This window comes from Taudactylus pleione, unplaced genomic scaffold (assembly GCF_031769625.1).
Source record: "Taudactylus pleione unplaced genomic scaffold, aTauple2 ptg000080l, whole genome shotgun sequence".
Classification (NCBI taxonomy): Eukaryota; Metazoa; Chordata; class Amphibia; order Anura; family Myobatrachidae; genus Taudactylus; species Taudactylus pleione.
The window spans coordinates 9,254,938-9,399,116 of NW_028284482.1; the positions used below are offsets into that span (position 1 = coordinate 9,254,938).

A 144,179-nucleotide genomic window follows, 5' to 3' on the forward strand; every position below is an offset into this window, starting at 1 on the left:
CTTTCCCCATTCGAAATACTGTTCGGGAGGCAACCTCATTTAATTATAAGTCCTCAGGAAGATTTGAAAAGTAACAACGAGGTTACTGTGAGGTACCTTATAGGGATGAGTAAGCAGCTCCAACAGCAGCAGCAGAAACTAAAACTGTTATCACCTGATATGCCTGAAATGAACTGTCATGATGTTGAACCTGGAGAGTATGTTATGATCCGAAACTTTTTACGTTCAGGTTGTTTGACTGACCGATGGGAAGGACCATACCACGTGCTACTGACAAGTACAACATCCGTGAAAGTAGCTGAGAGAGACACCTGGGTCCATTCCAGCCATTGTCGGAAGGTCAAAAATCCTGAGGAGAACCAGACCAGGGGAGAGACAGAGAACCTGGACCTGTCGATTGCAAGCCTGTTCCGTGAAAGCTACTAATTGTATCAGTAGCACTTGAACAAGGCTGGTAAGACCTGGTATGGTGATGGGGTTTCAGGTTGTAACTGCTTTTGTGTATCCTCCCAGAGTTCATATCATACTGTTGTGTTTCGGGATGTCCTGGTTCTGTGCTGGTGGTCGGAGGATAGAGAGAGAGATCGGTAGTAGTGTCGGTGGAGAGGAGCTGGGAGAGAAAGAGCTGCAAAAACAAGGCCAGTACCTGACCAATATTAGCACTGTAATGGTTAAAAGATCTGCTCTCTTGGAATCTCGGAGGCAGTGTGAAGGTTTATTGTCTGAAGAGTAATGTATATGCGCAAATTGTGGGCCTGTAGTCAATGATAAATGCATCCTACGATGTCAGACCCAGAGTAATTTATACTTGGGTGAGCATCCGTTAGAGGACTACCATTCCCTAGTAGGTAAGGTTTTGAACCAAACCCAATGTTGGGTATGCTCTCAGGTTCCTCAAGGACAGCATAATGTAGGGTTAGTCCCATTCCCCTTAAATGTCTCTGGAGTCATTGACTTACAGGGAGGCAAACCGGTGGACAGAAAATTTAACATATCCAATCCCCCTAATTTGAAGCTCCACCAATATCAAGTAGATAAATCCCTGTTATGTTTCAACTTCACCAATCCCAACAAACCTGGGAATTGGGAAGTCACAGGAATTAATCAGACAATGACCTTCTCACTGAGAGCCGATAATGTATCTATAGACTCAGCACTTTTATACAACATTGTTACAAATGGGAAATTCTATAGGTACAGGTATACGCGGAGTAATGTTAAAGTGATGGTTGGAAGAGTACCACCCGGGTACTGTACGAAGATCATACAACCTGATACTTGTATTAGCCAAATGGAGGAGATAGTGATGGGATCATTCACAGAAAAGATGTGTACCGGTATCATGAAACATTCCATCCCATTCATCCTCCCAGATGATGTATATTATATATGTGGTAGAAAAGCATATAAATGGCTCTCTCCAAGTTCCAGTGGACTATGCTATTTGGGAAAGGTACTCCCTGAAGTCATGACTCTTGCACATAATGAAATGATTGATGTCCATAGGAACATACCTTCTCCATACCTTCATACGCATTATGAACACAGAAATAAGAGAAACATGATTCCTGGTGATGTGCATAAAGCCACTCAAATGATAAGTGAGACGACTGGCTTCCAGATTTTAGTTGCACTTGATCCCACCAGGATTGCTCGGGGATCTCTAAATTTAAGGTATATTCAAGATCTCTCAAAATTAATAGATAATATCACCGAGCTATATGATGACACCTTTAGGTACACTGGTAAGGAGTTGCAAGCGTACAAGAAAGAGCTGGTCCAACATCGTTTAGTGCTGAATTATTTAACTGCTGTCACTGGAGGGTATTGCGTAACCCTAGCCACCCAGTTTGGTGTTAAATGTTGTACTTATATCACCAATAGCACTAGTGACCCCAAGGAGGTGATAGACCGGAAAATGGATGAAATTCTGCAGTTGAAATGGGAATTTCAGAAGAACCATAATGCTTCAATCGCTGAAGTGGAGGAACAGGTCGAAGAGTGGTTCTCCTGGTTGAACCCTATGAAATGGTTCTCGGGTCTAGGAGAGTGGGTCCAAGGACTGATTGCGAGTATAGGGAAACTCCTGATCCTAGTGTTGGCGGTCATCCTAATAATTGGCATATGTATCAGATGTGTTCCAGTGGCTATGAAGTGTGCAAAAGGTTGTTCCAATGGAAACCAGGAAAATGAAATTATGATGGTAGTTACCCATGATGCTGTAAATACTAATGTAACTAATACCCTACATTATACCCCTGAATTAGAGAGTACGATCTAATGTTTGCTTGCATATTGCCATGTATAATAAAGTATTGTCAATGTTTCTTTAGAACACCCTAGTTTAAATGTAGTCTTTATCTCCCCTTTCTTCCAAGGTTGTCCTCTCCATGGAGTGGTGCTTTCCCACACTAGCTCCCCATTGGTCCTCGACTTAGAGTCCACGTGGTATGCGTACGAGGGGCTACTTTATGTCCTCCACGGGCGCATTATTCAACAATTCAAATGACCACACAGAGTCATATCGTTAAGAACATTGAACAATACTTTATAATACAGTGTCCACATGAAATAAGATCCGAATGATAGTAGAAGTCCCATAAGAACACGTACCTTGTAATGATGTGATTTGGATTTGTTTAGCAGTGCATAAAAGTGTTATTAATGCTATTTCAAAACATCTTAAAATGAAGTCTCTACACAATTCAAAATTATCCTTATGGGTTAGGTGCATTCCCACATCTAACATATGGTCACGACCTCTTCAGTCTGGCCTGTGGCGTGCACATAAGACTAGTTTTATGTCCCTTCCCCCAAGAGCGCTTCATTGATGGGTAAATTAACAACTCATGCCATCCCATAACAATAACATTAACTAATGTCTTATAGTATGGCTAATCAGATAACCAATTATTAATTGTTGCTTGCGTATGGTGATAGCGTATAATTGCTATCAAAGGGTGGACTGTCGAAACTGTATAAATTGGTTGCGATCGCTTAATTGTACATGAATCGCAACACGACATACATTGGATGATTTGATCGTCCACGTCCATTTTATGCGAACACACGCTCCCGCCGCATTCGCGCATGCACAATTGCACATGCTCGCTATACATGCACACGCATCCCATGCCCCGCAACTCGCCATATTGTGAATGGCGAGCCATGCTTCTGTGCTCACAACGGTTAGGCGCCATTTTACATTACATAAACACATAACAAAGTTAGTACAGCAATACTGTTTAAATACTGTTTTGCGTTTCAATCGCATAGCCAGCTTTTAAGTATTATTGTCGGAAACCTTACCCCGACGGACAGCAGCCTTTCCTTACAATAAACTTATATCCCATTTAACCCTAAACTGACTGAGATACGCACAACGCTATTCAGTACATAAACACCTCTTTAGTCTCATACAAATATTCACCCACTTACACAATAAATGTTCCAAACATAGAAGTTTATGTGTATTAAAGGTATACAGTGAATGTTACATGTTAAATAGCAGTTATATGATATCTGGGCTTAGGAATAAGATAAATGGGTCATGAGTAGTATCTACCGATTTCCCTCTGTCTCAATAGGAATATGAAACCAACAGAATGAATATGGAAGGGATCACTATCGAGTTATGAAGACTTGCCAAGAATTATACTCTATACTGTAAAAATCACTGTACACATCCCCTGTAGATTTGCATGCCAAGGGTAGGACAAAGGGATTTTCTAACACAGTTCAACCTCCAGTGACGTCAACCATCTACTAACCAATGAATAGGAACAACCATTGTGACTCAGTAATAAAGGGCCAATAGGGAGCCCTTCTGAGTATTTAGCTTATGTTCAAAGGAAATTGTACACCTATAAATTCCTATGCAGTCTGGATCCCAACCCCCTTCTTCCTCTCTTTTCTTCCTTAACACCCAGCTATCTGAGAGACAGCTGTTAGCCTGGATCCAGACCGCATGGCGAAGTATTGGTAATTGTATCTTTGTCTTTATCCTGTATATAGCTGCATTGTATAGATTAAGGCTGATTATACCCTTTTTACAATATAATACCTTTGTGTGTGTTGGAACCGCAAACTGTTTCTGTGTGACAAAGTTATTTTATATTGAAATGGGAGGTATGGGCATTCTGGTCTGTGCAAGCAAATCTCTCTAATATCGATACTGTTTAAACAGTATCAATAGGGACAACAACCGTCCTCAGGGACAAACGTTTGTCCCTGAGGATGGGGGTTGTCCCCGAAACATGTCGGTTTAAATAAAGGATGTTATCCTGATTTTAAAGCAAGTCTGACGAGTGCCACCTGTATTTCTTTGGCTATATATGGATTCCTTTTGAAAACTGATTCAAGGAAGGCACCACAGCAATTCAAGTTTGTCTTTTCCACATTTGGATCCTACGGAGTGGCGGACTGTATACTGCAACTATATATATATATATATATATATATATATATATATATAATGGATAGCGTATGTCCGGCACTCTAAAGGATCAGTAATCCATAACTTGCTCTGGTGCCTCTCCAGTTAGTGTATATAGTATATGTGTAGCGGGTGGCACTCGGAGTCTCAGCAACGAAGAGACGAACCCAGAGGCAGTCTGTGTGGTCAACGTTTCAGGGGAATAAGCCCTTTTATCAAGACAGTAACATATACAATACAAGACACAACATATATACCTGAGTGTTCCACCCGACGTGCTCCCGGTGGTCCACGCGAACCCGTCTGAGACCCGATGACATCATAGGCGTGCGACTCGCCGACGGTCGGGATCCCAATGGGGGCGTGGTCGTGTAGTGAACCCGTAACCAAGATGACTAGAGTGACAACGATCTGTAAACAAATGAAGGAACCAAATATAATAACAGCGTCCAAACCTGGCAAACTGCATGTCTGCTGCCTACAAAAATCTTGTCTGTGTAACAGCGATGGCATAGCTGGAACTGTAAACCTAAGCACTGCATAACACAATGTATATAATAACATGGACCTTTCTGAAGCCCATGTCATAGTCATGTAGCAATATAATTTAAAGGGATCATAAGCATAAAAGCTAAAGAAAAATGCATTCATGAACACATATATATGTAAATATCCAGCTGATCTCTCTATGAATCATGCAAACATAAACAACAAAAAATATAGAATCATAGTGTCATCATAATGTAACCAAAACCAAGATTTAAACGTGTATTGTACATCCTAAACTACAGAAACCAATGTTTATAAAAAACACGATAAAGACAATGTCTTGTTTAAACCCAGTAGTTGTACTGTCTGTAGTAGAAATATCCACCTCGCTTCCTTTTGTAAGAGGCATCTGTCCCGATCCCCCACTCTGGGATCTGGGGGAACCCAATCAATCATTTTATACCTGATGGATGACAGGTTATGCTGGAAATCTCGAAAATGTTTAGCAACAGGTTGTTCACATGTTTTTCCCTCAAGGGCTGCTCTAATGTGGGATCGATGAAGTGCCATCCTTTCTTTCATTTGGCGAGAGGTTTTGCCAATATAGAAAAGTCCACACGGACATCTGATATAATATATAACATATCTGCTTGTGCAGGTTAGTGGAAATTTTAGAGTAAATTTTTTGCCCGTGTGAGGATGACAAAAACTGTTACCCGTTTCTAAATAACTGCATGTTATACACCCTACACATTTATAATTACCCGCTTTACGGGTCAAAAAATGTGCCGGTTTGGCAGTGTACAATTTGCTGATGTCGTTATGCACCACTATGTCCTTGATGTTCCTCCCTCTTTTGTATGAGGGTAGGATGGACGACCCCTGCAGGGCTGGTAACTTGGGATCACAAGCTATAATGGGCCAGATTTTTTGGGCCGTATTCATCAGATCCTTGCTTCCTGTGCTGTATTGTTGAGTCCAAACAATGTGATTCTGTTGTTGAGTCTTTTTCACCGCCATAAGCGCTTGTTCTCTAGACATGGAGAGCGCTCTGCTCTTTGCTCTATTAAGAGATTTATAATGGTATCCCCGCATTAGGAATTTGCGAGACATTTTGTCGATTTGACACACCGCATCCTCATGGTTGTTACAAATTCTGATTATTCTCAGAAATTGAGAGTACGGTAACCCCCATTTGACAGAAGAAGGATGATAACTATCCGCCTGTAGCAATGTGTTGCGATCAGTACTTTTGTAATAGATAGAGGTGTCTAGGTAGTGGTTTTCGTTTAAGCTGATGGCAACATCCAAAAAATGCACCATTTCAAAACTATGTTTAAACGTAAACTTGATGGGATGTGTTTTATTATTGATGATTTTCATAGTGGATATGAATTGATCCCTAGGGCCTGTCCATAAGAGGAAAATATCGTCAATATAACGTGTGTAGCCCACAATGTTTTTAGCAATCATTGAATCATTGAAAAAGAAATCTTCTTCTGTGTAGAATATATATATTAGCAAAACTCGGGGCTACACAGGACCCCATCGCGCAGCCCGTTTTTTGTACTGCTTGGGGCTGCTTGTCTGGGCCAGTTTTGGGGGGTCCTGCGCTCTGGATTTGAACCTTGGTATGTTAGGGACCTACCCGAAAGAGGTTACCTGGATGTGGTGGGTAGGCCCATAACCGTGGCCATGATTATGCTAAAAACCTCTATTGATTGCAAAATTTTATTGCATTTATTTATATTATTACTAATTTGGAGTTGTGCACCTGAGATTTGGCTGTTTCTGTTCCTGCAATTAGTCTCATCAGGTAGCACCTCCCATTATATATATAGTCAGGTTGTGCAGTCCAGAAATCTTTCCCATATACCTAGGTGGTGTGTATACTTTTTTCAACTATGGAGTGCTGCCGTCTATCTACTTCTATGTGTAAAGCCAGCTGCTAGCTATAATATATATATATATATATATATCCTGCCTGGGGTGTCGCTCTGTGGTGCTTTTAGCATATACTGGTCTGTATCTTAGCAGCTTGTTGCATCAGCAGAGTGTGCTAGAAGCACCAGAGCAGACAGCATCACCCCAGGCAGGAAAGAGGAATTGCATGGGTTGTGAGAAGTGCAGGGTGCTAGAATGATCACCGTATAACACACACAATAACACTTACACATACAGTATATGCACACTAGCACGTAGATGCTAAAAAGTATACATACTTGAAATTTTGATGCAGCAGCTGTTTCGGGTTGCTAATAATGATGGGCACCTCACATCATTACGCCTGACCCCTTGCGAGGTAATGCTGTGATTTGCTGGGATATGGACTGGAGCTTACCACATAGGCCCCGCCCACTACTGCGCCAAGTGTAGAGGGAGGGAATTTTCCATCAGGGGGGGTTTCTGTGTACTGAGAACCCCCCTGCATGCGCAAGTGCTTGGGTAGGGGTAAATGGCAATAAGTATAATACTGACGGCTGCTCTAGTGAACGGAGAGCTGGAGGTGGTGCAGGTGCAGAGATCTGTAAGATTCAGGCAGATATATACAAATTATGTCCCATCACAGTACAGGCTGGAGTGCAAAAATCCCTCCTGTATAAAAGCAGGGGCCCACTGTTCAGGCGGGAACAGTCACCTGAACTGATTAAAGAGAGCCTGCAAGAGGGGCCAGTATCTGTGGACCTGTAAAAAAATATATTCTGTGCAGCCAGCAAGTGGGGACAGTATCTGTGGAGCTGTATAATAAATATATTCTGTGCAGCCAGCAAGTGGGGACAGTATCTGTGGGCTGTATAATTAATATATTCTGTGTAGCCAGCAAGTGGGGACAGTTTCTGATGGCTGTATAATAAATATATTCTGTGTACCCTGCAAGTGGGGCCTGTATCTGAGGGCTGTATAATAAATATATTCTGTGTACCCTGCAAGTGGGGCCTGTATCTGAGGGCTGTATAATAAATATATTCTGTGTAGCCAGCAAGTGGGGACAGTTTCTGATGGCTGTATAATAAATATATTCTGTGTAGCCAGCAAGTGGGACCTGTATCTGAGGGCTGTATAATTAATATATTCTGTGCAGCCAGCAAGTGGGGACAGTATCTGATGGCTGTATAATAAATATATTCTGTGCAGCCAGCAAGTGGGACCTGTATCTGAGGGCTGTATAATTAATATATTCTGTGTAGCCAGCAAGTGGGGACAGTTTCTGATGGCTGTATAATAAATATATTCTGTGTAGCCAGCAAGTGGGACCTGTATCTGAGGGCTGTATAATTAATATATTCTGTGCAGCCAGCAAGTGGGGACAGTATCTGATGGCTGTATAATAAATATATTCTGTGCAGCCAGCAAGTGGGACCTGTATCTGAGGGCTGTATAATTAATATATTCTGTGTAGCCAGCAAGTGGGGACAGTTTCTGATGGCTGTATAATAAATATATTCTGTGTAGCCAGCAAGTGGGACCTGTATCTGAGGGCTGTATAATTAATATATTCTGTGCAGCCAGCAAGTGGGGCCTGTATCTGAGGGCTGTATAATAAATATATTCTCTGTAGCCAGCAAGTGGGGCCTGTATCTGAGGGCTGTATAATTAATATATTCTGTGCAGCCAGCAAGTGGGGCCTGTATCTGAGGGCTGTATAATAAATATATTCTGTGTATCCAGCAAGTGGGGCCTGTATCTGAGGGCTGTATAATAAATATATTCTATGCAGCCAGCAAGTGGGGACAGTATCTGATGGCTGTATAATAAATATATTCTGTGCAGCCAGCAAGTGGGACCAGTTTCTGATGGCTGTATAATAAATATATTCTGTGTAGCCAGCAAGTGGGGACAGTATCTGAGGGCTGTATAATAAATATATTCTGTGTAGCCTGCAAGTGGGGACAGTATCTGAGGGCTGTATAATAAATATACTCTGTGTAGCCAGCAAGTGGGGACAGTATCTGAGGGCTGTATAATAAATATATTCTGTGTAGCCAGCAAGTGGGGCCTGTATCTGAGGGCTATATAATTAATATATTCTGTGTAGCCAGCAAGTGGGGACAGTATCTGAAGGCTGTATAATTAATATATTCTATTTAGCCAGCAAGTGGGGACAGTGGGCCCGATTCATACCCACTCGCGAGTGCTGAGTGCTCGCAAGCGGGTCGATGTTGGCCCAGTGCGCATGCGCATGACGGAGCCGGCTCCATCGTGTGCATGCACGAGACCCGGGTAGCAATGGGCAAGGTCTCGTACCAAAGGGGGCGTGCTATTGGTGGTGAGTGACAGCACGCCCCCTTTGGTGGGCGTGCTGGGGGTGTCGCTGCCCAGAAAGAGGTGTTCCCATGGGAACGCCTACCGTCTGGGGCCGGCCCCACTGACATCACAAGTGATGTCAGTGGGAGTGCTCTCACTCCAGGACTTGCGGCAACGAGACCCTACCGCAAGGGTCTTGTCGCAAGCCCGATGGTCGCGATGGTCTTGACCATCGCGACCATCTTCCTGGCCACTCACTATAGCTATGGGTGGTCACCCACAGCTATACGAGCGGCCAGGAGGCCGCTCTAAAAATTAAGAAGGACGGCCCTGATTCAGAGTGAGTGCTCTGTCAGAGCGTCCGGCTCTGAATCAGGGCCAGTATCTGATGGCTGTATAAAAATATATATTCTGTGTAGCCAGCAAGTGGGGACAGTATCTGAGGGCTGTATAAAGAATATATTCTGTGTAGTTAGCAAGTGGGCCCTGTATCTGAGGGCTCTATAAAAAATATATTCTGTGTAGCCAGCAAGTGGGGCCTCTATCTGGGCCTCTAAGGAGAATAAATATATAAATTGTTATTTGAAGTTTAGATTATTATAAGGTCAGGATTAAAAACATTTTACTATTACGAAGGCCCCCACCCGGCTGGAAAAAATTTCTGGGGAGAACACTGCGTTGTAATTAGGGGTGAGCGGGTTCGGATTTCTGAAATCCGAACCCCCCCGAGCCCCCCCGATCCGAGTCCGATCCGAATCAGGCTCGACTTTTCCCGCCTGACTCGGATCTGAAATCGAGGCAAAACGTCATCATCCCGCCTTCCGAGTCTCGCGGGTTTTGGATCCTATATAAGGTACCCACGTCGGCGCCATTTTCTCACTCGGCTGTGGACAGTGAAGAGGGAGGGTGGGAGTTAGGGCTGTGTAGTGTAGTGTAGTGTAGTGCTGCTGTTGTCCACTACTTCAAAGTCCATAGGGGCTGGCTGTGTTGTGCTGTGCTGCTGTTGTTAATAGGGGCTGTGTCCACTACTTCAAAGTCCATAGGGGCTGGCTGGACTGTGTTGTGCAGTCAGTTCTCCATAGGGGCTGTGTCCACTCCAAAGTCCTGTGCAGTGTCCCAGTCCTAAAGAGGTGCTGTAGTGTTGTCCAGGGGGTGCTCTGTCCATCAGGGGTGCTCCCCCCAAGTGCTAAAAAATTAATATATTTTCTGTGTTTGTGAATTGTGTGCGCAGTAGCCGCACGTGCATCAACAAAGTAGTGCCAAGCGTGCGCCTGTGTCATAAGTAAAGGGCCGGCTGGCTTGACCGTTAAAGGGTGCTGTAACCCCCGAAAGTACACTCCAGTCCAAACCCCAAAAAAATTATTTTCTGTGTTTGTGAATTGTGTGCGCAGTAGCCGCACGTGCATCAACAAAGTAGTGCCAAGCGTGCGCCTGTGTCATAAGTAAAGGGCCGGCTGGCTTGACCGTTAAAGGGTGCTGTAACCCCTGAAAGTACACTCCAGTCCAAACCAAAAAAAAAATTATTTTCTGTGTTTGTGAATTGTGTGCGCAGTAGCCGCACGTGCATCAACAAAGTAGTGCCAAGCGTGCGCCTGTGTCATAAGTAAAGGGCCGGCTGGCTTGACCGTTAAAGGGTGCTGTAACCCCCAAAGTACACTCCAGTCCAAACCGAAAAAAAATTATTTTCTGTGTTTGTGAATTGTGTGCGCAGTAGCCGCACGTGCATCAACAAAGTAGTGCCAAGTGTGCGCCTGTGTCATAAGTAAAGGGCCGGCTGGCTTGACCGTTAAAGGGTGCTGTAACCCCCAAAGTACACTCCAGTCCAAACCAAAAAAAAATTTATTTTCTGTGTTTGTGAATTGTGTGCGCAGTAGCCGCACGTGCATCAACAAAGTAGTGCCAAGCGTGCGCCTGTGTCATAAGTAAAGGGCCGGCTGGCTTGACCGTTAAAGGGTGCTGTAACCCCCGAAAGTACACTCCTGTCCAAACCAAAAAAAAAATTATTTTCTGTGTTTGTGAATTGTGTGCGCAGTAGCCGCACGTGCATCAACAAAGTAGTGCCAAGCGTGCGCCTGTGTCATAAGTAAAGGGCCGGCTGGCTTGACCGTTAAAGGGTGCTGTAACCCCCAAAGTACACTCCAGTCCAAACCGAAAAAAAATTATTTTCTGTGTTTGTGAATTGTGTGCGCAGTAGCCGCACGTGCATCAACAAAGTAGTGCCAAGCGTGCGCCTGTGTCATAAGTAAAGGGCCGGCTGGCTTGACTGTTAAAGGGTTCTGTAACCCCCAAAGTACACTCCAAACCAAAAAAATATATATTTTCTGTGTTTGTGACTTGTGTGCACTGTGGCTGCACGTGCATCAACAAAGGAGCAGCGCCAAGCGTGCGCCTGTGTCCCATAAGTAAAGAGCCGGCTGGCTCATTTCTTAAAGGGTGGTGTAACCCACAAAGTGCACTACTCTCCAGCAAAAATAAAAAAATATTTTCTGTGTTTGTGTGCGCTTTAGCCGCACGTATATATATCAATATAACATAAATGGAGGACCAAACTTTCTCTGATAAAAATAAAATAGGGAAAGATCAAGAACCACTTCCTACTAGTGCTGTTGCTGCTGCTGGGAGTTGTTCATCATCCCAGAGAGGAAGTAGGAACATCACTACTTTTACTAAACAATTGACCCTCCAACAGTCCCTAGCGATGAGGATGAAGTACGACAGCAGTCATCCTGAAGCAAAACGTATAACTGAGGCCTTGACTGCTATGTTGGTGTTAGACGTGCGTCCGGTATCCGACATTAGTGCAGTGGGATTTAGACAATTGATGGAGGTAGTGTGTCCTCGGTTCCAAATCCCGTCTAGATTCCACCTGCATCCTCAAAGCAGCAGCGACAAGCGTGCGTCTGTCTGTTAAAGGGTGGTGACACCCTCAAAGTGTGCTACACAAACAATTAAAATATTGTTCTTTTTTTTTCTGTCTTTGTGAAATGTGTGGGCTGTAGCCGCACCTGCATCCTTAAAGCAGCAGCGACAAGCGTGCGTCTGTCTGTTAAAGGGTGGTGACACCCTCAAAGTGTTCTACACAAACAATTAAAATATTGTTCTTTTTTTTCGGTCTTTGTGAAATGTGTGGGCTGTAGCCGCACCTGCATCCTTAAAGCAGCAGCGACAAGCGTGCGTCTGTCTGTTAAAGGGTGGTGACACCCTCAAAGTGTGCTACACAAACAATAAAAATATTCTTCTTTTTTCTGTCTTTGTGAATTGTGTGGGCTGTAGCCGCACCTGCATCCTTAAAGCAGCAGCGACAAGCGTGCGTCTGTCTGTTAAAGGGTGGTGACACCCTCAAAGTGTGCTACACAAACAATTAAAATATTGTTCTTTTTTTTTCGGTCTTTGTGAAATGTGTGGGCTGTAGCCGCACCTGCATCCTTAAAGCAGCAGCGACAAGCATGCGTCTGTCTGTTAAAGGGTGGTGACACCCTCAAAGTGTGCTACACAAACAATAAAAATATTCTTCTTCTTTTATCTGTCTATGTGAATTGTGTGGGCTGTAGCCGCACCTGCATCCTTAAAGCAGCAGCGACAAGCGTGCGTCTGTCTGTTAAAGGGTGGTGACACCCTCAAAGTGTTCTACACAAACAATTAAAATATTGTTCTTTTTTTTCGGTCTTTGTGAAATGTGTGGGCTGTAGCCGCACCTGCATCCTTAAAGCAGCAGCGACAAGCGTGCGTCTGTCTGTTAAAGGGTGGTGTAACTCTCAAAGTGCTCCAAAAAATAAAAAACTATTTTTTTTATGTGTTTGTGACTTGTGTGCGATGTAGCCGCACTTGCATCCTCAAAGCAGCAGCGACAAGCGTGCGTCTGTCTGTTAAAGGGTGGTGACACCCTCAAAGTGTGCTACACAAACAATAAAAATATTCTTCTTTTTTCTGTCTTTGTGAATTGTGTGGGCTGTAGCCGCACCTGCATCCTTAAAGCAGCAGCGACAAGCGTGCGTCTGTCTGTTAAAGGGTGGTGACACCCTCAAAGTGTGCTACACAAACAATTAAAATATTGTTCTTTTTTTTTCGGTCTTTGTGAAATGTGTGGGCTGTAGCCGCACCTGCATCCTTAAAGCAGCAGCGACAAGCGTGCGTCTGTCTGTTAAAGGGTGGTGACACCCTCAAAGTGTGCTACACAAAGAATAAAAATATTCTTCTTCTTTTTTCTGTCTTTGTGAATTGTGTGGGCTGTAGCCGCACTTGCATCCTCAAAGCAGCAGCGACAAGCGTGCGTCTGTCTGTTAGAGGGTGGTGTAACCCTCAAAGTGTGCTCCACAAACAATAAAAATATTCTTTTTTTTTTTCTGTCTTTGTGAATTGTGTGGGCTGTAGCCGCACTTGAATCCTCAAAGCAGCAGCGACAAGCGTGCGTCTGTCTGTTAAAGGATTACATCGGTGACAGCATCCAAGTAGGCATGTCAGACAGTCCGTACCTGTACTGGCAGGAAAAAGAAGCAATTTGGAGGTCCCTGTACAAACTGGCTCTATTTTACCTGAGTTGCCCCCCCTCCAGTGTGTACTCCGAAAGAGTGTTTAGTGCAGCCGGGAACCTTGTTAGCGAAAGGCGTAGGAGGTTGCTTCCACAAAATGTGGAGAAGATGATGTTCATAAAATGAATGATCAACTCTTCCAGGGAGACCAGCCTCCAGAACGTACAGAGGGACCTGTGGTTCCAGCAGGGACGAATTAATACTCTGTGAGGATGAGGATGTACATAACACTGAAGAGGGTGAGGAATCTGTGGATGAGGAGGATGAGGACGACTTCTTGCCTCCGTAGAGCCAGTTTGTGCAGGGACAGATTAATTGCCAGCTTGTTTTGTGGGGGCCCAAACGAACCAATCATTTCAGCCACAGTTGTGTGGCAGACCCTGGCGCTGAAATGATTGGTTTGTTAAAGTGTGCATGTCCTGTTTATACAACATAAGGGTGGGTGGGAGGGCCCAAGGACAATTCCATCTTGCACCTCTTTTTTTTCTTTGCATTATGTACAGTTTGGGGCCTAGTTTTTCAATGCCATCCTGTCTGCCACTGCAGTTTCACGCCTAGATGGGTCACGTGTTTGTGCCGCCCACTCGTGTCGCTTAGCATAGTCATCCAGCTACCTCGGTGCAACCTTTTGGACATAAAAACACTATTGTGAGGTGTGAGGTATTCAGAATAGACTGGAAATGAGTGGAAATTAAGGTTATTGAGGTTAATAATAGCATAGGAGCAGAAAAACCTACAAATTCTGTGATTTTAGCTGTTTTTATGCTTTTTTTCAAAAAAATACAGATCCAAAACACAAAACCCAGAACCCAAAACATGGAAGGGTGGTTTTGGCTAAACCAATCCAGATCCAAAACACGAAGAAAGATCCAGATCCAAAACCAAAACACAAAACACGAAAAGTGGCCGGTGCACACCCCTAGTTGTAATAGGAAGTTTCTGCATTCATTAGGCAACTGCTGCTGGGAGTCCTCATTTACTATTATGCGCTGCTCAGCCATGGCTATATGTATCTAGATGTTGGCAATTAATGGTGTGTTTTGCAATATGTATAATAGTTTGCTATTTTCTATAAGCCTGATATGTTTCATTTGTAATAAAGCAGTGTTATGTTTTCCTTTATGTATTGCAGTGTTTTATAAAACTGTTATACCCAGTTCACATTATACAAAACTGTAGTGCCCGCAGTTCACATCATGCCACACTGTAGTGCCCTCAATTTACATTAAACCACAAGATAGTGCCCAGTTCACATTATGCCACACTGTAGTGCCCCAGTTCATATTGTACCACATTGTAGCTCCCCAGTTTACATTATGCCACTCTGTAGAGAATCCAATTCATATTATAGCACATTGTAGTGCCCCGGTTCACATAATGCCACTCTGTAGTGAATCCAGTTCATATAATACCACATTGTAGTGCCCCTAGTTCACATTATACCACACTGTAGTGCATCCAATTCATAGTATACCACTCTGTAGTGCATCCAGTTCAGATTATAACACTGTAGTGCCTCTAGTTCACATTATACCACACTGTAGTGTCCCCTGTTCACCTCATATTTAATGTGCCAATTGATGTGTTTTTCTTTTTTTATATAAACAAAAAAGCACAATACACAATAACTTTGCACAATTCAGCAGAGCTTTGGGGTGACACACAAGGAACAAACATTGAAACATGTTTCCTGATGTCCTCTCACTTGGGGTGCAAAAGAAACAAGACTCATAGGTGTCCCAGCACCTCTAAATCCCAAATGTAGGTCCATTACATATTTTTTAAAATAAGTAATTTAATTTCTGAATAAACACATAAGTATACAGTGGTCTGTCCTACAATAGTGAAACATGTGACTGACACGCAACCTTCTATTAATCTTCTGTGAACTAGGTGGGGTGTAACTTACCCCAGCTAGATTTAAACTCCTACAACTTTTTTAAAAATACTGTGCGCAAGTTGCAGTCTCATGTAGCTATAGTTGTGATGTATCCAGTTTGCATAGTGATGGTGGTATAGTGTGGCAAGCGATAGCGTAGCGAGTACATATGTGTAAAGTGCATGTGGGCATCTCATACCCCACCTGCTTCGGCAGCTGCCTTGATGTCAGCCAAGAGTGATCTTATTTAGACTGAGCTAAGTTTTTATAATTATTTCTAATTGTTCATAAGTTTAATTTTTACTAACGATTGTGATTCAAACATGTTCCAAAGATCTTTTTCAAAAAAGTTGTTACTAGAAGGCTTATAAGTTTAGTTTGCAAATAAAAAAAGTTTTATTTTTGCTTTTAAAAGATATTAGAGTTTGTTCCCTAAGCTACATTGCTCCGGGCTCTGCTGATCATTCATTTATTACTTTCTTCAGCTTTCGCTGCCCTGACGATATTCATCCATGTCTTCAGCACAGTGATCTCCTGCTGTAGCCCCTCTATGTCCTGGTCTTTTTTCTTTAGCTTGGCCACCAATTTATTAAACTGTTTTTTCAGCTTATTGTGACCTTTTGCTGCTGCCTTTGTGATGGTTAGCTCATCATCCATAACCTGCATCTTCTTCCTGTTATCTGATAGTAATGCTGCCAGCCTTCCCCTCTCTGCTTTCTCCTCCTGTAGTTGTTCTCTCAGCTCCTCTGCTTCTCTCCTGGATGTTTCCTCTGCCTCTCTTATGAGGGTGACCTGCTGGACGTATTCTCTCCTGCTTTGCAGCATCTGGCTCAGGTCAGTTATCTCTCTCTGAATGATCTACAAGTCATAAAAAAGTTGTGATTATAACCAAAAAGTGATGCTTATTTCTATAGAATATGGTTCTTTTTAGAGATGAGCAGTTCGGATTCTGTGGAATCCGAACCGCTCCAAACATTGGGTATCCGAGTCCACCCGAACGCTGTTCGGGTGTTCCCCGCCTGACTCGGATCCCCCTTCGAGTCCGAACGGTGGCCTCCTCATGTCGGATTCTCGCATGAGAATCCGATGTCAGGGCCCCACTAGTGTAGGGCAGAACGCAGTGATAGCAGTCTGCCTTACACAGAAACAAACACACAGCCGCCAGCGACAACTGTGTGTTTGTTATAGCAGCCAAGGAGAGCAACACAGACTCTCATTGGCTGCTGCATGGAGGGAGCCGGCTTGAGCTCACTCATGAGCTCTGTCTTCCGGCTCCCTCTGCAATGCGTAATAGAGCAGAGCGGATGGCAGCAGGGGATTTAGGTACGTTTTTTTTTTCTTTTTTATTTGTGTGCAAGGGGGCAGTACTGGGAGCATACTACTGGGGGCATCACTGCTAATGGGGGCATACTACTGGGGGCACTGCTAATGGGGGCACACTACTGGGTGTACTGCTACTGGGGGCACTAATGGGGGCATACTACTGGGGGCACTGCTAATGGGTGTACTGCTAATGGGGGCACTACTAATGGGGGCATACTACTGGGGGGGGGGCATACTACTTGGGGGCACTGCTACTGGAGGCATACTACTGGGGTACTGCTAATGGGGGCATAGTACTGGGGGAACTGCTAATGGCGGTATACTAGGGACACTACTAATGGGAACATACTACTGGGGGCATACTTCTGGGGGCACTGCTAATGGGGGCATACTACTAGGGGCACTACCACTTGGGGAATAACTACAAGGGGCATAACTATTGATGGCACTACTACAAGATGCATTACTACTCGAGCAAATGCAGAGGGGGCACTGCTACTAAGGACACTGCATAAGGGGCACCACTGCTGGGGGCATTGTGTAAGGGACACTATTGTTGTGGGCATTGTATAAGTGGCACTACTACTGTGGGCATTGTATAAGGGGCATTACTACTGTGGGCTTTGTGTAAAAGGGTCACTACTGTGGGCATTGTGTAAAAGGGGCACTAGTGTGGGCATTGTGTAAAAGGGGCACTACTGTGTGTTGTAACATAAATAATAGACACTATAGTGTAATATGAATCAGGGGCACTATAGCCCTCATCCAGACCCGGTCGCAAGCGCTGAGCGCTCGCAACCAGGTTGATGTTTAGGCCCTGCGCACGCGCAGCAGCCGCATTGCACGTGCGCAAGCCCCAGAGCGAGAGAGAAATTCTCTCGCTCAGGAGCTCACTACAAAAGGTCGGCCGGCTGTAGATGTTGATCGACAGTTCGACCCATTTTGTAGGCGTGGCGGGGGGGTGGTTTCACAAATGGAGGCATTCCTTAAGGAACGCCTGCTGTTTTCTGGGCGGCCGCACTGACATCAGTAGTGATGTCAGTGGGGAGCTTCCTGCTCGATCAGAGCAGGAAGCTCCCTGGGGCTTGCGGTTGCCGAGACCCAACCTTAGGGTCTCGTCAAAACCCAGATGGTCGCGATGGTCTTGACCATCGCGACCATCAACCTGGTCAGTTGCTAAAGCTGTGGGTGGTAACCCACAGCTTAGCTAGCGACCAGGAGGCCGCACTAAAAAATACAAGCGGCCGCCCTCATTCAGAATGAGTGCTCGCTTCTTGCGAGCGCCTCTGAATGAGGGCCTATGTGCGGTGTAATGTGAATAAGATTGTGCACTGTGACTCTGCGGGCTGTAGCCCACTTTGTAAACAAGTACTGCGATTCTGCTGGCCGTACCCCACTGGGTGGGTGGGAGGGCCCAAGGACAATTCCATCTTGCACTACTTTTCATTTCTGCCACTGCTGTGTGGCAATGTTTCATAGATGTGCTTTAAGCTGCGCCGCTGCTCTGTCACTTAGTAACCAGTCAGCTCACTGCAACCTTCAGCCAATAATGGTGAAAACAATATTATAAGCTGTGAGGTGGTCTAAATTGACTGGAAATTAATGTTATCGAGGTTAATAATACTTTAGGAAGAAAAAAAAAAACAATTTATGTGATTTTAGCTTTTTTTGTTAATTTTGGTAAAAAATCCAAATCCAAAGCCAGTCACCGCAGTTTGGCAAATCCAAAGCCGGGCGACGAATTAGAACCAATTCCAAATCCGGCAAAAATGGTCCGGTGCACATCCCTAGTTCTTTTACCTCTATTTTTAAGCACAGTTACCTCCATCCCTTCTTTATATTAATACTGTAATTACTGCACCATTACTTGTGTCCAAATGACTCCTCATACAATTACCTGCATCTGCATGGCACTAAGGGGTGCTGCGTCAGTGCTGGGGCTCTTGGGTGGGCTGGGCCTCTCTCTTCTGAAAAAGTGTTGCAGTCTCTGGAAGATGACATGGATAGAGGTCCAGAGCCGCCTCCAGCCATCCCTGGTGCTGGGTGTTTGGGCACAGGGAGCTGGTGATGGATCAGTCTGCAATACAGGCACAGAGAGAAGGGGAGGGAGAGAGGACAGATCCGTTATTATTATGGCCATACAATGAGAGCCGTGGGAGAAGTGGCGGTATAGTCTGTCACTGTACACTGGGCCACTTCCACCTCCTGTATATCTATATCCTCACACTGACCAGGTCACTACACTACCCCTGGAGCAGGTGTGTTACATGTAGCTATGGTGATATCGGTGTAACATCTTCCAAAGGATCCCTCTCCAATAATGGCCACTAGCTCATGTGCATTATTGGGAATATTGGTAAATGGGTCTCCTGGAGATAAATAGACTGGCTGCCTATACTGTGTGCAGGTGATGGGCTCATTATCATTATCACTGACCTGATGTTCATCCTGATCCATTGTTGCTGTTTGATTCTTCTCCAGCTGTTGTTCCAGGATGGCGTTCCTCGTGGTCACACTAAGAGATAATGTGCAGTTTTATTTATTTATTTTAAGTTCACCTCCCAGTCAGCGCACAGGAACGCCCATCACTTTTCCACTCCATTTCTGATACCGTCTGTCCCGTTGGTAGAAGCACCTTTGTGTATGCACTCTGTGTAATGCATGCGCTGTAGGGCTAGTCACAATGTTTTGTGCATGAGCATAATCGCTGAGCTACGGGAACATCAGCAGTACATTATCCTCTCACCCTCTTTACACCTAGATAAATGACTTACTACCAGAGTATATACAGTGTTACATAATTACACCTAGACTAATGACTTACTACCAGAGTATATACAGTGGTACATAGTTACACCTAGATAAATGACTTACTACCAGAGTATATACAGTGTTACATAATTACACCTAGATAAATGACTTACTACCAGAGTATATACAGTGTTACATAATTACACCTAGATAAATGACTTACTACCAGAGTATATACAGTGTTACATAATTACACCTAGATAAATGACTTACTACCAGAGTATATAGTGTTACATAATTACACCTAGATAAATGACTTACTACTAGAGTATATAGTTATATACAGTGTTACATAATTACACCTAGATAAATGACTTACTACCAGAGTATATACAGTGTTACATAATTATACCTAGATAAATGACAAACTACCAGAGTATATACAGTGTTACATAATTACACCTAGATAAATGACTTACTACTAGCGTATATACAGTGTTACATAATTACACCTAGATAAATGACTTACTACTAGAGTATATACAGTGTTACATAGTTACACCTAGATAAATGACTTACTACCAGAGTATATACAGTGTTACATAATTACACCTAGACCAGTGGTTCCCAAACTGTGTGCCGTGGTATCCTGGGGTCCCTCGGTGCACATGCAGGGGTATCTCGGAGTGGTGGTCCAGTACCAAATAAAATAATTTTAGTCAGTGTGATAGATAAAATCAGTGCTAAGGGCTGCCAATCAAAGAATATGTGGACAAACAGAAGCACAGCCCTGTCATCCACCACATAACTGAACCTAAGGGTGACATAGAAGCACAATTTACTTTATTTAATTTGTTCTGAATTTCTCAATAAGAAACTTTTGGCCCAGGGGTACCGTGGAAAAAATGCTGATAATATAGGGTGCCGTGGCTCGAAAAAGTTTGGGAACCACTGACCTAGACAAATGATTACTGCCATAGTATATACAGTGTTACATAATTTAGTTACAGCTATATAAATGACTTACTCCCAGAGTATATATAGTGTTACATGACAGAATATAAATACCCTCTGAGTTGGTCACTGAGCACGGATATAATGCTGTACAGCTGCTCTGCCTCCGTGCTGTGTTGCTGCCGGAGCTGGGCCAGTTCTTTTTGTAGGTTCTCATTGTCAGTCTGCAAGAAAAGAGAGATGGAAATTCTCAGTATGAACTTCCCAATGGCCCCTAATCTAGAAACATAAATCAGCACCATCTAGCCTTATGGAAGTGTCACACCTGTGGGATTGCAACATGAAACACTTACAGGAGTGACAGGAGATAATGATGTTCTCTTATCTGATGAGTGACAGTAAAAACTTAGTGAGAGCCCAATTGAGACAAACTGTAGATCAGTTATACTTATTGATGGATACTGACATATTTGGGGCTAATATTTTAGGGCAGGGATAGGCAATGTGCGGCACTCCAGGTGCAACAGAACTACCAGCATACTCTGCCAGAGTTTTACTTTAGGGCATTCTAAAGCTATGGCAAGGCATCCTGTCATGTGTAGTTCTACGAGCTGGAGTGCCCAGCATTGCCTACCCCTGATGTATGGGATAATGTCTCTGGTTAGTCACTAGGCCATGGTTTATCAAAGCCACCAATTAACTGCAGCTTTGACTGATGGATTGAAAATGGCACCAGTAGTAAATAGTAAATCCATCTAGTTTAGCATTAATTACTGATGCCGGTTAATAACCATCAGTAAAAGCTGCGGATCATTGGCGGTTTTGATAAACCATGGCCTAGTAAATCTACCCTCCCCCCGATCTTCTACATTATTGGTCAATGCTTTTCTATCTATATATTGTGTTTCTAACTATATAAACTATCACTGGGTATATCTGTATGGCTTTACTGCTCTATTATTTTGCATGTATACTCTATGTGTAACAGAATTCCTGTACTGTAATACCCAGCAGTAGAATCTATTATATGCTGGAAGAAAGTTACATACAGGATAAGATTGCTGGAACAGGCAGCTTGGAGGCCCCTTATCACAGTCCAGTGATTGGTGTTAGGCGACGGTGATGTGTATATTAAATCAGCAGCCAATATGGGTCAGACTATCATTGGCTGCTGCACACACATTGCCACCATGCGGCAGTGATGTGTGTGTTAATCAGCAGCCAATGAAAGTCAGACAGACTCTCATTGGCTGCTGTGCCCACTGCAAGAGCGGGGATTCAGGTGTTTTTCTTTTCTTTACTTGTGTGTATTTTTCTGGGAAGGTTGGGGCTACTACTGGGGGAACTACTTGGGGGAACTCTACTGGGGCACTACTAGGAGGGACCTCTACTGGGGGCACTACGACTGAGGGCACTGCATCGGGGAGGGGACCACTACTGGGACACTTCATCGGGGGACCACTACTGGGGGCATTGCATAGGGGGACTACTACTGGGGGCACTGTATAAAGAGCACTGCATGGGGGGGACACTACTGGGGGCACTGCATAGTGGGCACCACTACTGGGGCACTGCATAGAGGGAGCACTACTGGGGCTCTGCATAGGGGGGCTACTACTGGGGGCACTATATAAGAGACTTACTACTGGAGACATAAGGGGCACTGCACTGGGGGAACCCTACTGGGGGCACTGAATAGGAAGGACCACTACAGGGGCACTGTATAAGGGGCACTGGATAGAGGGGATCACTACTGGGGGCCTGCATAATTGGGACCACTACTGGGGGCACTGCATAGGGGGGACCACTAAATGGGGCACTGCATAAGGGGATCACTACTGGGGGTACTGTATAAGGGGCACTACTGGGGGTCTGCATAAGAGGGACCACTACTGGGGATATTGCATACTGGGGGTACTGTATAAGGGGCACTACAGGGGGTCTGCATAAGAGGGACCACCACTGGGGACATTGCATACTGGGGGTACTGTATAAGGGGCACTACTGAGGGCACTGCATAGGGGGGACTGTATAAAGGATACTGCATTAAGGTACATATGGAATGGAAAGGAATGTTCATAAAGACGAGAAAGGGGTATGTGTCATGTTGACATGCCCCTTTTTAAGTGACTACGCACATTTTTCGGTGCACGCACATAGGGGGCGCTCCATTTTTAAATTTGCCCTTGGCTCCAAATACCCTAGTTATGCCACTGGTGCTAGGAGAGGGTAATACAGCCAATGCACATTGCTGCCCATCACACAACCATGGCAACAGATGCTCTGAGTAACCCAGCTGTGTTATAGTGACCCAGGTGCTAGGAGAGGGTAATACAGCCAATGCACATTGCTGCCCATCACACAACCATGGCAGCAGATGCTCTGAGTAACCCAGCTGTGTTATAGTGACCCAGGTGCTAGGAGAGAGTAATACAGCCAATGCACATTGCTGCCCATCACACAGCCATGGCATGAGATGCTCTGAGTAACCCAGCTGTGTTATAATGACCCAGGTGCTAGGAGAGGGTAATATAGCCAATGCACATTGCTACCCATCACACAGCCATGGCAGCGGATGCTCTGAGTAACACAGCTGTGTTATAGTGACCCAGGTGCTAGGAGAGGGTAATACAGCCAATGCACATTGCTGCCCATCACACAGCCATGGCAGCGGATGCTCTGAGTAACCCAGCTGTGTTATAGTGACCCAGGTGCTAGGAGAGGGTAATACAGCCAATGCACATTGCTGCCCATCACACAACCATGGCAGGAGATGCTCTGAGTAACCCAGCTGTGTTATAGTGACCCAGGGGCTAGGAGAGGGTAATACAACCAATGCACATTGCTACCCATCACACAACTCTATTAACTCAACTAACACATTCTCTATTTTACATAATGTAAGAAATTTAATATATATATATATATATATATATATATATAATACATACCTCCCAACATCACCCTCTTCAGGAGGGACACAATGCTGTGGTCCTGGACTTCACTCTTGGGCTGCAGGGCAGTTCAAAATTCAAATAGGGGAGCCACACCAACTGTCATTTCACACACTGCCAAACATCACTGGCTGGGATGGGAAATTTTGGACTGTACTGCAGCCCCACTCCTGGAGCCGGCACCAATCATAAATTACCAGGGAAGTCCAGGACTACAGCATTGTGACTCAGGTGCTAGGAGAGGGTAATACAGCCAATGCACATTGCTGTCCATCACAGCTGGGAGGTATGTGTGTGTGTATAATATACACATATATATATATATATATATATATATATATGTATATATATATATGTATATATACACACACATATCTCCTTATTTACAGTTTCAAACTGTAATGCAAATGTGTCACCCCCAGCTATGAAGCTGGGGCCATTCTGTCTGGGTGTGGGACTAAAACCTGTTTAGGATTCAGACAAATTCAATTGTGTAGATCAATGCCTGGGTTATATTACAATTCCCACAACTATACTTGTTTACATACAGGGATTCCCAATTTGTATGTAAAACATTCACAGTATTCAGGTGCATTGTCTATTCTATTTACTTTTTTCTCAGGGGCTGTTCTTCCAGTTGCCCTTGGTAGATTATCAAAAACATTGCCATCTATACTGAGCTGGTGAGTTGTAACTTAAAATGGCGCTGGTCGCAAAATGACGTCTTGCAGATTCTTGTTTCTAAAATGGAGTCTAGCGGCCAGTCGCAAGATGTTGTCGCTGCGATGCAATTTTAAACTGATCTTGTCTCAGCCAATAATCCAGCTTCGACAAATGTAATAGGCGGAAAAGTTTCGCCTATGAATAGGAGGGGGAAAAAAGTGTAGAATTGGGGTTTTGGGGTGCAATGTTGCAGAAACCCCCGTGCAGCCTTCAGACAGTCCCCCAAAGGTAAACTGTGTTAAAAAAATATAAAAAATACATAAGATAACCCCAAAAAATGACTTGGGGGCGCAAAAAAAAATGTTGGGGTACAAAGTTAAAAACTAGCAAACTTGACTCTTGGGGGGTCCCCAAGTATGCCCCAAGTGTTTTTTGATTGCAAGTGCTTGCGGCAGGTGGATTTTTCACGATTTTTTCAACTTTACTTTAGCAACTTTTAAATATGGTGGCCCCCATTTTCAAGTACCCCAAATTTGTTATTGTTAAGTTATTTTCAACAAAAAAAACCCTCCTAAATACTATTCTGCACCACTTATTATAAAACGCTACTTAGCAGCTATTGAGCCCATTTAAAAATACCAAATACCTTCAGCAAGCCAAATCGGGGGGTACGATAGCTAACCCCCATGTCAGAGCATCATGTGGGGGGTGTCAGGCTGATTTCCCCAAATCTGACAGTACTTTCCGCCTGTTCAAGTTTTGCCGGGTCTCGTTTTCGCCTACTTTGAAACTGAATACGGTGATACGCGGGCACGCGCGAGATACTTTTCCGCCTGCAAAATAGGCGAAGTAGGCGGAAAGTCAGGAGAGGCGAAAAAGTATCGCGGGTCCGCTCTAATTGAATACGGGCCATATAACATCTAAAAATATTATTTAGAAACCAAAATTAATAAACAAGAGAAAACTTAGGGAAGTATGAGTTCCTCAGATAAAACCCACACTATTCACACTGCTTAAACTTATAAAATAAAAATGATAAACCAGTGGTAACAAATATGCGAAAAACACAAAGCCAAGCAAATAGACATTCTAACATACATAACTAGGCATTGCACATTAAAAGGAAGGACCTGCTGGCCTAGGAAGTAACACAGCAGGTAGAGGCCCACATGTCAGACATACCTGCAACAGGAGTACATTTTTGGGTTTAACATGAAAAAACACATGCAAGTTATGAAACCAAATGAAGAAGCACATAGCAAACAAACAGAATGAATGACGAAATATGAATAGGATTGAGGAGTGTTAAGATTATTAGTTTTTACTGACAGTGTGTTTTGAATGACAGCCTTGTTGCTGGGTAAATTGAGTATTAGTTTGGGTGTGATCAGCTGCTTCCAAGGGCCAGTCATATAGTTTGGGAGAGTGGTTATAGGGGACTATATAGGAGCCTGTGGTCCTTGGGATCACTCTCTTTGAAAGAAATTTTGAAAGCTAAGTACCAGTGCCCCTGTGCCATAGCCCAGGCAGCTTAGTTTGATCATGCCTCGCCCACGTCGCTCTGCTCCCCCACCCCGTCAGCTAGCTGATTATGCTAGCCCCCTCAGCTTGCCCCCTGCGCGTCCGCGCCCCCCCCTTTCCCCACCTGTGCTGTCCCCACGTCCTCCTTCCCCCCCCACCTCACCTCTGATACTGCCGTCCTTCCCATCGGCTCCCCCTCCTCCCGTGCACGCTGGTGCGGCTGCACCAGCGCATCATGCGGGTCCTACTACCCCGGCGGAGGTTGTGCACTCGGCAACCTCCCCGGGCCGACTGACTCCCCACGCGGCTCCGGCGGGAGCGTCCGATGGACGCTCCTCGCCGTCCCACAGCAGTCGCGCAGCGGCTGGCACTTCCGCTGCGCCAGCGGGGGGGGGAGTGCTCGCGCCTCCCGCTGGTTACTCTGCTTCGGGTCCGCCGACGGGAGCGTCCGATGGACGCTCCTTGCCGGCGCCCACCAGCCACGCGGCGGCTGCCGCTTACGCTGCACCGGCGGGGGCGCGAGTGCTCGCGCCTCCCGCTGGTCACTCTGCATCGGGCCCGCCGTCGGGAGCGTCCGCTGGACGCTCCTTGCCGGCGCCCATCAGCCACACGTCGGCTGCCGCTTACGCTGCACCGGCGGGGGCGCAAGTGCTCGCGCCTCCCGCTGGTTACTCTGCATTGGGCCCGCCGGCGGTTAGCGTCGCGGGTCACGTGGGGTCATTAGGTTTTGGTCCCCGGGGAGCGGGGGGTCCCGCAGGCCTGGTCTGCACGTCGGGCCCGGCGGCCATCTTAACCCCGGCGGCCATTTTGAGTAGCACTCCTGGGTCTATCAGCCCCATGCTTAGTCAACCTGCCCAATTTTGGCCTAGGCAAGCTGTCCCTTCCACCTATCAGAATCCATGGTTCCCCGCCAACAGTGCCCCACCTCCCATTTATAATGCGCCCCCCTTGTCAGTCGGCTCATCCTGGGGTCAGGCTTCATGGAGCTCCGGGGCGGCCCCCCCCATTTATCCCTCCACCTCAGTTGTGTCCTCTCCGCCTTTTTATCCCAACTACTCTGGGGCCACTTTTGGACCTTACCCTTTCTCAGGTTTTCATCCGCAGCTTTATTTCCCTTATTTGCCAATTTCGCAGCAAAGCGCATCATCGGCTCCCATGCCGATGCTACCTTCCGCATCTCCTGTCATGTACAGTCAAACCTCCACCAGTTTGTCCGCGACGCCCGACTTCACGCTGGTGCCTCCGGCTCGTCTGTTAGCCGCGCCTGCACCCCTTCCGCCTACGCCCGGCATTCCCACCCCCCCCGCGCAGATGGTAGTGACTTCCAGTCCTGTTGTTCACCAGTCTACCCCGGTTGCAGATAATCGGAGGGCGATCGAGGCTCCGTCAAGCGAACCAATCACTGTTGCAGCAGCTGATCCGGTGTGCGCGGAGAAAGGGACGACAGGCGAGTCTTCGGCCACGACGAATGAGCAAGTCGAGGGAGCTGTTCCGGGTCCATCTGGTGCTGGTGAGCATGAGTCTTCTTGTTCGTCTATGTCTGACTCCTCCTCTTCTTCTCATTCTTCTGGTTCCCCTGCGCGCCCGCGTAAAATAGCCAAAATGGTTGCCAGGCGTTTAGCCAAGAAGTCAGTGAGTACAGCTGCACAGGGCGTTAGTGTGGAGCTAGCTACAGTGGTGGCAGGGGCTGATTCAGTGCATTGTGCGAACACCGCCGTTCTTCGCGGCCTGCGAAAGAGTGTGAGGGGGAGAATTCGTAAAGGTAAATTTGTCGACTTCTTTACGCTTACCGAAGATATGAAAAAGGCTTTTGGTCAGGCTAAGAAGGCGGGGGGTATGGGCGAGGAGGCTTTCTGTAGTTTCACCAGTTGGTTGAAGGGCATGCTGGTATTTGCGGCGTGCTATTTGGAGACGCGAGCGGATGAACATGTAAACATAGTGAGATATATTTTTTTTAGTGCTAGACATGTTTGTCCGTTCGCGGGCCTTGGCATGGCGGGAATACGACGTGCAATTTAGAAGAAAGCATGATGGCAGCAAGATTATTCCGTTCGGAGCAAAAGACGTAGAGGTGTGGTTAGAGGTGTCGCAGCAGCGTAGGCCCCCTTTGGACGGGATGCATCCTCGCAAGGGTTATGCTAGTGGCAGGACGGGGGCGACGGGAGTTATGAAGGGCAAGTGTTTTGCTTTCAACGACTCCCGGTGTACACGGGGGTCGTCCTGTCGTTTTCGTCACTCCTGTCGTCTCTGCGGGGGGGAACATCCAGCCAAGGATTGCCGTAGAGGGTCTGCTAGTGCCACCCAGGATCGTGAAGGGTCAAAAGGAGCTGGTTAAGGCTCATTCGCCTATTTGTTTAGCTGCACTAGCTCGCTGGTTGGGTCTATATCCTCATAAGGAGGACGCTTCTTTTTTGTTAGAAGGTTTTTCGTTCGGTTTTTCTCTGCCAATAGTGGGTCCTTTATGGGTCCGGTCTCCCCGTAACTTGCGCTCGGCCAGGGACTACCCAGAAGTTGTGCAAGCGAAAGTTAGGGCTGAGGTGCTGCTGGGGAGGATGGAGGGTCCTTTCCCTGTTCCTCCGTTGCAGGATCTTTGTATCTCTCCGGTAGGTGTGGTACCCAAGAAGGCCCCTGGGAAGTTTCGTTTGATCCAACACCTATCATATCCTGATGGGCGTTCGGTGAATGACGCCATTCCTGATAGTTTTTGTAGAGTGAAATATCAAAGTTTTGATGAAGTCTTAGGTTTAGTGCGCAGTTTTGGGCAGGGCGCGCTGCTGGCTAAGTTAGACATTGAGTCAGCCTTCCGTTTATTGCCGTTGCACCCAGACGCTATGCAGTTTATGGGATTCAAACTAGAGTCAGGTTACTTTGTTGACAAATGTTTGCCTATGGGTTGTGCGGTTTCCTGTGCCTATTTTGAGAAATTCAGCTCTTTTCTACACTGGTGTGTTCATGCCGGCACAGGACAAGCGGGCGTGGCACACTATTTAGATGACTTTCTCTTCATAGGTCCAGGGGAGAGCGACGTCTGTGCAGACCTCCTGTTTTCCGCTCAAGCTCTGTTTCGCAGTTTAGGAGTTCCCATTGCGCAAGATAAGACGGAGGGTCCCATTTCCTGTCTGTCGTACTTGGGAATTGAGATAGACACGGTTGCGGGTTGTTGTAGGTTACCAAGCGACAAAGTGGCTAGATTGTTAGAACAGATTGCGGGTTGTTTAGCAGTGGACACGGTAAGATTACGTGGAGTTCAGTCACTGCTGGGTTCCTTTAATTTTGCTTGTCGCATAATTCCCATGGGCAGGGTTTTCTGTAGGAAATTGGAGAGGGCCACTGCTGGGTCGAGACAGCCGCATCATCATATTCGTTTGTCGTCAGAGATTAAGCAAGATCTTCGGGTTTGGGCCAAGTTTCTGGTTCAGTTCAATGGCGAACGTATTTGGCCAGCGCCTCCAGTGGCAAATGGGTCATTGCAACTGTATACTGATGCGGCTGGATCATCTGGTTTTGGGGCTTTTTTCAATGGGGAATGGTGCGCTACTGCTTGGCCTTTAGTTTGGCGCGACAAAGGCTTAACTAGTAATTTGTGCTCTTGGAACTGTTCCCAATTGTCGTTGCTGTGGAACTCTGGTCAGCGCGTCTGAGTAACCGGCATGTAATTTTTTGGTGCGACAATTTGGGGGTGGTGCATGCTATTAACAATCAGCGATCATCCTCTCCGTTAGTTTTGCATTTGCTTCGTCATTTAATTTTGCGCTGTTTAGAGGCCAACATACGTTTTAGAGCTCGTCATGTACCGGGTGTTGTTAACGAGATTGCAGACGCATTGTCTCGTTTTCAATTTGAACGTTTTCGGGCGCTTGCACCGTCTGCTTCTGCTGTTGGTTTGACATGCCCCCGTTTGTGTGGCAGATAATCAGGCCGGCTTAGAGGCTTTGGCGATGCAATCGCTCGCTCCATCAACTCTCCGCAAATACTCGGCCGCATGGCGGGATTGGAGCAGTCACTGCGCGCGCCAAGATTCGGAGGGTAAGTCTCCGAAGGAGTTGCTGTCATCCTTTGTGTGGGAGAGATATCAGCAGGGGAGGTCCAGGGCCTACGTGGCGTCGGCGCTTACGGGAGTCTTTTTTTTTTGCAAACTAAAAGGTTTGATTGACCCAACCAGGTCTTTTCTTCTTGCTAAGGCTCTAAAAGGTTGGGCTAGGCAAGCTCCTGTTCACGCCGATTCCCGTCGGCCGGTGGACACCCAGCTTTTGGCAGCATTGCTTAAGGTTATGGAGAAGGTAGCTTCTGATTCGTTTGAGGCTGCTCTTTTTCGTTTAGCTTTTTCTGCTGCGTTTTTTGGAGCTTTCAGTGTTAGCGAATTAGTGGCAGTTAATAGTTTATCTGAGTCCTCCGGGTTGTTGTATAAGGACATTGTTTTTAGAGATGCGGCGGTGCTTTGTAAGCTCCGTCTCTCTAAAACGGATCAGTCAGGTAGAGGTAAATGGGTCACGCTTGCGCAGCAGCAGGATTGTAATATTTGCCCGGTTCATTTAGCATCGCAATACATGTTAGTGCGCCCAGTTGGGGGGATTCAGTGGTTGGTTCATGCGGATGCTAAGCCTCTCACAAAGTTTCAGTTCACTGCGTTATTTAAGCGAAGTTTAATAGAATTGGGTTTAGATCATACAGATTATGGCACCCATTCCTTTCGAATAGGGGCAGCCACTTGTGCAGCGCTTGCAGGGGCATCTCCTTCGGATATTCAAAAGGTGGGGCGTTGGAAGTCAGGGTGTTATAAGAAGTATGTTCGCTGCGACAAGTTGTAGGTGCGCACCCTGCGATAACCTGAAAACGTTGTTTACCTGCCAATCGTTGAACGGTTAGCGTTCAACAATTGGGGGTGTGAGGGGATTTTTTAATTTTCCTCCCGTTATACATGATCTTGCCCAATTTGGTTCACGGGTAGGTTTTTGGTTTTTTCTTCTTCACTCGGGTTCCTGTTTCCCCCTTTTTTGGCATCCCTGCTAGTTAGTTGCTCTGTTTTGTTCTAAGTTGTGTCGTTTTGATCCAGGTTGGGTGTGGTTTCTCATGTTAGGGTTTCTTCTTTTGCAGTGTTGACAAAAGAAGACGGGCAGGTGTGGTTGGTTGGCCACTCCTACATTTTTTGGGCGGAAAAACATGTCTCGGGTCGGACTAGTGGCTTGCCAATTGGTAGTCGGAAAGTGCGTTGGATTGGAGTGAGAGGTTTGCGAGTGGACGGTGTTTTGGCACTGATTGTTTCTGCGGTAGCAAAATGGGGAATGCCCGAATGGCTGGTGCTTCACGTTGGTGGCAATGATGTTGGTCAGCTGACAGGCGTGGGTTTAATCGTGAGTCTGCGTGAGATTGTGGATTCGATTCGTACAAAATGGCCATCCATTCAGATGGTGTGGTCAGAGATGACACCCCGCTTGACGTGGAGAGGAGTGCGAAAGTTTGGGGCATTGGAAAGAACACGGAGGAAGGTGAACGTGGCAGTGTCTAAGCATGTCGTGTCGATAGGTGGCTTGGTGGTGCGTCATGGCTTTTTTGAGGGTGATCTTGTACGTTTCTTCCGTCATGATGGCGTGCATTTGAACGGACTGGGTATGAATCTTTTTGTTCAGGATTTGTTTTCGTTTCTTGGTTAGTTCTTTTGGGTGGCGGGCCAGTCTCTATTAGGGCCTGGCTTTGGCGGGAGTACGCTGCAGCTCAGTGGTTTTATGGGATGCAAGATAACTGTGGGAGCACTTGCTCTCGATGTACAAGGCGGATTTGTCCTGCTCCGCACGGGGGGACCCGGGCGTTTTTGCACGAAACGCCTCGGATTGGCCCAGGAGGGAAGTGAGACCCTCACGGTTTAAGTGCGTCTGAAAGGGGGAACGGTTTAGGCATTCCCTGAGTATTTTGGAGTAAGTTAAAAAGCTAGAACTGAGTCTGCAGCGTCTCTTTGCCACCCTGGTTAGGTTAATTGATTCAATTATAAATAAAAGCTGTGACCTTTTTTAGCCAAGCTATGGTGTCTGTGTCTTTATTTGTAGTTAAGGTTAAGTAAGCTAATCAAGGTTGTATAAGTTTGGAAGTTATAAACGTATGTAATTCTTATGTCCTTTACAATTGAGTAACACCTCGAAGATATTTCTTAGATTGACAATGGTTACTATTGGCAAAATCCTATTTAAATGACTCTTGCGTTTCAAAAAAGTGGGTACAACACAAAAACACACACAGTACTTACATTGAAAATTATGTCTGATGACCTGCAGCCTGATCTGCCTCCCACTATCTGTTGTCAAGTTGTCACCAGATACAACAGAGTCCCCTGCCTGCTCACTGTCTAAAGCATAATCAGCCGGAATTGGCTGCTGCAAGCACAAATTATGCAATAGACAGCAGCTGAGCACAATATCTGAGACTTTAGCAACCGTATATATAACAAAAGACCACCCGATTTATCAAGACAATGGAATCTAGATTTGAGCAGGCCAAATGTACGCTCTATCACAGATCGAGTGGACTTATGTGCTCGATTATAATTATTCTCAGCAAGAGAAACTGGAAGTGCCAACGGAGTCAGAAGCCAACAAAGACACCCATACCCAGCATCACCTGTAAGTTAAAAAAAACATATCAACAGATCTAAACATGCAGAACAATAATAAAGTGCAAATGTCAAAGGTACTGACCCAGCAACCCAGGGGCGTCTTAAGAGAGGAGGGGGCCTGTGTGTACTCCCTGTGCAGGGCCCCCTCCTCTCTCCCAGGTGGCCGGCAGCCGACTGATGTGGCTAGCCAGCCACTGGAGCCTTAGTAGACTCCGGGCACTAAGTGGCAGCCATTTTTCCGTCGTTCTGTGTATGCAGTTGCACAGTAGAGTCCGGGCACACACTGCCCGGACTCTACTGTGCCCCGCACACACTGCACCCATTATAGATACACCACTGCAGCAACCATCGCTCCGGCATTTGTTCACCCTAAAAATGATCATGAAGGGATGATTGACTGAGGATGAAGGCATCATGATATGAGCCAGGGTAGCCGACTACAACACTCATGATTTTCAGTTTTGCATCACACACCACCTGCACGTTGGTAGAATGGGCATGGTGCCTATTTAGGTATACATGTGCCCTGGCCCTAGGTGGTCTCAGCTTAATGTGTGCGCAGTCAATAGCACCAAAGACCTTTGGCATGCCTGCAATGCCATAAAAAGCTACCCTAACTGCATGCCACTGTGTCTCATGGCTAGGGAAGCAGATGCAGGAATCCATAAGTGGCTGAAATGCTGCTAGTACCTGGGTGAGGTATCTGGAAAATGTGGACTGGGATATACCGAGAACTCTACCAGTAACAGACTGAAAATTCCCAGTAGCCAGAAAGTCCTGCACAGCCAGAAACTTATGCAGGCCTGAGACAGAGTGTGAACGTGCTGTGTCAGGGTCTAGGTCAAGTTTGACTTGGTCATACAGATGGAAGATTTTGTTATGGTTCAACGGGAACATCTGTATGACCTCGACATTGGCCAATGCATTCAGGTTCACTTCAAACGCCTCCTAAAAAAATGTGCCCTGCGTAGGCTTTGGGGAACCGGCATTACCTCCTGAGCTTGCTCAGTTTCTTGCTCCTGGTTGCTTTCAGCCTGCTGGTAGGGCCCCAGAAATCCCAGCCATATCACATTAACAGTAGTGCTGCAGAATTGAGCCATATTAACTCCAGACAAATGTCAGGAAAAAACACAGCAGCCATATTTTCAAGTATCGACAAGTGAGTTTTTTAAGGACAGATAAACGACAGGACATATTAACTTTGTCGCTTGGTCAATTCAGATTGCAGCACTGCTAGGAGAATTAATACTTGTCTCCACAGTAATTATCTCGGGCACCGTTTGCAAACACGGACTCCTATTCAGACAAACTCTGTAAAAGAAGGGTACGCAAAATTATCTTTGTGCACAAACTAACTGAAAGTTATACTTGCTTCATACTTGCCAGTGTATGTGAAGTTTATATAATATGTATGCCTGCATTTAACCCCTTATTTTCACAGTCTGATCCAAAGTTCCAGCGTTCCCACTCAGGGGTGTATCTACCCATTGGCCAGGATGGCACTCGCCAGGGGCGCCTACCAAAGGGGTGTGCCGTCCGGCAGTGTCACCAGTGTCACAAGTTCCCCGGCACCACAAGTGTAGGGCAGACCGCAGTGATAGCGGTCTGCCCTACACCGTTTACAAACACACAGCCGCGCTGTGTGTTTGTAATAGCAGCCAGCTAATGAGAGTCAGACAGACTCTCATTTGCTGCTGCGTCATCCATGGAGGGAGCCGGCTGGAGCTCACTAATGAGCTCCGTGTGCCGGCTCCCCCCCGCAGCATGTGATGGGAGAGACGTCATACGTCATGATGTCTCTCCCATGCAGGAGAAGAGCGGCCAGGACAGACAGCGGCGGTCGCATTAGGAGCGGGGATCAGGTAAGTTGAATTTTTTTTTTGTTCTTTGTGTGTGTTTGTGTGTGTAAGCCTGGCACTACAGGGGGGGGGGCACTGAAATAGGGGGGTGGCAGCTACTGGGGGCACTTTATGGGGGGGGTGCCCATTACTGGGGGGCACTGTATAGGAGTGGCCACTACTGGGGGCAATTTATGGGGGTGGCCACTACTGGGAGCACTGTATAGGGGTGGCCACTACTGGGGGCAATTTAGGGGGGTGGCCACTACTGGGGGGCACTATATAGGGGGGACTACTACTGGGGGCACTGTATACAGGGGTCCTTCTACTGTAGTCTACTACTGGGGTGCACTGTATGGGGGGAATACTACTGGGGGCACTGTATAGGGGGGGCTACTACTGGGGGCAATGCAGCATAGGGGGGATTACTACTGGGGCATTATTATTGGGGGCACTGCATGGGGGGGTGGGGGGCGCCAGTCCATTACATTGCCAGGGGCGCTTGGATCACTAGATACACCCCTGTTCCCACTTTAAATAAAATTGTACGGATCCAAGTGTCATTGACTTGTTTAAAGCGTATGTTTAGAATTGTATCTTTATTTGCTGAATTGTATCAATTGTCATGAAAACGTGATATTTAGATTGTTATTTGACAATAAATTTGTGCATTGTGTATAAATTCCTTTGGTAAAACACTTTTGTTGCCGGTAATAACGCCTGACTACTGACAAGAACCGAGGGATAAATCAGACCGGTAATGAACCCTTTGCATCATACCACACTTGGGGTAATTAGTAAAAGGTGGTTACCACACATGGGTCCTATGATAGGTGCTCATAGAGTCACACAGTACATGGGTCCTATGATGTGTGCTCATAGAGTCACAGTACATGGGTCCAATGATGTGTGCTCATAGAGTTACAGTACATGGGTCCAATGATGTGTGCTCATAGAGTCACACAGGGCATGGGTCCTATGGTGCATGCTCATAGAGTCACACAGTACATGGATCCTATGATGTGTGCTCATAGAGTCACACAGTTCATGGGCTGTGGTGTCAGAAGGGGGGTGCGGGCCGCACCAGGTGTCACCCTCCAAGGGGTTGACACCAAAAGCAGCACACTTATGCGCGCACCCACCACCACACTCCTGCCTGCACCCTACCGCATGCGCTGCCGCCATAGGCGGATTCAGGGGGGAGCACCAAGGCACGTGCCCCCCCAGGCATTTTTTTTTTTAAAATTGTAATTGCTGCCGGGCAGCTCCTGTTTTTGCTGCTGCTACTGACAGCCAGATATGCAGCAGCAGCATCATTGTGCTCGGAGGCTGAGCTGAGCGTAAGAAGCTTTGCCTCCTTGAGCTCTACTCAGAGAGATTCCCGGGCATGGCTGCTTGTTTTGTCACGTTTATGGGAGGCTGAGTGAACAGTACACACTACAGAGCCAACTCAGATGGAAGACCAGCAATCACCAGCATCAGGTAAGGAAGTTTTTTTTTTAAAACAAGTGTACAGTTATATTCTTGGTGCTGCTGGTGTTGGTAAGGGGGGAGGTTTGTAAGTGCTTTGTTGGTAATGGCTGGGTGTTGGTATGGTGAGGGGGGGTGTACTGTAACTGCTGCTGGTGTTGGGGAGTGGAGGGGTGTACTGTAACTGCTGCTGGTGTTGGGGAGGGGGTGTACTCAGACCCTCCAACATAACCCCTTCCATCTGGTACAAAATGCTCTGCTCCTGGACTTCCTTCTTAATTTATGATTGTAGTCACCTGTGGTGAAACACCTGTCTCATCTATTAAATAGTTCAACACAGGTGACTGCAATCATTAATTAAAAAGGAAGTCCAGAAGCAGAGCATTTTGTACCAGATGGAAGCGGTCATGTTGGATGGTAGGGTGTACTGTAACTGCTGCTGGTGTTGGGGATGGGAGGGGGTGTGCTGTAACTGCTGCTGGTATTGGGGAGGGGAGGGCGTGTACTGTAACTGCTGCTGGTGTTTGGGAGGTGGGGGTGTACTGTAATTGCTGCTTGTGTTGGGGGGGGGTTGTACTGTAACTGCCGCTGGTGTTGGGGAGGGCAGGGGGTGTACTGTATTTGCTGCTGGTGTTGGGGATGTGGGGGTGTACTGTAACTGCTGCTGGTGTTGGGGAGGGCAGGGGGTGTACTGTATTTGCTGCTGGTGTTGGGGATGTGGGGGTGTACTGTAACTGCTGCTGGTGTTGAGGAGGGAGATGTACTGTAACTGCTGCTGGTGTTGGGGAGGGGAGGGGAGGGGGTGTACTGTATTTGCTGCTGGTGTTGGGGAGGTGGGTGTATACTGTAACTGCTGCTGGTGTTGGAGGGGGGTGTACTGTAACTGCTGCTGTTGGGGAGGGGGGGTGTATTGTAACTGCTGCTGGTGTTGGGGAGGAGGGTGTACTGTAACTGCTGCTGCTGTTGGGGAGGGGGGTGTACTGTAACTGCTGCTGGTGTTGGTGAGGAGGGTGTACTGTAACTGCTGCTGGTGTTGGAGAGGTGGGTGTATACTGTAACTGCTGCTGGTGTTGGGGGGGTGTACTGTAACTGCTGCTGGTGTTGGGGAGGGGGGTATATTGTAACTGCTGCTGGTGTTAGGTAAGGGAGGGGGTGTACTGTAACTGTTAGGTAAGGGAGGGGGTGTACTGTAACTGTTAGGTAAGGGAGAGGGTAGAGTGTGTAACTGCTGCTGATGTTAGGTAAGGGAGGGGGGTGTACTGTAACTGTTAGGTAAGGGAGAGGGTAGAGTGTGTAACTGCTGCTGATGTTAGGTAAGGGAGGGGGGTGTACTGTAACTGTTAGGTAAGGGAAAGAGGGAGTGTGTAACTGCTGCTGGTGTTAGGTAAGGGAGGGGGGTGTACTGTAACTGTTAGGTAAGGGAGAGGGTAGAGTGTGTAACTGCTGCTGGTGTTAGGTAAGGGAGGGGGTGTACTGTAACTGTTAGGTAAGGCAGGGCCGAAACTAGGATATCTGTCACCCGGTGCAAGGCAGCAATTTTGCGCCCCCCTCCCTTCCCGTACCTGGATTTTGTCCTTGCTCCTCCATAAGGCAGTGCATTACTCAGACTTCCCTGGTATAGTGACTTACATTATTCCATACACCATAATGCCCATTACACATTATGCCACTGTAATGCCTATCACCAAAGTCCCACTAACATATTTGCCCGACACTATTTTATGCCCCACAGTAATGCTTCTAATTACTTTAAAATTACCTGCTCGTTGCCATGGGGTTTCATGCTCATTGCCAGGGGGTTTCATGCTTGTTGTCAGGGGATTTATGCTCATTGCCAGGGGGTTCCATGCTCGTTGCCATGGGGTTCCATGCTCGTTGCCATGGGGGTTTATGCTCAGCCAGGGGGGTTTATGCTCGTTGCCAAGGGGGTTTGAAGGGAGAAGATGTAGCTCTCAGCATCCTCTCCCTGCAGCGCCAGCGTTCCCGGCACTTCCGGGAACGCTGTGTGCATTGCGCTCTGCTAACAGACACTAGAGGTCCAGTAGGACCTCTAGCATCTGTCTCTTCCTTGGCGGCGGCCATTTTTTGATGCCCGTTTTCAGCAGAGTCCATGCGGACGGCTAGTCCTCATGGAATCTGCTGAAAATGGCCATCCAAAAATGGCCGCCGCCAAGAAAGAGACAGACACTAGAGGTCCAGTAAGGACCTCTAGCATTAGTCTCCTCTTCGGCGGTGGCCATTTTCAGATGGCAGAGTCTGCTTTTTCACCCCCCCGCAATCCCCTCCCGGTGCACGTGCACCTCTAGCCCCCCCCTAGTTGCGGCCCTGGGTAAGGGAGAGGGGGAGTGTGTAACTGCTGCTGGTGTTAGGTAAGGGAGGGGGTGTACTGTAACTGTTAGGTAAGGGAGAGGGGGAGTGTATAACGGCTGCTGGTGTTAGGTAAGGGAGGGGGGTGTACTGTAACTGTTACTGTTAGGTAAGGGAGAGGGTAGAGGACCTCATTCAGAGCCGGTCGCACACAGCGTGCGGTCGGTCTGAATGAGGGAAGGACCTCTTGAATTTTCAAGACGTCCTCCTTTGCGGTGGTAAGGCTGTGAGTTAACACCCACAGCCTTACGACCTCCTAAGGTGATGGTTGCGATGGTCAAGACCATCGCGACCATCGGGGCTTATGACAAGACCCTAGGGTAGGAACGCCTCCGTTTGGGCTGCCACCCCCCCGGCCCGCCTTCCAAACGGGGCGAGCTGTCAATCAACATATACAGCTCGCCCCCTTTGGATCGAGACCCGCTACAACAGGCGCTGTCGTTCATAGCGGGTCTCACGCATGCGCACGACGGCGCCGGCGCCGTAGTGCACATGCTCTGTGGGGGGCCATTGACCCGGTCCGAGCGCATCGGCGCTAACGACCGGGTCTGAATGACCCCCAGAGTGTGTAACTGCTGCTGGTGTTAGGTAAGGGAGGGGGTGTACTGTAACTGTTAGGTAAGGGAGAGGGGAAGTGTGTAACGGCTGCTGGTGTTAGGTAAGGTAGGGGGTGTACTGTAACTGTTAGGTAAGGGAGAGGGGGAGTGTGTAACGGCTGCTGGTGTTAGGTAAGGGAGGGGGGTGTATTGTAACTGTTAGGTAAGGGAGAGGGGGTTGCGTGTAACTGCTGCTGGTGTTAGTTGGGGGGGTTTAACTGCTGCTGGTATTGTGGTGTTGGTCAAGGGGGGGAGGGTAACTCTGGGTGCTGCTGGGGTTGTGGTGTTGGTAGAGGGCGTAAATGTGTCATGGACGTTTCTGCTGGGTCCATGCTGGCAGAAATGTGCCCTCAGGTGAGTGGGAAGTGTGGGTTGTGTGTATCCAGCAGCAGCAGGAGGGACTTGGGGGTAACATGGTGTCACACAGGAGGCCCCTACTACAGTGACTAAGGGGCCTATGTATCAAGCTGTTTTTACAAAAAATTATGCAGAAACTGCAGTGCATATTTTCATGTATTGCAGCTATGTACTAATGGCATAATGCAGGAGATTTCACAGAATTCTCCGGCAAAGTGTTATTAGCACTGCAGATCGCAGCCTCCATTATTATCAATGAGGACTACGATCTGACCCCTATGTACTAAACTCCAAATAACTAAACTTTTTGGAGTTTAGCCCCGGTAGTTTACACCAACTTCACATTTTTTATCTCTCTCTTCCAGCCCCCGGCCAACTTCGGAAGCTGACACTATTGGGCAGATTCAATTAGCTGCAGGATTTACCCTGCGGCTAATTGCCGCTCTGGACCTGTTCAATTAGCGGGGATTCCTTGCGCGCGAGTCCCGGCAGTCTGACTTTACCTCGCACCTCATATAGGTACGAGGTAATATCCATGTAAAAACGAGCAAATCGGCCTCGCGCGCGAAGAAAAAACACATTGATTCAGCAGTTTACGTGGAATCAGTGTGTTTCCGCGCTCGAGTCACAATTTTTCGGAGCGGGAAAAAGGCTATTTAATTGAATAGCTTTTCCCCGTGCCGTGGGAATTTAGGCCAGCAATTAGTCACTGGTAAATCCCGCGGCTAATTGAATCTGCCCCTATGCGTTTGCGCAGTGTCAGCTTCCCCCGGAGAAGTCTTTCAGTTCTGGGAAAGACTTTTACAATTTGCCGGGTACCTCACAGCTGATCACTTGGGCTGGCTCCTAAGACTGCTCTGCCTGTCCAATTGCTTTGCCTACTCCAATTGCCATTTAGTAACTTTATGTGAAACTAAAATAATGTGAAAAGGGTTTTTGTAAAAATAATGTTAATAGAGCCCTTAGTCTATTAAAGAGTTGTGACAGACTAATAAAAGTAGGTAGGTAGAATTCTATTTAAGTGGCCTGACATTTGAGTCTCACTTGGTGGCACAAGTGCAGAGAATGCATCTAAATTTAATTTCTCACTGTCAAAATCTATAAAGTGTCTAAGGACCTAGGCGATCCCCGGCCATTTACTTTACAATTTCATACCATAACTTCTACTTACTAATATCAGTCACTGAGCTTCTCAAAATATAAGTGGGATGTTAATTTGCTAAACCATTTGGCACAACAAGATGTACGTTATGTATTCACAGCAGACATGTGGGGTCACATCCGCACTCCCATATGCAACCACGCCCCCTTCCTAGTCATGGTGTCCCCCCTGTCATTTTTTCTGGATCTGCCCTGGATCTGCGCATCTTGGTCCCAATTTTTATTTTTGTGGAGGTGGGGGGTGTCACCGTGCTTTACAGCATTGGGTGACACCAAGCCTAGTGACGCCTCTGTGCATGGTGTATGCTCATAGAGTTGCAGTAGTTACTGAGATGCACAGAAATGTATTGGACATGACTATTCAGACACACTGCACTGTCTTATGGGTATATTATAGGAGTGTCACAGTTGTGTCACATAACTGGTTGCAAACTCAGGCGCTTAGATGCTTACATTGGAGGCCATACTCTGACAGAGATTCTGCACCTATCTAGGGGCAAGTGCAAGTTTCAGTGGTGCATCCAAGCGGGATTGTTGCTTCTAAAGACACACAAAATGGGTGTACAGTCATTGCACAATCAGACGTGCACTTGTACATCAGTAGAAAATGTGTTTACTAGCATTAGCATAAAGTCAACGACTACAGCAAAACACACTAAAGCAGTCACAGCAGCGTACGACTCTGAATCAGTCCTTAAATGTGCAAATATCACTTCTAATCCAAAAGTATTTGAAAATGTCTATTAATTTTTTTCTGATGCTGGTGAGAAAGAACCAATTACCAGCAATGACATGTTTGAAATATAATATTTTGGTCTGCAGCTAGGAGTACCCAATAAGGATTTTGCCAGGGGTGTATCTATAATGGGTGCAGGGTGTGCGGGGCACACAGGTCCCTGGGTCCAGGGGGGCCCCGCACCGCACACCCTGCACCCATAGTATTACTTACCTCTCCGTAGTCCCACATCGGCATGGGGGTCCGGCGCTGTAACGACTGGAAAATGGACACCGCGGCCATTTTCCCGACGTTTGCGCATGCGCAGTACAGGGAAAATGACTGCCACAGCCATTTTCCCGGTGACCTGTGCATACTCTATAGACTCTGGGCGCACTCTAGTGCCCAGAGCCTAACACAGGCGCTGGCCGCGTACAGCTCAATGCGCTGCAGGTCGCCGGACAGAAAGGAGGGGGCCCATGTCGGAGACTGCACACGGGCCCCCTCCTATCTAGAAACTCACCTGCTACAAAGTGATAGCACCGGACCCAGCAATGGGATGCCAGACTCCAGTGTGTGACAAATAAGCTTTGCACAACATAACAGTAAACAGATATCTCCAAAAAAAAGTAAATGTAATGTAAAATTAAATTTTTGCCTTATCTTATTTGTGGTCCTTTAATGGACATCTTCCCATAAATATGTAAGCAACTTTATATGCTCATAGTTCTCTGTACAATACATTACATGCTACAACAGTCAAGTGTCCATAATACGAAGGGACAGTGCCAGGTTTCAATTATTTGTATTTGGAAACTCTGCTGCTTGTCAATATTGACCAACTGTAGTATATAGTAAAATGTGTCTTCTTTTGAATATTGGCTACAGTCTTCATTATACTCTATGTAGAAACAGTTACCGCGCTCAGCGCCTTATAGTGTTGTGGATTTGTTTATGTATAAACAAGCTAACTCAGGAAATAGTGTGATATAGTTTAATGGTTAAACACAGTGTTATGGTGCATACACACGGTCCGATTTTTCTTCAGATCTGAACGATAACGATTAAAAAATCGTTCAATCGTTCATATCTGAAGGAAAATCTGTCATATCTGTCAGATCTGTCAGATGAACGATTTGAACGATGCGCGTTCCCGATGGTCAGATAACGATATCTGACATCTGATGTGTTTGCAGTCAGACTTGGACGATTCCATTCATTTTAATGCAGTCAAAAATCGTTCAAATCTTTGGTAAAATCGTTCAAATCGTTCATCTGACAGATCTGACAAATCTGACCGTGTGTATGCTCCATTAGCCTTATATATCTTATGCACAGTCACAGTAGTGAATATAGGGATCAGAATAGTAGTAGTATATAATGTTGTAGTGGATCAGTTGTCACAAAAGGTATTACACATATGTAATGGTATCAAATAACTCAAAGTGTATATAGTGGAGAGTTGATACAGTTCAGGTTCAAGATTAACATATACTGTAGTGCTAACAAATACAGTACAGTATAAACAGATGGTAGACCGGTATACGTTGCAGTTCGTGCCAGATTAAGGTCCACATGGGCCTGGAGCTGACATTTAAGAAGGGCCTATTTTGTGCTGTCGCAGATGGTGTAACCAACATGGCGGAGGTGTGACTAGTGATGTGGGGCTGGGGGTGTGTCTAGTGTTGTGAGGGCCAATGCTTTGGGAAGGGTGTCAGCACCATGGAGGGCATAGCTGCCGCCTACCTTCAACAACTTCAATTTCCCTCCCAGGGCCGGCTCTAGGGGGTATTCGACCTGAGCAATCACAAAGAGGTGCCACCCATAGAGGTGTGCACCCCTCGCCAACATCCTGATTTCAGCGGGAAATTACTGTCCCGCTGTTCCACCCGTGGGCCAAAGTGGCCCGCAGGTGGTTAAATCGGAAGGTTGAGGACCCCCCACTGCCGCAGCGGTGCCAGACCCCGGAGACTTTGAATGGATGCTGCGCGCATGGAGTGACGGGAGAGCTGGTGAGGCTCCCCCCAGCCTGAAGTTATTTGGAGGCGGACATGCCTCCTAATAACGTCATGTAGGGGGCGTGACCTATGGTAATTAGGCCACACCCCCATTTTCGTCGCACGTGAAGATAGGGCGCTCTGGAGGGGGCTGGCACAGGGTGCCTCGACCCCTGGAGCCTTCCCTGCTCCCTCCTCTCTTTGCTTATATAAAGCGTACATCACCTGTTATATTATTCAGCAAAATAATTGAATAAAAAAATATATATATGTGCAAGTTGAAGCATGAATGCTGCAGAGTCTGAGTCCGAAAACATTTTGGCGACACGCCCATAAGATGGACCATTTTTGCCCACATTAAAAGCCACTTCCCATTCTCTGCCCAGGAATGCCCATCACTTTTTCATTACATTTCTAATAGCATATTCACACAACACCTATGTGTGTACACACAATTTAACACAAGCACCGTACATTTGATAGTAAAACACGAAATTGTCTGGGTGACCCCAAACTTTCGCGAGGGAACAACTTTCTTCTCTAAGTGGTTACAACTTACTTGTTTAGCTGGCCTTAATGGGCATGAACTGCACTTCTGCCCTCACTTACGTCACTTCCAGATCCCTAGAATGGAGGGAAAATAAGCTCTACCATCACGTGACCGGGGCCTCCGGGCTCCAACCAGGAAGTTAGTGAGAGACGCTTGCAGTGGTCCAGCACGGAGCAGCGAACGGGAAGGAAGGCTAAGTTCCCCCACGACAAAACCCCCCACAAAGCAAATTGCAGTCATATCGAACCGACCAGCCTCCACCCAGGCACAATCGGATGCCCAAAGATCCGGCCACACCAGGCACGTCGTCTGTAGCACCCACTGTAGGGAAGCTGGCAACACCCCCAGGCTGATCACAGTGCCACTGAACAGCTAATGTCAATACATTTTTTCACAAATTTTCATATCATTATATTTTTTCATATCTATTATTATTATTTTTTCTATACCCTTCTATGTACCACTCCGGATCTTCTCTGCCTATAACTACTATTTCCCATATATTTTTCCACACACCCCCACAACTGTATACAACAGCACTGCAGGACGCCGCTCTCTGCTGTCCACTGCCATTTAGGCAGCAGCCCGCAGAAACGACTCACCGTGCACTAAGAACTGCAACGTATACCGGTATACCATCTGTTTATACTGTACTGTATTTGTTAGCACTATATGTTAATCTTGAACCTGAACTGTATCAACTCTCCACTATATAAACGTTTAGTTATTTGATACAATTACATATGTGTAATACCTTATGTGACAACTGATCCACTACAACATTATATACTCCTACTATTCTGATCCCTATATTCACTATGCATATTCATATGTGACTGTGCATAAGATATATAAGGCTAACACTGTGTTTAACCATTAAACTATATCACACTATTTCCTGAGTTATCTTGCTTATACCTAAAAGATTCCACAACACTATAAGGCGCTGAGCGCGGTAACTGTTTCTATATACTTGTATACTAAGAGGACTAGGCACCTCTTCTCTACTCGCGGCACACTCCGCAACATTATAGCGATATCCAGCGCACAAAGTACCAAAACCTGTTTATATTCAGTATACTCTAGCTGTATACTCTAGCTGGGCATATTTGTAAAAGAGATGTGACTCTCTTTACATTTCTTCTTGCTAAAATACTATATAAAGTAACATAAATAATACGTTTTATGTTAAAGATGATCTTGTTTTCAAGTACAGGCTACTGAAAGAGTGTAGCAAAAAACAATTGCTCTTCTACCAGAGTTTGCATGGTAGATGTGCAGATAAGATTAATATGCTTGCTAATAGCTTGCCAGGCAGTACCATGTCACCTCTCATGCCAATGTGAAACAGGGGGCAGGGGCGTAACTACCAGCTGTGCAGCTGGTAAATTGCATCAGGGCCCGCGGCAATGAAGGGGTCCGCAGCGGCATTGACAGCAGTACACTAATAATGAGTCAGACTGACTCACTAAGTGCACTGCGCCGGCCGGGGACCATAACAAAGAAGAAGAGGCCCCTTCTCTACCCTCCTATCTCCTCCCCTCCTCTTACATCCTCCTCTCTGACACTGCTGTTGCTGTGGGTCCAACGTGAAAACCAGGAGAGGTGTCTGACCTGACTTCCTACATCACTCTACAGTCAGGCATGCTGGTCCGGCATTCCTCCATTGAACCCTGGCTTTGCCCCTGCTGTGTCAGCCAGGGGAAGATACCTGCTGTGCACAGCTTCTCTGCACAAGTGACAGGGCAATTCTTCACTCATAATACTCTATACTCCAGATTCTTCCACTATCATTGTCTTTCCTCAGCTCTCATATTAAACCCCCTTTTTCTACTTGTCTCCCTCACTGGTACTATCCCTTCATGTCCCAGTGAACTCTTGAAACCAATTTAGCCCCTTTACTCCCTCCTACAGAGACCTCACATACCCTCTGCCTCTACCCTTCACCCTCTGCCTGTCACCCTGTCACCCACTGACCGTCATCCTCTGCCTCTCCCTGTCACCCACTTTTCATCACCCACTGCCTCTCCCCGTCAGCCGCTACTTATCCCTGTCACCCACTGCCATGTGGCATATTATGACCATGGGGTGGAGGAGGGGGCCCCAAAGCATAAATTTGCACCCACCACTTACAAGTTCCGCCACTGACAGGGGGACAGAAATGGCTGCAAATAGCATTACATTTTGTTTTATTAATTTTTTGCAACAGGCTATTGAGAGCATGTAACCACCAACATAGACTTAGGCACGTATTCATTTTGGAGCGAAAAGTCATAGGCCAGACTTTTCGCTGTCATCAGAGGTTTTGCAGTCAAAAAGTTATCGCGCGCATCCCCGCTTATTCCCGTATTCAATTCCAAATCGGCGAAAACGGGACCCGGCGAAAACGAAATTGGCGAAGAGTCCTGTGATTTTTGGGGAAATCAGCCTGACACCCCCAAAAGATGTTCTGACATAGGGGTTCACTATGGGTACCCCAGAATAGCCCTGCAAAAGCTATTTGGGGTCTTTGAATGGTCTTATTAGGCGCTATTTAGAGTCTTTGGGACAGTGGCGAAGAATAGCATTTAGACACATTTTTTGGGGAAAATAAGTAGTCCCATCAAATTTGGGGTACATGAAAATGGGTGCAAGCATATTTTAAAATGGCTAAAGCACCTGCAATAAAAAGAAAACCTCCCCCATACTAGCAGACCCCCCAAAGGCTATTTCGATAGGTTTTGAAGTTGTTCCCCCACTTTGAAATTTTTCGCCTACTTTTTCAAAGTGCTTTTTTGGTGTGTCCTTTGTGTTTTTTCTGCATTTTTTGACACAGTTAGCGTCATGGGGGGTGTTCAAAGGGTGCAGATGGTTTCTGCAAGTTTGTACCCCAAAACCCCAAATCTGCACTTTTTTCTGCCGGGTATTCATTGGCAAATATTTCCACCGGTTGCAAGGCGCAAACTTTTCGCACCGGCAAAAAGTCGGACAAATTGAATTGGTGAAAATGACGTAATCGGCTAAAAAGTTTCGCTTTTCACAGCCTAATTGAATATGGTTCGAAGTGGTGATAATTCCTCTGGAATATTTATTAAGCTGACGTAATTAATATAGAAATGTAACACTACAACCTTGTGATAGGATATGCGGACTTCACCCCACTGTTGCCACCAGTTATTGTAACAGGATGGGCTTACAATGTCACTCTGCCTGCAGCCACCAATGAGAAACTGTTATTTTTAGTGTTTCCTTACCATCAGTCACCTGCCATTACTGACCACTACTAATGGCAGTATTACACCAACAGACACTCACTGACTGGGAGTGCCAGCTGATCACTTTCTGGCTGCCCTCACAGCGCTGCAGGGTGTGTAGTGGCTGCAATGGCGGGAGTCGCGTGGGCTTGGCGGTGTCATCACGCCCCGCTATGCAATGTCAATATTTCCATCACTGTAAAGCAGGGGGCATGGCTATGATGACATGATTCAGCAGAATCGTGTCATTGCCCCCTGTACATCCTACTTTCTCTCGTTAATTAGGTGGCTGCGGGGAGGGAACTGTGGACCTCATTCAGAGCCGGTTGCACAGAGCGTGCGGTCGGTCTGAATGAGGGGAGGACGTCTTGAATTTTCAAGACGTCCTCCTTTGCGGTGGTAAGGCTGTGGGTTAACACCCACATCCTTATGACCGCCTAAGGTGATGGTCGCGATGGTCAAAACCATCGCGACCATCGGGGCTTACGACGAGACCCTAGGGTAGGGTCTCCCTTGTCGTAAGCCCCGGAGAGCTTTCGGCTCTGTCTGAGCCGGAAGCTCTCCACTGACATCACTAGTGATGTCAGTGGGGCCGCCCCAAACGGTAGGCGTTCCCATGGGAACGCCCCCGTTTGGGCTGCCACCCCCCTGGCCTGCCTTCCAATCGGGGCGAGCTGTCAATTAACATCGACAGCTCGCCCCCTTTGGATCGAGACCCGCTACGACCGGCGCTGTCAGTCGTAGCGGGTCTCAGGCATGCGCATGACGGCGCCGGCGCCATCGTGCGCATGCTCTGTGGGGGGCCATCGACCCGGTCTGAGCGCATCGGCGCTAACGACCGGGTCTGAATGACCCCCCCATGTCCCCTGGCTGTGGCATTACTCCCACGCTAGTGGAGCGTGGTGCTGGTTCTAAAATTACAGGGGACCCCTACACAATTTTTTTTTGTATTTTTAGGTTCATTAAATACGAGGGACCTCTACACATTTTTTTCCCCGCATTTTTTTTAACTAGGGCTAGCTCAGGGGCTGGTTATGCTAGGGAGGGGAGAACCCACACCATATTTTTTTTTTACATTAACCCTTTAATGCCTTTTTTATACATAGAAGTATGCATGGATCTCAATGATCTGTAAATGCTTCTACTAAACACGTTGCTGGGATTTGTGAATGAGTGAACTTGCAAACGCCAGAACAGTATCGCCACTGAATGCCAATTGTCAGCCAAACACGCTTCTTAGTAAATTTGTGATTTTCTGCGGAAAACATGCTGCGATTCGAGATCGCACACCAACACAATTCTTAGTAAATTTCCCTCTTGGTATTAATTTAAGGTGGGGTAAAGTGACTAGTACTTAACTGTGAGGGAGCAATGAGGCCTAATCATTTAGGTAGTGGCTGGGTTAAGAGTGGGAGCTGTATTTTCTAAATGCGTATGTTGGTTACTGTTGTTGGTTCTTGGGAGAGTGGGGGCTAGAGTGTTCACTTGTCATTGTTTTCAGGATGTGTTTATTACCTATCTCTGCTAAACAGGCACCATCGGCAATCAGGTTAACCCAGGGACTGCCTTAGGGCTTTCCTTTTTTAATTCATATTTAAAAAAAAAATGGAATGATCAGTGGGAACAGGTGTAAGGTGGTCGGGTAAGTGACCTTCCATGCTTGGGTGATCTGCGGCTCCACAAATAAATTGTTATTTTCTATAATCCCTCCACTTGTAGTGATGACCATGTAGCCTATTGCTGCAGTGCACGACCCCAACCTCCTCACGGCTCATTTGACTGTCATGAGAAGGACAGCAGTAGATTACTCTGTCCCGGAGGTGGCTCATGAAGATTGATAAGTACTGTAATGACGTAAATTGCCACTTGTCAATAGCAATGAGGGCAGTGAGGTGAATGGAAATGATAGAGACACTAAAGTAAATGGTAGTAGTAAATAGTAGATGGGGCCACAGGCGTGAGTAGCGCTGAGGCAGTGAGGTGAATGGGTAGTGATGGGGGCTGTAATGTTATTGGGCAGTGTGTTAGATGGTCAGTAATGGGGCCTGTGAAGTAAATTGGCAGTGATAGGACAGTCAGGTATTTTGTAATGATGGGGTCGGTAAGCTGTGTGGTAAGGATAGTAAGATGAAATGGAAGTGATGTGAGGGCATTGAGGTGAATGGCTGATCATGGAGACAGTGATGGGAATGGCCTGCAGCACCAGAGTATGACGGCACCAGGGCATGAGAAGGGGGTGCTAAAAAACTGAGGCTTTTTCCGGGGGGGGGGGGGGGGGGGTTGGTTTATAAGACAGAGGGTCTTTTTTACTACGAAAGTGGTGTGGAGGTTACTGTTATTATGTTATTATGATTTATGACCACTGGGGGGGTCCATTGCCAATAGAGAGTGGGAAGTTGTTTTATAATTGGGAGCCTATGGGGATGGGGGGATGCAAAACATCTCCTAAATATATTTTTATTATAAATAAAATACTGAAATATTTTATTAAAAATACTTTTTAAACTCTAAAAAAACGTTAATTTCTGAGCAATAATTGTGTTGAAATAAACTAATGGATTGATTGAGAGCCGCACACAATGCCGATGTTCATGTAGCTAAGTGATTATATGCTGCTGCACATGCACGATCCCTAGAATCTTATACAGGTTATATGTTACACAGTGTGTGTATGCACAAAGGCGCTGAAGCATGGTATCAGAAAAGGTTTGGAAAAGTGCTGGGCATTTCTAAGCGGTGACAGGGAAGTGGCTATACAGATGTACGGAAATGGTCTGTCTTATGTGAGTGTAGCACCATTTGCATAAAGTTGAGGATGGGTGACCGCTAATAGACGCAGCCACGTCTGTATCCACCTCTAAATCAGCCCCTAAATGCTTTGGAGGGGAAATATATTTTCTACAGCACTTATAGTTGGTGTGCAAAATCTAATTTCATCCACCTGTGGTGCACATATTAAATAATACACTCAAAACTCCAATTCCACACAATAATTAAGAAAACTTTGGGTCTGATTAACATTGCAGCCAGTGTCCATGCTGTGTCCATGTGTCTGTGTGCATAGAATGATGTCAGCCTTGGAGAGGGCCTGTCAGTATAAGGGGGGAGAGGAGGAGTTGGAAAAAGTTCATAAGAGAATCAGTGAAGATATTCATAGCAAAGAAGTGAGAGATATGAGAATGGTCCGACTAGCTTGTTTACAACTGATAACCCGAAGCAACTAATCCTAGACCAAGGTAACCTACTTTATATGTGCACAGTTAGAGATTGCATTATATATTAACATTATCTGTGCAATAACACGATTTATGCTTATACTGTATTATTAACCCATCTTATCTAATTATCACCTAGGAATACAGCTTGCTCCTACGATTACTATGTAACATACCCTGGGAAATTACTATGAGAGAACCCTCTTTCTCAATTGTAAAAATATATCTGTCATCGTTCCTAATTCTTTGCTGATGTACAGTATGTAGCTCTTTTACATCTTCTACATTGCAATATATTTATAATAATCATCAATGTATAATACTGTTTAGCAAAACACCTTGCATTCTTATTTAAAGGCTGTACTACAAGCTGGGAAAGGTTCTGTTGTACAATGAGGAATTGTTGCTATGTATAATAACACTGTCTGGGACATTTCAGTAATTGCGTATAATGTATAGGTATGTTTCATTGTGTTGTGTGGACTGATATAGGGCAGTCTGTTTTCTCACTGGCCCCAGAGCTTTCATTTAGCTCTATTTGGGAGCTGTTACGTCAATGCTGGCTACATCTTTAGAACATGCTATGATAATATAAATTATATAATTAGAGGTCATATTATAATCTTAGGATATGTGACATCTAGCGTACCGCTAGAGCTAGGAGTGTGTTATAACAATGTTTGAACTCTTGCCCACATTACTTACATCTTCCTAAATATGTAATAGACATATTTTCTACACATTGTGGGATACTCAGCTTGTGATGACTGTGAGGTTATGGAGAATATCTGTGCTACACATCTAATAGGGAATGTACAAACTATTTCTGCTTGGAAATGATGCAAAACCCAAAGATTGATTTACAGAAAGACTTGCTCTCTACGTTATTAACAATTAATGTTCATGGAATCTCTTCCCTTATATTACCAGAAGATTAATACACGTATAAAAAGGAATATAATAATGCAGAATATTGATGTTCTGACAACCTGGTGGTCTCGGGAGGAATTAATGGTAGCCTACCTGTCCTCAGCCGCATTCTTCTGCCGCTGGCCAGGACTGTCTTGAGTCCGACGTCTTTTGTGCTCTTCCAGGTCCGCCGGAGCTCTGCCCGCCACATCTCCATCCTCCGCCCACCACCGAACTGACTTTTCTGCCCAGTGGCGTCTGACGTCAGAAGCTGTAGGTGGAGCCAGCCATGACTATTGGCTGCTGGTCCTCAAGCTGTAATTGGCTCGCGCCTGGCACCAAATTCAAATGGCCACCAGTCCGCGAGCTGCACCTGGCTCGCAGCTGGCATCAGATGTCACCCGCCACAGGGAACAGTTATTTGAATGTGTCCTGCCGGTGTGGATATGGATACTCACTGTTACACTCAAGGATGTTTTGAGTAGCACCCTTGGGTCAGTCCCTCTCCTATTAGGCATGCTGTGCTGCTTCTTCCCTCCTACTCCAGCTCCCTCCCTCACAGATAAGTCCCTTCTGGTGGCTAGATCCCTTCCAAACTGAAGAACTAAAGTGTAGCTTGCATACACAGCGAAGTCTGGGAATCTGGTGAGTGAACCCTACCACAGTTAGTCCTGCTCACAATCAAACATATTACAAAATTCTGAAGCATGTTTTCATCTCCAGACTACACATTATTAACTTAATCTGAGCAAACTAGCTTCCTAAACGGAAGGGCAGTGAAGCCACAAACATTTACAGTACCCATCTATTACTGTTTTAAATGTTTGTATATGTTGTAATTGTGGTGGCACTCTGGAGACTTTTTTGGCAGGTGATGTTGAATGTCTAGCACCTACAGCAAAAACAGTTTCCTACCCTTGATCTATTGAAATCTTGATAAGACAGCATTGTCAGCAAGCCTGGTTTGTGGCATAATTTCATTCATTTCCTTCATGCCCTTTACTTTGAAAGATTGTCAAATCGATTAATGGTAAAAATGTACTATAATTGATTGTCTCGGTGCTAGGTGATTGCTGCTGATGACTATGCTAACCTGCTCTTATGATTCCCTATGTACAAACACAAACTGCATGCAGCCACACAATACATACATCTGCTTAGCTGCTATGGTTTAAACCGACACTTACAACGATCTTCATTTAGTTAAAGTTACTAGGCTACCTGTGCAGAACCAAATCAATGTGTTAGGTATCTGACTGTAGTAAGTGAGGTTGTGAGTCTGAGTCCTGTGTGGCATGCTGAGAAATGTATTTTTTAATTACAGGAGGATTTAACTGAAATTGCACATATCTTATGTACATACAGGCTTAGGAAGTGGAGTCAATCAAATGAGCCTGCCTGCCCCCAATCTAATACATTGGTAGAACATTGGAAATAAAACTTGCGATTGTGAGGAAACATTGGATTCTCATTATTGCAGTGTTAGCCACCGGAACCGAATCATCAATGGCTCAGATTAAACATTATTCCAATCCCTAGTAAGGACCATTCGGTATGCTCAAATTACTGTCCAATTTCACTACTAAATAGGACGTCCCTGGTCACGGGTTAGCGCTTTTGGACTCCCACTCACCGTCAGTGACCGCCTGTCACTAACTCCGCCCACTGCGCCGTGGGCGTTTAACGATGCTGCCACCACCAAACTCTACCATCGGCGTTTGGAACCGCTTACTAGGTACACTCAGGCTCCTGCCTTGGAACCTGGAACCGCTTCTGCTGCATATGCGTTTGATTAACTATGGACACACCTCCTGTTTGGTGTCGGCTGTTCCCACCTGATCCCTCGCAATGGACCAGGTCTGAACGGTAGCTGGCAGAGGGCTTGAACTTGGAGACACGGAGCTCTTACCCAGAACAGCAGGAGAACGGAATAGCGTTTTTGCGCAATTCTGTTGGTCGTTAGATTGAGGCAATTGGTAAAGGCAAACTGTGTTTATTTGCTCAATGTCTTAAAGAAGACCCTCCCTTCCGTCTGAAGGGGAATATCACACAGAATCAAACAGCAATTCTCCACAAAGGATTTCCAAAGATGTACCACATACAGGAATCTTATCAGCAGCTCTTCTCCTCATAGAAGTTACAGGGTTGTACCACATACAGGGCTCACAGTCCCTCTTTTTATGTCATTCTTACACACAACATCACAGTGGGGCAAATCCACCCTGCGCTCCTTCTAGCCAATCATTCTAGCTCAGAAAACATAAATTAACAACATATTACATTTCAAAGGAGTCTCTCAATATCCTCCTTCCTATTCCACCACACAAACTGATTTATCATACATTATACTGTCTCCTAAAATGTTGGTATAACATGTCACAGGAAATGGTAAATGCATTCATCCTTATCAGTTTGGCATTTCCAACCTTAACACATTCAGCTTTTACAAGTGGCATCCAAAAGGATCTCCTTAAAAACAAATTGTCTTTTCAAAAGGAAGTTCTGTATGTGAAGCGTTTGGCTATATGACACCATTCACACCTTCACACAGAGAACTTCCAGCCAGAGGTCACTTGGAATGCACTTCAAAGAAAGCTTAGTTACACAATGGCTCTGGCCACTATCATAGGTCAGGATGATTAACATATCACTTCCTATGTCAGGAGGTGAGAAGGTCTCATAACCATTTCACTTATAGCTACAGCCTTCTAAAACAACTTACACATTCCTTATAAGTGCATTTTCTCTACAAAATATACATGTAAACCATATAGTGCATAGCCTATTAAATATACGTTGCTTCATGCACTAATGCATTGCAGCAATACATATATACTTTGATACAGTTTATTATAAACCATGTGCAGTGTTCCTTTACACTGTCCTTTTAAAAATGACGGCACAGCACGGGGGTTAACCCTTTCAGTGCTGTGGCAGCCATTAACCCCGTGTGGCCTGCCTCCGGCCACACTAAAATACTTGCGATCCATGGCAGTACCACTCTTCCTCCAGTTGTGGTGCTCTCTCAGTGTTACTTCCTGCAGTATCATTTTTCACCAGTGGTGCTGCACTTCTGCTGGTGCTCCTAGCACTACATGGTTTGTCTCTCTGCAGCTGGAGGCAATTGGCTAATGAGCTGCACCTGTTTCTCCTGCTTGTTACCCAGCATATCTGACCACTCATTGCCAGATCATCAGTTCATGTTACCGGAGACTATCTAGCTCATGCTGCTTTTGGAGGCTTTCTGCCGTTTAACTGTGTCTGTCCTGTTCCTGGTGTCTAGTTCAGGTCCCAGGCTGCTCAGTATCCACACAGTTCCCTTCCTGCTCTGGGCCTGCAGTCCATTACAGAACCACGCTGTCTCTCAAACTTCGACTAATGAGTATCTGTGGCTGCTTTCATTAACACCTCAAATTAGTTTCATATTTTGAGACTTTGCCTTATTGCCACTGTTTTACAGGTCAAGTATGCTAACCTATTATTCCTGCTCAGCCATTTACTCCTGCCCGCAGTTTTTTATTCTTATTCCTGGACTTCTCATAATTTAGCTGCTTTGTGCTATCATTATCCTGTGTGAACCCTGGTCTTTGTCTTGCCTTCAAGTGTTTAATAAACCAGTTACCGTTTTACTTCTGCATAACTTCTTGAAATTCACACTTGTAAGGGTAATCCAAGATGACTCATGACCAAGTGAGTGCTAATACCGATTTAAGATCGTTCCAAAAGTCTTGACCAACCACACTACCCCATTTTGATTCGTCCAGACCAAGTGGGGTTTGTCCCATCCAGTCAGTGCTGGATAACACTAGACCAGAATTGATGCATTTCATTATAACAACAAACATAAAATTCCTTCACCAGCACTTATTTCCCGGATGCTGAGAAAGCCTTCTACAGGGTTTTGTGGCTATTTATGACCCAGTCTTTAAGACATTATGGCTTTATATAGAAATTTCTGCAAACAATTATAATTCTAGTACAAATTCTTCACTGTCACAATTCCTCCACAATTTTATACTAACAGTTTGCCATATGATTCCTTTAACGGAATGCAGTCAACATCCCGACAACCGGGATGGCGTCTGCCGGAACCGCGGAATCAAAATCCTGATCGCCGAGAGAACACCGGTGCCGAAATCCCGACACGACTCAGGATGCTGATGTCGGGACCCGGCAGACAGCATACCGATCATAAGGACACCGGGGACAGGTAAAAACAAAAATATCAGATATGGGGGGGTGGGCGGGAGTTAGGTTTAGGTAGCCCAATGGGAATTAGAGTTAGGCTGCAGGAGGGGAAGGTTAGGGTTAGGCTCCGGGCAGGGGGGGGCTAGGCTCAGGCACCTATGGGGGGAGAGGGGGTTAGGTTATCCTTATTTGAGTCGTCATTACATGCTCAGGTGTACCAATAAGATAATTCATTCAGTAATTAACACACCAAGACGTTTTTTCATATTTTATATTTCACTGGAGAGAATATTACTTATTTTATATTTTTTTAGACTGTTTAACAAAAGTTAAATTTTAATTACATTATTTTTTGTAAGTGCGCCAACCAAGGGACATTTCTGTCTTCTTTTCTTTTTACTAAATAAGGGTACACCCTTATTTAGCCAATTTTCACTCTGGTCATTAAGCCCTTAGCTATTAAGATTCGATCCAACCCGGATATCTCAGAGATTGAGGTTAGCAAATCCCAATATAAAACTGCCCCCTTTCCTGACAATGTCCTATTGAATCACACCTAACATCTCACTTCCATTCCTAACTTATATAAAGAAGATTGTGTGCCGTGTCTTGACACAAGGTTAATAATCTCAAATCTGCCTTTCTACCTACCAGATAATTTTGATACAAGGTTAATAATCACAAATCTGCCTTCTACAGGTACCAGATCACGTGAAATTTTGAATTGAGACAGACTCAATAAAATGTTTAGGCAGTGGCGTAACTAGGGTATTTGGAGCCCAGGACAAATTTGAAAAGGGAGCCCCCCCCCTCCCCCCAAAAATGGGCGTGGTCACTTAAAAATGGGGCGTGTCAACATGACACACCCCTTTATTTTCAAACTGAACATTCCTATCCATATGCACCTTAACCCCAGTAGTACCCACAGTATGCAGTTGTGGTCCCTCTCATGCAGGCCCATAGTAGTGCCCCTTATACAGTATCCCCAGTAGTGGTCCCTCTTATACAGCCCCCAATTAGTTCCCCTTACTCAGTACCCCCAGTAATGGCCCCCCCAAATGCAGTGCCCCACGTAGTGTTCCCCCTTATGCAGTGCCCCCAGTAGCAGTCCCCACAATGCAGTGCGCCCAGTAGCGGTATCCCCTTATGCAGTGCCCTTTTATGTAGTGCCCCCAACAGTAGTCCCCCCCATGCAGTTTTCCCAGTAGTGGTCCCCTTATGCAGGCACCCTGTAGTGATCCCCCCTATCTAGTGCCCCCTGTAGTGGTCCCCGCAGTGCCCCTAGCAGGAAGCCCCTTCTATAGTGCCCCCAGCAGTAGTGCCCCCCCTCCCATGCAGTGCCCCCAGTAGTGGTCCCCTTGATGCAGGCTCCCAGTAGTGACCCCCCCCTATCCAGTGGTCCCTGTAGTGGCCCTTCCTATTATTGCCCCCATTAGTGGTCCCCCGAGTGCAGTGCCTCTAGTAATACTAGGCCCCTTTTAGAATGCCCCCAGTGGTAGTCCCCCCCAAGTAGTAGTCCCCAGTAGAGTAGCCCCCCCCAGTAGAGGTCCTCCCAATGGCACCCCCAGTAGATGTCCCCCCCCAGTAGATGTCCCCCCCAGTAGTAGCCAACCCCTCCCCCATTGTCCAGATAGGTTTAAAAATAAATAAATAAATATATATAAAAATATACTTACCTGATTCCACGCTGCTCCTGTCCGCGATGCCGATGCCGCTCCCGCCCTCCAGTCCGCCCGGGCTGGCGCGCTCAGCATTATGGGACTGACGTCATGACGTCAGTCCCATTACCCACTGCAGGGGCCGGACGGGAGTCCGGCTCTTGCAGTGGGTGCTGCAGCAGTCAATGAGAGTCTATCTGACTCTCATTGGCTGCTGTTTAACACACGCATCGCCGCCAGCGCTGGCGGCGATGCGTGTGTTATGCACAGCCTGAGCCCGCCTCCTGGCGCTATTGGGCAAGCACTCAGGGGGAGGGAACGGGCTCAGGCGTGCAGCACAGGACCGGCGCTGGAAGCCTAGCGCCGGTCCTGTGCAAATATGTAGCGCTGACCGCACTCATTGCGGTCGGTGCTACACTGGCTATCTAGGGCGGGCGGGCCGGTACCGTGGCTGGCGGCGCGCCGCCGGTCCAACGGCGCCCAGGGCACGAACCCCGCTCGCCCTGCCCTAGTTACGCCACTGTGTTTAGGCCTTTATGTTACAAAATTATATGATAAACTCTACTACAAAGCTATCTATATTGAGCAAGATCTAGCTCATTAGAAGAATGACTATTCACTGGACAAGTTGCATAAATGTAATAAAAATTAACACCTTCCTAAGAGTCCTTCTGAAGCAGTGCTTACTTGAGTACTCAACGTTCTAAAAACTACTTGCAATAAATAGATCAAAGATTATATAATACCCATCCTAAAGTAAGTATCCTACTGTTGCCCAGATTATACTGGATCTGCCTCAATTTCTCAGTATTACAATGCTATGTGTTTCATTCATATCCTAGCCTTTAAAACTAAATACTAAACTATATTAAACTAAATAAATATTAAACTAAATACAAAACACTGAGTGCACATGGTTAATGAATGGATTGGTAGAATTTGCTTGGTTTTGAAAGCAACATAGACTGGATTCTGTCATATTTATTCCTACCACGACTATGTCTCTGTCTACTTGAGACAATGCCAACCGAGGTCTCCATCTGTCAGCTCTCCCCTCACTGTCATATGAGTTCATCCCTTTTTCTTCCAAGAAAATTGACAATATGGCAAACACCTGGAAATCTGTTAATCACATGATTTAATCACATAATAGAAGTTTTGCTCTGCTTTCATTTGCAGAAATACTGAAAAGTATCACCTACTCAACAATAAATATGTCATTTTGATTTGACCTCAATCAAAGCAGCATTTCCAGATTGAACGCACGTGGACCTATAATGATAACTGCAACGTCAGACCGAGACACTCATATGTTAACCTTGGAATTAGAGATGTGCGGGTTCGGTTTTACTTGGTTCTTTTCACCAAAATTATTGCAAGTTTAGAATAGTTTGGATTTATTTTATTGGCTATCCAAAAAACGTCATAGCCAATAAGATGCCGTTTTGAGATTCGAACATATCTGAGTAAAATCGAACCGGCACATCTCTACTTGGAATCAGACATAGGAGTCACCTTTGAATAAGAAGCCTGTAACAAATACTTCTTAGGATCTGTACAATAAATGTTCAATTAGCATTGCTATAAGAACAAATTCTTACAAAATAGTGTTTAGTCCCAGAGCGGCTTCATAAAATTTAGTACAATACTTGAGACAATGAGCCTCATTTATCAACAAGTTTTATCATTCACAATGAGTGATAAAACTCGCTGCATATGATAATGGTGCTCCAGCCAATCAGCAAACAACTGTCATCTGTTAGAAAAATGACAGTTGGGAGCTGATTGGCTGGAGCACCATTTATCATACGCAGTGAGTTTTATCACTCATTGTGAATGATAAAACTCATTGATAAATGAGGCTCAGTATTGGCAGTTTCAAACATTATATAATTCGGAAATTTTATCCAACTTTATAGGATTACCTCTAAAGTTAACTCTTATAAACCAATTCCTATTTGCCCTTATAGAACAAGGGATAAGTCTACTGACAAGCTTATTATGCACATCTGCCAAATACCAAGTTGCAAGCAACTGGAAAAAACATCCCTCCCACTCTAGTACTTATCAGCTGCATTTGGTTCATTTCCCGAATAGAACAAAATATCCACAAAACATGTGACCCATAATACTCATATTGTGCTACCCAGTTAGCAGATGTCTCATTAACTATATAATTATCTTTAGCTGAAATGCCTTGTACCCCCTCTTTCTACCATCTTCTTTTCCTCTTATTTTAGAACTATTTTAGTACTACCTTCATCCTTCCCCCTCCACACTCATCTCCCACTCTTCACAAATTCTAATTAGAAATGCAGAACAACACTTCTTCTTGGATGTCATATCGCCACCTAAAACTTTATCTTTCCAAAACAGAATTAATAATATTTCCACCGGCCTATAGTAGTTACCACCCTGATATCTCTATCACTGTTGATAATTCGACAATCAACCCTACCCTTAAAGCTTGCTGTCTAAATGTCATCCTTGACTCTGGACTGTTCTTTGTTCCCCCCATTTATCTGTTTCAAAACCCAGATATAAAAAAAATATCCAGAAAATGCCCATATCTTACACAAAACACTGCAGAAACTCTAATTCATGCACTCATTATATCCTGCATTAATTATATCCTGCATTCATTATATCCTGCACTCATTATATCCTGCAAATGATGGGTTAGAACTGCGCTCTGCTGTATGGGCAGATGGGATGCGAGATGTATTGTTTGTGTCGGGGTGCTGCACCTTCCTAAAAGCAGGAGTACCGGGTCCTGTGTAACGATATAATAGGGTAGAGGGTGCGGAGGGTGCGCTCGCCCTATGGGTGTAATGCTGGAGTAATAGTGTGTTGTGGTCTTTTGTGTTCGATGTTGTTTGTGGAGTGATGGGGTGTAGGGAGGGAAGGGGGTCTAATGGACTGGAGGTGGTGGGTGAGGAAATGAAGACAGAGGCAGAAATGGGGGCCAAAGGGTTTATTGGAAAAAAACAGTACTAATCCTGTTTGGTCCCAGGCACCCAGGTGGGGTGAGCGATCCACTTGGGGGTGTGTGTGGGTGGAGACTGGGGAGGTGAGTGGACCCTTTTAGGGGGCTCCTTTCCGTGCAGTTCAATAGACCGGCACGTTACCCCTGCTGGACCTTTGGTCAACAGTCTTAGGATGTCTCGGGGGGAGGGGAGTGGTGGGTTGGCAGCGGGTCTGGCGGTTGTGGATGCACACCCTGGCGGCGTCCCGCGCAGGGGTATAAGTCTCGGAGTCACTTACCTACCGGTAGGATTTGTTGGTGAAAAAGGCTTGGGCTGCTGGTAGCTGGTGTTAGTTTCCTTTTGCAGATGCGGTGTTGGATGGCTGTTGTGGTGTCAGCGGTTGGAGGAAGCTCTGTGTGTGGTAGTGGCTTGCTGGTGCACTGTGGGGCTTGGTGCACCGCATTGCTGGCGTTCTGTTCCCGCTGCCTGGTGGGTGCCTGCTGGTGTGGATCGCTTAGGGATTGCTGCTGGACGAACAGCTGTGAGTGGAGCTGGTGTTGGTTGCTCCCAGGGGGCGGTGCGTGGTCACCTGGGTCTAGCAGGTGGAGTGGTGATCAAGAGGGGTGCGGAGGGCTTTGCTAGGTGTGATGCCCAGCGCGGCCCTGCGGGTGGTGGGTAGAGAGGGTTCTGGAAGCAGCAAGGCTCGACCGAGTTCTCCGCAGGAATGAAGAGCTATGGTGTAAGCTGGCTGTGGTGTCAGAATGTAGGGGGTCTCCAACGCGTTTCAGCAGGGGCTTTGCCTTCTTCAAGGAGGTAAGAAGTGTGGCTATGCATGTGTGAGGTTTAAATGTGGAACTTCCGGGTTCTGTGTTTGTCAGGTGGTGGAGATGACCAATCAGGGCTAAGAGTGGGTGTGGCCCATGTATCTGATAGGTCGTGGGTGAATGTGTGAGGCTAAGCCTGTGGTTGGGTGATAACGTCATGTGGTTTGGGCAGCCAATGGTTTACTGTGCAGCTGTGGTTGTGTTAGCTGGGGCTCGTGTCTGGGTGCATATGTGGCTGCTATGGGGATTGTGACCGGCTGTGAATGGTCAGCGGCGGTCATGTGGTGTCGGCAGCCAATCGTGTGCTCTGCTGGTGTGGGTGTGTATGCTGGGGCTGGTGTGCTTTAATGCATTATGCAGCTGCTATGGGGATCGAGACCGGGTGCGGTTGGTTGGAGGTGGTCACGTGGTTCTGGCAGCCAATCTTGTGCTGTGTAGAGTTTCCGTATGTTTACATGGGTTAAGGTGACAGCTGGCTCTGGCGTGCGTTGGGCGGAGGAGGTATGCGGAGTGTTTTGTGCTGTGTGGAGGATTTAATGAGCACACGATTGGCTGCCGACACCACATGACTGCCGCTGACCATTCACAGCCGGTCACAATCCCCATAGCAGCCACATATGCACCCATACACGAGCCCCAGCTAACACAACCACAGCTGCACAGTAAACCATTGGCTGCCCAAACCACGTGACGTTATCACCCAACCACAGGCTTAGCCTCGCACAATCACCCACGACCTATCAGATACATGGGCCACACCCACTCTTAGCCCAGATTAGTCATCTCCACCACCTGACAAACACAGAACCCGGAAGTTCCACATTTAAACCTCACACATGCATAGCCACACTTCTTACCTCCTTGAAGAAGGCAGAGCCCCTGCCGAAACGCGTTGGAGACCCCCTACATTCTGACACCACAGCCAGCTTACACCATAGCTCTTCATTCCTGTGGAGAACTCGGTCGAGCCTTGCTGCTTCCAGAACCCTCTCTACCCACCACCCGCAGGGCCGCGCTGGGCATCACACCTAGCAAAGCCCTTCGCACCCCTCTAGATCACCACTCCACCTGCTAGACCCAGGCGACCACGCACCGCCCCCTGGGAGCAACCAACACCAGCTCCACTCACAGCTGTTCGTCCAGCAGCAATCCCTAAGCGATCCACACCAGCAGGCACCCACCAGGCAGCGGGAACAGAACGCCAGCAACGCGGTGCACCAAGCCCCACAGTGCACCAGCAAGCCACTACCACACACAGAGTTTCCTCCAACCGCTGACACCGCAACAGCCATCCAACACCGCATCTGCAAAAGGAAACTAACACCAGCTACCAGCAGCCCAAGCCTTTTTCACCAACAAATCCTACCGGTAGGTAAGTGACTCCGAGACTTATACCCCTGCGCGGGACGCCGCCAGGGTGTACATCCACAACCGCCAGACCCGCTGCCAACCCACCACTCCCCTCCCCCCGAGACATCCTAAGACTGTTGACCAAAGGTCCAGCAGGGGTAACGTGCCGGTCTATTGAACTGCACGGAAAGGAGCCCCCTAAAAGGGTCCACTCACCTCCCCAGTCTCCACCCACACACACCCCCAAGTGGATCGCTCACCCCACCTGGGTGCCTGGGACCAAACAGGATTAGTACTGTTTTTTTCCAATAAACCCTTTGGCCCCCATTTCTGCCTCTGTCTTCATTTCCTCACCCACCACCTCCAGTCCATTAGACCCCCTTCCCTCCCTACACCCCATCACTCCACAAACAGCATCGAACACAAAAGAACACAACACACTATTACTCCAGCATTACACCCATAGGGCGAGCGCACCCTCCGCACCCTCTACTCATTATATCCTGCATTCATTATATCCTGCACTCATCATATCCTGCATTCTGTCACACGTCGCTCCAGAGACCCCAGAATCAGACCCTGTCACTTACCTTTGCGGGCGCTGACCCGCGGTGTCTTCCGACTCCCGCGCTGTGCGCTGCTTCCTCCTCTCTCAGGGCGGGTCCTGCTGTTGTCCTCTGACAGGTCCCGCTGCTGTCCTACCTCCATGCTGGCTCCTGCTGACTGCTTGGTCCTTGCTGCTCACATCCAAGAAGTGCTGTCCTCCGGTCCATGGACGGGGCCATCTTGGATTCGCCCTATGTGACTCCACTACCATCAATGAGGAGCCTTCTCCTTCTCTCTCAGCCTACCAACTCCCAGCGTCCACTATAAAAGGATCTCCACTGCTGAAACAAGTTGCCAGTGCAACAAGTCCCTTAGTCCAACTAAGTGAGCCTCCCCACTGCACTCTGTAGGTGTTGTCGCAGCTCCAAGTAGCTTCCACAGTACCAGCTTCTCCACACGGCTATCCAGCCGCTCCAAGTAGCTTCCACGCTACCAGCTTCTCTACATGGCTATCCAGCCACTCCAAGTAGCTTCCACGCTACCAGCTTCTCTACACGGCTATCCACCCTAATAGCGTAGATTTCTTGAAGTTAACTTCACTTTAATAAAATATATAAAAACAAAAATGGCATCTGTACAAGATAGATGTAAAAAATTTATCAGCATGAAACAGCACAGTGATGGAACCCGGGTGTTTCTATGCCTGAAACTGTTCTGGACCCTCTGGTAGTGGATGATCAAACACCTGCCCAGTCACTCTTCCAACATGTTTCGACACTTACTGTAGGTGTCTTTTTCAAGGTATAGTGAAAAACGGTATAGTGACTAGGGAAAAGACGGCGGTTTATAGCCCCAAAAAATGGAAATGAAAAACCAGAAGTAAATACACTCCGGTTTAAATGGACAGATATATATGAATTAAAACCCCTGTTTCTAATGATGGAGTATCCCACTCACAAGGGAACATGTGTAGCTGGATACTCCGCATCTAAATACCAGACGATCAGCCTATACAGTCGCGTCTGTCTGGCTTTTAATGAGGGTGTTTGGCATATTATCGCAATTATCAATAAAGTTATTTTGTGACGTATCGTTTGGCTGGCCAAGCCCCCTTGAAAAAAATATATATATAACTTTTGCAGCGCCACCTCCAAGATCCCATGCTGATCCCTATCTCTGGAACTCTCTCCCTCTCTCCCTCTCCCTTTTTAGACTCTCCAACTCTCTACATATCTTCAAACGGGCTCTCAAGACCCACTACTTCATCAAGGCCTTCCAGCTCTCATCCTAACCCACTACTACATGCTCTTTCCTCCCTGTCTACCCCATCTGTGTCACGCCTGTTTGTCTGCTCCTCCCCTTTAGAATGTAAGCTCTCACGAGCAGGGTCCTCTTCTTATACTTTCTTCTGCTCATTACTTCCCACAAGGGCATCTAAAACTTGATTGCTGACTCCCTGCTGCTTATTTGAGTGTTTTAATCGCTAATGCAGCAATGTGTATAAACCATGTCCTTGTCCTACATTGTATTGTACTGTAAGTCACTAGTTTCTTGTTCACTTAATTGTTTATGTACTATGTAAGGCACTGCGGAACACTTGTGGCGCTATATAAATAAAGGATAATAATAATAATAATTGCGTGACCATCTGACATCTAAATAACCTTTGGGTTACTCAGGATGGAATCGATATGAAATACCGCCGTTTCGATTCCCGTCAGTGCCTGGCCGACAACAGCAGAGATCCCGGCAGAGGAAGCCCGACAGCGCTGGAATTCCCGATCGTGGATAGGTAAGTACTATCTAACCTAACCCTCCTTAGGGGTGCCTAACCCTAACCTCCCCCCCAAGTGCCTAACCCTAATCCCCCCTCTAAGTGCCTAACCCTAATCCCCCCTCTAAGTGCCTAACCCTAACCCCCCCTTCCCTGCTGCCTAACCCTAAGTCCCCCCTGGGGGTGCCTAACCCTAACCCTCTCTCCCCCTAGCCTAACCCTCCCGGGGGGGTACATAACCCTAATTCCCCTCCGGGTGCCCTAAACCTAACCATCCCCCCCCACGGCTGTCCGTTCGCGGCGCCCGGCATCCCTTCGATCGGGATGCCGGGCGCCAGTCTCCCTGCATCGGGGAGATGTCAGGCGTCTACATCGCTGGGATATGACAGTCAGGAAGCCGGCTGCTGGTATTAAGGCAGCCGGCTTCCTTTTTGTATACCCTCAAGATGTTTGGCAAAATGACGCTTCCAGGGCCAGTGAGCTACTGGCTTCGGTATGCCCAGAAACTGAAGTCAACATGCCTCCATTTTCTAGAACACTCCCCGTCGACACCCCCAAAAGCCAGCAACATCTCAATTATGCTGCGGCTTTTGGAGCACTGCGAGCCATATAGCAGGACCAGATCTGCACATGCGCAGCGCATCCACAGAACATTAAGCATCTGAGATTTATGTAAATATCAGATTTACGTAAATCTCTGAATTAGGCTCTGTGCTCAAGAATCAAGCATGAGGAGTCCTTAAAACAAACATATTGCCCATATTTGTAAAAGCTCCTACCTACAGTAGTAACAATTGCAGTTTCTACCTGAAAATGTTATGTTTCTCATTTTTGCTTCACACTTATGGCCTGATTCTACGCGGGAGCAATAACATGCAAATGGTAGTGTCAGTTTTCTATTTGTGTACTAGCGTATGCCTGACAGTGTGAGCACAGAGACCCCCACTTTCATGGCCTGAGCACATTGTAACACAGCCGATGGGTCTAGACAATCCACCAACGGTGCACCATCGATAATTGCATGTTCCATTTTGGCAGATGCAGTTTCTTGGTCGGAACATGGCTTCTGTGGAAGTGACTCTGCATCTGAGCACTGACATGCCCACGACACTCCCGTCACATGCTCACGAGACAGACTTTTTTTTACATTCACTTCAGGCCAACTCCCAGCCACCGCCCAAGAATGCCCATTGCTTTGCCACTCTATTTGTGATCCCATCTGAGACGTACCCAACATGCATACACACAGGATAACACATACGCAGTTGTGTTTTCAGAACTTTGTGCATCTGCGCAGTAGCAAATAATAGCTCTACTACGTGATTATTGACATTGTGTGTGGTTTGCATGCAATGCGGAATCAGGCCTAGTGGGCTAATTATCACAAGACAACAATGTCAGTATGTTGGTGGACAGATGATTTAGTTTGTACTATGCAGGTTTTGTCAATTATTAAATATTAAAATATAATATTTAATATGTGTCTTTACTTGTTCTTTAATGTAGGTGTCTATGACTATCTCCGGCTTACAACATAGTATTATCTGTATAGATGTGCAGCCACATACTTAGTATCAAAACAGATTAACAAGAATGACTTCATATGGTTTAGAGACTGACCCGTTGCCTAACTCAGAGGAACCAGATGTTGTTTCTGTCTTTTGCAACAACAACACTGAACTGTAACGTCTGACCACTTAGGAATGCATAAGTCAATCTTATAAAATTCCTGCTTAATAAACATAAAATAAATCAATACTGTACTTTGCGTGACATGGTGCCTGAAAGCAATAGCTTGGGAAATGTCAATATGGTTATGGCTCCAGTAAACACCCTGGTTAGACACAGTTAATACTGTGTATATGTAACAGTTTAATACACTATGTACTCTATGTAACGACTTCATAACAACATTGTTGCAGTCATAGGGGGAAGTTCTGTAACAACTATACTACCTGATTATCACAATCTTAAGAACTTTATACCATACAAGCAATATATAATTATGCTTAAACCTCATAGTGTGAAATCAATGAGAACTGATATTGATGCAGCAGCTGAAATAAGACACATCAAGAACATTTATTTCTTGTAAAAATTATCACAAAAATAATTGGGATACTAATAATTATTAGCACCAGTGGATCAACATTTGAAACATTTCTTCATTTCTCTCTTTCTTTTTGTTTTCATTTTGCTTGCTTCTCATGTGTTATCAATGTAGTATATTAATATTTTACCATATGATATAGTAAAAATTATATTTTAATATTTGATACAATGCCCGAGTGCACCTAGTTAAAGATTCTTTTTCCACTTTCCCCATTCCTTGGTTAAGTTTAATTTATCTGTATGCAATCTTTGGTAGCACCACTCCCCATTGGACTCTAGAATTATTACAATATACTGTTGTACGTGACGTGTCCGGGAAGAGGCATGGCAATCAAATAGAATATCGAGGCTCCAGTGCAGTGGATATACCTATGGTTTCTACTATAGGAACAAGAACAGGTCAGAGTTACATGATATCGCCCCTTTTTTTGGCGAAAAAAGTCAGTTTTTGCCTATGGCGAAAATAAGGCCGTTTTCACTGCTAATTGAATACGGCCCTCTTCTTAAAGTTCGAGTATATATTTGGTTTTCAGCAAAACCAAACTGCTCATCTCTAGTTTAAAGATTGATACAAGAAACTTTGGCCCTCATTCAGAGCCGTACGCTCTGAGCAGAGCGCACGCTCTGAATGAGGGCCGGGCTCCATTTTCATGGAGCGTCCTCCTGGACGCTCGTATAGCTGTGGGTCACCACCCACAGGCTATACGAGCGTGCTTTGTGATGGCCGCGATGGTCGAGACCATCGCGACCATCGAAATTGCGAGCCGGAGCCTGCGGTTGAGGTTTTCAACCGCAAGCTCCGGAGTGATTTTGGCTCTATTAGAGCCAAAATCACTCCCACTGACATCACTAGTGATGTCAGTTGGCCGGCTTCTGACGGGAGGCGTTCCCGTGGGAACGCCCCCGTCAGGGAGGCACGCCCCCGGCACGCCCACCAAAGGGGGCGTGCTGTCAATCAACATTGACAGCACGCCCCCTTTGATCGGACACAACGAGCGAAGGACTTTCCTTCGCTCGTCGCGTCTGGCGCATGCGCACGACGGAGCTCCCTCCGTCGTGCGCATGCTCAGTGCATAACATCGACCCACTTGCGAGCGGACAGCCGCTCGCGAGTGGGTCTGAATCAGGCCCTTTGTTTTAGAATGTTGGATAATTTATAGAAGAGGGATTCAGTTTTATAGAGTTGAAGTATTGATATGAAGAGGGATTTGGATTAAAATTTGTGGAGAATGCACATGACATATGAATTTATTTTTAGAATATTGTATCATTTATACAAGATGGTGACCATGAGTAACATCCAAAGTTTTTATAAGGTCATTGAAAACAATGATTTCCATATATAGAGCTGTTTTCTTGCCTTGTACTAGTACAGTATTAATAATGCTAGTAAAATGCACACAACTGATACCAGTGGGTGTGAGAGTACTGAAGATTTGCTTTCAGAATATTGGGTCACTCATACACATGTGAAGATCTCTGTAATGTATTTATATGGGGAACTGTTTGATTTTTTTGAATGATCAAGTAAAAGTAAGATTTTTGGTTTTGATATTAAGTGGCCACTGGCCATGTTCAACTACCCACTACTGCCTATAATGGAAACTATTTTCAGATTCTCTTATGTGTTTCCAAATTCTATTTCTTATTTTCCATGGTTATCTGATGTGTGCACATATATGGTATACATTAGCTGCTACTAATTAGTAAGACTGAAAGAAAAACCCCCCAGAAATGATGATTTTATTCTTACTGTCAGCAAGACAGATAGGAAAATCAACATTAAAGAATTGGGTCTGTATGCTTAGGTAGAGTACGTTACCCCAGGGACGTAACACTCCCTCCATTCCAGAGGCCCCGATTTGCTGTCCTGAGCATACATTCAATATTTTAAAACTGTCCTCCAGAGCACTTTCAGGAGGATAGATGGAGGTGGCCACTAAGGGGGGCAGGACTGCAAAATTGTGCTATTTGGTTCTGGACACTACAATGCAGTGGTGCAAATTGCAACATGATTATCATAAAATCACATCATTGCACCCCTATTCCGTCCATTTCACTATAAAGAGAGCAGGATGCAGGAGTGTCCCCAACTCATCTGAAAGTCCATAGCACTACCGAAATTTAGGGAGTCTCCCATACATTTTGGGATAGTTGGCAATTATGATGCACAGTGAAACCTTCTTTGTGCTTTCAGTTCTTGAATTGTGTAAGTGCTTTCCAACCATTTTCATAAAGTGTACCTAGAAGAATTGATGCTGTTTTGAAGGCAAAGGGTGGTCACACCAAATATTAATTTGATTTAGATTTATCGTCTGTTCATTCACTTTGCATTTTGTTAATTGATAAAAATAAACTATTAACATTTCTATTTGTGAAAGCATTCTTACCTGCATAAATTGTTTGTACAGTACTGTAAATATACAATTTATAGATTCTAATTTGAAAGAGGGCACTCACCGGTTTTATGCAAAATATACAAATACCACCATATTTATTAGTTACCATATGTAGGTCAGCATATTGCCATAGGTTGATGTTTCCATCCCTGCAGGACCTTTCTCAAGATCCTCATTGTACAGCAGCAATTCATGGAGCATCTTTGGCTAAGTGATATTAATAGGGAATTTGGGAGACTATGGTGACTATTAGCAGCGGTTTCACCAAAAAGAGAATCAGAGTTCATGAATCACTAACAATACTAAAAGCTGAAAACTGAAACCGTAGTGGCCGGTAAGCTGCTATTATTATTATCCTTTATTTATATGGCACCACAAGGGGTTCACAGCAGCTTACAAAGTACAGAAACAGAGTGACCAAAACCTGTAATAATAATAACAGTGACTTACAGTACAGAACATTACAGGACATGGATGTCATTTATAAACATTACTGCATCAGCGGTCATAATACTCAAATAAGCAGCAGGGCCGTTAGCTACCTGCTAGAAAGAGTTAAGGGTTAGCTACCTGCTAGAAAGAGTTTATATAATAAACAGGAGGGGAAGAGAGACAGGAGTCTAGTGCAAGTTAGACAATGAAAACTAATGTCTGTTTGCTCTGGTTTAAGTGCAAATCTGCACTTTTGAACACTTTAGGGCAGAAAATTATGTTTCTTGGAGGCAATTGTGTCAATGGGGCTGTTTCTCATAGGGTCCCTTTTTAAATTTCAAATTACAGCACTAGGCTTTACCATCCTTAATATCACCCTGGCAAGATTCCCCCGCCATAGTGCCAACCTGCCCTAGGCCAGTCAATATGGGGAAGGAAGCCCACAAAAAATTGGTGGTTTCCCCCTAGAAAGAACAAGCCCTGTGCTAGTAGCACTAGGGCTATTCCATACACCCTTAAAAATGTAAACAATATTGTTATTTACTATTGCATTACAGTTCACAGCTGTCATGAACAATTTAAATGGCTGCCAGGGCATGCTGAACTTGAAGAACCACAAGTGCAAGCATGCCCTGGCATACAGTGCCCGCTGGAACCTGCAGTGCCCCTCTATAAAAATATTAATAATACATACACCATGACAAAATGTCTTTATTAAACAAAGACTGCCTCACACAAGTCCATTCACAACTTTATTACTCACATCCATAGGAAAAGTGTCCTCTTCTATCCATGTAGGCATCCCGGAAAATTGGCAAAAAAACACGTGGATGAGGCAATACTACCTCTAACGGAGTTCCAGAGTTCACTGACGATCATTGCAATAGGAATGCAATGGGACACTATATTGGTTTGAACAAAGGGCCTGATTCAGACCCGCTCGCTAGGAAGCGGTCAAACGCAGGCTGCCGATGTTTGCATTGTGCACATGCACACGCATCGCAATGCGCGTGCGCAAACCAGTCCATGCGATCGGGAAGCATTCGCTCGCTACGTAGACAGCCCGGCTGAATGAGTAACAGGAAAAGCCGTTTCTGGGTGGTGACAGGGGTTGGTCAATGAAAACGGGGGAGTGGTGGTGCGAACGCAGGTGCGCCAGATCGTCTTAATGCCGTTTCAGAGGCATGCATAATTAAGAGGCAGCGTCATAGTACACATCACTTGGTTGAATTTTACACTGAAGTGCTTGCAGTGTTTGCGGTAGTGTATGGTCAACCACAAGTGCTGTGTATACATCCGATGGTACTTGATGGTACCGATGGTTGCGTACACTTCCTGGACATGACGCGCATTAGTGGACGTCTAAAGACCGGCTAGCGGGCGTCTGCATACACAGTGCGATCGCACGCTAAGACATAGTGGGCATGCTAATGCCTTGCCGTGCGATCGCCTGCCTTGCTGTGGGTTGGCTGGATTTGCATAGGCAGGCTGCGTGCCAACACATCTAGCGAACGGGTCTGAATCGAGCCCACAGCCCTTTCCAAGCTCTGACCAGCTGGTAAAGCCTAGTGCTGTTTAGTGGGAATTTCTTAGGGGCCCTACACTCTTTGTCCTCCTTATTTTTCCATTCGCAGGCTAGGTTAAATTCCTTCTGCTGGTTATCAAATTGTGGGAATATATAGCTGCTAACTAATTTATTTCCAAGGGGATAACTGTACAGTATACCACTTGATCATTATGAGTGGACAAAATCATTAGGTTTCTTCAATATAAACTATTATTTTTAAAATGTCGCTGTTACAAGTCGTGGTCCCAGTCCCTGGATGTTGTTGTTCCAGTTCCCCTGGTTGCTAGGTGATCGGCATGCCTCAGGACGTCACATGCTATCGTTAGCACTGCGTGATTGGATGGTCCTCCTATTTGAACACACTGGCCTTTTGCCTCCTCGCTGACTATAGCGTTCCTGTGGGTTCCCTCGGCTCGGCTGCATGGTCAGCATTCTGTTCCACCTCTTGGTGAAGACTCTGTTTCCTGTAGTGGCTTTCATGCTGTCTCTGGCTCTCCAGCTTCTCCTACGGCCTTCTAACTGCATCAATATCGACTCTCAAAGGCGCAGCACCTACTACCAATTCTCTACAATCAGCTCTTGCCGCATCATTGGCACCTTTTCTGCACCAGCAGCTTCTGTGCTGTCTCCAGCTCTCCAGCTTCTCCTATGGATTTCTAGCCACACCAATACTACTGTGCTGCCATCGGCTCTCAAAGCCGCAGCACCTACTACCAACTCTATACCATCGGCTCTTGCGGCATGATTGGCACCTTAGCCACACCAGCAGCTTCTGTGCTGTCTCTGGCTCTCCAGCTTCTCCTACGGCTTCCTAGCCACACCAATACTACTGGAGTATATGGTCGGGTGGGCAGTGCTCAAACAATATAGTGAAGATGGGGGATGCGTTATGTAAAGCGGCGGGGGAGGGGAAGGGGAAAATGAAAGGGAGAGGGTGGTGAGGGTGCTGCAATGTATAACAGGAGTACCTGATCCTGTATCAACAGAATGCACACATAAGGGGGGGTTACGTGCACTCCTAGGTGATATGCGTAGATTGTAGTGGGGAAGGGGAAGGGTAGGGGGATGGAAGGGTTATGTAAGGGAGTGGTGGTTGTGTGTATTGGAATGGTGGTGTGTGTGCGTGGGGATGTTGTGTGGGACGTGGGTGAAGCTATGTTAATGCTGTGGGTGTGACTTGGGTATATTGGACCTCATTCAGAGTCGGTCGTTGCGGCCGCACGGTCGTAAGGTAAAAGGGACCAGATATGCAAATGAAGCGCTCGCAAGTTGCGTCGTTAAGATGGGATCGTTAGCTGGACGAGTGAGGGGAGGATGCGGCCATAAGACTTAAAATACGCCCCCTTCTCATTCGCATCACATGTTATCTCCGGGCATATAAGGATTAATCGAGACCATCGGGAACCATCGGAGCTGCTCATAAAGCTTAAGGTTGACCATACCCTCTCTTAAGCACTACGATCTAGTCAGTGTAAAAACCTTCCATGTCACATGTGCCATGACACTACTTAGTTAATTATGCACTCCCATAAAATGCCGTTTGCATAGTCAGGCACGCCTGCGTTCGGATCTCCACTCCCCCGTTCACAAGCACCTTCCCCTGTTACCACCCAAAAATGCCTCATCCTGTCACTCAAACTAACGACCTGGCTGTGTTCAAGGAGAGAGCAATTTCTGATCATAATAGCTAGTTTGCGCACGCGCATTGCGAATTATACGCTTAGTTTAGCGAATTATACGCTTAGTTTAGCGAACATCGGTGGCGTACGACCGAGTGGCCGCAACGACCGACTCTGAATGAGGTCCATAGTGTCTGGCTGGGTATGGGTTGGTAAACAAAGGAAGAAACGAGGCAAATGAGTGTGGAACCGATCTGTTTATTGGGTGAGTCACAGTGCTCCCTTGGGTTGGTACTAATGCTGTAGGGTGCAATATTTTGCATCTCTAAGACAATCCTCGGTGGGGAGTGGGTAGACCCCTTCAGGGGGCTCTTTTGCATGCGGTCCTTACTTCTGCACGTTCCGCTGCTGGACCTATGGTCTACAGACTTAAGGAACCGGGATTGTGGAGTGTCAGAATGTTCCAAGACTTGTCCAGTAGGCGGCGTCCCGCACTAATGTAAATGTCTGCTTACCTACCGGTAGGATTTGTGGTGGTCCACCAGCGGGATGTAGTCCAAGCACTTATCCTAGATTGAATTTGGGGATAAGGGACCTCTGTGGTCCCTCAGGGTGCTGTCCAGGCAGGTAGCCATTAGTTCTTAAGCTGCCTGGGGCTTGGTGTGCGATCGAGGTATGGTGGCAGCGATGCAGCGACGTCGTGTGTGACGTTCCCAACGTTCCCGTGGGGTACGGTCCTGTGGCTGGAGGCGCAGGGTACTGTCAGAGCGGACAGTACCTAATGGGCATGCAGGTCTGAGCCATCCTCTGACAGGTGCGAGCGCTCAGTTACAGCAGCTTAGGGTGGTGATGTTGATGGCAGCGGGCCACGGGCTGCTCGTGTGGGTGAGATGGCGGTATGTTCTGGTGATTTCAAAGGTGCTGGATGTGCTGCGGCAGGGTCACCAATGCATTTCGGCCAGCTGGCCTTTATCAAGGAGTTCTCCTGTTCTTCCAGTTCCTCACCAAGAGCCGAAAATGAACCTGCCAGATCGGTTTTCTGGATATCACCGACAGTTTCTTAACTTTCGTGAAAGTTGCAAATTATATTTTCAGCTTCGTCCTGTCTCTTCAGGGACACAGTTGCAATGAGTGGGACTGGTAATCTCTCTACTTCAGGGGGATCCACAGTAGGGGTGAGCGGGTTCGGTTTTACTCGGTTTTACTCGGTTCTTATCGCCACTTTACCACAAATTCGGCTCGATTTTATTCGCTATCCAAAACACGTGTTCGGCGACAGCCAATAAAAAGATCAGAGTAAAACCGAGTAAAACCGAACCCGCTCACCCCTAATCCACAGACTTGGGCCTTTGGGTTGCCCTCAACCCATGCTGCATAACAAACCATTGATGCCTTCATGGTCTTAGGTCTCTTATATGATGAATCAGACCAAACTACTCTGGCTGAGTCCAAATTACACTCCCTCAAACAGGGTCTGAAGGCGGCGGTAGATTACTCCTCAGAATCCTGCAGATGGGCAACCGATTTGGGGTGGAACGATCTGGCTCTACGCATCCGATAACGTCTCGGACTCATTGAGGCCATCAAGGACATTCTCATTCAGCATTCCCCTTCTGAGTTCTTGGATGACCTCATGCAGCAGACCATTAGGATTGACCGGCAATGGAGACGAGAACAGAACCTTCCCACCAGGTCACCTCGCTCTCTCAGTTGGGTTCTGCCTTTGGATACAAAAGAGCCAATGCAGATTTGTGCATCTCGCTTATCACCTGAAGAGAGATGCAGAAGTTGATCTCTAGGCCTCTGTATGTGTTGCGGAGACAAGGGGCATACCGTGAATAATTGTCCACTCAAACTGGTAATAGGCAAGGCCTAGGTGTTCGGGAGGAATTGCATTTAGGCCTGGCTCCCATTTCCTCCAAAAACTCAGTGCTAGTTCCTGCAGCCATCCAACTTGCTAACTCCACTCTGACCACTTCAGCATTTTTGGATAGTGGGGCGGCTGTCAACTTCATTGATTTCCTTTTGTTCTGCACACTGGGTGTACCACTTATCTTTTTGGATCAGAAAATCCCAATCTGTGGACTGGATGGAGGATTGATTTCGACAGGTCATGTTAAGTTTAAAACGTCTCCTCTCCATTTGTCAGTCAGAGTTTTTCATTCAGAGACCATGTCTTTTTATCCCCTCCATACCCCTTGGCCCCTGTTGTTCTTGGTATCCCCTGGCTCAGGGATCATAACCCCATTGTGGATTGGTCCTCTGGGGAAATCATAAAATGGAGCCATGCCTGTCAGACTCGATGTCTAGTGCTCCCTGTTCGGACAGTTCAACCTGCAATTTCCAAGGTTCTTCCTGCCATCCCACTCCAGTACCGAGATTTCACCAATGTTTTTTTCATTCAGAGACCATGTCTTTTTATCCCCTCCATACCCCTTGGCCCCTGTTGTTCTTGGTATCCCCTGGCTCAGGGATCATAACCCCATTGTGGATTGGTCCTCTGGGGAAATCATAAAATGGAGCCATGCCTGTCAGACTCGATGTCTAGTGCTCCCTGTTCGGACAGTTCAACCTGCAATTTCCAAGGTTCTTCCTGCCATCCCACTCCAGTACCGAGATTTCACCAATGTTTTTTCCAAGCAGCTGGCAGATGCCCTCCCTCTGCACCGGGCTTACAACTGTGCCATCAATTTAATACCAGGTGCCAAATTGCCAAAAGGCCAGTTATATTCTCTTTCTGTTCCAGAGGACATGGCGATGAGGGATTACATCAAAGACGCATTGGCAAAGGGATTTATCCACCCCTCTAAGTCACCGGTGGGGACTGGGTTTTTTTCATGGAGAAGAAAGATGGGTCCTTTCATCCATGTATCAATTACAGAGGTCTGAATAACATCATCACCAAAAACTCCTATCCGCTTCCTCTCATCTTGGTACTTTTTGATCAGCTGTGCCAGGCCAGCATCTTCTCAAAAATAGACCTTAGGGGAGCATACAACTTGATCAGAATAAAGAGTGGGGACGAATGGAAAACGGCCTTTAGTACTCACACCGGATATTATGAGTACTTGATCATGCCGTTCGGTCTATCCAATGCCCCGGCGGTCTTTCAAGATCTCATTAATGATGTTCTTTGAGAATTCCTGGGAAATTTCATGGTTGTTTATTTGGACTACATTCTTATCTTTTCTCAGTCACTGGACCAACACCATCAGCATGTACGCCTATTTCTACAGATATTGCATGAGAATCACCTCTACGCGGAGATAGAGTAGTGTGATTTAGATGTCACCCAAGTTTCCTTTCTAGGCTACATGATTTCTTCCCAGGGTTTTTCCATGGCTCCTGGTAAGGTCAAGGCAATTTCAAAATAGGTTCAGCCAACTACTCTCAAAGCAGGCCAGCGATTCCTCTGCATTTCCAACTATTACCACAGATTTATTAGATCATTCTCCATCATTGTTGCACCCATTGTTGAGCTGACCAAGAAAGGGGCGGACATCTCAAGCAGGTCATCCAAAGCGGTCCAGGTCTTCGAAGCCCTGAAGTTTGCATTTACTCAGGCTCCAGTGCTTTAGCGCCCTGACCCGGATCTTCCATTCATTCTGCAAGTAGATACATCTGAAGCGGGAGGTGGAGCCATTCTGTCTCAGAAGGATCTCGCTGATAACAAGTTGCACCCTTGTGCCTATTGTTCTCGCAAGTTCACCGCAGCAGAACGCAACTACTGTATGATGTGGGAAATCATGAGTTGCTGGGGATCAAGTGGGTCTTCGAGGACTGGAGACACTGGCTGGAAAGGGCCAAACACCAGATCACAGTTTTTACTGATCACAAAAACCTTTCATACATTCAGTCTGCTAAGAGGTTGAATTCTCGGCAAGCACGCTGGGCATTGTTTTTCACCCAGTTCAACTTCCTCATCTCTTTTCATCCTGGTTCAAAGATCGTCAAGGCTGACGCTCTCTCCAGGAGCTTCAAACCTGTGCAGCAGACCTTCAGTATGGATGAACCTATTATTCCGGAGCTCATTCATGCCTGAGTCAGAGTCACCTCCAGATAAGTCTTCTAGTCTACTATTTATTCCAGAAAGATTCAGGAAATCAGTCCTACTAGATTTTCACACTCATGTGCTTTTGGTCACCCAGGCATCAGTAAGACCATGGAGTTACTTTCCCATTCAGTCTGGTGGCCTTCCTTGTCCAAAGATGTGCATGCATTTGTCGTGGCTTGTGATGTCTGTGCCTGAAACAAAACACCTTGGACGGCTCCTTCAGGTTTGCTACTTCCTCTTTCCTATCCTAGGAGACCCTGGACTCACATCACCATGGATTTTATCATTGACCTTCTGGTATCTTCTCAATGTTCTGTGATCTGGATGGTGGACTGTTTTAGTAAAATGGCGCAGTTTATACCATTGCCAAAACTTTCTTTTGCCAAAGAGCTTTCTGGCCTGTTTCTCCAGCATATCTTTCACCTGCATGGCTTACCAATGGATATCATGTCAGATCGAGGAACACAATTTGTGGCACAGTTCTGGAGAGCTTTTTGTGCTTCCCTGGGCATTGACCTTAGCCTTTCTTCAGGGTACCATCCGCAGTCTAATGGACAAACTGAGCATGTCAACCAGTGTCTGGAGCAATATCTACACTGTTATGTCTCTAAGTGCCATGATGACTGGGTATCCCATCTACCCCTTGCTGAGTTTGCTTTTAACAACACATGCCATTCTGCATCTTCGGTATCTCCATTTTTTGGTATCATGGGCCAACATCCGAGAGCAAACTCTTTTGACTCCAGTTCACCAGTCTCATCTTCGGACTCTCGGCTTCGTCATATTTGGAGCAAAGTTCATCAAAGTCTTCGGGAAGATATCTCTGCACTCCAAAGAGTCAGCCTGACAAGTATCGGAAGTCATGTAGGTTTAAGAAGGGCGACTTTGTTAGGCTCTCCACCAAAAATATTAAGCTTCGTCATCCTACACAGAAGTTGGGTCCCAGGTTCATTGGTCTGTTCCGCATCTGGTAACCTTCAAACTTCAGTTACCCAAATCTCTCCATATCAATAACACCTTCCACTGTTCCTTGCTCAAACCGGTCCTCTGTTCAGCCAAATTCAAACCCAACTTCCCATCCAGGCCTGCTTCTGTTGTGGTCCACGGTCAACATGAGTTCATGCTGGAGAAGATCTTGAACTCTAGGATCTCCAGGGGTCGTCTGCAGTTCTTGGTCCACTGGAAGGGCTATGGTCTGGAGAAGCGCTCCTGGATTCCTGAAACTGCTCTGCATGCTCCAAGGTTGAAGAGACTTTTCTTCAGAGATTTTGTGGACAAACCGGGTTCTGGGGGTTCTACCCCATTCAAGGGGGGGTTACTGTTACAAGTAACAGTCATGACTTGTCTCCCTCGAGCAGTTTACCTTCCCTGGATGTTGTTGTTCTGGTTCCCTCGGTTGCTAGGCGATCGGCAAGCCTTAGAATGTCACATGCTATCCTTAGCATTGCGTGATTGGATGGTCCTTCTATTTGAACACACTGGCCTTTTGCCGGCTTGCCAGCTATAGTGTTCCTGTGGGTTCCCTTTGCTGGGCTGCATGGTCAGCATTCTGTTCCACCTCGTGGTGAAGACTCTGTGTTTCCTGTAGTGGCTTCCGTGCTGTCTCTGGCTCTCCAGCTTCTCCTATGGCTTTCTAGCCGCACCAATACTACCGTGCTGTCATCGGCTCTCAAATCTGCAGCACCTACTACAAACTTTCTCCCAATTGTTCACAAGCCACCCCATCAGTGCATTGGCCACACCATCGGCTCTCAAAGCTGCAGCATCTACTACCAACCTTCTACCATCAGCTATTGCCCTCCATCGGCACACAAGCCACACCATCGGCACATTGGCCACACCATTGGCTCTCAAAGCCATAGCATCTACTACCAACTTTCTACCATCAGCTATTGCCGCACCATCGGTACATTTGCTGCACCATCAGCACATAAGCTGCACCATCGCCACTCTTGCTGCACCATCGCCACTCTTGCTGCACCATCGGCACATTTGCCGCACCATCGGCACATTTGCCGCACCATTGGCACATCTGCCGCACCATCTGCACATGTGCCGCACTATTGGCACACAAGCCACACCTCTCTAAGCTACATCATTGACTCTTCCTTATTCTAACTCTTTTCCTCATCCCTGGATTCCAACCAAGACTCCTGTAAGCTGCTACTGCTCCGATCAGTAAGTACCGGTGAACTAATAATCTCTAAGGGAACAACGGGCATTGTTAGTGGCAGAAGACCTCGAAAACCTGAGTTCTAGATGGCTTACTTAGGAGTAGTCACTGGAATTCATAACAGTCAAATGTTCCCAAACCCCTTAGTGTAAGGGGTGTTACATTGCTATATTCATATTCACTACACAAATTCATTAGCTTGAAACTGGATGTAGTCACCATCCCGGCAGTCAGGATGTCGGCGTTCATAATATCGGCTCCGGTATCCCGACAGCATTCAGAAACCAGGCTCCAGATTCCTGACCGCCGGCATCCCAACGATAAGTATTAGAGTTAGGGGGAGGGTTTATGGTTAGGGGTTAGGGTTAGGCACTAGGGAGTGGGTTAGGGTTAGGCTACGGAAAAGCTGGGTTAGGAGGCAGGTTAGGACACTTATGATTCCCCCTTGAAACATGCAAATGTCAATAACCTGAGTAAAAAAACATAAATGGTAAATTATATAACAATGTTTCATATTCATTACACACATTCATTTATATTGTTGAAAAAGATACAAAATTACTTATTTCAATATTATGCTACTAATGTAAGTGCTGCTTACTGGAGATTTTTTTATGTATATATATTATTCAATAATGTATTAGAAATTATGTGCAGGTAGTAAAATATCAGACATTTACATATCCAATTGTATTGAAATATTATAACTTTTGAATATTGTGGCACAAGTAAAGATGTAATGTAAACTATTTTTTGTACTGTGCAGTACATTTAGTAAAAAATAATAATATAGGCTTACTCTCTAAGCACTTTAGGTTTTCCTCTGCAGTCTACCTGCCACGGTGGAGAAAAGCTGGAATGTGTGTCTGCATAGCAACCTAACAAACTTGATGAATCACTTGTAGTACATCCCACAGTTCTGTTGGGTGCAGTGTAAGTTAACCAACATAATAGGTTTGAGTGGAGAACTTCTTTAATTTGTGATTTGCATTTAGAGTGGGCCTAAATTCAGATATGTACATAAACGCAATGGTTTTTACATACATATCTGATGTTTGGGCGTTGCCCCCGTTTTGTAGGCATGCCAAGCCCAGGGTCTGCATCATCAGGTGCAGACTTCCTGGACCTGGCAGAGAGAGTCCTATGGCCAGGCTGCGTGAGCATCGCCTACCGCTGCCTGGCCGGGTGCAGCAAAGCTGCGCCTACGGACGCTGCACTTGAATTGCAGGTGCATACAGGAGGCATCTATTTCCTATGGACATCTCCTGCTGCATTTGCATTTTAGTTGGATGGTATTGCATAGCCGCTTCCTTGTGACTGTGCATTAACATCCACATCTTAATCAGGCCCAGTGATTCCTGTATGTTTTCTAGAGGTCACTTCACTAAGGTTTAAAAATCTGTATATTTTACAGTCTGTCTGTGATTTAATGAATTGTGGTTGTGGTATTCCAATAACAGTATTCTACAAGGTATAGTCCATCCAGCCACGTGTCTTTGTAATTACCTTTTGGTCATGTCTTCTAGGCATGTTCATAATGAAAGCCCTGCTCTCTACATTGACCCTCCTCTCACTTGTCAGTGCTCCACATGGACAGAAAGATGTGATCGATCAACTAGAGAAATGGAATTACAGAGAAGGAGGTAAATTAATGTTACTGACACCTGTGCTGTTGGTTGATTAAAACAACAGTGCAATATACAGATACATATAATGTTCAAGCGGTACAGGAGCTAAAAATAGCATAATTATATGACAACTCTACACCTTGTGTAAGTAAGAATAAAAATAGGTAATGCACGCATACAAAAGCATAATCTACTATGCCCAAGTAATGAAGAAAGCACCTTTGAGTGCCAGCAGCACATTTGCAATCAGCTAATCACAAGCAGTTTGGTAATGATAGCAACCATCATCATCATCATCATCATTGTGGTTGCAACCGACTTCCTCTGTAGTATATACTTATGGTTGCCATTCTGCTTGATTTTTGCGATTATGCAAATATGCCCTAATTGTACTTAGCCTACATTAGAGCACCCCGTCCCGCCTCTCCTACCACAGGCTGATATACAGTAAGTACCAGAATCCCACAAGTCTGCATAGGCACATGTACATGTCTTTGTTTTCTGGGCATTCTCAGAGCGATTTCAAAAGTATGCTATCCATACTGGCTCAGTGCTCCTTCTGCATCAGGCCCAATGTGAGTATATTATCTCCTAGATTTGACTAAAAGAAGATTCTATAGAGATTATAAAGCCCACCCAAAAGCTATGGCAAAGCACGGCTAGATATACTGTTAGCGCTTGTTCTTCAGTGACGTGTGGTGAGGTCAGTGGCTGGGGTGGTGGCATGGAGATGGAGATGGCTTTGCCTCCCCTGACTGCACGCTGCAGTTGTTCTTAGTGCATTTGCCAGCTACACACGCCTTTTGGGTTAGAACATAATGTAGTGGTTATTGTTATTTTTGCCATTGGCATATAGGTTTAAAGATTTGCTATTTGACAATATTATTATAGAAGACAAGAGCTGACCATTAGATGATTGTTCCCGGTGGAACGAGATAAGGTTCTTGGATACAGAAGGTTAATTAAGCCACACAAACCAGTATCTTGAAAAAGATATAATTTATTACAACATATGACAAGATATAAAAGAATAATAGTTACTTAGCTTCGGAATATAAATGGTAACATGATCCAGGAGCCTCCTCTCAGAATAGAGCTGGAACGAACAATATCCTGGCCACCAGCTGCAGTCTAGTCCAGGCATAGGGCAGGCCACTGGAATCTCCTTTGTTCTTCGTTTATATAGTATCCTACTTGCATACCCATCTAACTCTTACTAATATGGGCATAACCTACTTCAAACTACTTTATTGGTTAACTACTGATAAGGACTTCTAAAACTTAACGCAAGCGTACATCGCAGTAGACAACGCCTAAAGGATTTATGGCCTGTCTGCTTCCACATTCCTGTACCATTTAATGCCTGATACACTTCATGTCTGATACACACATAAGAACCATGAATATAAATGGCTGTCAGTAGCCATTTTGCTATCCCAATTCAATGATCTAGTAAAGTGCACTGTTTATTATACCTTAATATTATTGTACAATGATGAATTCTGGAAATTATATCCATTTTATTTTCAATGCTGAGTTTATCTCCTATATCAGCAGGGAAAGTAAACATCCTTAGAACTCGCAGCATTACTGGAACCCTAGAGAAATGGGGAAACGAAATCTTCAGTGAAGGAAAATACATTTTGATGTATCAGCCCCAAATCCTGCTTCCTGACTACACAGGGTATAAATCCATCCTTTTTTTCATATTACTGGAATGTTTACAGTGTTTTGCCTTGTGTTTTTTTAGCATTAAAATAATATAATAATAATAATAATAATAAAAAAAAAAAAGTCAAACAAGATTATTCACAGTCTTAAAAATGTATTCAGAGTGATTCTATGACCTGAAAATTAATGCAATACCACATTTTCTCTTTAAGGCGTGAGTTTCTTCTTGGATGCTACGTTATTCAGAACTAAGAGCTAATTAACTTTACAAGCTGTATAACTGCAGACAGTTTATACTGTATCGCTACAAGTGTAAAAGCAAATCAGATGTTAACAATGTGTTTCAAAGTTATGGAGCATACACACGGTCAAATTTGTCAGACTTGTCAGATGAAAGATTGAACGATTTGAACGATTTTACCAAAGCTTTGAACGATTTGAACGATTTTTGACTGCATTAAAATGAATGGAATCGTCCAAGTCTGACTGCAAACACATCAGATGTCAGATATCGTTATCTGACAAACGGGAACGCGCATCGTTGATCGTCCATCGTTCAGGTATGTCAGATATGTCAGATTTTCCTTCAGATATGAACGACTGAACGATTTTTACATCGTTATCGTTCATATCTTAAGGAAAAATCTGACCATGTGTATGCACCATTAGTCGTTTCATTCAAAATATTTTATCTAGTTATATCGGACATTTCCTTATTAGGGACAGACTGGATCAATGCCATGTGCAAGCAAATGATACCCCTTTCGCACCAAAAATCCCAGGTCCAACCCGGGATTTTGAACATGGGCCAGTCCCAGATGAGACCCGGGTCAGACCTTGTTTATACCCCTTTTACACTACAGCTAAAACCCAGGTTATTATCAGTTGCTAACCCGGGTTGCTGCTAGGGTTGAGTGACCCGGCAATCAACCCGGGTAGTTTTCAGAGTTTAACACAGGAACGACCTGTGTCACCTTGCAGTGTAAACAGATAACCTGGGTCGTCTGACCCAGGTCCAGTCCACAGGATGGAGAGTTCCAGATTTGCCGCCGCTTGGAGATGATGTCATCTCCAAGCGCAGGCAGACCAGTTCCACTGCACCCGTGTGCTGTGTGGACGGCGCCGTCCCGGGAATAACCCAGGTTGGCGCTGCGGTCTGAAGGGGGTATGTCCCAGATCTGACCCTGTTTGAAACCTTGTTCCAAAAACAGAGTCAGACTAGGGACATTAGTGTAAAAGCAGTATTATACTGTACCTTCAAACCTGGGTTATTCCCAGGTAGGCTCCATTTACACTGTACCTGGGTCAGCCCTGAAAACCTATGGATGTCATAAAAAATTGCCTTTTTCAGGCTCACAAATATGAGGTCATGTGATAGCACCCCAGGGAGCTCCAATCAGCGGCTTTAGTGGTGATCCGGGTCAGATAATCCAGGTGGGACCGTTCACACAGCACCATGATCCGTGTATCCGTGTCCGTGTCCAATCCTGCTCATTACCCGGGTAGGATTTCTGGGTCACTCGATCTGGGTTATTTTACTGGGGTATGACTTACCATCTTCCCTACAAGACAGAGATTTCAAATACACCCTAGCCTCATAGTTTTTAAATGCAACTTTTGTTTAAATCTAGATGTAGATTATTTCATTATTACCAGTTATTTATAGTGCATACATATTCTACAGCGCTTTACAGAGAATATTTGGCTATCCACATCAGTCCCTGCCCTAGTGGAGAATACAATCTATGGGCCTTATTCAGAGCCGGACGCTCTTACCAGAATCAGGGCCCTCCTACCTAAACTTGGAGCGGCCTCTTGGACGCTCGCATAGTTGTGGGTTACCACCCACAGCTTATGCGAGCATCCATGATGATGGTCACGATGGTCAAGACCATGGCGACCATCGGGCTTTCGACGAGACCCTGCGGTAGGGTCTCGCTGCCGCAAGCCCTGGAGTGATTTTGGCTCAATCAGAGCCAAAATCACTCCCACTGACATCACTAGTGATGTCAGTGGGGCCGGACCCAGACGGTAGGCGTTCCCATGGGAACGCCTCCGTCTGGCAGCCACGCCCCCGGCACGCCCACCAAAGGGGGCGTGCTGTCACTCACCATCGACAGCACGCCCCCTTTGGTGCGAGACCCTGAGCGATGGATTCCCCGTCGCTCGCCGGGTCTCGCACATTCGCACGACGGAGCTTCCTCCATCGTGCGATGCACACTTGTGCTTCATCGACCCGCTTGCGAGCGTACAGCGCTCGCGAGCGGGTCAGAATCAGGCCCTATATTCACTCCCACATGTACACACATACACTTACACACTAGGGTTACGTTTTTTCATTGGGAGTCATTTAACGTACCAATATATTTTTTGTATTGTGGGAGCAGACCGGAGTACCCGGAGGAGAGCAACCCAAGAACTGGGAGAATATCCAAACCTCATAGTGTTAGGGCCTTAGTGGGAATCAAACCCAAGGGCTTTATTTAACACAGCCCTGGCAGTCAGTGTAAAGCCTGGAGTGCTTTACACTGACTGCAAGTGCGGTTTCAAATGTTCATCTCCATCCCACCGGGAAGCGGTGGCTGTTACGTAAATAAAGCTGCAAGACCTCAGTGCTGCTAAACATTACACCAGTCATGCTGCCGAAATTATCAGTAGTTTTTTGTATATTGCTCTGGTGAATACTTAGAAGTAGACTTGATGAATTGAGTCATTCTTATTTTTTGCATAGGGTCATGCCGACAGAACATCAGTGTCAAGATGCTGAATGTCGACATGATGAATGGAGACTTAAGATACTGAACCCCTTGAAAGACATTTCTCCAGGGCCATGTGTAATTTAAGTGCCACATGCTGCCCGGCGCAGTGCATGATTTCCCCTGCCTGCCTGAGCTGCTCTACCAGGGAATTCAATAAAAAGAAGAATTGGTAAAACAGAGAAAGAAGAAGACAGAAGTAGGGAGAAGAGCATGTAAGAAAGAAGGGGGCATATTTACCAAAATTTGGTGAGCATGGGGCATGTTTGATAAAAACTGGTGAGCATGGGGTGTCTGTATTATAAGCTGGTGCACACAGGGCATGTGCATGATACCCTCTGTCTGGCAGTCATCAATCTCTGCTCCTCAGGCTGTTTACATTGTGGTGCAGAAGATGTCATGACATTTCCTTGAGTGTGAAGAGGAAAGGCAAAGAGGAGCTGTGTAACCATGGAAGTCGATAAGAAGATGAATTAGAAAAACAGAGAAAGAAAGGATAGAAGTAAAAAGCATGTACATAAGATAAAAGGGGGCAAGTTTGACAAAAGTTGTGGAGCATGGGGTGTGTTTGCCAAAAACTGGTGAGCATGGCACATGTGTGTGATAAGCTGGTGGCACGGGTACGTGTGAGAAGTGCTGCTGGGCAGGGGAGCATATGTGAGCAGTGGGCCTGATTCATGTTCGGACGGTATTATCACGTGCCCTGATAATGGTTCCATAGCGAACCGAAACATCGGACAGCTGTTTGTTCCTATGCTTATTCATAAAAGGATTAAAGCTGCTTAAAGTCTGGTACCACATTGAGGATGAATAAAGTATCCTTTTGAAGAGAAAAACAGCCACAGGACGACTTGAAATAACACTCTGTAACACGGACTGTGAACAAATAGTTGGTCTACTCACCATCGGATTGACATTATTGCTGTTTATATTGCCGAGATTTAAGAATTGTCCCAATAAGGGGAGCGCAGATCACCCACCCCTGTATAATTTGTGCTTATATATCATAGTGGTTGGTGTCCTCCGCTCAGGGTTATCAGCTGCACCCCGGTTTAGGAGAGCGACTTATACATATCCACTTTTCTAGAGACCATCCAGCAAATATTTTAATACTGCAGGAGGTGTCTATAGGAAGCAGATGCCTCCTGACAGCAATAACGATACAAATGCAGCGTCCGTAGATGCTTCCTCAGATCACCATCGCGATGATTGGTTGCGATTGTGGCAGTAGCGGCCAGTCTAAGTAATCTCTGCGTCCACTGACGCAGACCATGGAAAATGGTGGAGACACGCTCACATTTCCAGGAACGCTGCCCAGACAAGCCCCCGCTACATAACCCAAATGCTGCGGCATGTCATTATTCTGCGGCTTGGGGGATCTGAGAGCGATATGGCAGAACCCATTCTGCACATGCACAGACCGGGTAATGCACATGCGCAGTTTTCCGATAATCGGAAAACTGCGTGGGATCCTTCATCAGCGTCTGAACATGAATCAGGCCCATTGTTATCCATAGAAAATGTTGCCAGCTGGGTGATATTAAGAAGTAACTGGGTGGTAGTGTTGATATATGTATACTATTTGTGGTATACACAAATTTGTTAATAGTAGACACCACCGGAATCAGCATATGAAGTGCGCCACACAGTGAGACTTAACCAGGTTTACTTACAGTATTAACAATAGTAGCAAAGGAAGTGGAGTTTGTACAGAGGACCAGCCCGTCATGTACTGCAGCATTAGAGGCTATTGGGATGGGTAACAGGTCTCTCTTTTCCTAAATACCACACATCTGTGCGGTACTGTGACGCTTAACACAGTAAACAAGATGTGCCGCGCATACACAGTAGCACTGTCGGCAGCCATCATGGTAAATGGCCTAAAGCCTCACTTAGGTAATATGGAGATAGTGCAGGAGCACACTCCAATACCATAAGGGGGGCAGAGTATAATTTTTATGAGCTCTTGCAGATATTGCCCACTTGCTGGCTCGACAATATAATTGCGTCTAGCAATGCAGGCTGAGACACAGTGCATGTTTGCACTCTCTATCTACCCTTTCTGCAATGTTCATGGTGTCCCAACTACACAGTGCGTCTTGAAGACAGGGGAGAGATCTATGTTACTGTGCCCGTCATACACCTGGAGCAGGATAGTGCCAGCTGGCATGTAAATTAGCTGTTTGGAGCACCTGTGAAATTAATCGTGGGGAAAACACTGGTGAGAAAACTGGTGAGCAGGGGGCATGTATCAGAAAGCTGCTGAGTAGAGGGGCTTGTACATAGTGATATTGTGGGAGGATTCACACAATGCAGAACATACATATATAGGCTCACAGTACAACGCATACAGCCAGGACTGCTATCAGAAATTGTGGGGCCCGGGACTAACAAAATAGGCAGGGCCCCCCAACACCTCCTTCCTCTGCCCCCACAACCCCCCTTCCCCCACTAACTTATTTGTACACAATAACAAAAAAATGGTCAAATATTTTGGCCAAAGATTATAAAGCCAGACTAGACCAGTGCTCAGACTATCCTCCCCAGCTTTTTCCCCACTCCGCCCCCCCCCCTGGTTTATTAAATATATAACTGTACCAGACCAGTGCTCAGACTGCCCTCCCCAGTTTACTCCAAATTATCTCCCCCTCCCCTGGTTTATTTAATATATAACTGTACCAGACCAGTGCTCAGACTGCCCTCCCCAGCTTACTCCAAATTATCTCCCCCTCCCCATGTTTATTAAATATATGACTGTACCAGACCAGACCAATACTCAGACTGCCCTCTCCAGCTTTTTCCCACTCCACCCCCCCTCCCTGTTTATCAAATATATGACTATACCAGACCAGTGCACAGACTTCCCTCCTCAGCTTTTTCCAAATTCTCCCCCCCCCCCAGGTTTATTGAATATATGACTGGAGCAGACCAGACCTGACCAGTGCTCAGACTGCCCTTCCCAGCTTTTCCCAAATTCTCTCCCCCAGATGATTTATTTATTAGATGTATGACTGTACCAGACCAGACCAGTGTTCAGACTGCCCTCCCCAACTTTTTCCCACTTATTATTATTATCATTTATTTATATGGCGCCACAAGTGTTCCGCAGCGCCTTACAAAGTACATAGACAAAAAAGTAACCATTGACTTACAATACAATACAATACAGGACATGGATAAACATTGCTATATTAGTGACATTAACGCCCGCATAAGCAGCCAAGTGTTAGTTGCCCTAGTGGCTAGTAAGAGATAAATTAAATTACAGTAGGGAGAAGCACAAGAGGGTAGAGGGCCCTGCTCGAAAGAGCTTACATTCTTTAAGGGAGGGGAAGACAAACAGGAGTGACACAGAATGGGATGGGCCGGGAGAAAGGAAGATGTAGCAGCAAGTTAGGATGAGAGCTGGAAGGCTTTAATGAAGTAGTGGGTCTTAAGAGCTCGTTTGAAAGATGGTAGAGAGGTGCAGAGTCTGATAGGGAGAGGGAGGGAGTTCCAAAGGTGAGGAGCAGCACGGCCAACTTACCTTATTTTCTTGAAGAAGGCTCCAAATCCCTTCTTCTTTTCTTCTCCCCCCGGCGGACGCTGCTCCTTACTCGTCTCGGCTCCTCCGACCTCTTCCTCCAGCGGCGCAGTGTGACGTGATGTCATGACATTCCACCTTGACACATTTTCAGGCGAAAAAGCCGCTCAGCAAAAGCAGAGTCACATGGGACCTGGCAGCTCCCGCGCCGGGCATCTCACGCCACATGTCGTATTGAGACTAGATGCATGAGGACACATCTGTAGGAAGCTTTTATACTATTATTGCAACCACAATATACTGTCAAAGCTGAGAACTCTAAAGGAACCACAACAACATGGGTGATGCCTTAACATGAAGTGGCAGACAAGGATCTGGAATCACTTACCCCTAGAAGTGATTCCAATTGGTAGCATCCAGTCTAATGTTTTAAAGGGGCAATCAATTAAAAAGGTAACCTTTATGTATCTCCCTCTAAATGCTTCTGGGTTTTTTTCTAAGGTGTTTATACTGTAGATTGAACCACAACTACAGGTTACCACAAACATGGAAATACAGGTGATTTTATCCTTAATGTTGCCATTACTACTTGTCATATAGAAGACAAGAACCAAGTCACTCCACTTCAGAATTTGTAAGCAGTACCAGTGGCTGGCAGCATATAAATATATATACGGGATCCCAGTTGTCCCTCCAAAATGGTAGATAGAAGGTCTTTTTGGTGCATGTGTGCCAAGAATGACAAATATTAATGTATAGTGTACACTGTATATAGGATTTTTTGGGCAGGGTACTGATCAGTGAGGAGGGCACATTTTAATTTAATTTTGAAGGAATTTTTTTTAACGCAATGCTATAGCAGTGTGGTGTATTATGAATTGGGGGCACTAAGGTGTAGCATTATTGTATATGTAATATTTAAACTTTTTACCATTTGACCATCCCTCATACCCCACTTAATGCTTCATAAACCACCACACATAGCCATTAGTGCACCTCAGACCACTTCACATTGCCCCATCAATGCTCTACAGAGCACCCCACATGCCCCATCAATGACCATCACACCACCCCACATAGCCCTTTAATTAGTTGGATACCTGCAGACTGGAGCAGGTAGGATGCAATGTACATGATAAAATATAGCCTGGTTGGAGGGTAGTTCATGGAAGGAGGGCATGCCAGCAGAGGAGAGAAAAATGCTGGCCATCAGAGAGGGAAAGTGAAGCTTGCAGGCACAGGTAACACTAATGCGAGCATTTAAAAGCAAAGCCACCAGAGGCTAGAGTCCTGCATAGCATTGTGGTTGCAGAGGACAGGAGAGAAGGCACCCAGACCAGTCCGATCAGGGTTATGCAGCACACTGCAGCTTTAGAGCGGCTGTGGCTCAGCAGGATCCTGAACCCAGACCACATAGAGCTATTCTCAGGTAAGGCACTCCCAGGGTACAAAGGAGGTACTGAATGTGCTGCTTTCAGACAGGAGTGGACTCGAACAAGAAAGCATTGTTTCGGGGCCTGCCTGATTAAGCTCCACCCCTACTTCTCATTCACTCTCTGGCACTCTGGAATAGGGTAAGGTGCTTTTCATGTTTGTGAAAATGGGCAGGGTGCCGCACCCTGCTAAAACTGCCTAGTGGGAGCACTAAAAATATTCTTAGTTTGGGTTGGCTATGTGAGACCAGCAGTTGGGATGTTGGCTGTCAAAATACCTGCAGGGATTCCAAAAGGGTCTGAGTAAGTGCTCTAACCCTCCCTTCTTCACCCCCTAACCCTCCATTCATGCATGCTAACCCTCCCCGTTAGTGCCTAACCACCCCACGGTGGTGCCTAAACCCTGCCTGCAGCCTTACCCTAACCTCCCCCCTACCACAGCCTGACCTTAACCCCCCTGTGGTGCCTAAACCTAAATCTTCCCCCCCGAGGCTAACGGCTAACCCGGCCCGCTATTCTTATGTCCGGGATGCCGGCTGTTTAGATTACGGAGTCGACATCTCAACTGATGTTGGGATTTTGGCCCCGGTTTTCTGCCTGTGGGTCGGGAATCCCCTTAGTTCTAACTGTTTGAATCTCGTCTACTTAGGTGAGATGGCTAACATCTTTTCTCTCTTGTTGGTATTTCCTCTTCCTGACAGGAAATGTAATATAATAAAAGGAATTCATCCAGCAACAATCTTTTGTTTTTCACTTAATTGAATGATCAAATTAAATATAAAACCTTGCAAAATTGACAGATTGGCAAATAGGAAATGAATCAGTGCAGAATAGTAATAATGAGGAAGCAATCTTGCTGGAGATTGAGTGATCACTGATAGATTGCCATTCATTGAAAAAGAGCAAAAAAAATCTACAATCGAAGCGATTTATAAATGTCTAGTTCTTTGTTAATGGGGTGGATCATCTATAATCTCAAATGTAAGTGCATATAAATATAAGAAATCTAATACACTATAATAAATAAAATAAAGAAGTTATAAAAATATCAAAAAAGCTTTATCTACCTAAACCCTCCAATTTTAATTGAAAACAATTTTTAATAAAAATATCAAAGAGCTTTTTTGAAATATTTAAAACAAAATAATGTCAAGTTTCTCACCTAAGTAGGTGAGTTTCATGCAATCAGAACTAAGAACATTATATTGTATACTGTATACATTCTTTCTTCATTCTCGGTACACCTGCACCAAATAGACCTTTTATCTAATATGATTAAGTGAAATGTTAGGTTACTGTATTATACAATTTTTTTTTCAAAATATCCTTGGCAATACAATGTATGATGATTTTGTTTTTCTACAGTATCCGGTCCTTTGCTGAAGCTCTCAATGACCTTTTCAGGGATATAAACTCTATAAAAAAACGTCTTGGTGAGTTAAATGACCGTCTCGATAGCATCAACAAAGCTTTCATCAGGAAGAGGCTGTATATGGCTCCTAGGAATCCTGCATCATTACGAAGACGCACAAGCATATATCCCAAGTGGCAAGAAAAACTCACCCACCCTCCTAACCGACCATCTTCCGTGAAGAGGCGGGTGTATGTCCGGAGACGTAGAGTAAAAGCCTAGAATGCTACTCAACATAAAGTCTTGTATATACAATTTTTGGATGCAACATAAACAGTCTGGTATATACCATTTTTGCCACTTTAGGCTGCTTTTCTTGTGCTATACAACACCAACTACCAGCTTATCCTATCTGTATAACTTAAGTTAAAAATAAATAAAACACAATAATACTGCAACTGAATTTACATAATATTTCATGTATATCTCAACACTATCAAATGAAGAAATAAAAATTAAGGCACAATGCAAATGTAGAGTAAATGTGCTGTTTTGTAACATCACACACTTATTTTGGCACAAATGCAACCATTTGTACGGAAACAGTATGAATGACCGGCGGCTGTAAGGCCAGCGGTTAAAATACCGACGCCGGCAGACCGGAAGGAGTGGAAATCCCGACAGGGGATTTTGGTAAGTATCACTAACCTGAACCCCCCCTAACCCTAACCCTCCCTTAGGGGTGTCTAACCCTAACCCCCCCTAGTGCCTAACCCCCCCTAAGTGCCTAAACCTAGCCCCCCCTTCCCCGCAGCCTAAACCTAAGTCTCCCAGGGGGGTGCCTACCCAAACCTTCCCTGGGGTGCCTAACTCTAACCCCCCCTTCCCCTAGCCTAACCCTCCCAGGGGGGTGCCTAACCCTAAATCCCACTCGTGAGCCCCTAATTTCACCCTGCCCCCCGCAGCTGTTGGCGGCCGCCGCCCGACTTACCTTCGATCGGATTGCTGGGTGTTGAGCTCCCGGCGTAGGTATAATGACAGGCGTTTGGATTTTATGCCTGTCATTAGTACCCTGCCGAGATTTGACAATCAGGAAGCAGGCAGTCAGCATTTTGACCGTCAGCTTCCTGACTGCATCCCCATTTGTACATGGATTTTCAGGCCAAAATGAAGGTTTTAGTGGGAGTACAAAATGTGACTTCTGTAGATCTAGATGTTCTTGCAGACTAACTTCTAGGTGTGTGAATCCCACATGCAAACTTGTGCTCCCACATGCAAACATGAGGGTTTTTTCAGATTAGATTGTTTAACCACTTTAAATAAATTACTAGGCGCAATATTATTTAAACTCAATCCTGAGAGATATTAATAATTTATTGCTGCTCCTCAAGATAATACTGGGTTACCAACAATGTAACAAATTAGAAGAGGTATAGTATATACAGTACTGTGCAAAAGTTTTAGGCAGGTGTGCTGCTAAATAAAAATACTTTCAAAAATAGAAGTTTTAATAGTTTATTTTTATCAGTTAAGAAAATGCAAGGTGAATGAACAAAAGAGATATCTAAATCAAATCAATATTTGGTGTGGCCACCCTTTTGCCTTGAAAACATCATCAATTCTTCTAGGTACACTTCCACACAGTTTTTGAAGGAACTCGGCTGGGAGGTTGTTCCAAACATCTTGGAGAACTAACCACTGATCTTCTGTGGATGCTGAAATCCTTCTGTCTCTTCACGTAATCCCAGACAGATTCGATGATGTTGAGATTAGTGCTCTGTGGGGCCATATCATTACTTCCAGGACTCCTTGTTCTTCTTTAAGCTGAAAATAGTTCTTAATGACACTGGCTCCAAATTTATTCTGCAGCAGGACAATGAAACCAACATACAGCCAATCAAACTCCTAATTGATGGTACTGCATGATGGATAAGTACCTGCCTGTATTTCTCAGCATTGAGGAGACCATTAATCCTGACCAAATCCCCAACTCCATTTGCTAAAGTGTAGCCCCAAACTTGCAAGAAACCTCCACCATGCTTCACTGTTGCCTGCAGACACTCATTATTGTACCACTCTCCAGCCTTTTGGTGAACAAACTGCCCTCAGTAACAGACAGATATTTAAAAATTTGACTCATCAGTCCAGAGCACGCCATTTTTCTCCACCCCATTTCTTATGTTTTTGTGCTTAGTTGAGCTGCTTGGCCTTGTTTCCACGTTGAAGGTATGGCTTTTTGGCCTCAATACTTAAATAAAGATCACTTCTGCCCAGACTTCGCTGAACAGTAGATGGGTATAGCTGGGTCCCACTGGTTTCTGCCAGTTCTGAACTGATGGCACTGCTGGACATCTTCTGATTTTGAAGGGAAGTAAGCATGATGTGCCTTTCATGCAAAGTTTCCTTGGCCAACCACTGCATCTACTGTCCTCAACGTTGCCCGTTTCTTTGTGCTTCTTAAAACTGAAATACAGGTAGATACTTATCCATCATGCAGTGCCATAAGGGAGGCATCTGATTGGCTATAAATGTATTTTGCAGCAGGACAACAACCCCAAGCACACAGCCAATGTCATTAAGAACTATCTTCAGCGTAATGAAGAACAAGGAGTCCTGGAAGTGATGATATGGCCTCCACAGGGCCCTGATCTCAACATAATTGAGTCTGTCTGGGATTACATGTAGAGACAGAAGGATTTGAGCATGCCTACACCCATAGAAGATCTACAAGATGTTTGGAACAACCTCCCTGCTGAGTTCCTTCAAAAACTGTGTGCAAGTGTACATCTGGGGAAAATCATGCTTTCTTCATGAGTTCTTCATTCTAAATTCTCTTCTTTTAAAGTGCTACTCTCCTGCCCACTGTGCTTTGCCAATGACTGCTGCCACTACTTCCTCTCCAATTACCTATTCCCACATACGCTTTGCGATGATTCCCGACTTTGGAATGTCCCTCCCATAATCAATCTGACATGCCCTTAAAACTCATCTCTTCATACAAGACTACCACCACTCCTCCTAACTACCAGCCCTCCTAACTCTGACTTCCCACTTCCCTCTTCCCCGTTTCTACCCACAATCCTTTTAGCATATAAGCATGGTCTTTCTCCTTTGTTTTCTCTACATAATTATGTAACCTGTGGACTGTAATTATGTAATATATATAACATTTTGTATATATATATAATTATATATATATATATATAATTTTCTGAATTTGTTTGTAATCAGTTTATTACACAGTTCTGTTGTATGTTCTATCCGCTATGAAAGACGCTATGGAATCCTGGTTGTGTCAAATAAATAAAATATTATATTAATGCCACCTAGTTGATAACATTTAATAAAATTTACTTAAGCCATTGCCAGTATAAAAAAAAACTAATGAAAACAAAACATTAGTTCTCTTATCAGAAGCTATTTGAAAATATTATTTATCCTTATATACAGTGGGCCCAATACAGAGGTGGGGTAAAGCAAAATAGAGCAAGTAACTTTGCACCTGGACAAACCATGCTGCAATGCAAGGGGTGCAAAAAATTTTTTGCATATGGGGTAAATACTGGTTGCTTTTGCATGTACTGTAGCCCACAAATACTGGAAAGCTGTATTTTGCACAGCAATTTAGATCTGAGTTTGGACACACAACCTCCCAAATCTAAATCTATCTGCTCCAGTGTACAAAGGGCATGATTCAGAGATGTACATCTCAGATTGTTGGGGGTCTGCACATGCACAGGACCCATACTGTGCATGCGGAGAACTAGTCCTGCATGAATGCTCACAGCCCCCTCAGAGCTGCAGCATGATTGACATACTATGGCATTTGGGGGTGGACGCATGGACTGTTTCTACATAACGGGGGCGTGTCGCAGACTTCCTGGACCTGGCTGTCCAGTTCCTAATGGCCAGGCTGAGTAAGTTGCAGCATATGCGGATTACAGATGCATGCAGGAGGTGTCTATTTCCTACAAACTCCTGCTGCATTGCATTTTAGTTGGACGGTATTGCACAGCCATTTCCCTGCGGCTGTGTAATACTGTGTAATACTGTCCATCTCTGAATCAGACTCCAATTTACTTGCTCTTTTTTGCTTTACTCCCAACTCAGAATCAAGCCCATTGTGTTTTATTATTTTCTACTCTACTGAAAAGAAGCAATCCAAAAAAACATTAGAAAAGTCCAAAGCAAAAGTTATCACTAGGTTGCGTAATAGAACAAAACATAAGAAAATCTCATTGTACCTAACAAAACGCAATCATACAGTTGTGCTTTTAGCATCATAGTGCATTGTGGTGGTTGTAGTTTCTTCATATTGTTGTGCAAAATTCACGACAAGTTTGCAGGAAGGGTCAAGACATGTATTTTTTTCTTTTCTACTGCTACAGTCAATCGAAAAATAGTACCACTAAAAGGCAACAATGCTAAACATTTGATTATAAATTGATCGTAACCATTTTTGCTGGGTTTGGATTTGGCTCCAATTTGTCGTCCGGATTTGCATTTGCCAAACCACCGTGACAGGTTTTGGATTTGCATTTTTTTTTAAAAATTGACAACAAAAGCTAAAATCACATAATTTTTTGTTCCTAGAGTATTATTAACCTCAATAACATTAATATCCAGTCATTTCCAGTCAATTTTGAGCATCTCACAGCTCACAATATTGTTTTCACCAATATTGGCCAAAGGCTGTAGCGACCTGGCTGGTTACTAAGCGACAGAGCAGCGGCACAAACACACGGCGCACATGAAACATTGCCACACAGTAGAAAAAAAAGTGGTGCAAGATGTAATTTTCCTGGGCGCTCCCACCCACCCTTACGTTGGATATTAACAAGGGGATGCGGTCAATATCCCAACCGAAAGGATTCCGGCGCTTAGAATGCCAGCGCCGGAATCCCGAAGGTAAGTAGCGGAGTTGGGGGGAAGGGTTAGCGTTAGGCACTAGGGGGAGGGTTAGGGTTAGGCACCGGGGAGGGAGGGTTAGCTTAGGGTAGTAAGAGGGGGAGGGTTAGGCACCGGCAGAGGGCGGGTTAGCTTAGGGTAGGGAGAGGAGGAGGGTTAGAATACTGACTGAAAAGTATCCGTATTCTAACCCTGTTGGGATGCCAGCGTCGGGATTCTGAGTGCCGGCATCACGTACCCATCCCATTTAAAAGGACATGCACAGTGTAACAAAGCAAGCACTTTAGCGATATTAGTCACAAACCTTATGTCTAAAATAGCTGTTAACCCTTTGAATATTATAAAGAGGATTGCACTTTTATGGGTGATTCGTTTGTGGCAAAAGCCTGTTCAGATGCTCAAGGGTAGCCATTCTTGTAATATATATATATTTCAAAGCAATCTAAAGTTTTGTTTTCTGTACCTCAGTAAGGGAACACTGTCGCCTGGTCGGTCCTGCAATATTATTGGAGCAGAGTGCTCTATTTTGGATTTTATCATTTTTAGTACTAACTACTCCTTTCTGCCCAATATCATCTTGGACACACCAAGGTTCACTTAAGCAGCCTGCCGTCTTTGATCTTATAAGTAGAATGTGACTAAAAGAAATTGGAACCTGCCAGATTATTGAACATGAAGCAAAGCAGGACACTTCCATTCATAGTAGAACAGATATATATAGGGCGCCCACCTCTATGTGGCTGGATAATGGTCGGCAGCTTTCTTAGGGGTCCGCCAACACCCTAAACTTGAAGGTGAAGTATGTAAATATATGATAGAGCCAAAAGGCCTACCCGGACCCCAGAGACACAGATGCACTTTCTATAGATATTAAATATAAAATTAGGTCTGGTTAATAATCCATTAACAGAGGATCTTATCATCACATAGGGTCATAATATACATGCAACAATCAATTCATATATGGCATACCAAAAATATGCATAATCTGTCAAATAAAATATAAAAAATTGAGAATAAATAAATACAAAAAATAATCAAGTAATAAAAAATGGGTAGTGATCACAATTTCATCCAAATGAGTGATTAAGAGAAGCACCAGCTGTATGCTCCAATTGCATGAATATATCTTTAGGTCCTTTAAGCAATATCACTCAATCCTTTAGTGAAGAGAGATAGTTATAAAGTGACATATGCATATGAAAAATTGTATTCGTGTTTCTCTTCAATAGATAGAATGTATCCAGCCTTGTCCAGTCTGAACTCCTGAATAAATTCAGTCACTTTAAATATGATGCAGCTCCATGCTATACAGTAGAAGTGTATGGATCTATATGGCTGACCGGAATGTAGCTCCTACCTCTGCACACTTGATAGGAAGAGAACGGAGAAAGACCAGGCTTATATTCCACCTCTGAAGCCCGCTGTTACTGACCATAATTAGAAGAAATTCTCGGTGAGAAAGAAAGGCGTTAAGGGTGTCCCTGGATTCAGCCTGCTTACCTGATCCTTGTGGAAGCTCGTTCGGACTATTGCTGTGATTCCGACATTTTGAATTGCAATGTTGTCCCATTTTTGGACTTTTGCTCACACAAGCCTAACCTCCAATCCCTATACACTTCAGGGCTCAAATCTCTCCACCATTCATGTTTGTCAAGGATATTAAATTAAGAAGCATTTAGCAAGGTATATAGTGTTGAACTTTGAATTTATGGAAGTGCCATTTTTTCAAGTTCTGTCTTGAAACCACATATTACTTTCAATTAGTGGACATCAACAAATATAAGGACTATTTCCCAAAAATATCCACATAAAGGAATATTAACTTTGATACCAGATTTGCGTAAACATGAGTAATGTACTCCATACATATCGTAAGAGGCCAACAAACACATTACAAGCTCTAATTTTTATTGCACTTTATTTTTGCTTAGTAATCAAGGTATTAGAAAAGATTAGTAACATTTTACTTTAAGTTGATTTTTACATTGAATCATGTAACCCTAGTTAGAAAAATCTAACTTGCAGCAACTGTTTGACTCACATCACACAAAACATACAGAATTGTACTGAGAAGAAAGAAAATTACTACAATATTGTGTTTAGTAAGCAATTCTTTATTCTTATAGATAGTTTATATGTAAACTGACCCAACATTGAGATCCTGATTTTAGAAGAAAATTTGATCTAGATTACAACTTGTTTAGATGAAATATATTATATGGGGGAATGTACTAAAATACCATTGTTTATGCATAAATAAGAGAAATGGTATAACTATTGGAGACACTTAAAAAAAATTACCATTATTAAGTGTGTAATTTTTTTTAACATATTCCAAGAAACCTTTGAGTGAGTGTTACAGAGTTGCAAAATGTGCTAAAAGTGTTTAATATTAATTAAGTAGTGTCCACAAAACCAAGTGATTCAATTTTTCTTATTTTTAGACTACTTTCCAAAAGAACCATACTACTGAGGTGAAACAACCGGGGATTAATTACCCACAGGTACAGTCTTTTCTACCAACAAAAATGAGATCTCTATATTGCCAGGTTATTCAGGATACAGGACCTCATTCAGAGGCGGTCGCTCGGGAGCGATTGGTCGCACCCAAAGTGACCGAGAGTATGCAAAACGAGCGCTCAGTCGCAAAGCACATCGTAAGCGCGGAAACACCCACAACAATGAAAGCACACCTCCTATCTCTACGGCCTAATTCAGAGTCGGTCGCAGGCGGCAACCTACGTCAGCACGATTAACACCTGTTACATTGTTAATTGCCTACAAACATCGGTTGAGGCAGTAACCATCGCCAGCACTCGCAATGCTAAAGGTAGACCCTGGGCTACCCTTAGCTCTGCGAGCAGTAGCGTCGTTATTGCAACGAGATGACGTGTGTGATGACTCGCTCAGTAATATATGCACACCCTTAAAACGCCCTTTTTAAGGTCAACCACGCCTGCGTGCGCACCACCACACCCCCGTTCACAAGCACCTTCCCCTGTAACCACCCACAAACGGCACGAAATGTAAATCACCACTACGACCTCGTAGTGACTAGCGAGCAAGAGGATTGCGGTCGGGAAGACAGGCTTGCGCACGCGCACTGCCAGTTACACGCATGCGCAGTTGAAAAAAACATTGCTCGCTACGTCCAATTGCTCCGTACGACCGCCTCTGAATGAGGTCCACAGTCCCATAGAATTCCATTGTGATGTACTTTGTTAAATCATTAAAATAGCATATATATCGATAAAGATCTATAAAGGTACCAAGAGATCTAAAGACCTAACAAGCTGTAGTTTATCTCAAAATTGTATTTGCTATGTTAGGAAATGCATTATTGAAACCCAGTAACAAAAAGAAAGATCCTTCCAAGGAAAATTAGTAAGTTTAAAAACCATTGGCAAAGGGGCTTGACAACTCCAAAATATGACCTCATGTGATCACATAGCTACAGTAATAAACTTTTACTTTGTACGGCAATGAATTTCCAAGAATGAAATCTGCATGAGTATTTAATCATTCATTTATTACTTTTTGTTGAAAGGACACAAGCAGTACATGCAAGGTTTATATACGGCATAAAAAAACAGCGTTTATAAGGTCCGTTAGTAATGTCCGCCACAAAGTCCTCTAGAATATCCACAATGTTTAAAGACACTTGTTTCCTCTTGCAACATTACCAGTGTACGGTGAAGAAAGTTCTCTTTCAGGTATTGCACGAAAAGATGTAAGACACTAAGGTAACAAAATCAGATGTCTTGTTATACAGAATACTGTAATGGTTTTTAAATACAATTTAAATATTCACAAGCTAACACAGAGAACAAAGAGAAATACACAAATAAAAAGTTCTAGAATCTAAGGAATTAGAGTTTAATACAAAAATAAAACAAATGGCAATTATTAATAAATGGCATAACACTGCAAAATGCCATATTCAGAATGTGAAACCACAAAACACCATATGGATGGAACCACATACATAAAAACATAGAAAACAAAAATGTAACACCCAGCAATACAAACTATTAGGATAATAAAGCAAGCTGGTTATGTACAATGAATACAGGATATCATTACTTGTGCATAGAGGTCAATAAGCATCTTTTCGGGTAGCTTTAGAAGCACCATAGTCTGAAGCACTGTATTCTGTATGTCCACCACAAAGCAATCTATAATAGCCACACTGTTTGAAGACACTGGTTTCCTCTTGTAACATTGCCAATGGATGAAGCAAACCATTTTCTTTCAGGTATCCAAAAACCTCAATGTTCATTAGAGTAGAAGTTCCAGTGAGAAGTTTAGTAATTCTAGTAACTAAAGAAAGTTTCTAATCAAAATATAAAAATGCCAATTGTAAATTGGAAGAAGACATACAGCAGGACGACGACACACCATACAGGGTTTTAGGGACAATGAAAATAGTTTGTATTGTTAAGTGTAACCAATTAATATATTAACTAAAAGCAAGCGGGATATGTGACTAACAGGAAACAACCCCACTACATTATGTCACTCCGTACAGTCCCATACAGAACAGCACCTCACAGCATGACGCTAACAGGTTTAAGGACAATAAAACCAGGTTAAACTAAAAAATGCAAACTATTAAAATACTAACTAAAATCAAGCAAAATATGCGACTAACAGGAAGCATCCGCACTACATAACGCCACTCCATGCGGTGCCATATGGAGCAGCACAACACAGCATTATGCAATACTAACAGTATTAAGGACAATGAAAATAGGTTAAACGCAATAATACAAACTATTAAGATACTAACTAAAAGAAAGCAACATATGCGACTAACAGGAAGCATCCGCACTACATAACGCCACTCCATACGGTGCCATACGGAGCAGCTCCACACAGCATGACGCATTACTATTTACTAACAGTTTTAAGGATAATGAAAAGAGGTTAAACTCAACAATACAAACTATTAGGATTTTAAAACAAGCAGATTATGTAAAATGTATAGCGGATTGTGCTTACTAACCCCTGTGCATAGGGGTTAGTAAGCATCTTTTCTGGTAGCTTCAGAAACTCAATAGTCTGCAGCACTGTATCCTGATGCCCTCTTGCTATGCCCACCACAAAGATGTCTATAATATCCACACTGTTTGAAGACACTGGTTTCCTCTTGTAACATTGCCAGTAGATGAAGCAAACAATTTTCTTTCAGGTACCCAAAAACCTCAATGTTCATTAGAGTAGCAGATCCAGTGAGAAGTGCAGCAATTCTAAGAAGTAAAGAAAGTTTCTAATCAAAACATATGACTGACAATTGTAAATAGGGATGATGAAAATAAGTTACAATCAACAATACAAACTATTAAGATATTAACTAAAAGATACCATGGAATACGGCACCATACGGTACAGCAGCACACAACATGATGCCATAATAGTTTTAGGGACGATGAAAATAAGTTACAAGCAATAATAACTATTAAGATATAAACTAAAAGCAAGCAGGATATGTGACTAACAAGCGTAACGCACTATTCTGTATGATACCATGCCATACGGCACCATACGGTACAGCAACACACAACATGATGCCTGAGAGGATGATGATGATATCTGTTGATCTCATACATGATCCGGCGGCATATTGTTCAGTGTGTATGCCCGAATTATACAGTATGTCGTTCGGACCTGCGTACAATGTTGCCGACACCCTCCATGCATCTGTGATAAAAAAAATTAATACAAACTGAAAAAAAATGGCGCCCCCCCTAAAGCACAACCAGCCCCATGCTTTTCACAGTCAGTCCTGGTTTTGGAAATACAGGGGACAAAAAAAGTATGGGTCCCCTATATTTTCCATAACCAGCACCGAGCTGTAGCTGGGGGATAATGCTACAACCAGGGTAACCCTTTCTGGTCTGGTTGTGCTTAGGGAGGGGGGCCACACAGTTTTTTTTTAATTTACACTTGTTTAAATTTTTTTACACAGATGCATCTATGTCTTAGTGATTTTTTTTTATCACAGATGCTAGCAGCGCAGATCGCACTGGTCCGTGCATGCATCTGTCTGCTATCGCGCACAATCTAATGATATGCAAATCAATAGATCATGCACGATAGATCTTGTGTCGCATTGTGCAGTTTTTGCTGCACATTGTGGGCCTCATTCAGAGGCGGTCAGAGGATGCAAGTGGTCGCTCAGAAACTTGGCCGCCATTTGCATCCTGACCGCCCGCCTCTGTTGCGGTCGTTAGGCTCTAATGACCACTCGGGTAATGGTGACCATCGCGACCATCGGGGCTTACGACGAGACCCTAGGGTAGGGTCTCACTTGTCGTAAGCCCCGGAGAGCTTCTGGCTCTGTCAGAGCTGGAAGCTCTCCACTGACATCACTAGTGATGTCAGTGGAACCTCCCCCAAATGGCAGGCGTTCCCATGGGAACAGGGTAAAAGTTGATTTTACATGGCCTGACTTAAGCCCTGGGGCATCGGCCTTCATAAATGACGTTGACGGCCTTGCATCGTCATCATGACTGCTGCCGGCAGCTAAAAGACTGATATGTGGTTCCTGCTCTCCTGTCATGTGACTGTCCTCCATACTCACTGCAGTCTTGCAGCAGTGTCACCTAGCAATTATAGCGCAGCTAAGTTGCGGCTAATGCACACAACCACACAAAGAAAAAATATATATTTTTAAATCTGGGGAAGAGCACCCCTGAACAAGGCAGCAGCCCCTTGATAAACTACACAGGTAGCACCCCTGCACAGCTACATTGTTAATGTATGCAGCTAATGTGCTCACACAAACAGAAAAAAACACGTTGATTAATGTCTTTATTTTTTACACTGGGGAGAGAGCACCACTGAATGATGCAGCAGCCCCTTGATAAATGACACAGGCAGCACTCTTGTGCAGCTACATTGTTGATAAGTGTGTTTAACGTGCGCACACACACACAGGAAAAAAAACACTTTGATTAATTTCTTTTGTTTTACACTGGGGCGAGAGCACCCCTGAACGAGGCAGCAGCCCCTTGATAAACGACACAGGCAGCACCCCTGCGCAGCTATGTTATTGATATGTGCGGCTAATGAACTCACACACAGAGAAAAAAAACACTTTGATTAATTTCTTTTTTTTTTACACTGGGGTGAGAGCACCCCTGAACGAGGCAGCAGCCCCTTGATAAATGACACAGGCAGAACTCCTGTGCCGCTACATTGTTGATAAGTGCGGCTAACGCACTCACACACACAGAAAAAAAAACACTTTGACTAATTTTTTTTTTCTGTTTTACACTAGGGGGTAGAGCATCCCTGAACAAGGCAGCAGCACCTTGATAAACAACACAGGCAGCACCCCTGTGCAGCTATGTTGTTGATAAGTGCAGCTAATGCGATCACACACACACATAAAAAAACACTTTGATTAATTTCTTTTATTTTTTAAACTGGGGGAAAGAGCACCTCTGAATGAGGCAGCAGCCCCTTGATAAACGACACAGGCAGCACCCCTGCGCAGCTACATTGTTGATACGTGTGGCTAACATGCTCACACACACACACAGGAAAAAAACACTTTGATTAATTAATTTTTTTTTTTACACTGTTGGGGACAGCACTCCTGAATGAGGCAGCAGCCCCTTGATAAATGACACAGGCAGCTCCACTGTGCAGCTAATGTATGTTGTTGATAAGTGTGGCTAACACGCTCACACACACACACAAAATAAAAAACACTTTGATTAATTTATTTTCTTTTTACACGCGGGGGGAGAGCACCCCTGGACGAGGCAGCAGCCCCTTGAAAAAATGACACAGGCAGCACCCCTGCACAGCTACTTTACTGATAAGTGTGGCTAATGCACACACACACAGAAATAAAAACACTTTTTTATTTTTATTTTTTTCACACTGGGGGTGAAGAGCACCCCTGATGGACAGAGCAGGCCCTGTACAATAGCAGCACCCCTTTATGGACTGCAGTGACACAGGAGCCACTGAAGCCCCCCTCTTGTGTATGCAGCAAAGCTCCTATAGAGTATAGACAACAACACAGCCCTTATGGACAACAGCCAGCCAGCCCCTATGGACAACAGCAGCCAGCCCCTATGGACAACAGCCAGCCCCTATAGATATTAAGCAGCCAGCCCCTATGACAAGTGACAACAGCAGCCAGCCGCCATGCACAGCAACAGCACAGCTGCTACGGACAACAAGAGCACAGCCCCTCCCTTGCTTCCTCTTCATTCTCCACAGCCAGAATGAAAATGGCGGCGAGCGCGAGGAACCTTTTATATAATCCAAAACTCGCGAGAATCCAACAGCGGGATGATGACATTTTGCCTCGCTTTGAGATCAGAGTCAGGCGGGAAAACCCGAGCTGGTCTTGGATCCGACTCGCATCTGCAAAATTCGGTCCGCTCATATCTAATTTGAATGTACATATCTCTGTTTTTTCTTTATATAACTTATACCTATAGTGTCTTAATGAGGGTAATGTGCAATCAGGGAGATTGCTAAAGTCTTCAGGGAGTCAGGGAGATTGCTCCTATTTCAGGGAGATTGCTAAAGTCTTCAGGGAGTCAGGGAGATTGCTTCTATTTCAGGGAGTCTCCCTGAAAATCAGTGAGAGTTGGCAAGAATGGTTTTATGCTTGTATAACATAGAATCATAGGCTAGGTTCTTCAGTATATTGTTCTACACTGAAAATCAGGCCAAAAGATGCAATTGCGATGGTGTATTACTATTTACATGAAGTATATTAAGTCATTAAAAAAAAAAATCAAAGTTTTGTATTGATCCAGTGCAGCCCTGAACTGTGCTGAAATCAGTGTCATGTGAAGCTGAGTCATGCCTGTGACATATGATGTTGTTGTTGTAGGAAGATCTTTGTCTGCGTTTTGTGATTATATTGTTAGAGCTGCATTTACTCCACATGGATGGACTGTGGTACTAGTGTACAGGTCTTGTCACTATAATTATAGCAAGAGGCATTCTACACCTTCCAGGGAAAGACATTTCTAGGGGCACTCTATGCAGTATAATAAAAGTCTACAAGCACACAAAATAAATCTGTATGTAATAGACACAGCCCTGATGTTCTCTCACCTGTGTCAATCATTTAATATATACATGAAGTTAAACTAGTGTTTTCAGATAGAAATCTAAAGGGGAGATTAGATTCCAGATGATGATGTGACACAGGAATGGTCGCAGAATGTGATTATCCATCTTTGTTCATTTTGCTTTGTACTCCATAGAGTTGTACAGGAAATCAGTGAAGATTTGCTACCATTAGTAGTAATGTGCACAGCAGTAACATGCGCAGCCAGACATCATGGAGAAACAATTCAGCCTCCAAACAGTTTAAATGACTGAATGGGATTGTTCTGAAGCGGTAGTAAGATGGACGTTGACGTGATGTCTTGCGCTTTCCACAATGGAGCATCTGCAAACTTGTCATTGTACATGCAGTTTGGTTTTATGGGGGAGTTTACAAGGTATATAATCGGGAAACCGGCTGCCTTAATACCGACAGCCGGCTTCCCGACTGTCATATCCTGGCGAGGGTGAAATGCCGGGCGTCTAGATGTAGACGCCTGACATTTCCCCGACACCGGGAGCGGACAGCCGCGTGGGGGGAGGGTTAGGTATAGGGCACCCCAGGGGGACTTAGGATTAGGCACCCCCCCGGGAGGGTTAGGCTAGGGGGAGGGAGGGTTAGGATTAAGCACCCCCGGGGGGACTTAGGGTTAGGCACCCCCCCCCGGGGTTTAGTCAGCAGGGAAGGGGGGGTTAGGCACTTAGAGGGGGGATTAGGGTTAGGCACTTAGGGGGCAGGTTAGGGTTAGGCACCCCTAAGGAGGGTTAGGGTTAGGGGGGTTAGGTTAGGTTAGTTGCTAACCTTAGCGACGATCGGGATTTCCATGCGGCCGGCGGTATTTCATACCGATTCCGTTTCCAAAGACAATGAAGTGGATGTGCACCTTGAAATCCAGTAGTATGCAGACAATTAGGAACACTTACCCACCCAAAGAAGTATTCCATAACACACTTTGGGCCTGATTCAGCAAGGATCGCTATTCTGCTTATACGCACGCGGTGAAATGTAAATGTTTGCATTAAGATAAGGACGCCCACTTCCCCCCACATCCGTACACTTGGGCAACACAGCGAAACAATCGGTAACATCGAGTAACATCAGACCCATAAGCACAGTTAAGGCAGGTCAGACCTCACTCAGGAATTGCTTCAGCGCACGCTATGAGGCCTCAGACTGCGGATGGTATCGCAGTGGCTGATCTAAGCACGCCCCTGCAATACCATCCCAATGCACTGGCACGCCTGCGGTCTCCCGACCACCCCCCGTCACTTCCTGTCAATCACTCTGCCATGGGTCTGCGTATCCTGTGATCGCAGTCCTGATCGCAATAGCTAGTTCGCACACACGCACTGCGATGAATAAGCAGAATGCAACAATCATCCGACTGTGTGCGTATAAGCAACTTGCTGAATCAGGCCCTTTGTGAGGTTCATGGTGGCTGCTAGCATTACATATATTCCATACTATGGGCCTGATTCAGCAGAGGATGCTAATTCTATCGCAGCTGGAATGCAGCTGTGAAAATATGCTAATAATTGAAAAGCCTACCTGCGTAAACATTGGTAACGTCAACGCAGATCGGACAGCTATGCGGCCATTGCGTCCGCATTGTCCTGTCCTGTCCTATGCGGCCATTGTCCTGTCTCAAAAACTGCAGCTCTCCTCACACGCAGAGAAGTTTCATGCTTTATGTATACCCATGGAACGGCATTTAAATGGTCAGCGTTCACCTACCCACCCACCGGCGTTATCTCCACCAAATACAACTTGACTTTAACTTTGCAAATTATATCTATGCGCATACGTAATCACAAAGCGATCGCGACGCATGCGCAGTGCGACTAACACGCATACACTATGGCAAATAATTGCCCGCTCAGCGTAATTACAAAATTGTGTCTGGAAGTGTATGCAACCATCGGTACATCAGATGCGATCGCAGCGCTTGAGGATGACCATACCCTGCCGAAAGCACTGCGAGCACTTCAGTGTAAAAACAAGCCAGGTGACGTGTACTATGATGCTGTCTTTTAATTATGCACACCTCTAAACCGCCGTTGAGATGCTCAGGCACGCCTGTGTTTGCACCTACACTCCCCCGTTTTTAATTGCCAGCCCCTGTTACCACCTACAAACGGATTCCCCTGTCACTCACCCTGCTGGGCTGTCTATGCGCAGCGAGCGAACACATTGTGAACTTTCGCTACGGTATGCACAGGCGCACTGCGATGTATATGCATGCGCACAATGCATACCATCGGCAGCAGCGAGCATTTGCATCTTAGCAACGGGTCTGAATGAGCTCCTAAATGCATATATTCACCCATGTGCAGAGTTCTATGCAGGGCTGGATTTAGAAGTAGCCTGAATAGGCTGCAGCCAAGGGGCCTACACCACCAGGAAGCAGGACTGTATGCAATTTTTCCATTGCATGAAAATATTAAAGTTGAACCCTTTAATTACATTGCTGGGGAGAGATCCTACAGCTCCCTCTCCCTATAACTTGAAAAATGTGGCTTATAGGCCATAATGGCTAGCACCATCTGGAGATGGCGCTTACTACTGGGGCAAGCTCTGGAATGTGAACTGTAACAGAACTTAGTATATTTGGTAATTAAGAAGCCCTCATAGAAAGCACACAACATAAGTTGCTAAGAAGATTGACGTGGCCGCACAGGCATGACCATCACTATTGAGCAGAATAATGACAGAGGCGACCGCACACCACGACCTTCACAAAGCAGACGGCCATATCCAATATCTGCTGTGGTACTCCCACATACATCTGGGTGGGACTTAATATTTGCTGGTACCCCTGAAAATGGCTGTTTTCTGGGATATACCACAAATATTTGTTAATAAATAGGCCCCTATATAAAAGGCATTTATATATAATACAATATAATTTAATTATGCATCCTGACGAAAATGCTCCGTGCATTGAAACGTTGGTAAATCACATTTGTCTGCAGTGTCCTTATTTGAAGCATTGAGTACCGCTGTTCATTGATATATTTGTCTGCTGACTTGTTTGTTCGTCTAGGAGGGCACCTGCTGATACTTGTATAGTGACCAGTTAGAGGAGTGCTGCCTGCGTTGTATGTCTATATATATATATATATATATATATATATATAATAGTTGACTTCATAATTATAATTACAAATAGTTTTGAACTATTTCCACCAGTATTACCCCCGTACCCACTGCCCAGGGAAGCAGGAAAGAGCCCCGGGCTTCAGACTAAGCCTGGGGTGTCGGGAGAGGGGGTGGGGCCCTTCTTGGGGGGGTCGCCACTTTCCCTGAGATCCCCGGCTTGGCTTGACCGACTTGGGGTGTGAATGCTTTGTCTGGGGATGATAACGTCCCCTGGCTGTGGCATAATACCCCGGTCGGTTTGGGCCTGGTGCTGGTTTTAGATATAGGGGGACCCCGAATAATTTTTTCCCCCTATATTTAAAACCTGGACTGGCCCTGCAGTCAGGTGCTGTTTCCCAAATTACAGGGAAACCCTAAACCCCTGCAATTTTAAGAACCAGGACTGGCTGAGCAGTTCGGGGCTGGTTATACTTTTGGGGGGGAACCCTATTTCATCTTTTTTATAAACACTTTAGATTAGGTATACAGGCAGAAATATACACAAATCACACTGATCTGTGTATGTTTCTGCCAAACTCGCAGCTCAGGAGGTGTAGTGTTTGAAACTTTAATTTAGATTTATCAGCAAGTTTGCTACAATAACACCTGAGATTGTAATCTTGATTCTTGGTAAATTCCCGAGTTGCATCTTTTTCATGGAAAGTACTTCCGAGTTTGGCCAATGGTGAGTTGATTAGAGTTTACGATCTCACCCAAGTTTTACCAGTGAAAAGAGAGAAATCTCACCTGAATTTGCCTTTAGTAAATGTGTGAGTAGAAAAAAATGCCTAAACTCACCACAGAATGCAATCTCGACCAAACTCGAATCTTAGTAAATTTACCCCCAGATGTTAGACAGTTAATAGTTAGACATGGACAAAAGGTCGGCAGGGACAAAAGTCAGACACACTAAAGTTCGACAAGTAGGAAGGTCGACAGGTACAAAAGGTTGACAGGGTCAAAATTTCGACCGGAAAATGGTCGATACAAAAATGATCGACAAATTATTTTTTTTTACTCTGCATGCACACAGGTAAGGTTTCTCTAGCAATCCCTCTTGAAGGCCCCCTGCACTCTCTGGCTGGCTCTTTTTATGCTCCCTCTGCTGGGCATCACACCTCTGCTGCCGGGGTCCTGGTGCTCTGACTGGTACTAGAGCCCCAACAGCAGCAAGTCTCTTGGGGACTTCTGTCCTGCAACTCCTCCTCCAATCCTTAGTAGTGGCCGATTCCCACCATTTAAAGCTGGGTACAAACTTACCTGACCTAGTGGCCAACCAAGTGGTTGATTTGGTAAGCTATACACACTTACCAATTGGCCACTTGATATGTCTGGCCAGACGTCATAACTGGGTGAGCATTTAAGTTTGCCTGCCCAGTTGTGATGCCAGTGTTGGCGGTCCCTGCAGCCACTGTATTATATTAGTAGTGTACACTAATGCAGATGCACAGATATAGCTGCATGATATATCGGCATCGGCTGTGTCAAAAGGCCAACCTCATATGTCTGTGAATGACGTAGTTCACAGACATAATGGGTGTGCACACCTGTCGATGCACTAACGATATATTGTTCAAATGATATATCTACAAGTGTATACCCAGGTTTAATGTTGCTGGCTGGCTGGGGACAGATTCTTTACTGGAATGATGACTCTGTGTCAGGCCAGCTGACAGGGTCACGCAGGTGTCACTGATTCCTTGCCATAAGCTGCATTGGCAGAATACGTTGACAGATCCACCCTCGTAAAAAAAAAAGCCTACTGGTAGAATTGAGCTTGGATGGAAAAATGTAGTGGGGAGAAGTGGGGAGAACCAGGCCCAAATTAACCAATAAATATAAGGGGGCAGGGAGAACAAGGCTCAAATGAAAAAATATATAAAACATGTTATGGTGAGGAGGGGGTGACAGAAAGTGCAAGTAGTCTGATACTGAGTAGCATGCAACGCTAGACCGAGCTGACAACGTGGACGCTCCAGAACAACTTTGTTCATGCCATTTCCAAATGATTCTAACAGGTATGCATTGAATGGCGAACCTCCCTTGCCCTCGTAAGCCAAGAAACTTTGCTAAACAATACAAGCCGTCAACTAAATCCAAAGCATATGCGGAGCCCATAACATCAAAACAAACTACTTAAATTCCGACGCGACAACCAGTTGATATTAACAGGACCAGGGTAAGCCATGTATCTCAGCAAAAAAGGGGCGAGGCCAGCCCCCGAAACCCAATCCATGGACAACGAGACAAGGACATCTGCTATACCGTACCCCACTCCCGGAACGTGATGTGCCCTAACATCCATGCTATGCGCAAACACACAAAGAGGTGAAAACGCCTAAGCAAACTCAAAACCGAAGGAGACACAGCCCATTAGGAATATGGCGTATATATTGTGCGTTAAGAGCAAATGAAAACCCAAATTAAAAACCCTCTAACACCATGAAATACCCCCTCGTTTCTCGTTTTGATATCCCCTCGACCAGCTCCTGCGCCGCCAATGTGGCTATTACAGGCCGATGGCCGTTACCACGCAGCATAGCCCTCTCCGCGCCCGGCACTTTATAGGTACTTGGACAAGCTGGACAGTGCTGCCTCCAGGCTATCGCAAAACCCATAGATATGCAGGACTGCCGAGTAACCTTCAACCAAAAAACTCCACGTCCTTGAATCACGAACTGAAACACTGCCTAACCTTACCGCTTCTTCCTGAAAAAACGGCATGAACTTCAGCACATCCATGTATTCCCTGCTGGGTTTTCCAGTAAAACTCACTGTGAAATAGAACAAGCCAGTTAACCAAATCATGTATGAACGACGGTAACCGACCCCGAAATGCCAACAAGGCCTTCGCCTGAAAATAACAGTGATAGAACATACAAACTCCACATAGATAAGACCTTGTTGTGATTCAAACCCAAACCCTCAGTACTGTGCGACAGGAATGCTAACCACTACACCAACCATGCTGCCCGTTTATGCCTTTTAGCAACCGCCCTACTGGCAAACAAGCCCACCAACTTGCCTTACCTAATCCGCTCCCTGAACCAGAGTACATGGGAGCATAACAAACTCCACACAGTCGGGGCCAAGGACGGAAATGAACCCTCAAAGTCTGCCCTGAGAGGCAGTAACATTAACCACTACACCCGCTGTGCTGCCTTAACCTCAAATCACCTAAATAGAGCTGCGTTTGCACAATGGACCCCATCCCCCCCTGTACAGGGACTCCAGCTGATAATATAGTACTAGATCTCTTTGGGCTTTTATGCTTACCCTTAATCATTTGCGCAAACACCCCCTGAACCTACAGGGCCTACGGTGTATCCGGAATAATCGCTAAACACAGCAAAGAAAAGTAAAAACGCTGCACAAAATTAGAACAACATGCTCACGTGATCCAGTGGATGAAGGCCCGGACCTGACCAACTACCCGCTAACGCTTGTCCCTCACTGCACGGTGCGCCCACCACAACTTGACTCGCCTTCTGATCAACCTGAACAGCCAAAGACACTTCCTGAGGAACCCTGGAAGACTCTGAGACGGCAACCTGAGGACTTTAAAAAATACCATGTGAGGTGGAAGCATGGGGTGTGACCTCCTTCAGCTGATCAGGACAGTAAAGCGGTGGTAACAGGCCCAGGGGTGGGGGGCCCTTTCGGTATGTAACAGTGCTGACATGTAGTGGTGGCTGGAAATGCTGGTAAAACCAGGGGCTCATTGTGAAATGGAATAATGCAGGGGAAAACCGGGGGGGCGTGACATATTGCAGGAGGGGGGTGGTTGGTGAAAAAAAAAAAAGGGGGGTATGGCTGATGCCGAAGGGCTGCTGGGGAATAAGGGGACCAAACAGTGTGGATGCAACAATGGGGGGGGGCTGGGAACAGCCTGAGTGCCCATATTCAACCTTTTCTGCATGGGGGAAGCCGGGGGAGGGACTGAAGGTGAGGTGGGGCTCTTAACGCACAATATGGGGCTGAATGCCATGTGGAATTGAACGCACTGGTGCTTAATGCAATGGGAAGGGTGGATGGACAGCAGGGGCCATCATGGAGATAGCCTGCTGCTGGCTGGGGGCAAAATGGCCACTGGGATGTCATGGGCGGGGACAGCCGGTGGTGTGGGGTACGGGGAGGCTTGGTCCGGCGGGCGATGGACAGCCTGGCGGGGGGTGCACATCCAACTTGCGGAGCCCCCTATGAGCCAGGCTGGGTGATAGGGTCATGCCGAGAGGGAAGGAAGGTGTGTGCGCCAGGGGGGAAGAAAGGCGCAGACTCGCAGGCTGCCGGATGGGCTGCCGGATGGGCATGTCTTGCCAGGGGAAGCCGCTGAGGCAAAGGGGGAATGAGCAGTGTGGTAGGGAGGGTGAGGGGAACAGCAGTGACAGGGCATGGTGGAGGGGAGGACGTCAGGGTTGGAAGCAGCATGGTAGGGTGGGGTGAAGGGAAAACAGCGGTGACGGGGCATGGTGGAGGAGAGGACGTCGGGGTTGGAAGCAGGGGGGGTGAGTGGAAATGTACTGCTAAACTGAGGTAAGGCTGGATGTGGAAGTGGGTCAGTAAAGTTACAACTAGCAAAAATACAGTGGAGCAGAAACAGTGATACTCAGCCGAGTCTGGTTCCAAAACTGGAAAATTGGAAGATGGCACCTCTTCCAGACTATTTATAATGAATAGCAGGGGCCTTGTCCCTTATTACTGCCATAGGCTACGATCTTGATGGACACAATGTTGGCTATGCCTCCCTTCTTCTCTTTTAACCCCTGATAAACTAGCAATATTCCATCACTAAACAAGGTGCTTATTTTTCCACAAACTTATGCAAGTATTTGGATCTATTTGGATTTTTTGCAAAACTTGAAAAAGCTAGAATCACATTTGGGCTTTTTTTTGTTCCTAGAGTATTATTAATCTCAATAACATGAATTCCAGTCATTTACAATCAATGTAGACCACCTCAAAGCCAGGGGCGGATCTAGACTCTTGCTTTAGGGGGGGAGGTGTGTATGTGCAGTGGTGGCAAGGATGTGCTTACCACCGCGTCGGCAATCCGTCCATCATCATGGATCCCAATAGGACCCCTGGGAATGAGGTACATGTCGCCTGTGTCCTCAGACTCCTCATTAATCCGGTTTTAGTCACCTATAGGAGGGGGACCTTGTGTGTCATGTCAGGGCCGGTTCTAGACCAAGTAGAGCCCAGGGTGAAAATTCCTTTGGTGCCGCACTTAAAAGGACAAAAAAAATCAATATTGTTTTTGTGTGTACTAAAACATTCCAGTCTCCAGTCCTCTGTGTACCCTCCAGCTCCCATCATTCCAGCCTCCAACCCCTTGTCATTCCAGCCTTCAGCCCCGTGTCCCCTCCAGCCCTCATCATTTCAGCGTTCAGTCCTATGTGTCCCCACTAGCCACCTGTCATTCCAGCCTCCTGTCCCCTCAAGCCCCTCATCATTCCAGCCTTCAGCCCCCTGTGTCCCCTCCAGCCACCTGTCCTTCCAGCCATGTGTCCCCTCCAGCCCCCCAACATTCTGGCCACATGTCTCCCCTTCAGGCCCTGTCACCCTGTCTCCCCTCCTGGCCCCTGTCACCCCTTCAAGCCCCTGTCATTCCAGTCCTCTGTGTACCCTCCAGCCCCCATCATTCCAGCCTCCAACCCCTTGTCATTCCAGCCTTCAGCCCTGTGTCCCCTCCAGCCCTCATCATCCAGCCTTTAGCCCTATGTGTCCCCTCCAGCCACCTGTCATTCCAGCTTCTTGTCCCCTCCAGCCCCTCAACATTCCAGCCTTCAGCCCCCTGTGTCCCCCCCCAGCCACCTGTCATTCCAGCCTCATGTCCCCTCCAGCCCCCCAACATTCTGGCCACCTGTCTCCCCTCCAGGTCCCTGTCATCCTGTCTCCCCTCCAGACCTCTGTCATTCTGTCTCACCTCCAAGCCCCTGCCATCCAGTCTCTCCTCCTGGCCCCTGTCATTCCAGCCTCCAACCCCGAGTAACCTTAACAACCAACCCGCTTACCTTCATTTCTGCAGCCGGACTGCTCCTTTTTCTTCCAGTTCGGTGTCCTACTGCTCCTGCTGCTCCTGCTCCTCAGGCTCTTTGGCTCTTCCTCTTCCTGAGCACTTGACACATAGCACATGTCCCTGAAGAAACCCGGCTGGGTCAAGGGGGCATGGCCTAATCGCGGGTCCATGGCCATGCCCCCAATGGAGAAAGAAAAATATAATCTGATCACCTCCCCCTGGATCTGCCACTGCTCACAGCTCACACTATTGTTTTCACCATTATTGGCCAAAGGCTGCAGTGAGCTAGCTGGTTACTATAAGCGACAGAACAGCGGCACAGACACCGTAGTTTAAAGCACATCTATGAAACATTGCCACACAGTAGTGCCAGAAATGAAAGGTAGTGCAAGCTGGAATTGTCCTTGGGAGTGTGGGGTACAGAAAGCAGAGTCACAGTACTTGTATACACAGTGGGCTATGGCCCAAGGAGTCACAGTGCTTGTATACACAGTGGGCTACAGCCCAAGGAGTCACAGTGCTTGTATATACAGAGGACTAAGGCTCAAGGAGTCACAGTGCTTGTATACACAGTGGGCTATGGCCCAAGGAGTCACAGTGTTTGTATACATGGTGGGCTATGGCCCAAGGAGTCACAGTGCACAAAAAAAATCATTTTTTAAAAACGTTTATTAAATTTTTTTTACTTTTTTTTTAAATATCATTTTACTTTTTTTTACACTGGAACAGATGGGCATGAGTACAGTGCAGCATACATTAGCATGCCTTGTACACACAGCCACTTGTGAGTCTGGACACTTTAACCAGCAGAGTAGTGCAGCATACATCAGTGTGCCGTGCAGTGTGTCCCCCTATACACAGTCACTGTCACAACCAGGGCTGTGAGGGGTAGGAGTCAGTGTAACTTACCTGTCCGGATGCTCTGGCGAGGTCCCTCTGGCGGGGGCGCAGGCATATGGGGATCTGTGCTGTATGCTACAAGGGTCTGGAGGCATAGTGTCTTGGATGCTAGTGTGACTATAGCACACTCTGGCAGCACTACAGTGCGACATGGGCACTGCCATCTTGGATTTGGTCAGGTGACTCTTTTCGACCAATCCCCTCAGAGCATTCCTGGGAGCCCTGGCAACTGTTTTTCACTTTCTCCAGGTATTTAAGGGCTGAATTGCAGTAATCCATTGCCAGTGCAACGTTATTCCCAGCCTAGCTGGCTGTTAGTTCTCTGAGCTCCTTGCTACTTCCCTGTTCCTGCTGAAGTCTCACATATCTACTGCTCCAGGTTCCAGCCTTCTAAGACACTCAGTGAATCAGTGCTGCTCCCTGCTTCCACCCCTAGAGGGAGCCTTGCCTCAACTATATGACAGATGGTGATTCTTCCTGACTACCCAGTTACCTGTTGTATGTACCCACAATCTGTTTAAGAGTATACACCTCCATCAGAATATTTTCTTCGCCAGTGGGTCACCCATGAGCAACACTCCTTTCAGCCCAGAGTCCTTTTAATTCCACACATCTGCCCTCATTACCTCTCTTGGATCCACCCCAGATTCATTTCCGCAAGCACTCAATCCTCACGTGACAGTTTGCACTTGCCCAATGGATTTGGCCAGTGGTCAGGATCCCAGGACAGACACTTGGCCCAGTTTTTACAGGAGATGTCACTCCGCCAGGAAAATCTTCAGGCTTCTCTGGTTACGGTGAACTTGCCTAATGTTTTGAGGGCCTGATTCAGAGCCGGACGCTCTGACCAGAGTGCTCGCTCTGAATCAGGGCCCTCCTACCTAAAATTGGAGCGGCCTCCTGGCCAGTCGCATAGCTGTGGGTGACCACCCACAGCTTATGTGAGTGGCCGAAAAGATGGTCACGATGGTCAAGACCATCGCGTCCATCGGGCTTGCGACGAGACCCTGCGGTAGGGTCTCGCTGCCACAAGCCCAGGAGTGCTTTTGGCTCTATCAGAGCCAAAAGCACTCCCACTGACATCACTAGTGATGTCAATGGGGCCGGCCCCAGACGGCAGGCATTCCATGGGAACGCCTCCATCTGGGCAGCAAAGCCCCCGGTATGCCCACCAAAAGGGGCATGCTATCACTCACCATCGACAGCATGCCCCCTTTGGTGTGAGACCCATAGCAACAGCTTGGCTGTCGCTATGCGGGTCTCGCGCATGCGCACGATGGAGCTACCTCCGTTGTGCACATGCGCACAGGGCACCATCGACCCGCTTGTGAGTGCTCAATGCTCGCGAATGGGTCTGAATCAGGCCCTGAGTCCGCAGGCTGCACCATCCATCTTTGCTCCCGCCACACCATCCCGTCTGCATTTGCCGACACCCAATAAGTTCGACGGGAACCCGAAGTTATGCAGGGGTTTCCTCAATCAGTGTGATGTACATTTCACACCCCAACCAGCCAATTTCCCTTCCTCCAAAGCAAAAGTGGCTTACATTGTGTGCCTCCTTTCTGGATCCGCCCTGGATTGGGTGTCACCACTGTGGGAAAGATCCAATCCTTTATGAGATAATTATCCTGAATTTCTGGTCTCCTTTAGGAGAATCTTTGATGAGCCAGGAAGAATGACTCCAGCTGCCACTGAGATTCTGCGACTTCGCCAAGGCAACCGCCCAGTGAGTCAGTATGTAGTCCAGTTCCAGATGCTGGCTTCTGAGCTGAAGTGGAATGAGGAAGCCTTGATTGCAGCCTTTTGGAGTAAGGATGATCTCACCACAAGGACCTTCCTACTTTCCTGAATGGGGTCATCTCACTCTGTAACAAGGTGGACCTCAGATACCAAGAACAATAGGGTTGAGAAGTCCAAGGGAGATTGTTATCGGTTTTGCCCAGTCAATCTTCCTAATGCCTGAATCATCAATTGAAGAACCTATGCAAATTAATAGAGCCCGTCTATCCACCAAAGAATGGCAAAGATGTCGCCATGACAACCTATGCCTATATTGCGGAGGGACTGGTCATCTGGTGACATCCTGTCCTCTTTGCCCAGGAAGCTCCTGCTCCTAACTGGCATCGAGGACACCAGGTTAGGAGTTATGTTTTTGTCTCCATCTAAAAAAGAATCAACCTTGCCTCTACCTCTGGAATTTGAACAAGATTCTAAACCAGTGCTTTCTCTCCTTGATTCAGGGGCAGCGGAGAACTTTATTACCTCTAAACTTGTCCAGAAGTTCCCAATTCCCATCACAACACTAGATCACAACATCACCTTATCAGCAGTGGATGGCAGCTGTATCCTCAATGGAACTGTAACCTCGTTAACTCAACTGGTACGAGTCCGGGTAGGGGCTCTTCATAATGAGTTTATTTAACTTTTAGTTATCCCCAAGGCCTCTCATGGGATAATATTTGGCTATACCTGGTTGAGTAAACACAATCCCAAGATCGATTGGAACTCTATGCAGATTTTGTCCTGGGGGAGGCTTACCATGAATCTTGCTTACCTTCGATCAAACCTACAAAAAAGATACAGTTACCAGAGAATTGACAACTTTCGTGTCAGTATCAATCCTTTCGTGATGTATTTTGTATAACTGGAGCGGACTTCTTACCACCACATCTAGACTGGGATTGCCCCATCGACTTGTTACAGGGCAAAATTCTGCCACGTGGCTGCACCTACCCATTGTTCCTGCCAGAGACCAAGGCCATGTCCGAATACATTCAGGAGAACCTGCAAAAGGGCTTTATCAGACCTTCTACCTCTCCAGCCGGTGCAGGGTTCTTCTTTGTGTCCAAGAAGGACGAAGGCCTCTGGCCTTGTATTGACTATCATGGACTGAACAATATCATGGTGAAAAATCATTACCCTTTGCCCCTCATTACTGAGCTGTTTGATAGGGTCAAGGATCTGAAGTTTTTTCAAAGTTGGATTTAAGAGGAGCATACAACTTCATCCGAATATGACCTGGCGATGAATGGAAGACCACTTTTAATACTCGGGCCAGACACTTTGAATATTTGGTGATGCCTTTCGGCTTATTCAATGCTCCAGAAGTCTTCAAGGGGTTCAGTAACAAAATTTTCAGAGACTTGCTCTATTCTTCCATTGTGGTGTACCTCGACAATATTTTAGTTTTTTCTTCCTCTTTTGAAGAGCATTGGATGCAGGTGAAAGAAGACTTATCCCATCATAGAAACAACCATTTGTTTTGCAAGATTGAGAAATGTGTTTTTGAGGTCCCTTCCATTTCTTTTTTGGGATACATAATCTCCGGATCTGGTTTGGAGATGAATCCTAAGAAGGTACAGGCCATTCTTGACTGGTACCGTCCAGCCTACCGAAAAGCTGTTCAGAGGTTCCTCAGATTCGCCAATTATTATAGACGGTTCATAAAAGGTTTCTCTACCTTAGTGGCACCAATATCTGCTTTGACTCAGAAAGTCTCAGAAAGAGAGTTGGCTTTTCAGTTATTAAAACAAGCATTTATTTCCGCTCCCATCCTGAGACAACCTGACGTTGAAAGCCCTTTATTTTTGGAGGTGGACGCTTCTTCCGAAGCTATGGGAGCAGTACTGTCTCAGAAATTCAAAGATAACGGAATACATCCTTGTGGATATTTCTCAAAAAAATTCCTACCAGCTGAGAGGAACTATCCCATAGGAGAACAAGAGCTGTTGGCAGTCCAACTCACTTTTGAGGAAAGGTGGTATTTGCTCGAAGGTGCTAAGCATCACATCACAGTCTATACAGACCATTGAAATTTACTTTATTTAAAAAAACATCCACTGTATCAGTTCTTGTTTAGCCCGATGGACAATCTTTTTCTCTCATTTTAATTTTTCTCTAACCTTCAGCCCAGGATCACAAAACCTGAAGGCTGATGCCTTATCACGATCTCTCTCGTCCAAAAGCCCTTTAGAAGATTCTGCAGTGTCTCCCGTCCTGGAACCCAAGGTGTTTGCCACCATCAATATTCAACCACCTCCGGGAAAAATCTTCGTGGCTCTCGATCTCAGGAAACAGCTGTTAACATGGGCCCATAAGTCTTGTTTTTCCAGCCACACTGATGCTCGTAAAACTTTGGAATTCCTCCAATGGTCTTATTGGTGGCCCACCATGAAAACTGAAGTCTCTGAATTTATTTCCTCCTGCACCCAGTGTGCACTGCACAAGACTTCTCAGCAAGCTCCTGCAGGAGAACTTCAACCTTTACCCATACCGACTCCCCTGGACTCATTTATCCATGGACTTCGTGACCGACCTACCTGTATCCAATGGATACACTACTGTTTGGGTAGTGATCGACCACTTTTCTAAAATGGCACACTATATACAACTAAAAAAACTGCCCTCTGCTCCTGAACTGGCTCAACCTTTTATTTCTCACATATTCTGTTTACATGGGTTACCAACTGAGATTGTTTCTGACCAGGGGGTCCAGTTCATGGCCAAATTCTGGAGGGCCTTGTGTTCTGTGCTACAGGCCAAGCTAAAATTTTCCACAGCCTATCACCCCCAAACCAACGGGTGCACGGAGAGGGTAAACCAAGATCTGGAGACATTCTTAAGGATATACAGTATATGTCCTCTTCTCAGGATAATTGGGTGGATTGTTTACCCGGGGCGGATTTCGCACACAACAGTTCGTATCAATCCTCTACTGGACAAACCCCAATCCCTGCAGTCTACGGCCATCACCCCAGGGTCCCTGCAATCAAGAGTCTTCCAGCTTTCAATGTTCCAGCGGTCACTACCTCACTACAGGAATTCTTCCAAATTTGGTCTCAAGTTCACTCTTCTCTGGTGAAGACGTCCCGTCGTTACAAATTAGGGGCTGACAGGAAAAGAAGGTTCATTCCCATCATGAAAGTAGGAGATCAAGTATGGCTGTCCACTCGTAACCTACGGCTTCGGGTACCTTCAATGAAGTTTGCCCCTCGCTTCATCGGTTCTTTCACAATTACGGAGATGATCAACTCTGTAGCCTATAAATTAAGACTGCCCACTTATCTCAAGATCCCAAACTCCTTCCATGTCTTCTTACTCAAACCATTGATCCTTAATCGATTTCTTCAAGTACTGCCTCCACCTACTAAAGTCCACACCAAAAGAGGAGAGAAGTTTGAGATAAAACAAATTCTGGATTCATGAGTCCGCTATGGTCAACTCCAGTATCCCCTGGACTGGAAGGGTTACGGACCAGAAGAGAGTTGTTGGGTGAAAAGTGAAGATGTCATTGCATCCCATCTGGTTGACAAACTTTATTCTGAAAACTCAGAAAAACCCAAGAGGTGCCCAGAGGTCACTCGTAAAGGAGGGGGTACTGTCACGACCAGGGCTGTGAGGGGTCGGGGTCAGCATAACTTACCTGTCTGGATGCTCTGGTGAGGTCCCTCTGGTGGGGTCGCGGGCACAGGGCCGGCCCTAGCCCAAATTCTTTGGTAAGCGAGTAGGTTTTTTGGTGCACCTCCTATGCAGTGCCCGCGGTAGTGGTCCCCCCTGTGCCCCTTGTGCCCCCATTAGTAAGCTTATATAGTGCCCCCAGTAGTAGTCCCCCCCATGCAGTGCCCCAGTAGTGGTCCCCTCTTGTAATCCCCCCTCTTGTAGTGCCCCTAGTAGTCCCCCCAATGTTGTGCCCCCAGTGGAGGTTCCCCCCAGTAGTAATCCTCCTTTCAAGTACCCCCAGTAGTAATCCCCTATTCTAGTGCCCCCAGTAGTAATCCTCCCTTCAAGTGCCCCCAGTAGTAATCCTCCCTTCAAGTGCCCCCAGTAGTAATACTCCCTTCAAGTACCCCCAGTAGTAATCCCCCCTTCAAGTACCCCCAGTAGTAATCCCCCCTTCAAGTGCCCCCAGTAGTAATCCTCCATTCAAGTACCCCCAGTAGTAATCCCCCCTTTAAGTGCCCCAGTAGTAATCATCCCTTCAAGTACCCCCAGTAGTAATCCCCCCTTCAAGTACCCCCAGTAGTAATCCCCCCTTCAAGTGCCCCCAGTAGTAATCCTCCCTTCAAGTAACCCCAGTAGTAATCCCCCGTTCAAGTACCCCCAGTAGTAATCCCCCCTTCAAGTGCCCCCAGCAGTAATCACCCCTTGCAGCCCCCCCCAAGTAGAGACACACGTAATAAAAAAAAAAAAAAAACACTTACCTGAACACCCATCGCTCCTGCTCCCGCCGCCGCTATCAGCTACTCCCGACCATTCTCCAGGGCCGCTTTGCATTATGGGAGAGACTTCATGACATCATGAAGTCTCTCCCATTACCCACTGCGGGAGACGGAAGATGGCTCCCGCAGTGGGAGCAGCAGCTGCAGCCGATGAGAGTCTGACAGACTCTCATCAGCTGCTGAAACAAACACACAGCTGCCGGCACCGGCGGCTGTGTGTTTGGCACTGTGTAGCGCTGACCGAACTCCGTCCGGTCAGCACTACACGCGCGGTGCAGCTGTGTCACAGAGACACAGTCTGCACCGCTGTAAGCCTCTGAAATCTGCATGGTCGCGGCCGCGGCGCCCTTCACTATGTGGCACCTTACGCGGCCGCGTACCATTCGTAACCGGCCCTGCGCGGGCATATGGAGATCTGCGCTGCATGCTGCAAGGGTCTGGAGGGTCTGTAAGTATAGCACACTCTGGCAGCGATGCAGCGCGACATGGGCGCCACCATCTTGGATTTGGTCAGGTGACTCTTTTCGACCAATCCCCTCAGAGCATTCCTGGGGGCCATGGCAACCGTTTTTCACTTCCTCCAGGTATTTAAGGGCTGAATTGCAGTCCTCCATTGCCAGTGCAATGTTATTCCCAGCCTACTGTAGCTGGTTGCTAGTTCTCTGAGCTCCTTGCTATTTCCCTGTTCCTGCTGAAGTCTCACATATCTACTGCTCCAGGATCCAGCCTTCTAAGACACCCAGTGAATCAGCAGCGCTGCTCCCTGCTACCCCCCTAGAGGGAGGCTAGCTTCAACTATCTAACAGATGGTTGTGATGACCGGGGCTGAGAGGCTGCGGAGACCGTGGTTCTTAACGGTTTGGGCGCTCGGGCGGGGGCCCTCCGGCGGGGATGCAGGGTCCTGGAGATCAGCGCTATGCACAGTGAGGCTCCAGAGAGTGAGGACTTCAATCGGGAGGCAAGTGAGAGGGGGTGAGGCTGGCAGCGCTTCCGCGCTGTAGACTGCTGGGAGCTGCCATCTTGGATTTGGGTCAGGTTGGGCCAATCCGGTCACAGCATGGCCTGGGAGCTCTAGCAGCCAATCCTGCACTGTCTCTTCGTACTTAAGGGCTGTCAAGAAGTCCTTTAGTTATCAGTGCAACTTCTTTCACAGTGTATGCTGTGAGCTAGTTCTCTGTGCTCCCATTTGTATCAGTGCTATTGCCTGCAGTTCCAGCTAGTATCTGCCACTCTAGTCGTTCCACATCCCGTCTCGCATCTCTCTGACTCATGATTGCTAGAGTGTGTCTCCTGATTCCTCCTTCCGCTGGTTCTTTGAGTTCTGCCGGAGTCTCTACAGTTGTTCTCTTCGCTCCACGTGCACCTGCTATCAAGTCTGCTTCTTCACCCTTACCATTCATGAGTTATACCCCTCTAAGATCGGCTGCATTTCAGTACCAAAAGGCAATCCCACAAACACCATACGACTCCATTCCAGGTCCAAGCTCAAGTCTAAGCGTGACAATGGTGATCCTTCCCGACTACCCAGTTACCTGTTGTGTGTACCCACAATCCGTTTAAGAGTATACACCTCCATCAGAATCTTTTCTTCGCCAGCGGGTCACCCATGAGCAACACTCGTCTCAGACCAGCATCCTTTCTGTTCCAGATGTCTGCCCTCATAACCTCTCCTGGATCCACCCCGGATTCATTTCCGCAAGCATTCGATCCTCTAGTGACAGTCACTTAACAGCACAGCTACTTGTGAGTCTGGAGTTGGAAACAGGCTTCAGCCACTTTAATCAGCAGAGTAGCGCAGCATACATTAGCATGCAGTGTGCCCCGTATAAACAGTCACTTAACAGCACAGCCACTTGTTGTGAGTCTGAAGTCTGGACACAGGCTACTACAGCCACTTTAATTAGCAGATATGGATGTAGTACACAGCGCAAAAAATCAGTACTTATAACTCAATAAAAATATAATACTATATTTAAAATAACAGTAATTTTTAATGATAAATATAAATCAAACTTGAATGTTAGTCAATTTAAAAGAACACAAATAAAAGCAGGAGTAAACAACAATACAATGCTGAAATGATGTCAATACTATCATACATAAAATATATTGACAATAAATGTGATCCGGATAATTTGCAGGGTGAGATATTTGATGTCCTCTTGGGAGTTTTCCTATATTGCTAACCAAGAAGGATGATATCCCAATATTAGTTGAATAAACCCAGCATGCGTGAGAAGGGTTATATATAAATGAGGGTGAGTGCTAGATGAATTAGAGGGCTCTTACCTATATGTATCAGATTGATGTCCAGTAATGGGGCTCTGTCTCTGAAAGTAGCGGTGTATAGCCACGTATGTAGCCACATAATTAGCAGAGTAGCGCAGCATACATTAGCAAGCATACAGTGTACCCCCTACAGTCACTTAACAGCACAGCCACTAGTCTGGAGTCTGGACACAGCCACCTTATTGCAGAGCAGTGCGCAGCGTGTGTGCAGAGTAAGACAAGGCATGAGTCCCTCTCACGGCGCCTTATATAGAACCAAGTCTAACGAAAATCCGACATCGGGAGGATGACGTTCGACCTCGAAGTGGAATCCGAGTCAGGCGGAAACACACAAGCCACGGCTCGGGTGGAATCGGATAGTATGTTCGGAGCGGTTCGGATTCTACAGAAATACAAATACAAAAAATTAAAAAGAAAAGACTTTTAAGTAAAAGGATGCAAACCTTATAATTCAGGATAAGGCTGTTCACACTCGTGGTGCTGTCACGCGTTTCGGACAGTAGTAGGCCTTTATCAAGACATCTTGCATCCTTTTACTTAAAAGTCTTTCGTTTGAATTTTTTGTATTTTACATTTTTATTTTTGTCTATATATTCCATGGACTTGTCAAATGTTTTCCATTGTTATTTCCATATGTTCGACCACTTGTAGGTCATTTTATCTGTTTTAAAACTGGATCACTTGCTGCTATATTTCTTTATGGGTGATCAGTTACAATAAAAATTGGATGTCATATATATACATTTGTTTTTTATTCTTGGAAAATACATCACGGAGGGAATATTTTGTGCATGGGGATTAAACAGTCAGGGGAATTCATACAGAAACTTTTACATGCTTGAAGTCTTCTATACTTACCGTGAGTGGGGTTCGCCTTTTTTCACCTGTGAGAACTAATTAAAGAAACCTTGATGTGCCTATATTTCACATTCTAGAGTGAGTGGGATACGCCTCCTTTCTTGAAAACTTTTGGTATGGGCTAAATATATCTATAACACGAAGGTGAGAGGGAGGAGGAAAAAGAAACCTTTTGATGTATAAAAATACTCCACTGAGTGTTAGTTAGGGTACGCCTGTGCCCACTTGTATGAACCACTTTTCCCAAAAAAATTCACAAGCATCTTGGATTTAAAAAACTGTGTTACACATATTTGTCCCTTTTTTTATGATATCACATATATACTGGAGGATAAAGAAGAGAAGAACTTCTCCAGGCTTCTATCACAGACACTCATTTTAGTTTTCAAGGAAAGTAAAAATAATTCCTTTTTTATATATCACATTTTTCTTTTATCACATATTTATGATTAACAAGATTATCCTGTTTATATGAGCACCTTCTGTTTGAGTCACATAATTTCTTTATTTATTGATAGATAGATAGATAGATAGATAGATAGATAGATAGATAGATAGATAAGATAGATACAGTAGATAGATAGATAGATAGATAGATAGATAGATAGATAGATAGATAGATAGATAGATAGATAGATAGATAGATAGATAGATAGATACAGTAGATAGATTAGATAGATAGATAGATAGATAGATAGATAGATAGATAGATAGATAGATAGATAGATAGATAAGAAAGTGATGTTTGTTGGAATTGTACCCAGTTAGTGAGCATTACTGCTTGTTAAGGGGTAAAATAGGATTCTGCAGAAAATGTACTGAGTTACTGTTATAATTTCTCTGCATTATTTGGGCCGTCCACTGATTTATTAAATGTAAGAAGTGAGCATACTGTAGGATGTGTTTAAGTATTTCTTAGAGACTAATGTGTACAAATAAGTTCTAACACACTCAGGGGCGTCTGAGGGGGCCCTTGTGTAGTAGGTCCCCTCCTCTGAACAGCACCCTCCCAAATCTTACCTTGTGCAGGCAAGCGGGTCCCTAATCCTCTTCTGTGGCACCTTCTCATCAATGATATTTAGGAAGATAGCGCATGTGTACAAGGGAGTAAAGGCTCTGGCACAGTGACCCATGTGCACCGCACACCCTGCACCCATTATAAATACACCAACACCTGTATGCTGTGTTTAAGTATGTGTTAGACAGTTAAAGGTATATTTACTAACATGAGAGTTTTTAGAAGTAGAGATATTGCCCATAGCAAACAATCAGATTCTATTTAACATTTAACTAGCACCTTCTAATAGCTAGAATCTGATTGGTTGCTATGGGCAACATCTCCACTTCTAAAAACTCTCACGTTAGTAAATTTACCCCACAGAAACAATGTTGCCAATCTCTGCTGAATTAAGAATATGTAACACAGAGGCTCTTTCACATATACACGTCTTTTTACAGCAGGGGTAGGGAACCTTTTTTCTGCCGAGGGCCATTTTGATATATATAACGGTATTCGCGGGGCCGGTGCAGGCCACGACCCTATGTGTGATATGTCGCGACATTGTATCATTGATGTAACCACAAGATTAACCTCTATTAATCTTGCAGCTATGATGTAGCGGTTCCCACCATAGACTTCAATGGGGATTTCTCACCATAGAGGTCTATGGGACACACAGGCTGGCCGCATTCAGCTAATCAGGGAGCTGCACCGACGGAGATGCTCCCTGATTGGCTGGCGGCCCCTTCACTGACGGGGCACACGTGTGCCCCGGGGATTTACGAGGAGCAAAGGTATGTGTACACACATACCTTTGCTCAGTCCGGCATGGATCGGGTTTTTTGCGTTTTTTTATTTTAACCCCTGGATTGTCTACTTGGGCAAGTGGACGTGATCTACGCATAGGAGAGGTGAGTATGTTTTATTTTTTTCAGGTACACCCCTACGGATTACTTTGGATACTAGGTGAGTATGTGTGAGTGTGCATGTATGTTTTAATACAATTTTACATTCACGGTGTATGTTTGTTTATTTACGTATTCTTTTAGTTGTGGAACTACAAGTGCCAGCGGGCCCGTAATGCCCCGCATGCTGGTATTTGTGGTTCTCCAAATACCAGCATGCAGGGGAGGCTTGCTGGTATTTGTGGTTCTACAACTAAAGACAATATGGACCATTTAATTTTACACTAACGCTATCAACCCGGCACCCACGGCCATAGGGTGCCGGGGATAGCCCCGGGCTATCAGTCTAGGCCTGGGGTGCCCTGGAGAGGGGTACCCCTTTATTGGGGGGTACCCAACTCCCCAGGGATCCCCAGCCTGGACTGACTAGCGGTCAGGGATAATGCTTTGGCCGGGGAAACCGGTGAAAGGTTTTCCCTGGCTGTGGCATTATCCCCCCGCTAGAAAGAGTTCGGTGCTGGTTCTGGAATTTTGAGGGGACCCCTACTCATTTTGTCCCCTGATTTTCCAGAACCAGGACCAGCTCAACAAAGCCCTGTGCTGGTTCTTAATATACAGGGCGCCCCTATGCATTTTGACCCCTGTATTTTTAGAACCAGAACAGGCTTTATAAAGCCCGGGGCTGGTTATGCTTTTGGAGATGGGGTGCACATTTTTTTTTTTTTAAACACACAGAGAAGCCATCACGGATCTCACTGATCTGTGATGGCTTCTCTAAAACTCGCACCTTTTAATGCTACTCGCAAATGCAGTAGCCTCGAGCTGAAAAGTTCGCAGGCTATTGAATTTGCGAGTTTCAGTACAAACTCGCACTTTTTAAAAGTGCGAGAAAGTGCGAGTTTGTACTGTTACTAAAACAGACTACCTATTACATTTGGCCCTTGGTGTTAATCATTGGTCTCTGTTAATTCTATTACATGATCTCTCCCTGCAGCTCTTATAGCTTAATGGCCCTCATTCAGAGCCGCTCGTTAACAGCAGTACGCTCGTTGCGTTCCGATGTTGAGAAACCGCCATGCGTCGGTGTAACACTGCGCATGTGCGTACGGCAGATTGCGAGCTTTTTGTCACTCGTTCGGCAAATTGCGAACAGGAAGTGACATGTCAAATGTGATTGACAGAACAGGCCGTTTTTGGGCGTTGACGGGGGTGGAGATGGAAAAACGCAGGCGTGGCGAGGCGTTTTTGGGGCGTACATAAATTAGCTCATACGAACGTCAAATGTGTTCGTACCAAGTCATACGTCACTGGCTGATCATCTTTCCGTTCAAACTGCTCGCACAGCTTGGGGTCTGGATTACTCGACCACAATGGCGATGGCCTTGTTCTTTGGCCCGGGCCTCCTCGATGTTTCATCGATTTTTCACGGCTTGTCAGAAAAACGATTAACTTTGTATTGAAAACCAGCTTGTAATGTGTTTTTTTTTTTTTTCTTTGGAATAGCACAAAACCGTACGCAGCTGAAAATCTCGGCTGCTAATTTGAGGATTACACAATCAATTTGCGTTTTTTTGTAGGAATATATTTTACAATTTTGTTAGTGTTTTTGGATATTGTAACAATATTGTCATCATGTTTGTGTGTATTGTAACCTTTTGCATTGGGCTTGAGTTTTTTGGGTTTTTTTACCAAAGTGTTCCTTAAAGTAACATTTTTTTTTAACCCTTGATTTTTTGGAACTCCAAAGCTAAGATTTCGTATTTTCCTTGTGGTACAGGATTAACTAGAAACCAATTTGAAATCAATGTCACAATACAGTTGAGAACCATTTGTAGGTTTTATTGTCAAAACACATTTTAAAACAAATCATGTGCATTTTCACGTACAAGTTTGGGGTCATTGTTACCCACTAATCTTTGGTACATTGGTCTTTTTTAAATGATATTTTTGGTATAAAAAATACAAAAATGAAAAAAACAATTCACAAGAAAGGAGAGGGGAGTTTTGGCCAGAAAGGAATATGGGGCAAGCACAGAAGGAGTGTGGGAAAAGTAGCCAGTGCTGTCATCGTTTCTTTCCCCGTTTGGCTGGGGTAGGGTGGGCGCCAGACCGGGTCCGGGATGTCCTCTGGCTGACCTGTCCAGAGGCAGATGTTGTGGCCTCTGGACTAGGCACAGGGCTAGGCACATTTGGAGGAATGGCTGTTGTTGTGCCAGAGGAGGAGGATCCTGATGTTCCTGCAGGAAGGGAGGTCGGCTCCACCAAGTGCTGGAGAACGAGCTGCTCCAGGGCATTGGCGATTCGGATGTTGGCCCTGGTATTTTCAGCCAGGGCCTGACCAATGGTCATGTTGGCCGCCGCATTTTGCTCCAGGGCCTCAGCCAACCGTCGCAGACTGGAACCATCCTCTGCAGAATCTCCGTATGGCAATCCGATTTAAAATTGAGTTCTGTGAGGAGTGCCACTGCCTGCGAGGGGGATTGCCCAGGACTGGCTTCTGCAGGGTCCTCAGCTGGATGTACTGGTTCCTCCCCTGCAGAGCCAGCAGAAATTCTGCGGCCAAGGCTCCCCTCTGGAGCAGACTCATCCGCCTGTGTCTCTGTGAGAAAAAAGAGAAAAGAGGAACATTACAATCTACATATTGTCACAATAACATTTCAGAGTTGGTTACATCACAACATTTACCTGGGACAACATGAGGAGCCGCAAAGTCTGTCATGTCCGTATCCATGTTGGACACGCCAAACACCTCCACATCCTGCACACACCCCTGTGCCAGCTCTTCCAAATCATTAAACTCCAATGACACAGGGGTGGGACCCCCACCTGTCCCCCTTGCATGCCTAGCCCTGTCAGACATTTTTTGCTTCAGGCGATATTTGAAGTCTTGCCATCTGTGGGTGAAAAAGTAGGCATTATTCCTGCATTATTTGACCCTTTTTATTTTGGGTGGTCAGGTTTTTACTTACCGCCGTTTGACATCCCGGGCTAGACGGACATAATCACCCACGCTATTGACAGCACTGGCTATCTCCTCCCACATTCTCCACTTCTGGCTTACACCCATATTCCTGTCTGCCTGTGGCAGGATGTCCACACACTTCTGAACCAAAACCTCCATCTCCTTTCTTGTGAATTGTGGCTGCCTTTTCTTTTTCCCAGCTTTGGCCGGAATACTGGGCCCAGCAGCCTCTTCCATGTCATCCTCAACACCTATTTACAATAAAATTGTTACATTTTCGCAGGCCAACTTTCACTATATTCTGGTTCAAAATAATCCTTTATTAGAAATGCCAGAAATACTTACCGGCCTCCTCTTGGCCATTGTTTGGCTGGTCTGTAGCCATTTTTCGAGTCCAAACAAGAAATACACCAGACCGTTTTTTTTTTGATCGTGACGTATTTATACATGTGTCCTTATTATTCGGCCGCATCATTGATTGTGCGTTCCAATGATCCGTCCTTAATTTGAGCGGGAAAAGAAACGCTATTTATGGCTTTGGCCGACTCGAGTCTAGGTGGTGGGTGTTGTTTGTTGGAGGTTACGTTGGTCGGAGTGGATTGTTGGCGGGAGTTGTATTTGGCGGTGTTTGGTGATTTGTTCTGTGCGGTTTTTTTTGGGTTTAACTTTCCGTTCGCTTTTTTTGGTGTGGTTCTTTTAGTTGTGGTGTCTTTTTTTGGTAAGTTTTTTACCGTCTTTCTTTTGTCAAATTTGGCTATCCTTTTTGTTTTTTTGGTACCAACAATTATTTTTTTTTCTCCTTTTGTAGGTTTCTTTTGGCTCTGCCCCAACGACCTTTTTGTTCTGTGACTTCTATATCCTGTATTGGTAAGTTTGGATTTTCACTTGTTTGTTAAATGTTCTTGACTTTTTTTACGCATCTTTTGTGGATATTACTGTTTTTTTCTGTGTTTTTGTGGATCATAAATGTGAGAACTAATTAGCGCATTTTTGTCGGCTTGATTTCTCTAGTTAAATTGCGAACTAATTAGCGCATTTTTGTTGGCTTGATTTCTCTAGTTAAATTGGGAGATATTTACCGTTCACAATCTGGGTTGTTGTTTGGTGCCCAAATTGTGGAAGTCGGCGCAATGTCGGTTTGCTCTTTGTAGAAATGTGTGTTTATCCCCTTTTATGTTTTGTCTTTTACAAAATTAAGCTTACAAAATGGGCTACACAAATTTTGGCCTTGTTCTGGTCTGTTGAATTTTAGGTTTGGGAAATCATGACAATACCCCGGCATGTAAGCATCTTTGGATTGTATCGTAAAGATAAATATTTTTCTTTCTTTTTTGGGGGAAACAAACCTTAACTTCAATTCTTGCCATTTCAGGTTGATCTTGGTCGGATTGTTGTGGCCATGCTCCCGGAAGCCAACCAACCTCAATCTTGTCCCAGGCATAGGCATCGTAGGCGTGCAAGGCCCCAGATATATAGAACACGTGTCACCCTTTTTGGAATGCCCGATGATGAGGTGTTAAGGCGCTACCGTCTTCCGCCCCAAATCATCATAGACACTCTCTCATTAATAGAGAGTGATCTGGAGTGGCAAATTGACAGTCCTACAGCAATACCACCACTTACGCAATTTATGGTGGTGTTACATTTCTGTGCCTCAGGATCCTTTCAAACCACGGTGGGAATAGTTGCGGGAATCTCCCAATCCACCTTTTCAAGGATCCTGAGGGCAGTGATGGAGGCCCTTTTCAAGCACCTCCATCATTTTATTAAAATGCCTTTGGATATGGGTTCCCTTAGTGTGGCCCAGGCCAATTTTTACCAAATAGCTGGCTTCCCACACATCATAGGGGTTGTGGATGGTACTCACATACCACTTCAGCCTCCAGCACGGCTGGAGGCCATTTTTAGGAACCGAAAACACTATCACTCACTGAATGTAATGGTGGTATGTGATGCCTCCCTCCAGATCCTGTCCCTGAATGCAAAATTACCCGGGAGTGCACATGACTCATTCGTCATCTGGCAATCAGGGATATGGGAAATATTAAACAACCTACAAGCTGGTGATGCATGGCTTCTGGGTAAGTGGAGACCTTTAGTAGATACCAATGCAAAGCTTGATACACAGTGTTCCTGATGTTGTCACTTCTTTTTCACAGGAGACAGTGGCTACCCTTGCACGCCCTGGCTGCTTACTCCTTATTTGGCTCCCACACCAGGCCCACAAAGTGATTTTAATTCCGCACTTACAGCCACCAGGCAAGTGGTGGAACGCTGTTTCGGCCTTTTAAAAGGCCGATTCAGATGCCTCCACCGCTCTGGTGGCAAACTCATGTATTTGCCGGATATGGTTTCGAAAATTGTGGTCCTGTGTGGGATATTTCACAACATCGCCATAAGGAGTGGTGTCCCAATGCAGCCAGAGGATGCCTTTCCTGAGGATGGCCCCCCCGAGGTTGGTCGGAGGTCAGTATGTGGGGGGGCCATACGCGATGATGTGGTGGCCAGATTCTTTAGGTAATTATTGGCACAAAATAAGTTATTTGACACAATGTCGAAAGGTAATTTTTTTTCAATCAAATTAATCGTTTTTTTAAATCCCATCTTGTGTTTTATTTCATAATATTTTGGAATGAAACGATGACTGCTTCCTGCTCCCAAAAAATGACTTCATGGGGCCACATTGGATATATATTCTGGACCCAATTTTGAAACGCAACATTTGTGGAATCATGTTGGCATGCTCATTCGTCAAACAGTTCTTGATTTTTAGCTTATTTGTTATTATGGTGTTTGCTGGTTTTTACAGTTTGTTATCACTGTGTGTATTGTTTGTGACCCAACACTTTGTGTTTTTATTTTGTGGTGAATACATTTTTGGTTATTTGAATCAAAACAATTCTTTTCGACATTACAAGCAAGTGTAAGCAGGTTCACCCAAGGAAAAGTTACTTAATGGCTAATCCTGTAATGTGTCAATTTGCTCATTATTTAACTATGCTTTGTGGGTAAAAACCAACACCAAAAGGTATTATGTAGAATCAGTATGTTTTTGAATCTCGGCCTAAGCAGGTTTACCTAAAAATTTTTACATGTAAATAAAAAAAAAACAAAAAAAAAACTTCTGGTAACTCTCCAAACCTATTGTTAGTGTTAGGTGTTTCATGTGCCTGCTTTAAAAAAACAGCCTAACACAATCTTAGTTACATTAGTTTCAAATACTTGCTGCAAGAGTCTACTTATGTAAGTTTAAACAATCTAAGATTTTCAGACAAGGAATGAGACTGTATTCAAAATTTAACTTTTTATTTTAGAAAAATAATTTTGTGGAAAACAAAAAAAATTAGGGGCGCAGGATCCCCGCCATCCTATGCAGGATCACCAGCAGGCCGATCACGTGCCCCCACATCAGCTGGACACACCCGGCTAGGTCCGCCAAACGCCTCTGGTCCTCTGTGGGTTAGAAAATTGTGGTGCTTACTAAAATGAATCCATAATTTATGAATCTAAAAAAATACTCTAGCAAAATAGACTTAGCAAAAAGTGACAATAGTGTTGCAAAAAACACATTTAAAAAAACCTTAAACAATAAAAAAAAACAAAAAAACTAGCAACTGTAAACCAGAGATACAAGTTTGACTGTTTTGACATGTGGGATATGTGTATGGGGAAATCAGCTGTGAAATGTAAATACAAACAGATATATAACCAACCTTTAAAAAAAATAAAAAAAGGAAAAGGCACAGACAAAGGATTACATCAACACATTTTCCTTACAAAAAAAGGATAAAAGGGAAACATACCGTTGTGAATGACGGCTGGCCCCGTAACCACTCCATCGTCCTCCTCGGAGGTGGTCACATTTACCAAGGAGGTGGGAGGGGTTATAACTGACTCGGGAGATGGGGTGGTCAAGAGAGGGGTGGGTTGAGGGGAGGGGGAATTGGGATGGAGGGGAAATTGCCAAGAGGGATGGGCGACAGGGTCTGGGCAGGCTGGGGTGGAGGGGGGAATTTTGGGAAATTTGGGGAGAGGAGGTTTGGCTGGGGGTTGGGGAGAGGGGACGAGAGCGACGTCTTTGCCGGCGATGATGCCGTAGTCTTCGCTCGGCCCCTAAATGATGTGAAACAAATTGAGGTTAGTTTAGAACGTCACCTTGCTAAACGCTAATTGTTTAACAAAAAAAAAGGAAAACATGCACACGCAGATATGAGTGAAAAAAAGTAACAGGCCAAACAAGAAAACATGCACACGCAGATATGAGTGAAAAAAAGAAACAGCCCAAACAAGAAAACATGCACACGCAGATATGAGTGAAAAAAAGAAACAGCCCAAACAAGAAAACATGCACACGCAGATAGGGCCACAAAGATAAACAGGAAAACCAAACAAAACATAACTTACTTTCCGCTATACCCATGCGAAAACATGCCAGCAAGCGGGGCGTCCACCGTTGAAGGTCAGACCACCTGCGCTCCAGCTGGCCGATCTGTCGGCGTGAGCCGAAGGAATGCAGGCGGCCGCGAACCTCGGCATAGGTGGCACTCTTCTCCCGATTGCTGATGGGGGGAGGCTGGCTGGTGATACGCCTGTCCATCACCTCTGTAAGAACCAGAAGCTCTCGCTTGGTGAATGCAGAGGCTCTCATGATGGCAATGGTGTATTTTTAATAAAACAGTTTTAATAAAGACCAGAAAATAATTTTGATTGGCTAATGTAGTTGAGAAATTAACAGGAACCATTCTATTGGTTAGTGTATGAGTCATGTGTTCTACAGGCCAAAAAATCTATTGTGAGTTATGATAGGCTTGATGCAGTGACATGCGTAAGCTAATTTAATAAAGAAATTAACCCAGTAAAATATGCGTGGGTAAAAACATGGAAAACAAATGGATAATTGGCTCAAACATGTATTTTGGCAAAAGAAAACCATTGTTTAAACCGTACATATTCTGCGGGTAAACAAAAACACGGACAAGAGTAAAGTTTATTGAAAAAAAAAAAAAAAAAAACGAACACATGTGAAGAGCAATTAAGCTAATTGATATATTGTTTGGCATGATACGATTGAAGGAGGTAGGCAGAATGAACGAGCAGGTAATCGGAATCTGACAGGCCCACTTCCGGTTTGTACTTGTGCGTGCGTTCCCTACAAGCCACATTGGGGATGTACGCTCGCTATTTGGCTCGCTCGTTAGCTAGAGGAGGGGTCGGGAGACTTTGGGGAGGAAGTTTAGCTGCGTTCGAAATTACGTGCGAGCGCTTAAATTAACATATTTCGGCACGTACGCCGAACGTACGAACGGCCACTTGCGTCCGGGTCTGAATCAGGGCCCATATTCTTAGTTGCTGTCTGAAGAGCTAATTCAGCAGTGCACACAAGTGCACTGCTGAATGCAGATTCCTGATTATCGAAATCTGCACGTGCGCAGAACCAATTCTGCGAGTGTGCAGAATAGGTCATGCTAAGACGCACGCAAGCTCTTGAATGCCTCTGTCTGATTGATAGGCAGATGCATTTAAGGGGCACTGTAGGGTCGGCCGAGATTCTCAGAAGCAAGGTGTGTCTGCCCCATTTTCCGGGAGTGACCAGCAGTGGCGTAACTAGGGGGGGTGTCAAGCAGGGCTTGTGCCCTGGGCACCGTGGCAGGCCCAGCAGAGGGGGGTGCCACCAGCCAGGGCATCATACCCGGACTGCCCACCCCCCACCACCATTGCGCCCAGACCGAAGACTTGTCTAATTATGTAATGAGCAGGCAACTGTGCTTGCTGGTACTGACTGTAGGAGGAGCTGCAGCAGAAGCGCGCAGCCCCTCCCAGGCATTCATTCCCATCCTGAAAGCTGCCGGGTGACTTAGTCACTCTTCCTTAAAAAATAAGTATACTATGGCTCTATGGGTGCAGGGTATGTATTACAGGGTCCCCTGTACCCAGTGACCCATGTGCACCGCACACCCTGCACCCATTATAAATACACCTAATCTGTATACTGTGTTTAAGTATGTGTTAGTCAGTTAGGGGCATATTTACTAATGTGAGAGTTTTTAGAAATGGAGATATTGCCCATAGCAACCAATCAGATTCTATTTAACATTTAACTAGCACCTTCTATAAGATGATAGCTAGAATCTGAGCTTCTAGAAGATAATAGCTAGATTCTGTCCTTCTAGAAGATAATAGCTAGAATCTGATTGGTCGCTATGGGCAACATCTCCACTTCTAAAAACTCTCACTTTAGTAAATTTACCCCTTAGAGTCTAATGTGTACAAACAAGTTCTTATATGCTGGAGTATATTCCTTTGCCTTCGTACTGGTTTCTTCTAAGAAGGAATTAAGTGACCTGTTGCATAAAAAAATTGTAATAGAACAAGTGTGATTTTTTGTTGTTGTTGTAAATGAAGGATCCTTACCGCTCCGCTGATAAACAAAGAAGAGACAAGAATTTGATTAAAACCACCCGGGATATTACAGGTATTATTATTATTATTATTATTATTATTATCGTTTATTTATATGGCGCCACAAGTGTTCCGCAGCGCCTTACAAGTTACATAACCAAAAAGTGACTTACAGTAAAATACAATACAATGAAGGACAAGGACATGGATAATATACATTGATACATATGTGGTAGGTGGCCATAACACCCACATAAGCAACAAAGCATAGGCACCAAGTGTTAGGTGTCCTAGTGGTGAGTAAGAAGTAGATGAACATAAAGTAAGGAGAAGCACAAGAGGGTAGAGGGCCCTGCTAGCAAGAGCTTACATTCTGAAGGGGAGGGGCAGACAGATACAGATGGGGAAGACAGGGAGGAGGGAGCATGTAGTAGCAAGTTAGGATGAGAGCTGGAAAGCATTGATGAAGTAGTGGGTCTTGAGAGCCCGTTTGAAGGATTGAAGAGAGGTGGAGAGTCTGATGGGGAGAGGTAGAGAGTTCCAGAGGTGGGGAGCAGCACAGGCAAAGTCTTGGAGGCGGGAGTGGGAGGAAGTAATCAGTTGGCATGAGAGGCGGTGTGCATTTGTTGAACGAAGAGGGCGGACAGGAAAGTGAAGGGAGATGAGGTCAGAGATGTAAATGGGAGAGGAGTGTGTGAGGGCTTTGTAAGCGAGTGTGAGAACCTTGAATTGGGTTCTGAAGGGGAAGGGTTCTGAAGGGGAAGGGGAGCCAGTGGAGGGCTTGTAGGAGAGGGGAGGCAGATGTAGAGCATTTGGAGAGGAAGATAAGCTGTGCAGCAGCATTAAGGATAGACTGGAGAGGAGAGAGATGGGATTTGGGGAGGCCAGATAGGAGGAGGTTACAGTAATCCAATCTTGAGATGACCAGTGAGTGTATTAGGGTCTTAGTAGCATCCTGGGTAAGAAAGGGTCTGATCCTGGAAATATTTTTAAGATGGAAATGACAGGACTGTGAGAGGTTCTGGATATGTGGTTTAAAGGAGAGGAAGGAGTCCAGGATAACTCCAAGACAGCGCACTTTGGGGCTAGAGGAGATAGTTGTGCCATCAATTGATAAAGAAATAGTGGGAGGTGAGGTTATGTGGGAGGGTGGGAAGATGATCATCTCAGTCAGACATATTAAGTTTAAGAAATCGCTGGGACATCCAGGAAGATATAGCAGAAAGACATTTGGAGATACGAGTGAGGAGAGAGGGAGAGAGGTCAGGGGAGGAAAGGTAGATCTGAGTGTCGTCAGCATAGAGATGATAGTGGAGGTAAAAAAAAAGCTGATGAGTTCACCAAGAGAGGATGTATAGAGGGAGAAAAGGAGTGGACCAAGAACAGAACCTTGGGGAACACCTACCATGAGAGGATGTGGGGGGGGAGATATGCCATGAGAGGAGACAGAGAAGGATCAATCAGAAAGGTAGGAGGATAGCCAGGAGAGGGCAGTGTCATGTAGACCAAGGGAGTGAAGGATTTGCAGCAGGAGAGGGTGGCCCACAGTGTCGAAAGCAGCAGAAAGGTCAAGGAGAATGAGTAGAGAGTAGTGGCCTTTCGATTTGGCAGCAAGGAGGTCGTGGCTGACTTTAGTGAGGGCAGTTTCTGTGGAGTGGAGAGAACGGAAGCCAGACTGAAAAGGGTCAAGGAGGGAGTGGGAGGAAAGAAAGCTGGTAAGGCGGTTGTAAACAATACGTTCAAGGAGTTTGGATGCAAAAGGGAGGAGAGAGATGGGTCGGTAGTTGGCAAGAGTGTTAGGATCAAGAATAGGTTTTTTAAGAATGGGGGAGACAAGGGCATGTTTGAATGCAGAAGGGACAGTGCCAGATGAGAGGGAGAGATTGAGAAGGTGGGCAAGATGGGAACAGGCACAGGGAGAGAGGTAGCGGAGTAGATGTGAAGGGATAGGGTCAAGGGGGGAGGTGGAAGGGGGGGAGGACTGGATAAGGGCCATGACTTCCTCTCCAGATACAGGGGAGAAGGATGTTAGTGTAGGTAAAATGGAAGGGGAGGAATGACCCGGGAAAGGAGGAGGTGTCGTGATGGGGGACTGGTGGGATATGATATCCTGACGTTTGGAGTCAATTTTAGATGTGAAGTAGGAAGCAAAGTCAAGGGCAGAGAGCAAGGAGGGAAGGCGAGGAGGGGGTGGGCAGAGGAGGGAGTTCAGGGTGGTGAAGAGACGCTGCGGATTTGAGGACTGGGAGGAGATGAGGTGCTTGAAGTATGACTGTTTAGAGAGGGAAAGGGCAGCACTGTAGGATGAGAGCATAAATTTGAAATGGAGAAAATCTGCCTTAGAGCGTGATCTTCTCCACTGTCGCTCGGCGGCTCGGGAACACTTTTGCAGATATCTGGTGCATTTGGAATGCCAGGGTTGAAGTGTGGATCTGTGAGGGTGAGTAGCGATCGCCGGAGCAACAGAGTCCAGAGCAGAAGTAAGGGAGGTATTGTATAGGGAAGCAGCTTGTTCAGGGCATGAGAGAGAGAGCAAAGGAGACAGAAGCGAGTCAAGTAGGGAAGAAAAGGATACGGTGTCGATAGCCTCAATGTTACGCCTAGTGATAGTGGCCTTGGGAGGTAGAGGGGGGGAAGGGGAGAGGGATAAGTTAAAAGAGAGAAGATGATGGTCAGAGAGGGGGAATGGGGAATTGGAATAATCAGAAATATCACAACGGTGAGTAAAGACCAGATCAAGCGAATGCCCACTCACATGGGAGGGTGAGGAGGTCCATTGGGAGAGACCAAATGAAGATGTGAGGGTAAGGAGTTTGGAAGCAGAGAGTTCATTGGGGACATCAATTGGAATATTGAAGTCACCTAAGATAATGGAGGGAAGGTCTGAGGAGAGAAAGTGAGGAAGCCAGGAAGCAAAGTTGTCAAGGAATTTGGAGGGAGGGCCAGGGGGACTGTAAATGACAGCTACTCGCAGGTGAACTGGTTGGAAAAGATGTATAGTATGAACCTCAAATGTAGAGAATGTAAGGGATGGTTCAGGGGGTAAAAGTTGGTAGGTGTAACCAGGGGATAGAAGGACGCCAACACCACCACCATGGCGACCCCCAGGCCGAGGGGTGTGAGAGAAGGTGAGGCCCCCAGAGGAGAGAGCTGCAGCAGAAGTGGTGTCAGAAGGTGAAATCCAGGTTTCAGTAATGGCTAGGAGATGCAGGTTGATGGAGATGAAAAGGTCATGGGTGGGAACCAGTTTATTACAGACTGATCTGGCATTCCAGAGTGCACAGGATAAAGGGACAGAGTTTGTGGGAGAGATGTGAATGAGATTTTCAGGATTACTGTAACGAGTATGTGAGATTGATTTTGGGGACCGAGATGAATAGAGTGGAGAGATTGTGTGGTCACCAAAGCTGGGAAGGGAACTTTTAGGTGGTGAGTAGGGAGGGGGCTTAACGAGATGTGTATGGAGGTGGCATGGAGGGGAGGGTTGGAGGAGGGATTAGCAGTGGGGTAGTAGGACCATGGTGGGCTAGAAGAGAATGCAAGTGTAGTAGTAGGAGAGGAGAGGGAGGAATGCAGACAGAGGAGGGGAGATAAGGGAAGGAGAAGGTGAAGGAGGCAGGGGAAAAGGATAAAGGTGGAGGAAAGGGGCAGAGCAGAGGATTAGGTAGACACTGAGTGAGGGTGGAAGAAAACATGGTCATGGTGTAGCAGAGGTGGTTAGGGGGAGGAAAACTGGAAGAAGGAATAAAGTATGAGTGTGAGTGACAGTGCAGGAGATTTGCAGAAAATCACGTGAGAATACAGTGGAGAAAAGGAGCCTGCACAATAACAAAAGTTTATTATTGAGGGGAGTAAAAGAGAAGATTTAATAGGTGGAGAAAATGAGTGTGAAAGGAGACTGTTAGAAGCTAGATTACATGTGGCAGGGCATAGGACTTAGGTAACAAGACATTATTTGTAAGAAGAAAACGGAAATTGGTGCAGAATACAGTGGGCTTTGAGGTACGTGTAATCACAGAGCTATGCCTGGGTGTGGTTCCCCTGACTCTTTAGAAGTAGGTATGGCCACATATCATGGATGCATGTCTAGCACTTCCAATGTGCTGTGCCTATCCCCATCCCATTGCCCTCCAATAAGAGCACCCTTTGATTAGGACGGGACAATGCATGATAACATGGATGTTATAGATGTTTTTACCATCGGTCACAAAACATTGTTAAATCCACAGCTTTGGTCACAAAACATCAATATTGTCTTTCGATTTCCCATGATGGGATATGATGATAATAAAGGCTGGTTTACTATTACTATTGCGTTTGATATCCAATTATCAGCTGCTTTGACAAACTGCGGGTTATTGCATCTACCCAGTGTCGGACTGGGGCATGAAGGGCCCACCGGGAAAATGTAGTGGTAGGGGCCCATGCTTAAGGGGTGTGGCCAGCCACAAGAGAGGGTGTGGCCAGCCTCCACAGACACTTGACTGTCCATTAATCAAATATTGGTGTACAGTAGTTTCTATAGAAAAAAAACAAGCCCCCATGTTGTTCAGTGGTTCTGCTCCACCAGGTAATTGACCGTCTAGAGTAACAATCTATAATTTGAGGTCTGGACCCTGACACCTAGAAGAGGATGGTGGGCCCACAGGCAGTGGGGCCCACCAGGGATTTCCCTTGTACCCCTGTGGGCCAGTCCAATCCTGAATCTACCCCAAAGCCTTGTGTCGCATTCCAGTGTTGTGACTGAGAGCCTGATTTAGCAAGTTTGCGCATGCACAAACTCGACCGATGCGTGTATATGCTAATCATTGCATACGCACGGCAACCGCAGCATAAGATACAGACGCCCAGCACTACATAATGCCGCCTACTTCCCTGTTACTCTAAGCCTGAGTAGTCCGCAAAACAGCCGAAACATCGGTAACATCTAGAACCATCAGAACCATACGCACATTAGAGGTTCACCTGATGTCGTGCAGGATTTTGGCCACTTCCTGTGTGCATCGAGTCTTCTTGCTGCGTTTGCCGTCACACTGCCTTAATTATGCCCGCCCCTATAATGGTGCCCCAACGCACAGGCACACCTGCGTTCGCACGACCACCACCCTTAACCACCCACAAATGGCACTTCCTGTCAATCTATATCGGAAGGGTCTGCATACACACTGCATGTTGTCTGCGTACCCTTACCCGATCGCACTGGATAGTTCACGCACGTTCACTGCGATGCATACACATGCGTAGTGCTAAAACATCGTCCGAGTGCGTGCATTCTCTCACTTGCATTCCTTGCTGAATCAGGTCTTGCACTGCTAGTTGTAATACCCGCCATCCCGTATGCAATAGTACATGCTTTATATGGCGTATAGATCACTAATGTCATTATATGTACATATGAGGAATCTCCAAATACAGTAAATGATAAGATGATTTGTTTTTATTAACTACTCTACTTTATGGTGGAAAATAAGCATATATGCAGCATGTCTCTTAGCAATGTGTGAGATGTAAATATTAGCTATTATACTACTGTGTGGGCATATTGTTTAAGGGGCACTAATGCGTGGCATAACATGTACAGTATAAGGAGCACTATTGTGTGGCATAACGTGTATAAGGAGTAATACTATGTGGCATAATGTGTATAAGGAGCACTATTGTGTGGCGTAACGTGTATAAGGAGTATTATTGTGTGGCATAACGTGTATAAGGAGCACTACTGTGTGGCATAGCATGAATGAACAGCACACTGGATGGACAGCACACTCCTGTATGGACAGCACAGCACACACAACCCACCAGCCCATCCTCCCTGCATGGAGACTCAGTAGCAAATGATGCTGATCACTGCGGGGAGGAACTTATATGCAATCCAAAACCCACGAGAATCAGACAAGGGTTTGTTGACGTTTTGCCTTGTTGGATCCCAAGTCAGGCAGCAAAACCTGACCTCGGATCCTATGTAGATTCACTATGTTCGGGTGGGTCCAGTCCTCTGAGAACCGGGCACACTCATCTCTACTTTTAAGAAAATATTTCACATGTAGCATTAATATGCAAAATAATATTTTGTCTTGTGTGTTTTCATTATCGATTTCATTTATCAAAATGACTGCTTAATTTTATACTAAAGGTAAAATGTTTTCAAATTGAAGCTTAATTGGACCGCCTTAATTGACCACCTTTAGTAGATGTTGAAGTACTACTAATGGCAGCAGCGGCAGCACTATTACTGGGTTGCTGCTTCTGCTATTCTATCGAGGGATCCTTGATTGGGTTTCTTTTACACCAGGACAGGAGTAAAGCTACTGTTGTTCAGCTTATCTGTAACCACACCAAGGTCCTGATTCAGAGCCGCTCGCAAAAAGCGAGCGCTCACTCTGAATCAGGGCAGCCACTTTATTTTTTTAAACTGGCCTCCTGGCCACTCGCTAAGCTGTGGGTGACCACCCATAGATTTTGCGAGCAGCCAGGTGATGGTCGCGACCATCGCGACCATCGGGCTTGCGACGAGACCCTTGTGGTAGGGTCTCGTCTGCTGCAAGCCCCAGTGAGCTTCTGGCTCTATTAGAGACGGAAGCTCACTACTGACAGCACTCGTGAGTGTCATGGGAGTGTCATGGGTGTGTCATGGACGAGGTATGGGAGTGTCATGGGTGTGGTATGGGAGTGTCATGGGCATGTTATGGGAGTGTCATGAGTGTGGTATGGGAGTGTCATGGGCATGGTATGGGAGTGTCATGGGCGTGGTATGGGAGTGTCATGGGCGTGGTATGGGAGTGTCATGGTCGTGTTATGGGAGTTATGGGAGTGTCAATGAATTCTGCTGCATTCTCAAACGCAGAGCCACAGCCACAGAAGCCATATTCAGAGAAAGTGTTGATAGTGATCACGATTGTGCGCCGATGGTGGAGTGAGACCACCGGCGGATTTGCACTGTCCATGGATATTGAGAGTGGGCGTCTCAGGAATTTCAATGTCTATCGCTCGCATGTACACAGGAGGAAGGCTGAGACTAGCATTTACATATAATCACAGCTGTGTATCCAAAATAAATGTCAGCTGCACATGCAATAGTGTCTACCTCTAATCAGGCCCACACTCATTTATTATGCTATAATATATATATATTGTAATACTATGTTATTGATTTCTATTAAATGTAATTTATGTGCTACACGAGTTATTTTCAACCTTTTCAACTAGAGGGACACTACAGAAGATTTTAAAATTGCCAAGGCACACTATCCGGCTATGCGGTGTGCATGACCAATGAAAAAACATACACATTGGCTCCCACATAAAAATATACACACATATTGGTCTCCACAGAAATAAAACACACTACATTGGTCTCCTCAGGAATAAAACACATTTCATTGGCCTCCTCAGGAATAAAACACACTACATTGGCCTCCTCAGGAATAAAACACACTACATTGGCCTCCTCAGGAATAAAACACACTACATTGGCCTCCACAGGAATAAAACACACTACATTGGCCTCCTCAGAAATAACACACACTACATTGGCTTCCTCAGGAATAAAACACACTACATTGGCCTCCACAGCAATACAACACACTACATTGGCCTTATCAGGAATAAAACACACTACATTGACCTCCTCAGGAATAAAACACACTACATTGGCCTTCTCAGGAATAAAACACACTACATTGACCTCCTCAGGAATAAAACACACTACATTGGCCTCCTCAGAAATAACACACACTACATTGGCCTCCTCAGGAATAAAACACACTACATTGGCCTCCTCAGGAATAAAACACACTACATTGGCCTCCTCCGGAATAAAACACACTACATTGGCCTCCTCAGGAATAAAACACACTACATTGGTCCTCATTATATAAATACAGACAGTCACTAAAACATAAAATGATCAACCCTGCAAAACACGTACCACGGTATACTCCATTTTGTGAAAAAAATGTTGTTTGATATCTAAGGTTTAGTACATGGTAAGCAGACCGTGTTTGGTGTCAATCTAAACCACTGTGTCTTTACAGATTTCCGATATCATCGGTGAGGAGATCGTGTGTCTGCAAACTATGGATCATAGAGAGTTAAAACATTAAAATGTACTCTGTAATGTAGCCAGTTTAGATTTATTATGCAGCAGGAAAATGGACACAAAGAGCTGTTGGAGGCTGGATTGTGACCATACGAACTGACCTATGAACTATACTGTAACAGAAGAACCAGGAAGAACCAATGGAATCATGCCAACCTGTTCTATTGTATTGCCTATCTCTGTAAGGGTATATATGTGGGCTCTCTGAAACTTTATCTCAGTCTTCTTGCTTTGCTGTTGACGGAGGTTTCATCTTTGATGCCGGGATCTGGATCCAGAGCGCATGAATATGTAATGACAGTACCTTTGGTCTGTATAATTTATTTGCGCTGATTGTATTTAGATCACAGCATGTAACTATCTGTTTTTATGTTGAATAATAACCTTTTGTACTTTGGAACCACAATCAAAGTCTGAAAGCAATTATTTCTTGTGCGACTCATAACGCTAAACAGTGAAAATTTTTAGAGTGTATAGGTAGGAATCGATAGGTAGGAATTGATAGTTGGGGGCTCGCAGTGTGAAATCACACTACCGGTCACTCGGTAACACTCGGTCAGCGATCTCTCAGCAAAAGGGTGGAGGTGCCATAGCAGGAAAGAACGCATTGTACCTTCG

The 144,179-nt window shown here is 45.6% G+C and overlaps 2 protein-coding genes across 6 annotated transcripts; one reads left to right on the forward strand and one right to left on the reverse strand.

Annotated features, from left to right (window-relative positions):
• Positions 1-15,842: 15,842 nt before the first annotated feature.
• LOC148532286 (uncharacterized) lies at positions 15,843-33,447 on the reverse strand. Its single transcript, XM_088468096.1, has 6 exons — positions 33,340-33,447; positions 31,982-32,029; positions 20,720-20,829; positions 19,337-19,415; positions 18,798-18,977; positions 15,843-16,435 (listed from the first exon to the last, which is right to left on the reverse strand). The coding sequence occupies exons 1-6, from the start codon at positions 33,445-33,447 to the stop codon at positions 16,043-16,045; spliced, it is 918 nt and encodes a 305-aa protein (XP_088324222.1). The 3' UTR covers positions 15,843-16,042.
• A 2,573-nt stretch (positions 33,448-36,020) lies between these two features.
• LOC148532287 (uncharacterized) lies at positions 36,021-92,348 on the forward strand. 5 transcript variants are annotated; one of them, XM_088468056.1, is made up of 5 exons: positions 36,026-36,072; positions 79,225-79,350; positions 79,944-80,060; positions 81,600-81,729; positions 90,794-92,348. In XM_088468056.1, exons 3-5 carry the CDS (start codon positions 79,946-79,948, stop codon positions 91,059-91,061), a joined length of 513 nt encoding a protein of 170 aa, XP_088324182.1. In that variant the 5' UTR covers positions 36,026-36,072; positions 79,225-79,350; positions 79,944-79,945; the 3' UTR covers positions 91,062-92,348. The 5 variants fall into 5 exon arrangements, with proteins under 5 accessions (XP_088324180.1, XP_088324182.1, XP_088324181.1 ...); XM_088468057.1 differs by lacking the exon at positions 36,026-36,072 and adding an exon at positions 49,798-49,867; XM_088468054.1 differs by lacking the exon at positions 79,225-79,350 and having other exon boundaries at positions 36,021-36,072.
• Positions 92,349-144,179: the final 51,831 nt, after the last annotated feature.

What these genes read in the sequence shown, in the direction of transcription:
- LOC148532287 (XM_088468054.1), top strand. Translation starts at nt 36,051, where the DNA reads ATGGAAGCGGTCATGTTGGATG. An exon ending in ATGGAATTACAGAGAAGGAG is followed by an intron (nt 80,061 to 81,599) that starts GTAAATTAATGT and finishes CTCCTATATCAG; the next exon opens with CAGGGAAAGTAAACATCCTT. An exon ending in CTGCTTCCTGACTACACAGG is followed by an intron (nt 81,730 to 90,793) that starts GTATAAATCCAT and finishes GTTTTTCTACAG; the next exon opens with TATCCGGTCCTTTGCTGAAG.
- LOC148532286 (XM_088468096.1), bottom strand. Translation starts at nt 33,447, where the DNA reads ATGGCTCAATTCTGCAGCACTACTGTTAATGTGATATGGCTGGGATTT. An exon ending in AAACTGAGCAAGCTCAGGAG is followed by an intron (nt 32,030 to 33,339) that starts GTAATGCCGGTT and finishes ACTTGACAACAG; the next exon opens with ATAGTGGGAGGCAGATCAGG. An exon ending in CATCAGACATAATTTTCAAT is followed by an intron (nt 20,830 to 31,981) that starts GTAAGTACTGTG and finishes CTTTTCTTGCAG; the next exon opens with ACTGACAATGAGAACCTACA.